The sequence below is a fragment of the Pseudorca crassidens genome, chromosome 1 (assembly GCF_039906515.1).
Source record: "Pseudorca crassidens isolate mPseCra1 chromosome 1, mPseCra1.hap1, whole genome shotgun sequence".
In the NCBI taxonomy this organism is placed as follows: domain Eukaryota; kingdom Metazoa; phylum Chordata; class Mammalia; order Artiodactyla; family Delphinidae; genus Pseudorca; species Pseudorca crassidens.
The window spans coordinates 15,573,235-15,697,094 of record NC_090296.1 but is presented as its reverse complement, the minus strand read 5'-3'; the positions used below and the strand labels follow the sequence as shown (position 1 = coordinate 15,697,094).

General features: G+C 39.5%; 1 protein-coding gene and 1 pseudogene across 4 annotated transcripts; one reads left to right on the top strand and one right to left on the bottom strand.

Moving 5' to 3' along the window:
• Nucleotides 1-4,930: 4,930 nt before the first annotated feature.
• Nucleotides 4,931-6,673, bottom strand: LOC137219565 (elongation factor 1-alpha 1 pseudogene; annotated as a pseudogene).
• Nucleotides 6,674-10,040: 3,367 nt separating this feature from the next.
• On the top strand, nt 10,041-61,066 carry TTC8 (tetratricopeptide repeat domain 8). Of its 4 annotated transcripts, XM_067728295.1 has the most exons (15): nt 10,041-10,237; nt 20,013-20,042; nt 25,558-25,678; nt 26,784-26,847; nt 26,962-27,121; nt 27,317-27,406; nt 30,046-30,090; nt 34,786-34,871; nt 42,632-42,719; nt 45,062-45,172; nt 53,291-53,430; nt 54,777-54,951; nt 55,265-55,387; nt 58,171-58,254; nt 60,438-61,066. In XM_067728295.1, exons 1-15 carry the CDS (start codon nt 10,124-10,126, stop codon nt 60,552-60,554), a joined length of 1,548 nt encoding a protein of 515 aa, XP_067584396.1. In that variant the 5' UTR covers nt 10,041-10,123; the 3' UTR covers nt 60,555-61,066. The 4 variants fall into 4 exon arrangements, with proteins under 4 accessions (XP_067584396.1, XP_067584407.1, XP_067584425.1 ...); XM_067728306.1 differs by lacking the exon at nt 20,013-20,042; XM_067728324.1 differs by lacking the exons at nt 58,171-58,254; nt 60,438-61,066 and adding an exon at nt 56,438-58,157.
• The last annotated feature ends 62,794 nt before the right edge of the window (nt 61,067-123,860 follow it).

Here is a 123,860-nt window from a genome sequence, read left to right as displayed (position 1 = left end):
CACAGGTGAGCACTCAATAAATGCTTGGCAAATGAATAAGAAATTAAGAGGATTGTATCAAGAAAGCATATGAAGTGTCAATAAAATTTTCTGAAAATATTTGAGATCTTAATAATTTATCTAACAATATTGGAATTATACACATAGAAAAGTTGTATTGCTGGGATTGACATAGACACACTACTATATATAAAATAGATAACTAATAAGAACCTACTGTATAGCACAGGGAACTCTTCTCAATACTCTGTAATGACGTATATGGAAAAATAATCTAAAAAAAAAGTGGATATATGTATATGTATAACTGATTCACTTTGCTGTACAGAAGGAACTAACACAACATTGCAAATCAACTATACTCCAATAAAGATTTTAAAAAACTAAAAAAAAGAGAAAAGTTGTATTAGAAAAATATATCCATTATCTTAAAATAAGTGAAATTTTTCATAGTTTGTACAATAATTAAAGTACCTTAAAATGCACAAAGATCTTTAAACTGGTCATTAAAAAAAATAAAGAACAAAAACCAGTTTGACTGACTTTTACCTCCTTCAAGTGAAAAATAATTTTCAAATTGCTTTAGGTAAACGCTACTTACATAGACTGATCTTCAGAGGCTTTGGCATTTTAAAGAAAAAGTTATATAGCACTAAGTTTTGAAATGGTTAAAATTAGTTCCCTAAACATTTAAATAGATGGCAAAATGTATATTCAAACATTAAATTATTTATTTAAAAATATAACTGTTAGGGCTTCCCTGGTGGCGCAGTGGTTGAGAGTCTGCCTGCCGATGCAGGGGCCATGGGTTCGTGCCCCGGTCTGGGAAGATCCCACATACCGTGGAGCGGCTGGGCCCGTGAGCCATGGCCGCTAAGCCTGCGTGTCCGGAGCCTGTGCTCTGCAACGGGAGAGGCCACAACAGTGAGAGGCCCGCGTACCGAAAAAAAAAAATATATATATATATAACTGTTAGTTTTGCATTTAGTAGAAAAGTATAGTATTTATTGAACTTTATTCATCTAGTCATTCAACAAACATCTACGAAATGCCTACTACTATGTACCATGTGCTGGGATTTTGGAAAAGGGCTAAATAACATTAAAGTTTGCTAGGGAGACAGACATTACAATGTAGCACAATAAGTTTTATAAGAGGGGTACTGAGAGTATCGGGTTTTTTTTTTTAAATTTTTATTGGAGTATAGTTGCTTTACAATGTTGTGTTAGTTGTTAGTACAGCAAAGCAAATCAGCTATACATATACATATAACCCGTCTTTTTTGGATTTCCTTCCCATTTAGGTCACCACAGAGCACTGAGTAGAGTTTCCTGAGCTATACAATGGGTTCTCATTTAGTTATCTATTTTATACATAGTGTCAATAGTGTATATATGTCAATCCAAATCTCCCAATTCATCCCAGCCCCCCTTTCCCCATTGGTATACATATGTTTGTTCTCTATGTCTGTGGCTCTATTTCTGCTTTATAAATAAGATTGTCTATACCAATCTTTTCAGATTCCACATACATACATTAATATACAATATTTGTTTTTCTCTTTCTGACTTACTTCAGTCTGTATGACAGTCTCTAGGTCCATCCATGTCTCTACAAATGACCCAGTTTCATTCCTTTCTATGGCTGAGTAATATTCCATTGTGTGTATGTGCCACATCTTTATCCATTCCTCTGTTGATGGACATTTAGGTGGTTTCTATGTCCTGGCTATTGTAAATAGTGCTGCAGTGAATATTGGGGTGCACGTGCCCCTTTGAATTATGGTTTTCTCTGGGTATATGTCCAGTAGTGGGATAGCTGGGTCACATGGTAGTTCTATTTTTAGTTTTTTAAGGAACCTCCATACTGTTCTCCATAGTGACTGTATCAATTTACATTCCCACCAGTAGTGTAAGAGGTTTCCCTTTTCTCCACACCCTCTTTAGCATTTATTGTTTGTAGTATTGAGAGTATCTTGCAGACAGGTCTTTGAAGAATTGGAACTCAAAGTAGAGTTGAAATTTGGCTTGGATCTATACCAACAAGACACAAGGCATGGGGGAAGGAGATAAGGACACTGCAGGTATGGGACAGCATATGCAAAGGCAAAAAATCCTGAAAGTACATGAAGTGTACAGAGAATAGGAAGAAATGCAGTGTGACTAGAGTATTTGTACTTTCAAAAGTTCAAGTTGCACATTTGGTTGAGGGTGTAGGATCTTGAGTCAATATGAGTTAAAATCCTGATTCTGCCACTCACTAGCTGTATGACTTTGAGCAGATAACTAAGTCTCAGTTCTTTCCTCTGTAAGATGGAGATAATAATAGTACCAAGGGCTAGTAGGAAGACTACTAACTAGAGTAAGACTCAATAAATGTTAGTCATCTTTACATTGGTATATAGATAAATCTGTTAGTGACTCCTTTAAGTAGTATCAAGTAGTGATTTGCTTATGTAGTGCTGAGAATTATTTACCTCATGTTTTTTTTTAACTTAAAAAGCAGAATAATTCTTATGTTAGTGCTAATAATGAGCTCACTTTTCCGTAAAGAACCCAAGAGGAAGTATCACTTCTTCCTGAGCAAAAAGACTGTAAACACGTTACCTCGGATCCTATCCACTTTAGAGAAAAAGTTCCACCCCAGAATCAGCGGTTTATGCAACTGCCAGTAATAGAACTCTAAAGCTTTAAAATTCTGAAAGAACATCTACTACGTGGTAAATAGCCAAAAAGCATAACACTTTTATTAATTCACACATAGGCATGTGGCTTTGCAAGTATTTTAAAATCATTTGCACTAGTGTCTGTCCCTTGGAAGAGTAAGCTGTATTTATATGTCTATTTCTTTAGGTCTATTTCTTGCCTCAGCCTATTGCACTCAGATTTCCGTGCCTATTCTCTTTTGACTTCTCTGACAAATATTGTAAATAGATGACTAATGACCAAATCCAGTGATTTTTTTTTTAGCTTTTAGTTTCCATCATCTCTTTACAGAAGTTAACATGGTTGAAATGCCTCTGCTTTTTTGAAATTCTCTCTGTGCTTTGGCTTCATGAAGCCACACTCACCTGGTTTTCTTACATCTGCTTTATTACATCTCTGACTGTTTCTTCTTGGTATGGTTCATCTTTCCTCTTTTCAGTAGCTGTCCCTTAATGCTGGGCGTCTGCAGGGTTCTTTCTTTGGCTGTCTTCTCATTCCACAAACTCTCCATGGTGTATCTCATCCTCTCCATTGCCTTCAGTGAGCAGACATATGATTAGATGAGTCTCAAATTTTCTCTCTCTCCCTGACCTCTTTCTATGGCTTCTGACATGTATCTGTCTCCAGTTATCAACAGAACATCTCCATCTGGCTGTCCTAGAGACACTTAAAATCATTATGTCCCATTTGAATTTAATCCCTTTTTTTCTCAACTTATTCTTTTTCCTTCATTCTGATCTTGGTGACTGGTGCCCCCTCACAACCTGGAAACCTGGGAGCTAGCTTAGATTCCTCTTTTTCCTTAGCCAAATGCCCTCCACATATCCAATCAAGGGTCCAAGTCCTATGGATTCTACTTTAATATTTTTCGGCCTCTTCTGTCCATTCTCCTTACTCCCAGCTTCTCACACCTTGACTCCTGCCATAGTATCCTAAGCAATCTCCTGTCCTTCACTCTTAGTCAAGTTGCTTTTGTTCCCTTATAAAACTTCTCTGGGGGCTTTTCATGCAAACTCCACTGTATCATGTGTCACATTCAGCCCACCTTTGCCTCTTCTTTCCTTCCACACTTTCTTTCCTGGTCACATGGCTCCATGCTGTTGTGAACCTTTTCCTGAGCTGCTGACTGCAAAGCCCTTCACCAACCATGTGTGCAGAAGTAGAATTGCCCAGTCCTGTGTCTTCACTTGTATCCATTACCCGGATAGGTTTTATTGAACTTGTTTACATGCATTATTCATTCTGTATCTCTGGCATCTCATAGTTTGTATTTAAAACCATTTTTTTGCATCAACATGAATATCAACAGATATTTATCAAGCATTTCCTCAAATGGGAAAATGAGAACTACCTTCAATGTCTTTGACATTGTCTCAAAGTGCTCTATCTCTAGCATGTAATAAATCTTTTCTGACTGAAAATGGATGTGATCCCTGGTTGCACATATTGCTGGTTTCCACTCCAATGAGTCTGTATGTTCTTTGAAAAGACAATGTAATTATGCCTTACTTGAATTAAATTGACTTGATCTCTACAACATTCCCATAAAATATTTACTATTATCATCATCATTGTCATCATAACCCTCCTCCTCAGCAGCGTCATCACCCCCATATTATACGTAGTAGGGAAATGCTATGGTGGCCTCTAAGTATACAACCTAGCAGGCTATCCCAGAGGTCCTGGAACTGAAATGCTCATAAACCAAATTAAGATGCTCAAATCATTTAGTTTGTTAAATCTACTTAAAACATACTGTGAGAAGCAAGAGGAAAGAGATTAGGTAGGTTAAGACATTTAGTGAAAGCAGGTAGAATGACCACACTACTTGTGGGTCACTTAAGGCTCCTATATCCTGACTCTTTGCCTCAACTGCCTACACCACAGATTGTGTGGTTATAAGAACCAGAGTTGAGGGCAAACAAGCAAGTTCAGAGGTGGAAGGTTCATGGTCCCAAAATGCTTGTTCTGCTGGAGAGATGAAAAGGCAAGTATGCATGGCCACAGCTATAGCTCGGTGATGACTTGGTGGGCGGCAGTGCATGCTTTAACCACAGGATAAGTGGGCTAGAATGGGTAGCTACCAGTGGGTGGCCAATTTGAGGTAGGTAAAGCTGAACCATGCTTTGTGAACATTTAAGGTTTTGTTTTCCATCACTCTCTATCTACAAATGAACACTCTCATTTGTTTCATCAGTTTAATCTACATTTAACACATAAGTGTCTATTTTTTTTTCTTTTTCTTTCTCATTAAACTTTTTTAATGGGTCTCAAATTCTGTGACAGATTTTTGGTCAAGTTGTTTCCATTAAAAAGTACTGAGTTTAAAAACTAATAACTTAAAACTGCCACACACAAAACAAATGGTCCACAACACATTCTCCTTTCCTTCTGAAGGTTTTACGATGCATTGTTATCATTAACCAGTCTTTTGCTATTAAACTTAAGTGGCCAATTGAGACAAACAGTTCTGAGACCATTCTTCCACCACTGATTAAGACCGGGGTGGCAGGTATTGGGGATAATATTCATTTAGCCTTCTGAGCTTTCTGGGCAGACTTGGTGACCTTGCCAGCTCCAGCTGCCTTCTTGTCCACTGCTTTGATGACACCCACAGCAACTGTCTGTCTCATGTCACAAACAGCAAAGCGGCCCAGAGGAGGATAGTCAGAGAAGCTCTCAACACACATGGGTTTGCCAGGAACCGTATCAACGATGGAAGCATCACCAGATTTCAAGAGTTTGGGGCCATCTTCCAGATTTTTCCCAGAACGACGATCAATCTTCTCCTTCAGCTCAGCAAACTTGCAGGCAATGGGAGCTGTGTGACAATCCAGCACAGGTGCACAGCCAGCACTGATTTGGCCTGGATGGTTCAAGATAATCACCTGAGCTGTGAAGCCAGCTGCTTCCATTGGTGGGTCATTTTTGCTCTCACCAGCCACATTGCCACGACGAACATCTTTGACAGACACGTTCTTGACATTGAAGCCCACATTGTCCCCAGGAAGGACTTCACTCAAAGCTTCATGGTGCATTTCAACAAACTTCACTTCAGTTGTCACATTGACTGGAGCAAAGGTGACCACCAGGCCAGGTTTGAGAACACCTGTCTCCACTCGACCCACAGGGACAGTGCCAATACCACCAATTTTGTAGATGTCCTGGAGGGGTAAACGCAAGCGTCTGTCAGCTGGGCGAGTTGGTGGCAGGATGCAATCCAGAGCTTCAAGCAGTGTGGTTCCACTGGCACTGCCATCCTTATGGGTGACTCTCCATCTCTTGAACCACAGCATGTTAGCACTTGGCTCCAGGATGTTTTCACCATTCCAGCCAGAAACTGGCACAAATGCTGCTGTGTCGGGATTGTAGCCAATTTTCTTAGTGTAGGTGCTGACTTCCTTTACAATTTCCTCATATCTCTTCCGACTGTAGGGTGGCTCGGTGGAATCCATTTTGTTAACTCCAACAATTAGTTGTTTCACACCCAGAGTGTAGGCCAGAAGGGCATGCTCACGGGTCTGCCCATTCTTGGAAATACCTGCTTCAAATTCACCAACACCAGCAGCAACAATCAGGACAGCACAGTCTGCCTGGGATGTGCCTATAATCATGTTTTTGATGAAGTCTCTGTGTCCTGGGGCATCAGTGATGGTCACATAGTACTCGCTGGTCTCGAATTTCCATAGGGATATATCAATGGTGATGCCACGCTCGCGTTCAGCTTTCAGTTTGTCCAAGACCCAGGCATACTTGAAGGAGCCCTTCCCCATCTCGGCAGCCTCCTTCTCGAACTTTTCAATAGTTCTCTTGTCGATCCCACAACATTTGTAGATCAGATGGCCAGTAGTGGTGGACTTCCCGGAATCTACGTGTCCGATGACAACGATGTTGATGTGCGTCTTCTCCTTTCCCATTTTTGCTTAGGTCTAGTGGTGGTTTTCACGACACCTCTATCCTGGCGGCAAACCCGTTGCGAAAAAGCCATAAGTGTCTATTTATTCTATGTATGTTTAACGTGTCCTATAGGTTAAAGATGTACTTACTATGTATTCTTAACATTTCTTATGAATTTCATCCATCCCATTGTTTTTCTTGTTCTTTAAAGCAGAGTCTAAAATTCTTGAAGCAGAATCTAAACTTCTTAAAGCATACAGAAAACACTTATTCTGTTATGGATGAAGCACATTTCTGAGGTACAGGACCATTAAACCACTTGCCTAAGATCCTCACATTTAGTGCATGGCAGAGACAGGGTTTCAAATATAGGAAATCTCGCTCTAGAGCCCACTTTTTAATCACCATCCTATCTTGATTCCTAATTTGCCTGAGAAAACACAGCTAGCAAGTCTAACCACAAGCCCAATGCTCTTTCCTGTAACTACTCTTCATGTATAAGTACCCTTGGGGCAGATCTGTCTTTTTCTTCTCTGCATTCTTATCACCAAGCATAGGAGCTGTTGATCAAGAGAATACCTCATGTTACATTTCTATTTTTGTTTTGGGTTAAGTTTAAATGGCCTGAGTGATTCCAATTTAACATTTAAGAAAATTTAATCTTTTGCATTTAAAGTTACACTGTCTTCCGTATCTGATTTTAAACTGAATTAACCTAAAGAGATCCAGTTGCTAGAAAGCAAAAGATAAGGATCCATGAACTGAGATCTAACTCTGATTGTGAAATTGACCCGTTCAAAGAGATTAAGTCGTTTCTCTATGCTTCATTTTCTCCAGTAGGAAAATAGCCCTAGTAATTCTTATCCATCCCCTTCACCAGGAACTGTTACATCTACTATTTTTCCTATCACTAGCATGTCATTAAAAAAAATAATGGTTGGGAATTCCCTGGAGGTCCAGTGGTTAGGACTCCACGCTCTCACTGCTGAGGTCTCAGGTTCAATCCCTGATCAGGGAACTAAGATACCACAAGCTGCGTGGCATGGCCATAAAAAACAAAAAGGTTTCTGCATTATGGATTAGTAATTATAAAATATGTAACAAAATCTATCTATGTATTCATAAAATTAACTATACACATATTAACAAGATTAAAAAAAACAAATGTTTATAAGCTTTTAAAGTAACATTTTATGCCACATTTGGACATGCTTAACAATCTGCAATGTGCTAAGATTCTACAGTTTTTCTCGTCCACTTGACTTTTCTGAAAGAAAAAAAATTAACAGCCTTCTGGAAGAAGCTAAGATGAATTACATGTTCTTAAAATTATATATATATATATATATATATATATATATATATATATACACACACACACACATTTTTTTCTCTAGGAAGGTGACAATAATCACAATGTATACAAAACCATTTAGAACTCAGCATAGAGGTTGTTTAACCCTGGCTGCCCATTAGAATTACATGGGAAACAAAAACAAAACAAAACAAAACAAAAAAACCGATGCTCCAGTCCTATATCAAACCATTTAAGTCAGACTCTCTAGGAATGGAATGTGAGCAGCTGTTATTTTTCAAAGCTCCACAGACATTCTACTAAATACTTGACCAGCCCTCTTCAAAACTGTCAAGTCATCATAAACAAGAAAAGTCTGAGAAGCTGTCACAGACCAGAGGAGGCAAAGGAGACATTGATGACTAAATGTAATATGGTATCCAAAGTGGGATCCTGGAATAGAAAAAGGGTATTAGGGGAAAACTACAGAAATCTGAATAAATTGTGGAGTTAATAGTAATATACCAATGTAGGTTCCTTTGTTGTGACATATGTACTGTAGTAATGTTGTTAACAATGGGAAACTGGGTGAGGAGTAGATGGGAACTCTCCGTACTATCTTTGTAACTTTTCCATAAATCTAAATATATTCTAAAATAGTTTACTTAAAAAAAATCTATCTAATATGGAGCCAGGGTTGAGAATCACTTACATAGATTCCACTTACATTTTACCAGAAAACAAAAGGACCCTGTGAAATATCGAGCCCAAGTGCCAGTTCCAGCATGTACGGTCCTAAAGTCCTGACCCCTAGAAAGAGTGGGCTGCTGCATTAGACCGGTTACATTTCTAGAGGCACCTCCAGGGAAACACAAATGGACTAATTGTAGTAAACGTAACTGGAATAATCACAATCCTGATAATTAATTGCTTCCAAGATACAAAAATTCAAGAATGACTGCTTAGTAAAGGAGAAAAAACTACTCACAACCCATTTTTTATTTTAGAAAGCTTTCATTATGATATATATGAGACGTATATATATCTGGATTCAATATAATGTCTTCATTATGGTACCTTAGTGGTTTCAGAAAATTACGAGTGATTTATCTTTACTAAGAGCTGTTAGTTCGCTTCTTATCTGTAAAGGAGATTTAGAACTGATCAGAAAGTTCTTCAATATCGAGTTAACTTTTCCTCTCCCGCCTCTCTCACTGTGGTAGGAAGAAGGCAAGGAAAAAATATCCCCTAGTCCTCCATAATGAAGTCAACCTGGACTTAGCTTGGTCACACTTCTCTTTTCCTAACCATAAAAGATATTTGTCATCTGTGTAAATCTCTAGAGGAAAGTCAGAATTGTACCTGAAAAAATCACTCTGCACAAGTAAACATTTGACAAACAACAAGTACGTGGAGATGGTGTTTCAAAACCTCCTTAAAGATTTTTTTTTCCGTACATTATTTTGTTTGGCAAAAATGTCACCGATTTATAATCCAGAACCCCTAGGCATCGTGGAATTAACAAATGGTATTAACAGTTTGTAGTCATCTGGATTACAATCCAGCTCCCTAACTCCACGCCACACTAGGTTAATAATTTCTCTGAGCTCATCTCAGTTTCTTATCTGTAAAACGAACGGTTTGGACTAAGCAATCCTCAATGTACCTTTTCATTCGGACACCGAGATTGGGTGAGAGGGATTTAGAAAAACAGACTGGGAGTTTTAGGATTTAGGTCTTTGGGTTCTGGTGGGCGAGATGGTATTGGAGAAACTGTTCTCATGTTTGTGTTTCTAAAGTCGGAGGGATAAGTGATAGGGGTAAGAATGCCTGAAGAGTAAGAGTATGACAACGACCGGCCGTACGGTCAACTCTCGGGATTTTTCTGGGACTGGCAGAGTACGCGGAGAGTTCGGTTGCCAGGCAACCGGTCCTCCTCTGGGTGGGTGGAGGACCCCAGTTGCAGGTGTCTAAGTCACTGCCTCTTACTTTAGCCACGGTTCCTTCTTCCAGAAAATTAATGAAATATGTAGTCTTTAAAAGTATATGATTTTTAAAGCCAAGGTTTGGCAGTCCTATAGCTGAGTTCTACTCGAGGTGGGTTTTCTTTTTCCTATTCTCAGGCGCGACGCGGGGCGCCCCGCGCGTTGCCGGGCAGGGCTGGACGCCGCCTGCTCCTCGCCCCCCGCCCTCCCTGAGCCTGGCCCTGGTCTTTCTCGGAGCCGCCATGGGCTCGGAGATGGATCCGCTGCTCCTGGCCTGGAGCTATTTTAGGCGCAGGAAGTTCCAGCTCTGCGCCGATCTGTGCACGCAGATGCTGGAGAAGTCGCCTTATGACCAGGTACAGGCCGGACCCCGTCAGCCCTGTGGATCCCGGCAATAAGGCTGAGGGCTCTGGGGGATTCCCAGGTCCCCGGGAGGGGTCTCCAGGGAAGAAGGCGCAGGGCGAGGTTGACCTTGTGGTCAGCACAGGCACCTGGAGCGAGACCCCCTGGAGCCTTGGCCGGTGGGTCCTTGCCCGCGGGACCCACGAGTGCTGTGCCACGACCGCCACCTCCTCAAACTTCAGCAGACCCTTTCCTTCAAACGTCGCTTAAAGGAACAATTTGGTGACGAACTTTGTTAGTTCCTTTATACTTGCATGTGGATGGGCTCTTAAGCTCGCTGCACGTACGGTATTGATTTCTAAAACCATTATGTATAAACATAAAGATCTGTAACTTCCCACTCCCTGTTGAAATAGCTGCCTTTTTTTCTTTTGATCAAACGTGTAATCCTTCTGGTTCATCTTAAGACTGTTGTCCAAGAGTGGGGAACCTTCGATGCTGGGGCTTGAGTGCAACTTGAGGCAAATAATGCAAATTAGAGGAATGAGAATCTAGGAGAGGATAAGATACATTCATTATTAGGAGGGAGGGATGGGGAAAAAGTTCCTGTAAAAGAAGGAAAGATGGCATTGATTATAGTAGTTTATTTAGGGTTTCTTAAATAAAGTATAATATTAAATATAGTGAGTGAAAAGGCTTTTATGCTAGGTATAAGAGAGGTACAACTCTGGGGGTCAGGTAGTTCCTGGAAGAGACGAAAAAGGGAGAGCAGAACTCTGGTAGTTTGTGAGTACGTCTATTAAATGCAGAACGTACCCATGTAGTTATAGTTTCCCAGCTTTTCTTCTAGTGGTGTTGCCTTGGAGATGTTAGAAAAAAAAGGAAAATTGAGGGGGAGTTCCGTAAACTGAGGCGTGAAAACTGTCACTAGGCTCTGCCTTAGTGCCCAGCAAATGGATTGAGGATAACCTATTAAAGTGAATCTTTTGGCCTTCAGATAGATAGCACATCTCCCACAGAGCAATCTGTGTTAGTAGGAATGCTAAACTAGGTTGTGCTTGTGTTAGGTCACATTGGTTAATAGGACTGCATTTCCATAGACAAGCACGCTTCCAGATATGTTTCCTGGCATTGTAGTCCCACAAATGCTGCTTAAAAAAAAAAAAAAAAAAGGATTTCACCCTTAGATATGTTTGGGAACCACGACAAAATATGGACCCCTTTACATTTGTACAACCAAAGTTTGTTACAAACTAGTGATGTACCAGACATTGTTCTATTTTTCCATTGAGTTAGGATAGTTTCCATTCTGTGTTCCAAAGAACAACAGTCCCAAGAGTGCTCAGTGAAAGAAAGTTTCCTCATTAAATGCATTTGGGAAATGTATATTCCCTACTTAGAGATTCGTACTAAAGGTTCTGAGGAGTTCTGCAGAAAGAAACTTTGCCTAATTTTGATGAATACAATAGTTCTGAAACTTATTTGATCACTGATTCCTTTTTTGGCAGTGGGCGAGGCTCAGATATTTTTGTTGTTATCATCCTAGGGAGATGTTGTCACATTAGGAAATGTGTTATAGGCAAAGCAGCAGGGTTTTTATTAATGGTTAAGACCTTATAATCTTTTTTAAACCATTTTTAACCATTGAAGTACAGTTAATTTACAATGTTGTATTAGTTTCAGGTGTACAGCGAAGCAATTCAGTTATACATACATATATTCTTTTTTAGGTTTTCTATTATAGGTTATTACAAGATATTGAATATAGTTCCCTGTGCTATACAGTAGGTCCTTGTTGGTTATCTATTTTATATATAGTAGTGTGTATATGTTAATCCCCAACTGCTAATCTATCCACCACCACCCCCCCACCCCGCACCCTGCTATCCCCTTTGGTAACCATAGTTTGTTTTCCATGTCTCTAATCTTAATGATGTAATCATAGTGACATTCAGTACTGCAATTCAGGTTTAGTTTGTGCTAGACACTGTGATCAGGAGTTTACAGTGTTCAATGACCTTTTATTGAGTGCTTACTACTTGCCAGGGATATATTCTATAAATTATGTGTATTTCTTTGCTTAGAATAACCTTGCAAAGTATGTAACAAAGATAATAGGTAACATTTATTGAGTATTTACTCTGTGTCAGGCTTGATTCAGAGGGTTTTATATGTTATCTCATTTAATCCTCAGCTATTTTAGGAAGTTGGTACTATTTCCCCCATTTTACAGATAGAGCACACTGAGGCACATGGTGAAGTAATTTGTCCAAAGGTACAAAGCTGGTAAGCCCATACCCTTTGTCTATCCTGTGCTGCTTCTTTGGTGCTTATGTAGCCTAATTTTTCAAAACTCTGTGTTTCTGAACTTCTTCCAGTACATTTTCCCATGTGCTGTTCCTTTTTCAAGATTTTTAGCTAAATGGGAATTTGACATATCTGTGTACTTGGATTAAAGGCTCTGAGAAGTCCTGAAGGAAGGTAACCTGCCTAATTTTGATTAAGACAGTATTCTGAAACTTACTCGACCGCTGACTGATTCCTTTTTTGGGGGAGAGGTACAAATTTATCCTGGGGAGATGTTGTCACTTTGGGAACTGCATAGGCAAAGCATCAGCGTTTCTATTAATGGTTAAGAAGGAGCTGTAGCGGAGATCTTGACCCCTTTCCTTGTACCTAGGGAGAACAGGGTGAACAAATTAAGAACTTCATTTAAAGTCTCCAAAATTAACAGCTAAACAAGGTAGTAACTTGGATCTTTTTATTTGGCCTCTTATATAGTTCCCTTTAGGCCTTGCTGGCCCTCTTGGAAAATTAAGACTTGTTACAGGGAATGGTTAGTGGATCTGACTTTGAGAATGGTGGTGAAGAATAAAAGATACAGGATCATACTGGGAAATATTGCTGTTGTCATTGGTTAACCATCTGACATGGTTAAGATCATTATGGCAACAGATCTTGTTAAGTCCTGGCCTCTTCCACTGTCCTATTTATTGTGGATTTGAAATAATACTTCGTAATGTGATACAAAATTAATTTTAATATCCTAGAAATGTTTTTTTTAATGTAATTCTTTGTTACTGTTTTACTGTTATAAGCAGGGGTTGATATGTTTAGCTCCTACAAATATCAAAGGCTGCCGAGGAGAATCTACCAGATCTAGAAGAAATTTATGACATTTTTTCCCTTTCTAATCCTTTTTATTTGTTATGCTGAGATAGTTTATTTAAGGAGGAACTATATATATTGTCAGAATGACGAGTAGCACTTCACCAGGAACATAAGTTTTGTTTTGTTTTGTTTTTTTGCGGTACGCGGGCCTCTCACTTTTGTGGCCTCTCCCGTTGCAGAGCACAGGCTCCCGATGCGCAGGCTCAGCGGCCATGGCTCACGGGCCCAGCCTCTCTGCGGCATGTGGGATCTTCCGGGACTGAGGCACGAACCCGTGTCCCCTGTATTGGCAGGCGGACTCTCAACCACTGTGTCACCAGGGAATCCCGGGACAGAAGTTTTAACTTGATGTTACCTTACCAAACCGGCCTTTGGATTCCTGGTTAGGGCCTCTGAAAAGTTTACATGGCTCACTCCTGTTAGTTATTCTTTGATCCAGCCTTTAAACACTGCGCTTTTTCTCTGTATGCTTCTCTTAGCACCGATTTGTGCATTTTGTATCCAAGTGTTATTTCATTTTGGAAATATTTTCCATTATGATTTCCCCAAGCTTAAAGCAATCCTGCTTTTTTCTTAATTAATTAAAAAGAATTTAAATATTTATGTTAGAGTGCTGATGCATTTAATGAGGAGCTTCAGGAAGCTTTAGGAGGTTCCTTTGATTAAAAGCTTGAAAATTCTCATTCTTTTTCTTAGAATATGAGTCCAGGATGGCAGATCTGTATGGAATGGCACAGAATCTGGCACACAGGTGCCGTCATTATGTATTTTGCTGAATGAGTGCCTTGATCATATTCATATATGCACCTGGATGGTGTTATTTATGTGTGCCAACTTCCACTCTGTTTATGGAGATCACCCTAATTGCCTGGTGGTCTTTGCTTCTCCCTGCCCCCCATCCTAATTCTCAGCACCATAGGTTCTTATATGTATTCACCTTTTCATACATATGTAATTGCATTATGGACATTCTTTTTTTTTTTTTTTTTTTTTTTGCGGTACGTGGGCCTCTCACTGCTGTGGCCTCTCCCGTTGTGGAGCACAGGCTCCGGACGTGCAGGCCCAGCGGCCATGGCTCACGGGCCCAGCCTCTCCGCGGCATGTGGGATCCTCCCGGACCGGGGCACGAACCCGCGTCCCCCGCATCGGCAGGCGGACTCCCAACCACTGCGCCACCAGGGAAGCCCTCATTATGGACATTCTTAATTCATTTCTTATCTCGAGGGTCAGTTTTTTTTTTTTTTAAATCAGTTGAGCAAATTCTTCCTGGATCCCTCCAGGAGAGTGTTTCTGATAGTCATTATCATCATTGGTATTTCTTCACAACGCTCTTGTTTCAGTGGAGGAAGTTAATTGGAGAGACTAGCAATCTATGAAAAGCTAACGGTAATGTGATCAGAGCAGAGGCAGATGACTCTCAGCCCCTGCGGTTTCCCTGGTTTATCTTCATGTACCCCTTTAGCCTCATGGGCTTTTTTTTTTGAGGCTTCTACATTTTAAAGTAGAATATTTTTCCTCTGCAGCTTCTTGAATTACCATTCCTGTGCCACGCAACTGATTTGATTACAAAATGAGTGACTTTGAAGCAGTGCCTGGACACATGGAAGAGAAAGGAAATTAAAATATTTCTCCTGAGTGCCAAATGGATTCATTTTTGCTCTTGCTTTTTTTTTTCTAGAACAAAAATAGCTTTTGTTTTTTATGTTAATATTCACTTTGGGTTTTGCTTATTTTTCTCCCAGATGAGGAGAACCTCTCTAAAGTGATTTGCTATTTGCTAATCTTTTTATAAGCTGGTCCAGGGAGCTTCAAAAAGACGTTTTGGTGGTGATACATTAACCTTTTGGAATGAAGCCCACCTCTAAGACTATTTCTTCTACGTTTAGTTCTCCTTTAAGAGATACCATTTTGGTATAGTATCATCAAAAATATTTAATTAGTGCCTTGTATTTTCTGTTAGGACATGTGGATTTTATTTAGTTTTGATTCTTGCCAAAGTCAGAGTAGTCAGGTTGGCTGGAGAGGTATGATATACTATGGACCAGCTTGTTTCCTTAGCGTTACACAATTTTATTTGGATACGGGAGGACTGAAGGTTAGGTTGAAGGTAATAACATGATGTTTGGGAAGGGTTCCTGAAAAAGATGGATTCTGAACTGCTTTTCCCAGATGCAGAATGGTGTGAAACAGAGGGCAGGGTCTGTAAGCCTGAAGGACATTAAAGTTCTGATCAGTTAAGAATAAAGAAGGATAACTGGTTAATTCATCATCGTAGTTTCCCCATTTGACAAAAGACAGTAGGAACAATCAATTCATAGAGAAGTGCTATCTTTTTTCAAAGTTTTCTCTAAATCGTGACTAGAAAAGTGGTTAAAAGTTAAAAGACATAAAAGAGAGAAATGCAAAATGGCCTTCCATGCAGCAACATGACCTAGAGGGAATGCTTGCTTTTACGGCTCATGTCGGTCATCCTGATTAGTTGCTTAATCTGATTACTGTTCTTTGTGTTCCATATGTCAGATTCATGGCTTTAAAAGCAGCCCCGATTTTAGCTCCAGTATAATTCAACAGTTCATAAAACATAGAGGTAGTCGTTGATTTTTTTTTTAAAGTTAATATACTTTTCTTAATGAGGTAGATTGCTGATAGATTTTTAAATTGTTAAAATCTGTGATTCTGGGAGTGGGAGGGTTAGCTGTTTATCGGAATGGGGGTAATTCACATTTTTCTTGCCACCCGCAATCTCTGCTTATAATGAGAGAGGAGGGGGTTATTACTGTCAATGGTTTGAAGGTGGAGAAAAGGCTGAAAGCCACTGGCTTAGATGAAAGGTCGAAAAGCAGGGGTCCCCAATGAGCTGTATGTTAGTAGTTGGTTGAGACAATGATCTGGTGATCCAAGCCAAATAAACATCTTTCTGTATGATTATCTAATTTATTTCCTCATTGGGGCCATGGAGACTTATAACCAGGCATTCTTTTGATTCTGTACTCTGCAGAGCAGTTCATGTTGCTGAATTTTAAAGATTACATTCCCACTTGGCTCCTTGGTCACTAGATTTCCCTAAACCTTCTGAAATCCATTCATTTCTCTGTTCTCTTACATTCTTTTCCTTCCTGTTTTTGCTAAATTCTGAATAATGACTCTGTAGTTTAAGAGCAGAGTTGGGCAGACTCATTAGCCAGAGTAAGTATTGGTGGCAATTTGGAAGTTGCATTCAGAATCATCTGGAGATTTAATTCCCTAAAGTAATAGCAACAACCTAAGAGAAAGCTATGCCCTAGGGAGGAAGGAAGGAAGCAAACTACTGTGAATTGAAGTTTATGCTGGTGAGTTTTTGCTGGTTCTAGGCAGTGCCACTCTACTTTCCCTGTCTTCTTACTTTCACGGAGATTCAAAGGGAAGTTTTAATTTGATGTGCCATAACTGGGAGTCAGTTCTGAGTTCTGAAAAAGGAAGTAATAGAGAGTTGGGTGCTTTTCTGTTCATTATGTACATGTATTTATGTAGAAATTCTGTGTGGTTAATACTTCTTGTTGAAAGTACTACCACCTTATACTTCATGAACTACTGTGGTATAAGAACTCTGAAAATTATGAAATAATCTTCAAGGTTTTATTTTTAAAGCTATCCTATAAAGTAGGCACTATTGCTCTAATTTGAGAGGAGGACTGGGTAATGGAGGTTGTTCAAGGTCATGCAGTTAAGTGGCTCCCTGAGGATCAAGCCCAGGTTTTCTGACTCTAGGCCTGGGCCTGATGCTTTCTACTCAAACTATGCTGATAATACCCATGGAAATAATTTGCTAGACCAAGTGAACCTAACTTGTGGTTTCCTGTGTATGTGGATTAATTTAAATCATAAAAACTATAATTGAGAGAGACCCAGATGAAGGTCTTAGTGATTTAAAAATTAAATCACTAAATTTGGGCTTCCCTGGTGGCGCAGTGGTTGAGAGTCCGCCTGCCGATGCAGGGGACGCGGGTTCGTGCCCCGGTCTGGGAAGATCCCACATGCCATGGAGCGGCTGGGCCCGTGAGCCAGGGCCGCTGAGCCGGCACGTCCGGAGCCTGTGCTCCGCAACGGGAGAGGCCACAACAGTGAGAGGCTCGCGTACCGCAAAAAACAAAAACAAAAACAAAATCACTAAATTTGCCCTGTCTCTAAATTAAAATATCCTGACTCTTTCCTCCATCGTTCTGCTGCTCCTGGTGGATCTCCAGACCAGCCATACCTGGCCTTGGTCTTCCCGCACTCTACAGTAGTCTGCGTTCCGACCTTGCTGTGGTCTCGTATGTAAAGCAAAGTGCATGCTCTTGACTGAGAGTGTCTAGGTTCAAATACTGCCTGCACACTTTGACCTCAGAGTTATCCGTAAAATGGCCATGATAACATACCTACCTCAAAGGGTTGTTGTGAGGGTTAAGTTCATTAACACATGCTAAGTGATCAAAAAAGTGAGCTGCTATTATCTCTAGTTAGCTAGAGATATTTGCAGGTGGGATTCTGTCGTATTTTTCTGAAAGGATTGTTGGTAATCTGGAGAGCATCTGTGAGGAAAGTGTCCAGTGAAATTGATGATAAAATGATGTGGAATATACTTCATAGATCATTGGTACACACTCATTTCCAGAATAATCTCTCTTTTTACCCTGACTTCCTTATCTCTCATGTTCTGCTTTTCTGTCCTCCATCTAAGTCATCTGTGATTGGTCCATGCTTGAGTATGGCATTTAACACATTGTACTGTAATTTATTTAATTATGTGCCTTCCCACATAGAATGTTTTCAGTGCCTCTCGGGGTTCCAGGGATGCCAGGAGAATGTTGTGGAATTAATGTATTCTCTGCCTACTCGTGGTTAAGCCTTGCCTCCATCTTCCATCCATACCACCTCACCGGTCCCTACACCTTTCCATCCTCTCCCTTCTCATTTTCTTCTCATTTCACATCAGGTCCCTAATGTTCTTTACCTGCCTGGTAAGTCGTAAGTGCAATCCTGCGGGGCGGGATGAGACACAGAGAGCATGAAGGCGTTCGTTGGTGAACAGAGCGCTCTGAGGCTGAGCTGCCGGGGTCAGTTTGGGCCACTGGAGGAATCTCCCTGCAGACTAACAAGCGTCCAGCATTTACTTACTCTCCGTGGCTCTGTCTCCTTTCACTGTTTTCCTTTTCAAACGCTGTCTACAATCACCTCTGGTAAACTTTTTTACCTGTTTCTATATGGAACTTATCTTGTATCTCTCCTACACTTTACCCTTCAATCCTGCCTTATGTATCCAACTCATTTTTTTTAATCTCCAAGGTGTACTGGCAAGAAAGGGCTCTGGCTTCTTTGTGTGACCTTGAGCAAATTACATGACATCCCTGAATTTGTTTACTGATCTGTAAAATGGATAATAACACTTACCTGCCTACCTGAAATGGTTGTTGTGGGACTCAAATGAGATAATGGGGGGTCATTTAGACACGTATACAAATAAATAGAAGAAAGAATAGAAGGGGTTATTCCTTCTGTCATCTCATTGCCTGTATCAGTGTATTTCTCTAAATATGGATTGTGGGATCTAGGAAATCTATTCTTTTTCCAGCTCTTTCTTCTGCACGCTGGCATTGAAAACCTCCAATTGCTGTGTCTTCTTAGTTGCTGTTTTGTGTTCTGTTCAGCTGATTGCCAAGTATTCTCTAACTCCCACCCCCTAGGACTCTCACTTTCTAGCTTAGTTTAGCCTTTTCCTCTCTTGTTGCTGCTGTGTGTCATGTGAAATTGCTTATCCTTGCTTGGTGACCAGATGGTTTACACATTGCTTGCACACATAATATATTCTTTAAAAAATATTTCGGGTATTCTTTTTGGATTTTAGAGCTGTAGAAAGCAAGGAAAGCAAGGATTTTTTTTCTTTCCTTTTTCTGTTTCTTAGTAGCTTTCCCAGTAAAACATGCTGCAGATTGAGCGTTCAGAGGCTGCTGACTGTAGATGTGAAAGTGTAGATCTTTTATAAATAAATTTGTTATAAATCTGTGTTTTTAACCAATGCATTTCTATTTAATTTTGGACAGAAAAAACCCCTGAGTTTATCAGCACCTGACCCTGATATATATTATATAGTCTATTTACAAAAATTTCTTGGAAGACATTGCAGTCAGAATTAATTTCTTATCTTTAGCCACTGATCCCATTATGTTTATGGGGAATCGAAGGGTTTATAGTATGTGGATTTTCCTCCTCCTCCTCAAGGGATTGAAGTCTGAATGCTTTAACCACCATGAACTTGTTTTTGAATATAAAAATAGCTTCCTTGGTATAGTTGTAAAATTATTTTTAATTCCTGAGATACTGTGAATTCATTAAATATGTAAAGATCTCTTCTCTGTGCTCTAAATGAGGTAACAGTAATTAGAATTTTCTGATCATAGAAAATTTAGCACTCTTCAGTGGATAGGGTGTTACTCGTACAGAACTTGTGAGGGCGCTTTTGGGGAAAGATTAAAGTTCATGTTTGGGTTTTTATTGAATGAGTTTGAGTCCACCTACAAATACTTGGTTGGTCATTAAGACTTTTAATTTTAGAAACTGTATTATCCTAAAAATGTTTACAACCTTCTTAATGCTTTCCAGGAACCAGATCCAGAATTGCCAGTGTCTCAGGTAAAGGTTTAGCTGCAACCTTTAGTTTAGAGAATAGTTTAATTACTATTGCTTAGTTGTTGCTATAGATTAGAAAATTTGCTGCCTATCTACTTGTGCTGTTATAAAATTAGCTATATCTACCAGTCATTCTGTAGATATAAACTATTATATTTCTAATACTTTGTGTCTATGGATGTAAAACTAGGGCACTCTACTCATTAAGACTTGTAGCTTAAATAGAAATGACCAATATTGACCTAGAGGATGAGAAAAATAAAGGCGGAGGCAAGGGGAGTCAGAGGCTTAGAAAGGGAGCCAAGATGTCAGGAGTGTCTGTGATGGATTGGATCATAGGTCTTGAGTAAAGAGTAGGCCGACTCTGCTTGGGAAGGTCTTGTTTTTAGAGAGAGGTGCCTGCCACTGTGAGGAAGAAAAGACTTGGCCAGACAGCCACATCTACCAAATGAACTTTGTTAGACATGAGAGGTGGCCAGAGAGACCTGCTAACTGCATGAGACAGTAGATGAGTGGAAAGGGAACCCAGGAAGAGGAGGTCTGGTTAGGGGGCCTCCTGGCCAGTGAAGCTTTTAGCCCAAGAGTGTTTCCAGTAAGTCTGGGAATAAGGAGAAGGGACGAGAGAGATGTAAATCAGAGAACTTAAATATTGTCAGGGATTTGCCCTGCCAAGCAAGAGTGAATTTTAAGTGTTTTTTAGATAAATAAACAATTTGAACCTCATGGGGTTTACATGTGTAATTATCAGACCTTTTAGAAGAAAGTAGTATGCAAAATACTCTGATGGAGGCCTGTGCAGTTTCAAACAAACATGGTAAATAGGTTAAAATGTAGTACTCTGTTCTTTAAAAGGATGACATTTGTCATTGGAATGTTCATAATCATGATTTCCAAATTGATAGAGGGTGGAAAACTATTTTTTGTATAATACATGTACAAGTCATAAGAATCACCTAAGGTATAAAGAGAGTAAGTAATGTGCCTTTTGTTTTCAGTAATTTTGGAAGATTTTGATTAAAGTTAAAATTAAATTGAAACATCAATAATTTGCATTGTTGGTATGGTTTGAAAACTTTCAATGGTATTTGAAAGTTTCCGACCAGCACAGGGACTTCATGAAGGACCTGTATTTGACATGTCCTGCTCTGTTACTATAGACTTAATTGGATAGTGATCTAAAAGAATCAGAAGGGAACAAGGCTGACTGGATTCTTTTGAGCTCACTATTCACACTTTTTGCCTTTCCTCTTTTGCAGGTTTTTATCACTTCAAAATAAATGAGGCTTTACAATAGCAATTCAACATTTTGTGCCTAAATTTTCATTTTCATAGAGTAGGCAGAGTGTCACGTGTTACTGATTCTCATGATGTCTAAATCAGGTTAGACAGACTGTTCTTTTGGTAGCTTTATTCTAAGAATAACTTAGTAAAATTGTTTCTTACCTGTCTTAAAAGGCTTTACATAGCCTTGCATTCTGTATTAAGAGGAACAAAACAGTGTAAACCTGCTTTGCTCAGTCAGTAGAGCTTTAACCTTTTAATTTGTCTATTTTTATCACTAAAATTGGATTACCCTCACAGAAGGTAGTACAGGGAAGTCAGTATTTTCCTGATGTTAGCTGGTAGATAGTTGCCTCAAGAGTAATGTCCTATATATAGACTAACTAAGCAGGTAAATGAGATGGGATTATGTTTCGCAGATAAAAAAGGAAATAATTGATGTGATGATTACTCATTTACATTGGGAGGATCTATGCTTTTCCCTTAAAAAAAATTCCTAAGCATCTATTATTTTTATCGATTTTACAGAACTTCCAATACGTAGGTATTCAAATTTATCTACATAAACTGCATGACCCTGTCATTTATTAACAACTTAAGTACTTCTGATAAAAACCAATTTATAGTTTTATTCAGATTCAAGTGGCAGTGTAGGGTTACCAATTTGCTTTGTTATGCATTTTATTTTATTTTTAAAAATTTTTATTGGAGTGTAGTTGATTTACAATATTGTATGCATTTTATTTTAATCACTGATTAGTTTTGAACTTAAAAAAAATTTAAACAGGCAGAGGAATTTAGGGCTGTAAAACATGCTTGGCTTGCCTCCAAAATAAAATGTTTTCATTAAAATTCCGAGAATTGTTCCTGTTGCCCAGAGCAGTTCTTTGAATACAATCTGATGTTTAATCAAGCGGTGATACATGATTTTCAAGGTCATTTTTTGTTAGGATAGAAGGAGGAAAGTCAGGAAAATTAATATTCTCAAATACTGATGAAATTTAAAATTAAGTAATGGTGCAAGTAGGTCTTATTGCAGATCTTTAAATATCAGAAATTCACCTCATTATTTCTGCTTCTTAATAATGAGGTTTTAGAAACTGAAACAAATATAGATTTACCTTTTTGAAAAAGTGAATTCTTATGGAATAAAATTTAAAAAAAAAGATCTTCCTATTTGGCTTCTGAAGCATATATCCATTTGGTTGGGAGAGAATAGTGGATTTACATTCCTATGTTTTGCTTAGCCTGATGTAAAATAATTTGCACCTTCTTAATATTTGAGGGGTTAGTAGAAGGATAGAAGTCAAGAAGCATGATGGATTGGACTATGAGATAACAGAATGGGTATGAAAATAGTTTAAAAAATATGTGCATGGATAATTAATATCCAACTGTATAAATGATACTATAATAATAAAAACTTGACTTTTAGAGAGTCAATTTAACTAGGACTCCAAATCATACTCCTGAAGCTTTATTAACTCCTCATCATGGCATACAGGTGGCATACAGGATCCCTCACTGGCCCCTGCCTTTTTCTCCAGCTTCTTCTCAAGCAGCTTCTCCTCAGCTGAACCTGATTCTTCTACCACACTCTTGTTTCTCCATATGAGCCCTCAAGCTGGCCTTCCTTTGCCCTATGCACTCTACCTGGCACGCACTCTCCTGTCTTGGCCGTGGGGCAAACTCTCCTTTACCTTTTCTTCCACCCCAAGGCAGCTGCGTGCCTTTCTTTGTCCTTCTATAGCATGTTCCAGGTTTTCGTTTTTACACTTTCCCCATAACACTGAAATTCTTATGAGCTAGAACTTGGGCTGTGACTTACGCATCTCTGTTCCCAGGACCCGGCATGCAGTAGGTGCTTCCTGGGAATATGGGAATGAACTAGTGAAGCCCACATCCTGTTTTACTGTGTGAACAGAAAATGCTGCCGTCCTTCCTCCTGTCCACCAGAGGTGCTCAGCAAAGAATATGCCCTTTTGAAAAATTAAAGCCATCAGATACTTGCAGGGCAATAGGAACTGTGAGGACTTAAATCAGGATTACTTATTTCCATCTTTAAAGTTAAATTAAACCGTTAGTCCAAGCCAGTGATGAGTGACGACTTCCTTGACCCCTGAGAATAGCTGTATCAGTCTGGCAACTTGCCTAGTCTTTGGTGGCTCCCACAGTTAGATGCAGTTCCAATTGGAACTGACTTTTTAAACAAACAAATTAGTTCTTTGGGTCCATATTCTTCTCATTCAATTGGGTTAAATTTACACATAACGTTTGAAATATTTTATTCTAAGTTATCTGTTAAGAATCCAGTAAACCTCAACCAGAAAAGTATAAGACAAAACCCCAATAATCTAATCAAATGTAATTTCACTTGAGGAACCTAAATATATTGTGAAGACAGCCTTCTTTTTTTTTTTTCCCTGTGGTAGGCTGTCTCTTGTGATGACAAGCTCTGTGGACAGCTGATACTATATATATCTTTTTTTTTCATTTCAACATTATTTTTTTAATTTATTTTTTTATACAGCAGGTTCTTATTAGTTATCCATTTTATACACATTAGTTGTATATATGTCAATCCCAATCTCCCAATTCATCCCACCACCACCCTTCCCCTCCCCCCTCCCCCCTCCCCCTACCACTTTCCCCCCCTTGGTGTCCATACTTTGTTCTCTACATCTGTGTCTCCATTTCTGCCCTGCACATTCAATCCCCTCTTGGCATCTGCTTCTGGGAGGACCTGGACTCACACAGGGGAGATAATACCTCATGGTGAGGACCAAAGGCAACAATGTAATTTCCTTTTGTTCCCATTAAAAGGAAAGCATGAAGACTTTTAAAAATTCTTTTTCTTTAAAAATTTTTAAAAATATACATTCCAATTACTTTAGCCCACAAAAGGATCTCTGCCTTCTAATTCTTGTAAAACCATTTTCCATGTAGCTCATTTGTCACGTATCATGCATTGCTTTGCCTTGTTATTTAATCCAGTAGGTGATACGTTCAGGAAAATTAGGATCCATGTCTTTATCTTCTCGCATTTCCTTCTCAGAACCTAGCCCAGTGCTACATAAGTAGGAGGTGCTCAATAAATACACGCTGATGCTTCAGTGCATCTCGATATCCTTATGTGAGGACTCTCTGGTCCTCTTGTAGCCTCCATCTGTTCCTCCCTCAGTCCCTTGCCTTCATGCAGCATGCTTCACAGACAGATTCCTAGTATGATGAGGCCTAACCCCTTTCCAGATTTCCCTTGCTGCTGCTCCCCCTGTAGTATAGAGTCGGTCCTATACTGCTGCCTCAAGGGTTGCCTTCTCCCCAAATCTGCCACAGGACACCAAGCTTTATTGCTCTCTGCTTCTATTGAAGCAGAACGGTAAACTTTTCTGATAAAGCAGTTTTAAATATTTCACAAGGTATTTAATCGTGCACACCTTTACGTCTAATTTCTCAGGGTAAAGCAAAGCTGATTAGATATTTTCTAGGTTCCTTAATTACCTTTCCATTTTTTCCCCCACTTTCTAGCAGGTTTACTAGCTGATCTACTGGCTAGATCACAAAGCAACCAAGATTGTGTTGATTAGTTATTGGGAAGTGGGAAAAATTAATCCTAGTTCAAGTTAACATTTTTGGAATACCTATTGTGTACACAAACCATAGGTGTGATGGAAAATTCAAAAGTGAACAAGGTAAAAAAGCTTGTGTTCTGGGGGAAGGGAGGGCAAACATATGCCCAAATAATTATAGTGTTGGTTGAATATAGTAAGTACATAATAATAGAAGTATAAAAGAAAGTGCTTTCTAAGAAAGACAAGAGGGAAGTAGGTTCAGAGTTAAACTATCAGGGAAGTCTTCACAAAGGACTTGGCCCTGAAGGAGAAAGGCAGAAAGAACACGTGGTTGTAGCTTTACTCATCTGTTTTCAAATTATTATTCTAGTAAAATTTTCTATAAAGATCTTTCACTTATAAAAAGGCATGTTAGAAGACTACTAGGTAATTACCACACTTTTGTTTACTAGGTAATTGATCTATTGATTGTTTCTTGATTAATAATGACCTTGTCTTCTTGTATTAGTTCCTGGACATAGCCCTTTAAATTAGTATCATGCATTAAGTATGGTAAACATGTTTGATAAAAAATTAGATAATAATAAAGGATGGCTGATTTCTATAGGCTATGCACTACTTCTAATGCAATTTAAGATATGCTTTATCTTATCTATGCTTTTTAGGCAGCCTGGATTTTAAAAGCACGAGCACTAACTGAAATGGTGTACATAGATGAAATTGATGTAGATCAGGAAGGAATTGCAGAAATGATACTGGATGAAAATGCTATTGCTCAGGTTCCACGTAAGTACTGGTTTTTCAGTTAAGTAAATGAAAAGCCATTAGGAGGAGGAATACTCTCTATGTGTACTTTTTTATAATAAAAATAAGACACATACATGAAGCACGTGTATGCATGAAAAAATATTACCTCTATTCTGCCTTATAGTACAAAGGCACAATTATATTATCTTGAACTTAAGGTGTGAGATTGATGTATAACTATTTTTCAGTAGAAGCTATATTATGCATTTTAAAATATTTTATGAAAAGGCATTCTATCTGAGCTGCTTATCTAATATACCAAAGATTGTTTATCTGAGAGTCTAAACACAGGAAGCATCCAAACAACAGAAGTGTTCTAAAAAAATGATAATTTGAAAACATCACTTCATTGTAATAATCGATGATTTGCTCTAATGCATGATGTGAGGTGATGGAGTGATTTGCTAGGCAGTGACTGTCCATCAGGATTGTCACAGTGGCCTAGTCCCAGCTTGCAGGTGTGCTGCTGTGAATGGTATTGGATGATTACCATGACGTATGGTATCTTGCTGGTAATTTGTTAGTTGTGACAGTTATCAGTCATTTATATATGTTTGGAAGGTAATAGCTGTTTCAATGCTTCCGTGGAAATTGAGAAAAAAAGTACATATGTTTCATGTTAAGATGTCTTTTTTCCCTATCATTTTGCTCTTTTGGAGTTAAAATATCTAAATTCCAAATATTGGGGGTAACTGATCTTTTATTGGGAGAAGAAGTTTGTATGAAAAATAAACTATGAGTATAGAACTGTCATTTTGATGTGTTGGAGCTTTGGAACCCGCCTGTCTTGAGTTTGAATGCTGGCTCTACTAACAGGTTGACCTGTTTATTTAAATCTCTAAGCCTTTGCTAAATGGGTTAGTACTACCTACCTTGCAGAATTAGTGTGGAGATTAAATGTAATAACAAAAGTAACATGACAGGTACTCAATAAATATTAATCTCAAACACATTTTTCTAGATACATTTCCTGTTACTAATGTCTTTTTCACCAGGCTAGCACATTTGTGAAAATTGCGTTAGTGGACAGTTTTTACAGATCAATAAATAATATACAAATTGAATTTGCCATCTCATCTTATAGGTCCTGGAACATCTCTGAAACTCCCTGGAACTAATCAGACAGGAGGGCCTAGTCCAGCTGTCAGGTATGTTCAGTATACTCCTGTTTCATTCCCTTTGCCACTAAATATTGACCGGGCTGCATGAGAATCTTCCTTTATTGATCTTCTTTGTATTTTAACAATTTACAATCTTCACAGGCCGATCACTCAAGCTGGAAGACCCATTACAGGTTTCCTTAGACCCAGCACACAAAGTGGAAGGCCAGGCACTATGGAACAGGCCATCAGAACACCCAGAACTGCCTACACAGCTCGCCCTATTACCAGCTCATCTGGAAGATTTGTCAGGCTGGGAACGGTAAATTCTGTCAGCTTTACCATAGCCTTGTATGACCAAAGTAATTTATGTTATGTTAATCATTTTTCACTATTTTTATAGTAGACAATTATATGGAAAATTTACTTGTGTTGGCTTTATAATTTTATGCACATTAAATTCAATTTGTGTTTCGAGAAAGTTTCAGATTTCTTGTTCTATCATTTTTCCCTATAGGCTTCCATGCTTACAAGTCCTGATGGACCTTTTATAAATTTATCTAGACTGAATTTAACAAAATATGCCCAGAAACCTAAATTGGCAAAGGTATGTACTTCAAATTATTTTATGTTATGAAGTAATGTTCAAAATGTTATCATAACATTACAGGAAATGGATAAAAATCTGTGAAGAAAAGACCTTGTCTTGATTGAAATGGAAATGTTTAATTATTCTAATATCTAAAATTTCTCTTAGTATTGAGTTAAGGAAAGTCAATCAGAAATAAAGCATATATACCATTATAATAGGAAATTCTTTTTCTCCTAATAAAGAACAGCAATTTATAACAAAGAAAGCAGATGTTACCCATTACCCACCATCTTTGGGTAATGAAGTTTAGGAGATCATCTGTATGTGTGTATATTTTTCTTTTTCAGCTTGGACTGTTCTCAGAAAAATAATTTTCTATCCTTGTAGGATTTTAGAACTGTCAAAAAGAAGATAAAAAAATGTTCTCTTTCTAATTAGTAATTAATCTGGCATCTCAATAAAGATTGCTTGAGCCAGACAGCAGCAAGCCAACTGCATTAGTACTTCTAACTATTAAATGCTCCTCTAAATTAAAGAGAAAGTGAGAGCAAGAGAAAAAGTGATAAGAGAGTGAGAAGGGAGAGGGAGAGGGAGAGAAAGGAGGATGTTCGTGACCTTTCCAGTACAGAAAAGTTTAGAGGTGAGCATGGAATAATGCAGAGCCAGGAGCAGTTAGCTTCTGGAAATTGGTGTAAGCCTAGCTCAGGTTTTTAGCTGTAATCTCTATGAATTCTGTGCATGAGTGCTGAGCTCATTCCTATTATTAGTTCTACTGGCGTTTAACATATTTAGTAAATATTAAACACTCTAGGGAAAATGAAAAAGGACACTAGCCATACAGACTTGAAATTTAAATCAGGGAAAGGAATGCCAGTTGGCAAACAAGGAATCAGACTATAAGAATGCCAATGATGTTTTTCTTTTTCTTTTCTTTTTTTAAAGTTTATTTATTTATTTACTTTTGGCTGTGTTGGGTCTTCATTTCTGTGCGAGGGCTTTCTCTAGTTGTGGTGAGCGGGGGTCACTCTTCATCGCAGTGCGCGGGCCTCTCACTGTCGTGGCCTCTCTTGTTGCGGAGCACAGGCTCCAGACGCACAGGCTCAGTAGTTGTGGCTCACAGGCCCAGTTGCTCCGCGGCATGTGGGATCTTCCCAGACCAGGGCTTGAACCCGTGTCCCCTGCATTGGCAGGCAGATTCTCAACCACTGTGCCACCAGGGAAGCCCCCCAATGATGTTTTTCTTAATTTCTTATTTGATAGCAACCCAGTCAACTTCATTTAGCAAAATCATAAAGTTTTACTTATTTCCCTTTCCTTTATGAGGAATATCTGATTCCTTATCTTTTTAGGCCATTTATTTGAGGTGGCTGAATGACTACTTAATACCATTGTTGTTTTCTAACCAGGGAGTGTAGTCAGTAGAGGCATTTCCCTCAAATTAGGATGCTTCCAGGACAGATCTGGTCTATGTTACTAGATTTAGATGAACTAGATTTTGCACTTATTTAGTGTGTTGTAGAAATAATGCCAGGTTTCTCTGTCTTTGGTCCCCAACTTGCCTTGACTTATCTGGACTCATTTCTAATATTGGCATATTGCTTGGGGTGGCTGGTGACTCCTTGACACTGCCTTGGGTGTTATAACATCCTTTTCATGGCAGTGGTAACACCAACTGCTCTCATAATTTTTTTTTTTTTTAATAAGAGAACAAATGGAGGATTAGGAATAGTTTTCTAAAGAGGGCCTCATCCTGATTTCTTTTTTTGGTTGCCTTCAGGTCATCTCTGTTAATAATCTTGATATCTTTCAGGGGTGCTAGCCTCTTTGCAAGTATAAAATAATGGTGTTATGGACAAATGTAGTACCACCAAGAGGTAGTCTGGTAAATGCTTATTTATCCAGATAGGTTGGGGGCAGTATTAGAATAATGATTCTCAGCCCTGGCTGCACATAGAGGCATCTGCATATTAAGGAAAAACTCCCTACTTTACAGTTAAACTCTACTTTGTTTCAGAAAGAACTTCCAGATTTTCCCATGTCTAAAGTGTCATTATTAATATCATAATCACTGTATAATACATGCAGTTTTATGACAGTCCTAAAGTTGGTCTTTTCATTTGTCTCTTTCTGATAAAATAGTATGTGTAATATGAAAAAAATTGTTGAATTATTTGAGCTTTCCAGTTCGTATTCTGTGAAAACAGGAATCAGTTATAAGTAGCCTTATTTTAAAATGAATGGTTGTAACAAATGATGGATAGACCCTTTACTTATAAATCCCAGGCACTTTACAGTACTTTGTTATTTTGGTTCAATCTAGCTGCTGTCAAAATGGCCTTTGAGGGCTTCCCTGGTGGCGCCGTGGTTGAGAGTCCGCCTGCTGATGCAGGGGACACGGGTTCATGCCCCAGTCCGGGAAGATCCCACACGCTGCGGAGCGGCTGGGCCTGTGAGCCATGGCCGCTGAGCCTGCGCATCCGGAGCCTGTGCTCTGCAATGGGAGAGGCCACAACAGTGAGAGGCCCGCGTACCGCAAAAAAACCAAAAAAACCCCCCAAAAAACAAAAAAAAATGGCCTTTGAGTTTTGATACGACAATAAAGTACTTTGTTAAAATAAAATCTAATGTATTTTTTTGCATTTTTTTCTTCACAGGCTTTGTTCGAGTATATCTTTCATCATGAAAATGATGTTAAGACTGTAAGTTTTGAATTTGCACTATTTTTAATGTGATTTTTATGACTTTGGGGATTTAGATTCTGAAATGTTCTATTTCTTACCTTATAAACAGATGGAATTATGAAGATTGGAGAATTACTGATACTTTCAAATCCACTGTCAGTTTCAGTAGGAAACTTTGTATAACTATAGAAGTCATAAGACTTGTGCCTGATCTATAGAGTAGTAGATCTCCACTAAAGGGCAAGATATAGATAATGGAGAATGCTGCGTAGTATGTTTGTGTTAAAGTTTATTTTTTATACTAATAGTTAGCATTGTTGATCCATTTTCTTCTTTGGTCCATATAGTGATTATAGGTTTACTAATACATGTATTTCTGGTCTCTTTGTAGTGTTCCCCATCTCCTCCTCTTTAACATTTTATGATAGAAAATTTCAAACATGTGCAAGTGGAGAGTATAATGAGCCTGTATCAACCATCACCCAGCTTCAACAATAATCAATAATCAGTCGTCTTGGTAGCCTTTCAACAGAGAATTTTAAGGTTACATGCTCAGGACTTCTCCATTTGTGTCATTTTTCAACATGCTAATATGCAAATGAGCAGTAACTTCACAAATCTTGTCCAATCAAATGTAGTTAATTCTACAGTGTCTAATGATAGTATTTTCTGTCATTTTCTTATTCAAGGAAAAAACCTTATAATTAAGTATTCAGGAAGACAAAAGCATTTTTCTCAATTGTGTTTTCTATGTGTCAACCATTATGTTATGTACTAGGAAAACTAATAAAAATATGATATTTGTTCCTGCCTCTACAAGCCATGTAATCTAGCTGAGGAAATAGAATTGACATAATGAAACAGTTAAAAAGGTAATTGCCGGAATGTGAAATTGGTACTGAAGATCAAGGGGAAAAATCAGGGGATAATATTAGTAAAAATCCATAAAATCAGTAGGATTTTTTGGAATGGATGGGAAAAAATGTAAAAGAAGGGTAAAAACATGAGCAAAGTACGGAAAGAGAAATAAATAAACCACATTCTCAAAAATGGGGGTGTCAGAGACATTTTAGAGAAAGAAGTGACAGAACGTGATCTAGATTTGGTATGGGAGACAAAGGAAAGACACAGCTCAAACTTGCCTCTTAAAGATGCTGGAAGAATGACCGTTTTACTAACAGAAATGGGATTATTAGGGAAGGACGTCAGTTTGTAAAGAAGCTGAATAATTCACTAGAAGGCATTTTTAGTTTGAAATTGTGAAAGGCTATCCAAGTGGAGATGTCACTGCATGTATTGGAAGCTGTGACACTAAAATATAGGGGTCCTGGGCCAGATACACAGAGTATGGGAGTTATCGATAATGAAGTGATAGTGGATGTGGTCACATCGAGAAAAGAGAAAACTAAGGTTGGGGCAACTGAGAAACCATGCACATTTCTGTAAATAAAAGTCAGTAATGCCATTTTCACTCAATATATAACTGGTCAGAGGGTTTCAGGGTGATATATAAAATCATGTAGTTACACTGTCATTAAAAAGAAACATTCAAATACCATCCCATTTTATAAATGAGTAAATATTTGTAATTACTAGAGTATCATAAAGCTATATCCTGACTTTTTGAAGATTAATTCATTTATTGCAGAGACATTTATTCTTTCATCCAACATATTTTGAGCCACTACAGTGTGCCAGGCACTGTTCTAGGCCCTGAGATTACAGAGTGGAGCAAGCAGACAAAATCTCTGCTCTTTTGGAGATTACGTTCTGGTTGGGCAAGGAATAGAGACAGTTAGCAAACTTAAAAATATATAAAATGTCATGGGATAAGCAGTATAAAAATAAAGCAGGGAAACCAGGTAAGAGAATAGATGACATGGGGGAAGTTTGTCCTTTTATATGGGCTGGGAAGTGGTCAGTGAAGTCCACTCTGAAAAGACATTTAAACAGAGACCTGTATGAAGGGAGACAAACCATATGGTTAGGTGGAGGAAGAGCACGTAAATCAGAGAGAACTTTAACTGCGAAGGCCCTGAATATTAGCATTCTTGGATTGTTTAAGGAACAGTGAGGAGGCCACTGTGGCTGGAGTGAGGTCTTTGAAGGGGAAGAGTTGTAGTCAATGGGTTCAGAAAGTTGACAGATCATATGCTGTTTATAGGTCATAGTGATGATGTCTTTATTCATCTTGAAGATGTTGTTCTGCATCTTGGCATTTACATAATTTTGTTGAGGAATGTTGTTTCTTCAGCTACATTGAAAAAATAGAATTTGTTCTATGGAAAACTGTATTTCTGCCTTTGAGTTCTTAATAACTTCCTTCCTCTCCCTTCTTGGGGCAGTATTGGCAATGTTGACAAACTGAAGGGGCGTGTGGGTTGGTGATTCTGGAATCTTTATTTCCATATGCTCTTTAATTTCGTCATGCTGAAGTTGTCGCAACTCTAACAATAGTGAAAGGATGACTGTTTTTTAAACTTTAGAGATTGGAGCACTATTACTTAGGAAGGTCACTGGGATGCCCAGGTGGATGTATTCACAAACATGTTGTCGAGATCTGCCAAGGTTCCCTTATGGACTTTTATAAACTTACGCCTTTTATTTATGACCTTCTAGGTCTTTATTAATATCTAGATATCGGATTGATTGACTTATTCAAAGATCCTTAAATATAAGTATATAGTAATTTATTTTAAAAAACCGGGGAAGACTTTAAAGAAATATAGCTCTCTGTAACCTCTTTAAAATTTTAAAACGTTAATAGCTTTTAATTATGAATCTTATTACTATGACAGTTTTGTTTGGTTCTTAAGTTATTTTCAACGTAAGTCAGAAGTAAAGAATAGAATTAATTCAGTCAACAAATAATTCTTGAGGGCCTCTTAACCGCACAATGACATTGCAGAGCAACAGAGATGTGTTAAGAAGTGGATGCCTGTCCTCGGGGAATTTAGAGTCCATTTGAAATAGTCACAAGTGGTTCTGTCTAGTGCAGCCCCAGTCTTCAAATGAAGAGTGATCATTAATATGTAATTTTTTTGGCCATTTTTATTCTACATCAGTAATCATATTGATTTCCTTAATTGGTTTAGACAAACTTGTGGGTCCTACATAGGAACCATATCTGAAAGCAAAATCAGCAGCCTGTAATCAGCACTAGGTCTAATCTTGGAAAAATTAGAAGGTGTAAAAAAAATTTAGAATGACATTTTTCTGAAAAATAGAAGGTCTGTTATATTAAACATGAAAGTGAATCTGATCTATTCGCTGGAACAGGTCTTTTAAAGGATTAAGTTAAAATGAATATATTCAGATATTTACAATTTACTCCTGAACTGAGCTGATTGAAATATGGTTCTCTGGTATTTCCAGAGATAATGATAATTGAAATTATACTTTTTTTCTGCATTTTTCACTTCCATTTTTACCTCTTGCTTGGGGAAAAAAAGAAAAATAAGCATATGAACATAGTGTGTAGTGTGCTTTTAATTTCCATAGCTTTCAAGTAGAGGTGTTGATTTTTCAAGTCCATTAGAACCTCAGCATGGTGACACCATTCCTTTATAAATAGTTTGCATATTTAGAAGTCTCCCCTGGAGCGAGGGAAGATGGGGAACACAAGGAAAGTTATTTATTTTGCAGTAGGAGATTCAAGGAGCTCTTCTGGCATTCATTTCAGAAAAGCGTTAGTATTAAGAAATGGGCAATAATATGGGATGCATTCTGAGATTATAGAACTGAAAATCTAAGAGTTACTTTAACTGAGCTGTTGGATATCATCATGATGTTAACACTGACTAAAGAATAAAAGGTTTTCAACCTTAAGAGCAAGAATAACAAGTATTATTAAAAAATCGGAATTCTTTTTAAACTAATAACCTGAGTTTTTATTCACCAAATCTTTATATGAGCTTCAGATTTCTGTGAGCTTTGAATTTGTATAAAGATTGATTTACTTTCCTCTTTGTCCAAATGGTTTCCACTTTTTTGGTATAGAATCCTAATTCCTAATGAGATGTCTCTTGTCTGATCTTAAATAATCACTAGAAGGAACAAACTAGAAGACGTTAGAGAGAAAGGGATAAACACATGTAAAATGCAAAAGCAGTTAAGAAGATCCTTTTCAGTCTGCAGCGAAGGAAAGTCTGACCTTTAGAATTACTGGCATGCGAGGTAATGTCAGAATAATGGAATGATGGTTGTTAAAAGACGGCGGTTACCCAAGTACCCCAGCTCCTTTCACTCTTCTTCATGACCCTGTTTTCAAACCTTTTTCTATCTGCATACTTGATCTTTCTTTATTTCTCTACACCTGTCGTTAAAGTGGGGCCTGCAGTTGGGCCTGCCTTACGTGGTAAAGGCTTGACTCCTACTGGGTTTGGAGGCATTTTGGTTGGGAGAGGGTAAAAACTGACGGATTTTTAAATACCATTTTCGTACCTTGTATATTAAAATTGTATTCAAATAGACTGTACATCTGCTTCCCTTTGATCACTGTTTACTTCTCATCTGCTGTCAGTCCTCTGGTCTGGAACTGATTATTTAGGGAAGATTGGTGGGGCCATCTGGAGACATGAGCAGCTTGAGTTTCTGTCTGATTTCTAATGCATGTTTTGATTGATGCTAATTATATAGTTTATTTCATTATTTTTTGTTTCTGTTTATTGTTAGAAAAGAAAATCCTAATCTAAAATGAATTGTTTTTCAAAGGCTTTGGATTTGGCTGCCCTTTCCACAGAGCATTCTCAGTACAAGGACTGGTGGTGGAAAGTGCAGATTGGAAAATGTTACTACAGGTAAAATTTTGATTATTTGGAAAAGGCTTAGAAGCAGCAACATATTTTAGAGTCTCAAATCTGGTAACCTTTTCTGGGGGATAGATTTCCTCACGAAGAAAGGAGAACTGTGTCTTTGGCTTACGTGAGGAAGCATTTACTTAGCAATCACATGATGGCACTAAGAACTGACACCTTTAGAATAGTAAAATTTTAGAGCTGGGAAGGGGAAACTTTGAGACCATCACATCCAACACTCCTTTTCAGATGAGGAAGCTGAGGCCAGAGAGAGGTTGTGATTTGCATCAGGAACTAGTCAGTAACAGACCTAGGACTAGAATCGAGTCTGTTCGTTCTCACTCCACTCCTCTTGGCTCTCAAGTCTTTCCTCCCTCCCTCCCTCCCTCCCTCCCTCCCTCCTTCCTTCCTTCTTAATTTTTATTGGAGTATAGTTGATTTACAATGTCGTGTTAGTTTCAAGTGTGCAGCAAAGTGAATCAGTTATGCATACACATATATCCACTTTTTTTTTTTTTAGATTCTTTCCCCATCAAGTTTTTATTTCTACTGATGCCTCACGTCTGTAAAGTGCTTTATAGTTGAGATAGCTTGTCCACACATTACATTATCTCACTTAAATCTTATGGCACTTTGGATATAGTTGCTATTATTAGCCCTTTGTCCAGATGTGAGAAACTGAGCCTCAGAAAGATAAAGTGACTTTCCGAAATTCATGTAGCTAGTATGTGACAGAACGAGAATTTGAGCTCAGCTTTCTGATGCCACTTCTTTTACTATTTGCACAATCCCATGGTGTTTCTCTAGGATCTAAATAGTCTTACACTAATTTACTTAATGTTTAAACACATTTTTAAGCAAATTAATTGAGAGATAAAAAAAGTTGTAATAATTTATGCATATTATATAGCAACTGGTAAATAGGATCTGAAATGATTGCTTGATATTGAAATGCACTTGGAGCATTTGAAAAATAGTGACAAATGAAAAATTATATTTTATAAAGATAAATATGTCTTTTATTATTCAAAAACAAGGTAGACTAGGTACTGTGAGTATCCTTCGATGGTTATTAACTTTAGTTATTAGTTAAACACTGTGAGGAAAAGGAAATATATAAATAGAATAAAAAGGATGCTTATTCTTCTATTGAAATTAAGACTATTTTCCATTTAGATATTTCACATAGAATTCTGAAGTATTTTTTCCTACTGTTAGATTGAGGAAGTATTTTCTGCTAAAAGGTAATTTTGGACAATTATAACATTAAACTCTTATGAATATAATTTCTGAAGACAAGCTTGAAATCTTGAGCTTCTAAGCAAAACTCTCAGAAATCTATAATAATGAGAGAAAAGCACAACTTGGATTCCTTCTGCCATCCATATAAGATGGCATTTAAATGAGTATATTTTGTCATATTAATTATTGTTCTCCTCTGTTCCTTAATAGCTTCTTGTCTTATTATGTATTCAGCATTCATTCATTTATTCATTTGCTCAAATGGCTTACATTTGAATGGAGGAGAGAGAACAGGAAACAATTATAAATGTGGTTCCCATTATGATAGAAGCAAGTGCAGGGTGCAGTGGGAGCCCAGAGAAAGATGGCAAGGATGGATTGCCAGAGGATGTAGCCCCATATTGACTTCTGTCTCTTTGCTCCTGATCATTAAGTTCTACTGGTTCTTCCTCTGCAGTATCTCTTACAGTTGCTCCACTGCTACCCATTCCCACTCCAGTGCTTTAATCCTGGCTTTTAGTGTGATTTGTTTGAATTGCTACATTAGGTACTTATCTGGGTTTTCTGCCTCCATTTTCTTGTCCCATCAATCCTTCCTGTATACCCCACTGTCAGAGTAACTGTTGCAAAAAAAACAGCTCTTGTTGGATTCTTTGGTTAATCTCCATTATCTCTGAAATGAAGCCTGGATTTTAAGTGTGGCACCCATGACTTTGTCCCAGTCTACAGCTTTTCACTTTTCTGTTACTTCTCTCATTCCTTGTTGTGTTTTCCTTTTCAATTAAACCCAACAACTCAGCACTCCCCTGACATGCTGTGTACTTTCCTGCTTGTGTGCTTTTGCTGATAGTTTGCTTCCATCAGAGGTATTCTCTCACCCCCACCCCATCCTATCTAGCTGTCAAAATCTTGCCTGTTACTTCCCCACTGAAACTTAGTTTGCTCCTCCGCTGTGCTCTCAAAACACTTTTTTTCTCATTGGCCATAATGCAATTAAATTTATTTTAAAATATGTTTTGTTTCAATCTTTACTGGTGCCTTCAGAACATGGTTGTTATCTTCATTTTTGCAACTCCTTACCATCATTAAATGTGCATGCAGTTGATCCTTGACAATGTTTATTGAATTAAATTGGAGAGAAAAAGTTGGCAGTTGGTGGAGGTCATCTCTGGACTCTGATTCTTTGATAATGTCCTGTGTTTGTGAACTTGACTGATGTTTTCATTATTCCTAGACAAGGGTACAGTAATAAAACACGTATGACTCATTCTTCTTTCCTTTCTTTGGTTTCCAGGTGATTCAATAGCTCTGATTGCTTGTTTGCTTTTTAATTTGTTTATTCTCCATTTTTTTTAATAAATCTATTTCTGTTTTCATATTCTTATTTTACATGTATCTTGTTATTGTAATCCCTTTTAAATCATTTTTCGAAAGAGACAACTTAGTTACAAATATAGACTCTCATGGATAATTAGGTGTTCATGGAATTCAGTGACTGAACTTCAGCCACGTGTTTAAGACTTGAATGTTCAGTTGAAGCTTTGTATATAAATATAAAGCCGTTCTTCAGAACTTCAGAGTTCTCTGATAACATTTTATGAATACTCCTTGTAAAAGTTGTGGGACCTTTGAAGCGGTAGGGGCTTCTACTACATCACACATCCTCTAACTTTAGGCCAGATTTTGGGGTCACTTTTAACCTCATTGTCCCACATTGTCCATTGTCCCACATTGTCCATTGTCCCAAATAGCTGGGTATAGCCATGCCAGTACTTGAGGCTTAGGTTAGGAAAAAAGAACAAAGCTATTCTTTCAAGAATGAAAGTAACATAATGGACCATATTGTATGTTGTTTTGACTTTATTTTACAAAATAAAAGCATTGTCATAAAGTGCTAAGTAGCTCTTAGATGTCTGGGGATGAGTAGTTATGAGAAAGCCCAACAGATCTATTAAAGACAGGCTGAAGTGCGCTTTAATGATTGATTTCATTTCCCTGGGCAGAAGAAGTGCGTGTTGACATCAGAGCAGTTATATTTAGGCAAGGAACAAGTCTGAAGTTCATAGACTAGATACAAAAAAAGGAAAAGAAAATGTTTGTAGAATAATAAAATGGTACAGCTGTTTTACTCGAGTGGCAATTACTATTTACCTCAAAATTGTTTAAAGTTTAAAAATGGGTTTATGCAAAGTCAAAAAATACCTTGAAATAAGTGAAAATGGAAATACAACACACCAAAACTTATGGGATGCAGCAAAAGCGGTCCTAAGAGGGAAGTTCCTAGCAATAAATGCCTACTCAAGAAACAAGAAAATTCTCAGATAAACAACCTAACTTTACTCCTCAAGGAACTAGAAAAAGAAGGATAAATGAAACCCAGAGTTAGTAGAAAGAAGGAAATAACAAAGATCAGAGCAGAAATAAATGAAATAGAGATTAAAAAGACAGTAGAAAAGATCGATGAAACCAAGAACTAGTTCTTTGAAAAGATAAACAAAATTAACAGAACTTTAGCTAGACTCACCAAGAAAATAGAGTACTCAAATAAATACAATCAGAAATGAAAGAGGAGATGTTACCACTGATACCACAGAAATACAGAGGATCATAAGAGACTACTATGAACAATTATAGGCCACCAAATTGGACAGCCTAGAAGAAATGGATGCATTACTAGAAACATAAAATCTTCCAGGGCTGAGTCATAGAAATAGAAAATCTGAACAGACCAAGTACTAGTAAGGAGATTGAATCAGTAATATAAAAACTCCCTACAAACAAAAATTCAGGACAAGAGAGCTTCACAGGTAAATTCTGCCATTCAAAGAAGAATTAATACCAATCTTTCTCAAACTGTTTCACAAAATAGAAGAGGAGGGAACACTTTTGAACTTATTTTATGGGGCCAGCATTACCCTGATAATGGTAATGTCCTAAACCAAATAAGGACACCGCAAGAAAAGAAAATTACAGGCCAATATCACTGATGAACATAGATGCAAAAATCCTCAACAAAATATTAGCACATCAAATTCAACATTACACTAAAAGGATCATAATAATGATTAAGTGGGATTTATTCCAGGGATGCAGGGATGGTTCAATATATGCAAATCAACCAATGTGATACACCACATTAACAAAATGAAGGATAAAAATCACATGATCATCTCAGTAGATGCAGAAAAAGCATTTGACAAAATTCAACATCCAGTTATGATAAAAATTCCTAACAAAGCAGGTGTAGAGCAAATGTACCTCAATATAGTAAAGGCCATACATGACAAGCCTGCAGCTAAAGTCATACTCATTGGTGGAAATCTGAAAGATTTTGCTCTAAGATGAGGAATAAGATAAGGATGCCCACTCTCACCATTTTTATTCAACATAGTATTAGAAGTCCTATCCAGAGAAGTTTAGGCAAGAAAAAGAAATAAAAGGCATCCAAATCAGAAAGGAAGAAGTAAAACTGTCTGTTTACAGATGACATGATACTATATATAGAATATCCTAAAGACTCCACCAAAAAACTATTGGAACTAATAAGTGAATTCAGTAAATTTGTAGGATACAAAATGAATATACAGAAATTTGTTGCTTTCTGTACACTAATAACAAACTATCAGAGAAATTAAGAAAACAGTCCCAATTACAATAGCATCAAAAAATAAAATAACTTGGAATAAATTTAGCCGAGGAGTTGAGACACCTGTACACCAAAAACTATAAGATATTGATAAAAAAAATTGATGAAGGCATAAGTAAATTGAAAGATATTTCACATTCATGGATTAGAAGAATTATTATTGTTGAAATGTCCATACTACCTGAAGCAATCTACAGATTCAGTGCAATCCCTATCAAAATTACAATGGCATTTTTGAAAGAAATAGAACAAACAATCCTAAAATTTGTATGGAACCACAACAGACCCTGAAGAACTAAAACAACCTTGAGAAAGAAAAACAAAGCTGGAGGCATCACATTCCCTGACTTCAAACCAAATTACAAAGCTATAGGGATTGTATAAAGTAGATAACTAATAAGAACCTGCTGCATAAAAAATAAATTAAATTAAATTAAATTAAAAAGTTATAGGGATCAAAACAGTATGCTGTTGGCATAAAAACAGACACATAGATCAATGGAACAGAATACAGGGCCCAGAAATAAACCCATGCACATGTGGTCAATAAATTTACAAAAGAGGGACTTCCCTGATGGCACAGTGGTTAAGAATCCACCTTCCAATGCAGGGGACACGGGTTCGAGCTCTGGTCTGGGAAGATCCCACATGCCGAAGAGCAACAGTCCTTGCGCCACGACGACTGAGACTGCACTCTAGAGCCCATGAGCCTCAACTACTGAGCCTGAGTGCCACAACTACTGAAGCCTGCATGCCTAGAGCCTGTGCTCTGCAACAAGAGAAGCCACTGCAATGAGAAGCCCAGGCACCACAACGAAGAGTAGCCCCCTTCACTGCAACTAGAGAAAGCCCGCACGCAGCAACGAAGACCCAATGCAGCCAAAAACAAATTAATTAATTAATTAATTTAAAAAATTTATAAAAAGTCAAGAATGTACAATGGGGAAAGGACAGTCTCTTCAATAAATTGTGTTGGGAAATAGGACAGCCACATGCAAAAGAATGATGGATCACCATCTTACACCATATACAAAACTAACTCAAAATGGATTAAAGATTGAATATAAGACCTGAAATCATAAAACTCCTAGAAGAAAACATATGCAGTAAGCTCCTTAACAGTGGTCTTGGTGATGAGTTTTTGGATTTGACACCAAAAGCAAAGGCAACAAAAGCAAAAATAAATAAGTGAGACTTTTTCAAACTAAAAAGCTACTGCACAGCAAAGGAAACCATGAACAAAATGAAAAGGCAACATACCAAATGGGAAAAAATATTTGCAAATCATATATCCAAAAGGGGTTAACATCTAACATATATAAAAAAACTCATGAAAGTCAATAGTAAAAAAAAAAAAAATCCGATTAAAAAATGGGCAGAGGCTCTGTATAGATATTTTTCTGAAGAAGACATTACAGATGGCCAACAGGTACACGAAAGGGCGCTCAGCGTCACTAATCATCAGGGAAACTCAAACCAAAACCGCAATGAGATATCACCTTACATTTGTTAGAATGGCTATTATTGAAAAGATGAGAAATAGCAAGTGTTGGTAGTATGTGAAGAAAAGGGAACCCTCATGCACTGTTGGTGGGAATGTAAGTTGGTGCAGCCATATGGGAAACAGTATGGAGCTTCCTCAAAAAATTAAAAATGGAACTACCATATGCTTCAGCAATTCTAGTTGTGGGTATTTATCTGAAGAAAGTGAAAACACTGACTCAAAGAAAAGATATCTACATCACCATGTTCATTGCAGCATTATTTACAATAACCAAGATATGGAAACAATCTAAGTGTCCATCAACAGATGAATGGATAAAGAAATATATATATATATATATGTATGTGTGTATATATATGTATATATGCAATGGAATATTATTCAGCCATGAAAAATAATGAAATCTTGCCATTTGCGATGGTATGGATGGACCTTTAGGGCATTATGCTAAGTGAAATAAGTCTCATAGAGAAAGACAAATACTGTATGATCTCACTTATGTGAGGAATCTAAAAAAATAAAGAACAAAGCTCATAGATACAGAGAACAGATTGGTGGTTGACAGAGCTGGAGGGTAGGGGGTGGGCAAGTGGGTGTAGGGAGTCAAAAGGTGCAAACATGCTGTTACAAAATAAACAAGTCATGGGAATATCACATACAGCATTGCAGCAATAGTTAATCCTGTATTGCATGTTTGAAAGTTGCTAAGAAAGTAAACCTTAAAAGTTCCCATCACAAGAAAAAATTCTGTAACTATATCTATATTCTGTAACTATATTAACAAAATGAAGTATATATTCTGTAACTATATTAACATATATATGGTGACGGATGTTAATTAGACTTACTGTGATGATCATTTTGCAATATATGCAAATATCAAATTATTACGTTGTACACCTGAAATTAATATAATGTTGTATGTCATTATACCTCACTTTAAAAAAATGGGCTTTTATCTCAAAGCAGATGTTTTCAAAGAAATGTCATCTTCAGTTCTTCCAATAAAATGGAGGCTCCAAGCATTTATTGAGGTCATGTGACATATGTCAGCTGATCATAAGCTCTTTGGGTGGTGAACTGGTGTGACCTTGCTCCCTGGCGGCTATTAGTCCTGCTGTGACTAGGCTTCAGACAGACGCTTTACATACCATTTAAGCATTAGGCAGTGAATATGGGAAAACAGGAATCTTTTTCCTAAACTATATAAACATACATGTTAATATGTATGTGTGTATAACATCACCTTCTTTGCTACATGCTTGCTCTTACAGATGTAATTTGTCTCTAATTCATATCCTCAAGGTATGAATAAATGCTGTAGTATTTATTTTAAATTGAATGTCTAATTTTTTAAATGGCTGTTCTTAGGTTAGGAATGTATCGTGAAGCAGAAAAACAATTTAAATCAGCCCTGAAGCAGCAGGAAATGGTAGATACATTTCTCTACTTGGCAAAAGTAAGTATTCTTAATTTGAGTAGAATTTGTCTTCTCAGGGTAAATGTTTAAATTCTGACAAGTGCATGGGGAGAGTTACCAGTTTCTTTAGGAATATTTGACAAGTTAATGTGTTCAGACTTAAGTTTGTTGTTGTTGTTTTTCTTTTTTAATAATAAGGGAAAAGGTGAGAACATATGGAGAATACCCATCTCAGGAAAAATTGATTGCCGTGAAAAATAAGACAACACCTTTGAAATATTGCCCATTAGAACAGAAGAAAATGCCCCAGGCTTACTACCCCCATGGGTAACAAGCCCCAGAGAGGCACTTTTCTGCAGCACACTTGTCTCCCACCTAAGCAGACTATAGAGAGCAGGGATTGTTTTTATATAGGTCCTTCACTTTTTGGCTCTGCCATTATTACAAAAACAATATTTCCCATTTACTGAGCACCTACTCAGTGGTAAGGTATCCTATCGGGTCTGTTCCATATGCGATTTAACCCTCATAGCAACACCACGAGGCAGATTTTAACATTTCCTTTGTATTCTTAAGGAAAGGGAGACCTAAAGAGGGTAACTAAGATTTTCAAGCTCACTTGGCTATTTGCCAGCATTCAAACTCAGGAATTTCTGATTCCAGAGCTGACTCACTGCCCTGTAGTACCATCCACAAACCACAACAGAAGTGAAGGGCCACCTAGAATTTTCAGTATTGGAATAAAGTTACTTCTTTACCCTCACCGGGGCTACTTTAAAGGAACATTTGTTGAAATGGTGCTTAGGATATCATCTTGCTATATCTTTAAGAATTTTTTAAATTTAAGAAGTGTGGTTAAAAAAAAAAAGTGTGGTAAAGGAGGTTGAAAAGAAGATGAGATGTAAAAGGAAGTGCTACTACTTTCTAAATATGGTATTGCACTAATACGTATAAAATGGATAGCTAATAAGAACCTGCTGTATAAAAAAATAAATAAAAGAAAATTCAAAAAATATGGTATTAACGTTTGCATACTAAAAAGAAACAAAATGGAAGTTCTGCCATATAAACTTACTGTGATAATCTTAGTATGTTTATAGTGGTTTTTCAGAAATATTTGAAGCTATCTGGTTCTAAGTATCTTCTATACATTATATGTTAAAATTCTTAAAGAGTTTTCTAAACATCATAGTAAAATTTTCTGACAGCTTGAAATTATAACTCAGGTCACAGTATTTGACTATTATCTTAATTGATAATCACTTGCCACATGGTTAAAAAATGTACTTTTTAACTATTGTTAAATATGACTAGAGTCATATTTAATAGTTCTAATTTGACTATTTTTTCATAAATTTATTTGTTTAAATCCACTGTTGCCTACATGACTATATAGAGGTACAATTTACTTATTTTCTTTAATATGTGAAGGAATTATTGCTCAGTAATAGAGACCAAGCAGATTTTAGGAACCACATTATTTCTTAAAATTTTAGATTGTTAATTTAAAAATTATTAAATATTTTATATTACATAGTATATGGAATTATATACTTACTATATTTTAAAAAGCAGTTCAGAAGCATGTAAGGTAATAATTGAAAAGTTTTCATCCGTACCCTTCCCTCTAATCTCATACTTTAGCAGTAAACACTGCAAGCAGTTTTTTGTGTATCCATTTGGGCCTCTTCAAAGCACAATCTGAATGTTTAGGAAGAAACAGAGGATCCAAGGTCATGAAGAAAAAAATGTCATAATCTTATGTTTCTATACATAAAACTATAATTCTCTTATTTTAGAAATTCCTAATAAGTATATGGTTTATCCACGCTAATGTTCCAGTTGCTAATTAAGCAGAAACTATCAAGTGCCAACCCTCTCAACTCCCTGACCCTGTACCCTACAAATCTGTTTCTCCTCTATTTCCGAGGGTCCTTCTCCCAAACCACCATCTCCAGAGGCTCTCCCCGGCTGCTCCTTCTCAGACCTTCTTCCATGGGTCGTCCCTCTTTCTCCAGCATCTTCAAAATCAGCCTCATAATTGGTCTTTATAGTGCCAGCCTATAGATATACTTATGTCTGTTCCATCCTAGAAAGATTTTCCCTTGATCCTTTCTTTTCTAGTCCTGGCCAGTCTCTGTGACAATAGTAAGTCCACAGTAAGTGTTTGCTGAATGAATAAATGAATGAATGCTTCATATACAACATGTGGATATAAAAGTATAGTATCATTATTGGAAATTAATCCAACAGATTTCTGAAATTTTTATACTGTAATATCTAGGAGATAATTTGTTACTAAGCAATAATTATAAACTTGTCATAACAAATGCTATTATTTTAAGAACCAGTACTTTTATTGAAATGTATCTTGGTTTTAGGTTTACATCTCATTGGATCAACCTGTGACTGCTTTAAATCTTTTCAAACAAGGCTTAGATAAGTTTCCAGGAGAAGTAGCCCTACTTTGTGGAATTGCCAGGATCTATGAGGTAAGGTTCATATCATTCAAAAAGTTATTGTAAAATTGAGGTTGTATGCTACTTAAGTAAGGTCATAGTCCCTTGGGGTCTTATAAAGGATAACAGTTTATAAAATTATGATTGTTGGCCTGTGATTTACCAACAGAATAAGAGATTTTAGTGTATGCATTAGTCAAACTAAGTTTTTATTATGAAGTATTTCAGACATATAGAAGGGTATAGAGAATGGTATGAGATAGGGATTTAAATGTTTCTAATTTCAAATATCTTTTAACATAGAACAGTTCAAATAAAGGTCTGTCTTTCAAATGAATAAACAAAAGGCCCCAAGAAAAATTAAAACCACAACCAAATAAAATTAGCAAGGATAAATCATTTTAAACAAGTTTCTGTACAGAACAAGCAATGAACAATAGGCAGCACAACATGTTCATTTAGAAGAAAGAAGACCAAAATGAAAGTGATAAATTTAAAAAAAAGAACATAAAGGGAAAGAATCCCTCCAGAGAAAAGTACGATAGACATGCAGAAATCCCTTAAGGCATATGTTGTGTAGGCTGCAACGCTAAGGAACAAACTTTAGTAATTAACCCTCAATCCATTGTCACATAAGGAGAAAAGGAATATACTGGAAATCTTTGTATGGTAAACTTCATTTGAATTGTTCTATGTTAAAAGGTATTTGGAATGAGAAACATTACCCTAGGAAATATTATTCTTGTGGTCCTTGAACTTTACTGTGAATAGAAGTGACTTTGGGAGTGTTTTGAGAGTGAGGCCCATTTTCTGCCTTCTGAATCAGATGTCCTGGAAGGTGGGATGTAGATTTTTGTCTGCTTAGCAAGCTCACTAGGTGATTCTGAAGTATAACAGAGTTTGAGGATCATTGCAAAATTCACTTTCTTATTTGCAGTTTTGTTTTAAATAACTAAAAATCTAATTAGAGTTAATATTCTGTGAATTGGTTCAAAAATAACCACTGATAGCTACTATAAAATCACTTAAATGATACCACGGTTGTTTATACACTTGAAGTGACATTTATATGCTTGAAGATATTATTTAAAGGACAAAAATAGAATCTGTGTTTATTCATACATATGAAAATTTATGTGCTAAAGATTGTCTATTAAACCAATTGGATTATTGGATTATTGAATACTTTAGAAATAGAGCTGGATGAGTAATGATTTCTTATACTAAAAGAACCCATTGCTACCAGGTGCCTCAAAGATTTAAAACCATGAATGTTCCAGAAGAAAATACAGATGAATTATCTGTATAAACTTGGAATGGAGAAGACCCTCCTGAGCATGATACTAAGTCAGAAAGCCATAACAGAAAAAAATTGATAAATTTGAGAACGTAAAAGTTAACTTTTCTATACTGTAAAAACAAAAATACCAATAAAAGCAAACCCAAACAAAAAAAGGTAAAAATATCAAACAGGGCACATATTTGCCGTACCTGGGACAGAAAAAAGGGCTTCTTTTCATTTCCTCAGTTTATACATTGCTTAACAATTGCTGGGTTTCAGGTGGTTTCCAATTGATGGAGAATTACACATAGACACATACCTGTGCATACACAAACTTATAGATTCCCATTTTGGTCAAGCATGTAAACACGGAAACTCGGTATTTCCTCAGAGCAGTTGTGGAGGTGAGATCACAGTGTGACCGTTGTTGTCCTTCCAGCCCACACAGTGGCTGCTGACCGTCTCCACGCCAGTAAAGTCCCCCCAGAGACGAGACAACCGCCAAACCCCAGCTGCATTTCAGCTACCCCGCTGCCCTTTCATACCGGCGCCGGTTAACACACATCTGGAACAACTCAACCAAACCATCTGTGCTTCTCCTCTGAAGGGAATGTTTACAAACACAGGGCCTCGCTGGGTTTTGAACTGAATTCAGCGTCAGCACAGTCTCATTGCATCCGGAAGGAGAAAACAGTCGGTGTCCAGGGATCCCCGAGCTACAGCTGTGTCTCCAGCTCTCCTGAGCCCAGGAGGGTGGTTTCCCACCCAAGCCCCTCATACACATAAACAAATAATAAAAGGACAAGAGACAGGATAAGAAAACTGGCAAAAGACACAAATCCACAATTCACAGAAAAAGAAATGTAAATACCTGGTGTGTTGAATGTCTAACCTCAGTAATGATTAAAGAAATAAAAATTCAAACAATAGTGTCAGTTTTTACTTAATCAGTTAACAAAGATGAATAAGTTCCGTGGCATTTAAGGTTGTCAAGGGTGTGGAGGAACAGAGGTCACGTATGAACATTGTTGCTGGGAGTGTACATTGGTACAAGCCATTTGGAGGCTATTTGTAATTACTTACGAGATTTTTAAACATGCATTTAAATTTATTTAACATCAGCACGTATTTTATAATAACAAGTTTGAAAAACTGCATGTAAGGTTGTCAAAAACATGTTAGTTTCAATCTAAAATTCCTAGAGATTACATAAATTAAGTCCATGCCCATCAATCAAGTATACAAACATTCTAAGATGTTCTTTTTTTTCTTTTTTATTGAAGTATAGTTGATTTACAATATTGTCTTAATTTCAGGTGTACAAAACAGAAACAGACTCACAGACATAGAAGACAGACTTAGGGTTACCAAAGGGGAGAGGGAGTTGGAGAGGGACAAATTAGGAGTATGGGATTAACAGATACAGACTACTAAAGTAATTTTATAGAACTGAAAGCCTTGAAACAATTGACCATTGAGGCTGGAGTCTTCTTTGAATTGGACATTACCACCTGTTTCAGACTGAGTTATGTCCCCTCCCCCCACCTCCCAATTCATATGTTGAAGCCCTAACCCCCAATGTGAGGGTATTTAGAGATAGGGCCTTTGGGAGATAATTAGGATTAGATGAGCTCACGAGGATAGGGCCCTTGTGATGGGATTAGTGCCCTTATAAGATGAGACAACAGAAAGTACTTGAGCCCTCTCTCTCTGTCTCTGTTTCTCTCTCTCTCATGAGAGGACACTGTGAGAAGGTGCAAGCCAGGAAGAGAGTCCTCACTAGAACTCGACCATGCTGACACCATGATCTTGGACTTCTAGCCTCTAGAACTGTGAGAAAATAAACTTCTATTGTTTAAGCCGCTCATTCTATGGTATTTTGTTATGGCAGCCCAAGCAGACTAATACACCAAGTTTGGCAGCTGTAACGCTGAATGAAGCCTTGTACTGTGGGGCGCTGTTGCCCTGGAAACCAGATAAGTCATGTTCAGGGGGCCCCATGGTTCATGGGGCCATTAAGGCTCACTGGTCAGGTCACATCCTGAGTGTGAAGATTATTCTTCGGAAGGAGAAAGTCTTAGTCTGCTCGGGCTACTATAACAAAATACCATAACCTGGGTGACTTAAACAACAGAAATTTATTTCTCACAGCTCTGGAGGCTAGGAAGTCCAAGATCAAGGTGCTGGCCATTTCAGTTCCTAGTGAGGGATCCTCCTGGTCTGGATACCTTCTTCCTCTATCCTTACATGGTGGAGAGAGAGATCATCTCTCAGGTGTCTCTTCTTTAAGGGCACTAATCCCAATTATGAGGGCTCCACACTCATGTCTTAATTACTTCCCAAAGGCTCCACCTCTAAATACTATCACATTGGGGATTAGGGCTTCAATATGAATTTTGGGAGGACACAAACAGCCCATGTCAGGGAAGGACTTATTGTATGTATAGGGGTGGGGATTACAGGGTGGTGAGTTAAGATGCTCATTTGTTGTTTCCTTTTAGTTTTACGAGGCTTTTGTTTTACCAAAAAATAGAAAATATAATTCTATTGAAATTATTTTTTATACTTTTCAATGGGTTCTTATGTTCTTAAAATATTAAGAACGTGGAATAGTTGTGTATAAAAGCAGTGCAGAATTCAGGAGAAAATTAACTCAGAGTTAACTAACAAATGTATCAACATCCCTGTGTTTTGAAAACAGTTTAGTTATTTTTCAGTATAAGCAATGAATGAAAAAGCCTCTTCTCTTTAGGAGCCAAATCCTGGAAGCACTTTGAATAAGAATTTCAAATATAAAGCATGTGAAAAAATGTATATAAAGCATGAGTTTGGCTCAATCTGTGGATGTTATATCAGGGTTTTATGGGACTAATAAATAACACTCCTGTTTCTCCAATTTGAGAACCAACTGAAAAGTAGATACAAGATTCACACAAATGGAGGATAAACCATTAATTTTATTATTGATAAAAGCAGAATTGGAGCATGTGGCTCTAGATTATGACCAAAAGGACTTAATATTGTTCTATCTCTGAGTTCACAGACTAATCCATCCTGTCACAGACATGAGTGTACCCTACCTAGGAGAGCCTGCTCTACACAGCAGGGAAGAGAATGTGGGCAACTTATAGGAAAGTTGACTTCTAAAGAGACCCAGAAGGGGCTGAGACAGCCATACTTATTTGCCTCATGGGAATGAGGGAATGAGTGGGAAGAAAGGCCCCCAAATCATTCTAATTATCAACATTTCTCAAAGTGTGGTTCAGAGATTCCTGGGGAAGTCCTTTCTAGGAGTCTATAGGGTCAAAACCATTTTCATAATACTAATAGTATTGAGGAAATGGGTGATAAATTTAATAGATGTAATTTTTTAATTGAGATATAGTTGATATACAATACTGTATAAGTTATAGGTGTACAACATAATAATTCACAATTTTTAAATGTTATATACTCCATTTATGGTTATAAAATATTGGCTATATTTCCTGTGTTGTTCAATATATTCTTGTAGCTTATTTTATACATAATAGTTTGTGTCTCTTAATCCCCTGTCCCTGTCTTGCCCATCCTTCATTCCCTCTCCCCACTGGTAACCACTAGTTTGTTATCTATATCTGTGTCTGTTTCTTTTTTGTTATATTCACTAGTTTGTTGTATTTTTTAGATTACATATATAAGTGACATCATATAGTATTTGTCTTTCTCTGACTTATTTCATTATGCATAATACACTCCAAGTCCATTCATGTTGTTGCAAATGGTAAAATTTCACTCTTTTTTATGGCTGAGTAGTATTCTATTATGTGTGTGTGTGTGTGTGTGTGTGTGTGTGTGTGTGTGTGTGTGTATATATATAAAATCACATCTTCTTTATCCATGCATCTATTGATGGACATTTAGGTTATTTCCATATTTTAGCAATTGTATGAACTTTGGGGTGCATGAATCTTTTCGAATTAGTGTTTTTGTTTTTTTCAGATATATACTCAGGAGTGGAATTGCTGGGTCATATGGTAGTTGTATTTTTAGTTTTTTGAGAAACCACCGTACTGTCTTCCACTGTGGCTGCACCAATTTGCATTCTGACCAACAATGTACGAGGATTCCCTTTTCTCCACATCCTTGCCAGCATTTGTTAGTTATGGTCTTTTTGATGACAGCCATTCTGACAGGTGTAAGGTGATATCTCATTGTGGCTTTAATTTGCATTTCTTTGATGATTAATGATATTGAGCATCTTTTCATGTGTATGTTGGCCATCTGAATGTCCTCTTTGGAAAAATATCAATTCAGGTCTTCTGCCCATTTTTTAATTGGGTTGTTTATTTTTTGATGTTGAATTGTATGAGCTGTTTATATATTTTGGATACTAACCATTTATCAGTCATATGAGTTGCATATATTTTCTCCCATTCATTAGGTTGTCTTTTCATTCTGTCAGTGGTTTCCTTTGCTGTGCAAAAGCTTTTAAGTCTATTTAGGTCCCATTTGCTTATTTTTCCTTTTATTTCCTTTGCTTTAGGACAGCGGCTCCCCACCTTTTTGGCACCAGGGACCAGTTTTGTGGAAGATAATTTTTCCAAAGATGGGGGCGGGGGGTGTTTCAGGTGGTAATGCGAGTGATGGGGAGCAATGGGGAGCTGCAGATGAACCTTTGCTCGCTCGCCCACTGCTCACCTCCTGCTATGTGGAGCAGTTCCTAACAGGCCACGGACCGATACTGGTCCATGGCCTGGGGATTGGGGACCCCTGCTTTAGGAGACAGATCCAAAAAAATATTGCTATGATATATGTCAAAGAGTGTTCTGCCTATGTTTTCTCCTAGGAGTTTTATGGTTTCTGGTGTTACATTTAGGTCTTTAATCCATTTTGAGTTTATTTTTGAATATGGTGTGAAAAAATGTTCTAATTTCATTCTTTTACATGTAACTGTCCAGTTTTCTCAGCACCACTTATTGAAGAGACTGTCTTTTCTTCATTGTATATTCTTGCCTCCTTTGTGGTAGATTAATTGACCATAAGTACCTGGTTTTATTTCTGGGCTCTCTATTCTGTTCCATTGATCTATATGTCTGTCTGGTTTTATGCCAGCACCATACTGGTTTTGTTTGTTTGTTGTTGTTGTTTTTGGCTGCACCGTGCAGCTTGTGGGATTTCCCTGACCAGGGATCCAGGGATTGAACCCGGGCCACCACAGTGAAAGCCCAGAATCCCAATCACTAGGCCACCAGGGAAGTCCACCATACTGTTTTCATTACTGTAGCTTTGTAGTATAGTCTGAAGTATGATTCCTCCAGCTCTGTTCTTCTTTCTTAAGATTGTTTTGGCTGTTCAGGGTCTTCTGTGTCTCCATACAAATTTTAAAATTACTTTTTCTAGTTCTGTGAAAAATGCCATTGCTATTTTGATAGGGATTGCATCAAACCTGTCGATTGCCTTGGGTAGTATAGTCATTTTAACAGTATTGATTCTTCCAATCCAAGAACATAGTATATCTTTCCATCTGTTTGTGTCGTCTTCAATTTCTTTCTTATGGTTTTCCAATTTCTTATAGTTTTCCAAGTATAGATCTTTTACCTCCTTTGATGGGTTTATTCCTAGTATTTTATTCTTTTTGTCACAATGGTAAATGGGATGTTTCTTTAATTTCTCTTTCTGATAGTTTGTTGTTAGTGTATAGAAATACAACAGATTTCTATGTATTAATTTTGTATTCTGTAATGTAACTGAATTCATTGATGAGCTCTAGTAGTTTTCTGGTGGTGTCTTGAGGAATTTCTATATATAGTCTCATGTCATCTGCAAACAGTGACAGTTTTACTTCTTCCTTTCCAATTTGGATTCCTTTTATTTCTTTTTCTTGTCTGGTTGCTGTGGCTAGGACTTCCAACTCTATGTTGAATAAAAGTGGTGAGAGTGGGCATCCTTGTCTTGTTCTTGATCTTAGAGGAAATGCAGAAATCTTCAACAAAATATTAACAAACCAAATCCAACAATACATTAAAAGGATCACACCATCATCAAATGAGATTTATCCCAGGGATGCAAGGATTTTTCAATATTCGCAAATCAATCAATGTGATACACCACATTAACAGCTTGAATACTAAAAACCATATGATCATCTCAATAGATGGCAGAAAAAACTTTTGAGAAAATTCAGCATCCATTTATGATAAAAACTCTCAAGAAAATGGGCATAGAGGAACATACCTCAACATAATAAAGTCCATATATGACAGACCCACAGCTAACATCATACTCAGTGGTGAAAAACTGAAAGAACTTCCTCTTAGATAGTTGTTCATTTGTTTGTCTTCCTACCAGATGTAACCTCCTTGAGGACAGTACAGCCGTCTTTCCGTATCCAGGGGGGATTGGTTCCAGGACCCCTTGGTTGCCAAAATCCATGGACGCTCAAGGCCCTTATATAAAATGGCATAGGATTTGCATATAACCTACCCACATCCGTCTGTATACTTTAAATCATCTCTAGATTGCTTATAATACCTAATACAATGTAAATGCTATATAACTAGCTATAAATACAATGTAAATGCTATATAAATACTTGCTAGTGCAGCAAATTCAAGTTTTGCTTTTTGGAATTTTCTGGAATTTTTTTCTGAAAATTTTTGATCTGTGGCTTGTTGAAATCGTGGTTACAGAACCTGCAGATACACAGGGCTGACTGTAATTTTATCTTATTGTTCACATTGTGTCCCCAGGGCCTAGAACAGAGTCTGACATATGGTAGGCTCTTAATAAATATTTAATTGAATAAAATAATCTAAACCAGTCAGAATAAAAATAATTTCTTGTCCAGTATTAATACAGTATTGCTCTTCTGTCTTGATGGAGAATAGGAAATGAACAATATTTCATCAGCCACTGAATACTACAAAGAGGTTTTGAAACAGGACAATACTCATGTGGAAGCCATTGCATGCATTGGAAGCAACCATTTTTACTCTGATCAACCAGAAGTAGCTCTCCGGTTTTACAGGTGCACTTTACATTCAATTTGTAGAACTGCTTTCCTATGAAATAGTGATGCAACAGTAATAAAGATGGGATGAAAATGTAGACAAATAATGTTTAGGCCACGTCTATATGAGACTAAAAATTCAAGCACCCAGATGTTTTATGAATATTAAAGCTATATCTAATAATTTGGAAATGCACAAGTATTTGGCATCTTGCAGAAACACACCTGGATAATTGCCTGAGTTTTAAACACCTTGTCATTGTATAAATTGGCCGTTTTGTTATCCGCCAATAACAGGTTAACAGTTCCTAGAAGCACTTCCACATCACTGCCTCCATTAATACCACTGTACGTAATATCAAGACCCTGAAGGTTAAATAGTAATGTGATTTGCAAAGAGCAGTGGGCCCCAGGCCCTAATCCTGATGAGGACCTTAAACAGGATTCCGGTTTTGTGAAGTATTGTCAACTCTTGTCCAAATATTTTTTCAAAATCTAAAATTATTCTCACTGGTTCTTTGAACACGTACTTATTTTATCTTATAGATGGTTCCTGAAATTAATTTTTTAATTATGATTTCCTCTTTAGCCCCTGGGTAGTATACAAGGAGATAACTGGCAGCTGACAAGAGTTCTTTCCAAATATATGTTGAAGCATAAAACAATAATATGAATGTAGCCTGTGCACATACAGCTGACTCCACTCGCCTACCCCCACAGTGGCTCATGGGTTCCTTGGGGCAGCTGGGGTGATTTTCATATGCTTATTTGAACTCTCATCCTTTGGGATTAATGACACATAGAAGCAAAATGAGGTTCTTGAGCTGCAGTGTGAAAGCTAAGTGGATAATATGGGGATCCTCTGACAATCTTGTCTTCCTGAGTAGAAGCTCATCGGAGGTCGTTAGATGCAGCTAAACCACACAATACAAATAACCAAAAACAGCATCCAACTCAGCTGAAAACTTGGCGGTAAATGCTAAACACAGGCCTCAAATTTGACTAGAAGCTCTTAGAAATTTACCTACAAGCACCAAAGCTGTATGAGGCAAAAATGTGTGGGTTTTACTTTATGTGACTATTTATTGATTATTTTGACTCTCTAACAAAGCTTTTGGGGAAAAAAAAAGTGATGTAAGTTATTTCTGACCTTGCCTCTGGATGCATTTCCTATGACTAGTACCATTACAAAAGACATGCTTTTGTATTTGCTCTAAAATATTTTTCATTTACTATAATACTTTATGTTCTTTGGAGGGTATTAAAAATTATAAAGTGAATTCATTTCTAACTTTGTAAAAAATATGTCTTAATATTTATAAAGTTGGTCTGACACCAAACTATGTGTGCTCTTTTTCCAAAAGGCGACTCCTGCAGATGGGTGTCTATAACTGCCAGCTTTTTAACAACGTGGGGCTCTGTTGCTTCTATGCCCAGCAGTATGATATGACTCTGACCTCATTTGAACGTGCCCTTTCTCTGGCTGAAAATGAAGAAGAGATAGCTGACGTCTGGTACAACTTGGGACATGTAGCTGTGGTATGTTGTTTCTGTAATATAATTTCTGTAATAGAGAAGATAGCCACATGTTAGTTTGAAGAAGTTTTCAGATATTGGAAATCTAGGTTTGGTTACAGCCTTTGTAGCAATTTGGAGATTGCTAGGGGTCACTGCAGCTCACTTTATCTTCTTAGGTTAAATCCTCTTATGTACAATTCACACTTGACTCCTGTGTTGGTACTATGTTGTTTATTCTGTGGTGGCCACAAGATTTGTATGAGGAAAGGAGGACGGAGGTGGCAGGGGGAAGTGAATGGATTTGTGTGTACGAGTTTGTGCTTTTCTTTTGTAGGGAATAGGAGATACAAATCTGGCCCATCAGTGCTTCAGGCTGGCTCTGGTCAACAACAATAACCACGCAGAGGCCTACAACAACCTGGCCGTGCTGGAGATGCGGAAGGGCCATGTCGAACAGGTCAGTGAACTACTGGGTTACTGTGGACAGTCTTCTTTCTTCAAAGAAAAGCTGTCACGTGCAGCTCTCTTTACGTTACAATTTTAAAATGAGCTCTGGAGTCTGACTGGCCTGGGTTTGATCCCAGCTCTGTCACATGTTAGCAGTGTGACCTTGGACAAGTTACTTAACCTTTCAGTATCCAAAATAGAGCACTTGATTTTATTAGGACAAATCTGCTCCTCCCTAGGCTTCCCTATCTTCGTGAACTGTTCCACCACTCACACCGCCCCCCATCCGCCATCCAGCTGCTCAAGCCAAAATCCTAGGACCCACCCTCGAAACCTGTCTTTTCTGAGTGCCTTCCCTGCCACCCTTTGCCTCCGTGCTGTCCAGTGAGCCCTGTCAGTTCTACCCCCACCTCTTCAGTCCTCCCCTCCCGGCCCCCTTCTCCAAGCTGCTCTCATCTCCTGCCTGGGTGACTACAAGGGTCTCCTAGCTCTTGCTTTTGTTTCCACTTCCATCAGCAAGGAGTAGCACTCTATAATACATCTCCCTCAGAGCAGCCCAGAGCAGGGGTCCCCAACCCCTGGGCTGAAGCCTGTTAGGACCTGGGCGGCACAGCAGGAGGCGAGCGGCGGGCGAGCGAGCGGAAGCTTCCTCTGCCGCCCCGCATCGCTCCCCATCACCATCTGAACTGTGCCCCCCTCCCTCACCCCCGCCCGTGGAAAACCTGTCTTCCACAAAACCGGTCCCTGGTGCCAAAAAGGTTGGGGACCGCTGGCCTAGAGGATATTTTCAAAAAACAAGATTATTTATTACTACGTTGCTTAGCATTCTCCAAAGGCTTCTCCCTGCACTTGGAATAAAATTTGAACTTCAAACCTTAGCCTACGGGGCCCCACCTAATCTAGCCTCTGGGTCCTGCCAGACTGTATCTTTTGCCACTACTCCTTCACTACTGACTTCCAGAAACATTAGCTGCTTGCTACTGGGCAGTGCCTGTTCTTACTGTAGTGCCTTTGGAAAATACTTTCAGATCCTGAAATGACTCTTCTTTTTATCATTCAGGTCTTAGCTTAATTACCGCCCTTTTAGAAAGACCTGCTTGAACATCAGTCTAAAGGAGCCCTCAGGTGCTATCACATCTCCTACTATTCTTTTCTTCACAATACTTATCATTTTACTAGATATTTTCATCTTTATATGTAAAATGTAGAATGCTAGCTGCATGAAAGCAGGGGCCTTCTGTGTCTTCTAACTGCTATATTTTCAGTATCGAAAACATTGCCTGACACTCGGTAGGTGCTTAGTATTGGTGGAATTAGCGGATGATAAATAAAATAGGGTAATAACAGTACTGACCCGAAGGTGTGCTTGTGAAGATGAGCAGATTGTGCATGCAAAGCCCTTGGCGTAGTAAAAGCACATGATAGATGCTTAATAAATTTTATTATTATTACTGTTATTATTTACATAACAAGAAGTTTAAAATGCTGAATACACTCATACAATATTAATGGCAATCAACATCGATAGATATTACATTCTCTGTTTTACAGATGAAGAAACAGACTAGAGGAGGGTAAGTAACTACCCAAGGTCACAGACGTAGTGAGCAGCACGCCAGGATGTTAACCTCCAGCCTGGTCTCCTAAGCACGTTGATAAACTTAATAAAACAAGCAAAGAAACGTCACTGGATGCTGCCTTTGTTTCACAAAATTTTCCCAAAGTAAATAAGATGGATTTGTATTTTTTAAACAAAAACTAACTACTCTAAACTGGGAACTTGTTCTGTCATAGAACTTTGCCTGTGTCCATTTGAAGCAAGTGTTCTGTATGATTTTCTCTGTTTCCATGTTGGTGATTTTCTTTCCCTCCTACTTACTGTAGTTTCTCCAGCATACAATTGATTTGAAATGTTTTGGTGAAAGGTTTCATTATTATTAAAAATTATAGCTCAATTTAAAAAAAATAGCAAATCATAAAACAAAATTTAATATCCACTATCCTATTTAAACTATTATTTATTTTCCATTAAAAAAAGATAAAAGAATTTGTCCTCAGGGTCATACATAGAAGATTGGCTACAAGTTGAAAGGGTGTTCAGCAGCTTGGAATGCTGAGTTTGTGATCTTAACAATGAGTGTACGGGCATCTCGTGTCTCTCAGTGGTCTCTGCAATGTGTGATCCTTTGAGTCTAGAGGGGACAAAAAAATGATGTGAATTTTGTCTTTTGAGTACTTTAGAGAACAGAAAGCTTGTCATTTTCAGAGGCCTTCAGTTGTCATTTTCAGGTCAGCAGTATAATAAATGCTTGCTCAGTGTCATCCAGCACAGAAATTGGGGATTTGAATTTACAGTGGTTTTTTGGTGGTTTTTGTTGTTGCATTAGAGAACAGGTAATTAGAAGCCTACTGAATCAATCAACATCAACAAAAACTAGATTAATAAGACTTTTTAGCATTGAGAGCATTATTTTTCAGTTGTACATCATACTGAAATATAAACTTTGTAAGATCAGTGTTTCTCACATAACTTTTGGATTCCATCATTTTTTCCATATTTTGAAGCATTTTATTATTAATATAATTTTGGCAAGATATAGGTAGTTCCTGGTTATCAGTAAGTTGTATTTCATGAGGAATTCATCTTATTTATTACAGGGTTATGTTTATTAAAGTCCTATCCTGGGTAAAGTATTCTTTTACCAAAATAAACAAAAAAAATCACAAATACAGTGCTAATATATGCTCATATAGCTTTGGTTTCTCTTTTCTTTCCTTTTTTTTTTAACACAGGCAAGAGCACTGTTACAAACTGCTTCATCTTTAGCACCCCACATGTATGAACCGCATTTTAATTTTGCAACAGTTTCTGATAAGGTATTCTCTTTCTTTGTCAATTTATCATCTGACCTGTTTGTTTTTATTTCTTGCTTTTAAAACAATGTGCAGTTAAATAAGGACATTCTACCCATAACTTCCTGAGAGATTATTTTTTTCAACACTTAATTATTATGTACACATATGTCTTCACTTCGAGGGACAGTTTAATACACTTTAAGTATATTTATCACTGAATATTAGCTAAACTTAACACCATTATAGATTGCAGAAGAATTATTTTATGTTTTCAGATATGACATTTAATCATTGAAAAACTATTCATTAACTCCTGGTTTGGGAAGGATTTAGTAATTAGCGTTTGCAGCAAGGAAATCCTGTATATCATTTGTAGGTCATATTGCCATCAAGTCTGGCATGATGCTGTAAAATTAGGGATATTAGTGAAAGCTGTTTTAGCTATGAACAATATGGGGAAAATGCAACCATCGATACTGTGTTACAAGTCAGTTAACATCCAAGAGCTAAAAGGAATCGTGTGCCATTTTAACAATAAGAGGAAACAAACAAAAGTCATCTAATAACTTTGACTTGGAAACCTTACTTTAACATGGAAGGTGAGTTTTGAGGATAAGGAAATGGCTAAAAATGTTTGCTGATGTAAAGACTCTTTATAGACCAAAAGACATTATAAAAATCATTTTTCATAGCATGAATGTGAAGTCATTTGCACTTTCATTTCTGTTTTGAAAATAAAATAAGCTGTTATTCATAAGTTGTCATTTTTGAGTGCGTGTTAAGTGCTGGCCACTGTTCCAGGTGCTCTCTGAACCGCTAATTCTCTCAACAACCCTGCGATGTAGGTAACACTTACCTCCCCTACTCATTTTTTCATACAACTGATGTTTCATTTGTTGAGCCTCTGCTACGTACCAGGCACTGTTGTCGGCACAGAGGATGTTAGCAATGAGTAAAACAGAAACCTCTACCTCGTGCAGCTTATATTCTAATGGAACCCAGGGCTTCTGGAACTTAGAAGACTTCCCTGGAGTCCCATGGCAGAATTCATGCCCAGCTCCCAAGGATTCCCACATATTTTCCACTGCACTGTGCTGCCACTTAGTTAAACCACAAAGAAGCCTTGATTACTTTCTTTCAGGACGATTATTACATTTTAATAATATATAATGCAAATGAAATATTTCTTTAAGCCAAAGGCTACATTTCCATAAGAGAAAACTGCATGTTGAAAAGAAATGCTATGATTTAAAAAAGGAAACTTACGTTTTTAATTCATATGCATGTTACCAAAAAACTACCAGAAGTGAATGATCTAGATTTGTTTTGTTTTTTTTGGTGTGTACACACTAAAAAGCTTTCTCTTTGTAGAAATGTATACATGAATCACGATACATTCAGATGGATTTGGTTACTGTGTGTGTTTTCCTTGGGGACTGGACTTTAACACAAAGTTTATTGAAAATCAGATATGTTGGGCTTCCCTGGTGGCGCAGTGGTTGAGAGTCCGCCTGCCGATGCAGGGGACACGGGTTCATGCCCCGGTCCGGGAGGATCCCACATGCCGCAGAGTGGCTAAGCCCGTGAGCCATGGCCGCTGAGCCTGCGTGTCCGGAGCCTGTGCTCCGCTATGGGAGAGGCCACAACAGTGAGAGGCCCGCGTACCGCAAAAAAAAAAAAGAAAAGAAAATCAGATATGTCCTTTATAAACTTTTAAAACCAGGTTATCTGCCCAACATTACTGTGTTAGCAACCATTTAAAAGCTCCCAGAGCATGTTATTGTATCTTAAATACAATAGTTTTTACTTGAATTTTCTGTCTAAAAGATAATACCCTAATCAAAATATGTCATTGTCTGTGGTACATTACAAATAGTTTTCTTACCGAGCTGGCTGTTTTAGCATGCAGACATCAGTTTATTTTTATGATAACTATCAGTGACAGGAAAAGAAAACACAGGTTTATGAATTCATAACTAGACAACTGTAATAGAGCAGAAATTATTTATTAATTGGTTATTTTACTTTTCTCATGTTTTTTCAAGATTGAGTTGTAATCTAGGTGAAAAAAATTTTAAATAGAAGTAGCACAATCAAGCAATTCACCTTGGGTTTCTACATTGTGCAGATACTATATGTCTTTTTTTTTTTTTTTTTTCTGGTTCTCATTCTGTGGTCTTATTCTGGTCTGGTCTTTCTTACAGATGGGAGATCTACAGAGGAGCTACATTGCTGCTCAAAAGTCTGAAGCAGCATTTCCAGATCACGTGGACACTCAACATTTAATTAAGCAGTTAAAGCAGCATTTTGCTATGCTCTGAGTTTTCCTCAGACTAAAGATATTCTTAGGGAGGAACATTATGCAAGGGAAAAAGTAGTGTATATATATGTGTAGTACAGACCTGTGCTTGATATTAGTGAAGGTGACATAAGGAAATCTAAACCAGAATGTTTAAAACTTCATAATAATAACTTTATAAGATAATGTTATAAGAGACAGGATTTAAGCATTTGTAAGCAGATTATGAAACCTCCCACATTATATGGTAGATGTTTGTTTATAATGTTTACAAAACATTTCCATGAATTTCCTCAAATTTTTATAAATGCACATTTTTAATGTCCTGGCCATTAGCTATCATGTAGCTTAAGAGGTCTGAAATCTGCCTTTAAAATTGCACTTTTATGACTAAAAGTGTATACACTTATCCTTGGTAGAGACTTTAGAGATTAAAATTTGTACTTAAAGCTATTTTTTATCAAATGCTTTGTGAGACACTCTACTCTTTCTTATATATTATGCTTTAAAATAAATGTGTATAAAACACCATCATTCCGTTATTTTTCAGGAGTTTTTATTTCAGTCATCTCAGTTAAAAAAAGTTTTCCAGAAGTCCAGGAGTCTTAGAAATCAAGTCTTTATTCTAATTTTATTTGAAATGATGTGCGATCAATTTTGCTTTTTCCTGAGAAGCTATTTATGGGCTATCATGTTGTCAATATAAGAATATCAGGATTAGAAATGGAGTCATAGGCCAGAAGTCCCCTGTGGTCAGCCCTGAGAAGGCTAGGCTGGACCCAATACTGTGCGTTGTAAAATCCTAGACAGGCTCTCCTCTCCAGTATTTAGTGGAATTCTCATTGAGGTGTTCATACAACAAAATGCGTTAAAGGGCCAAGGCCACTCACATTCGTATTTTGGGCTTTGGGCTCTATCTATGTTACTTTACCTTTTTTTAACTTTATGAAAACTATTTTGCAGGTATTCATTTGTTTCTGTTCAGATTATACAAATAGTACTACTTAGCTGACAGAACACAAAAAATGTGAATTCAAGGAATAGACTGTTTGAGGCTGGAAGTAATTTCAGAGACTATGTAGATGAATCTCTCCATGGGACAGGAGGAGGCCACGCCCAGAGTCACACTGCTGGTTGGTAAGGCTGGAAACAAGACCTGCTCCTGCACTTCAGACTTGAACCTCCCCTGGTTCTCCATGATACGCCAGTGCTTGTTCAGCTTGCGAGAATTTCCTCAAGCACTATCAGATTTCCTAACACTGTATGCAATATTTAGGTTCAAATTTTATATTGTGAATTATTTTCTTAGTTAATTTAAAATAAGAACTAATAACAGTGGCTAGCGTTTACTGAGGATGTTGTATGTACCCAGCACTGTTCTGGAGCACTTGATATGGAGTAATTCATTTAATTCCCATTGCAGTCCTATGAAATGCTGTTACTCCCATTTTACTCATGAAAAAAATGAGGCACAGAGGCACAGTCAAATTACGTGCCCAAATTCTAAAGCTATTAAATGGCGGAGCTGGGATTCAAATGCACATTTAATACAGTGGGTAAGAGCACATACTCGGGAGCCAAATGCACATTATAAAGGAATGGGTATAAGGGTAACAGCAGATTTCTGTGTGGCCCTGGAGTATGTGTTCTTAACTACTATGTCAAATCTCCTCTTAGTGTTTCTCCTGTAAATAAAGCTACTATTGTTTAAAATGAATGTTACATGCATTAGTAAAGTTGAATTATAAGGGACTATTAACACAGCAAAAAAATTAATGAGCCAGCATTCCTAAGGTGATACGGAGAGATTTTTGTCTTGAATTTATGTTAATTCAATGTGAACACCAATGCAAAGAATGAGTCAGGATGGCTAAGGGCAGAATGATGACATAACACTGCATCAGAAGCTACATATATTTTGTAGCAAAATTATTTCTGGACCGTATAACTTCTGGCTTCTGTGCCAACGTTTCTATATCAGGAAGGTTAACAATTGTCTTCTACCATGATTAAAAAAGTGTTCTATCCATATATAAATTGTTCAGCTGAAACTAACATTATTGAGCTTCCAGCTGATGAAAACGAGATATGGCAAGAAGGCTGCCTACAATGAATAATTGCCGAGGTTAGACGTTCTTCCTTTTCAAAAGGGTCATATCTGAACCAGTTCCCTATGGTACTACTGTTGTGTTACATTTCTGAATGGTATTTCCCTGCATCAGAGCACCCATCAGGATATAATTTATGGCCTAGAAATAGGAAAATTAATAAAGATAACACGTTACTATAGTTTCCACCACCAACTCTTTATTAATATGAGGGATTTTTAAAAAAATTTTATTTATTTATTTTTGGCTGCATTGGGTCTTCGTTGCTGCGTGCAGACTTTCTCTTGTTGCGGCAAGTGGGGGCTACTCTTTGTTACGGTGCGCAGGCTTCTCATTGTGGTGGCTTCTATTGTTGTGGAGCACGGGCTCTAGGTGCGCGGGCTTCAGTAGTTGTGGCTCGCGGGCTTAGTTGCTCCACAGCATGTGGGATCTTCCCGGACCGAGGCTCGAACCCGTGTCCCCTGCATTGGCAGGCGGATTCTTAACCACTGCACCACCAGGGAAGACCAATATCAGGGATTTTTATCAAGAGCTTTCAGCTGGAATTGAATTTAAGCATTCAGAAAAATAACAAAGATTTTAGAACTACCACAGGAGGACTCAGTCTTGGAAAATAATGAACCCAGAAATTAAGTTTTGGTAAAAGGCCATTACTGGATAGTTTTAAATTCTAGGGAATAGGTAAATTGGAATGATCCACGGATATGTTCCAGAGTTCTAAAATGGTTATCTAGGCTCAGATATTAGGGGAAAAAGTTTATCTATTGATTTGAAAATAACCACAGTTTTACATCCTTCCATATTGATGGCCTTAGTCCTATTTTTGGCTGACTAAAAATTTAACATTTTTGAGAGATGCTGTCATTTTACGTCCTCAGTATTAAAGTCCAATTCTGGAGATAAAAGAATAAGGATTACATAAAGATTAAATTATAATCCTTGGAGGCTATATTTCTTGCAATGTGATACTTTCCATTACCTGAATCCTGACTAATAAGGAGTAATTGGTAAAATGTAAATGATGGGAACTCTTGGAGAAAGCCACCACATTATCTTAGGGAAGAAAAGGTCATATTTAGACAGATATTAGGAAGAAATATTTTTTCTGTTTTAAATCAGAGAAGATAGATCTTCTTCCAGTGTTTGAAACTGAAGTTTCCATGGGCTCCAACATTTTCTCTCTACTGGATTTTCTCTCTTTTTCCTTTTTAAAACATCACAGTCCCTGTAAACCTTCCCCTTTCTAGAACTCCTTTATCTCCTTTGTCAGAACATCTAGAAAGGGCAGGTGATGTTTGTTGCCTACGTCCTCATCTTCCATTTGTTTCTTGACCCTCTTCAGTCTGGCTTCAACCCCTACCACTACTCAGCTGCTCTCGCTGAGGTCATTAATGACTGTCATTAGCAAATCCAGAGTTGTTATTGTTGTTTTTAACATAACAGTTTTTAAAGATAATATTCATGTACCACACAATTCTTGCTTTTAAAGTGTACCATTTATGGCTTTTAACATATGCACAGTTAGGCAACCATCACTATAATCAATTTAAAAACACTTTTGCTATGCCCAATAGAAACTTCATACCCATTAACAGAATTTGTTCATTATTATTATTTTTTAACATCTTTATTGGAGTATAATTACTTTACAATGGTGTGTTAGTTTCTGCTTTATAACAAAGTGAATCAGTTATACACATACATATGTCCCCATATCTCCTCCTTCTTGCATCTCCCTCCCTCCAACCCTCCCTATCCCACCCCTCTAGGTGGTCACAAAGAACCGAGCTGATCTCCCTGTGCTGTGAGGCTGCTTCCCACTAGCTATCTATTTTACATTTGGTAGTGTATATATGTCCATGCCACTCTCTCACTACGTCCCAGCTTACCCTTCCCCCTCCCCGTGTCCTCAAGTCCGTTCTCTAGTAGGTCTGCGTCTTTATTCTCATCTTGCCCCTAGGTTCTTCATGACCATTTTTTGTTTTTGTTTCTAGATTACATATATATGTGTTAGCCTACGGTATTTGTTTTTCACTTTCTGACTTACTTCACTCTGTATGACAGACTCTAGGTCCATCCACCTCACTACAAATAACTCAATTTCATTTCTTTTTATGGCTGAGTAATATTCCATTGTATATATGTGCCACACCTTCTTTATCCATTCATCTGTTGATGGGCACTTAGATTGCTTCCATGTCCGGGCTATTGTAAATAGAGCTGCAATGAACATTTTGGTACATGACTCTTTTTGAATTACGGTTTTCTCAGGGTATATGCCCAGTAGTGGGATTGCTGGGTCGTATGGTAGTTCTATTTTTAGCTTTTTTTTTTTTTTTTTTTTTTTGCGGTACGCGGGCCTCTCACTGTTGTGGCCTCTCCTGCTGTGGAGCAACAGGCTCCGGATGCGCAGGCTCAGCATCCATGGCTCACGGACCTAGCTGCTCCGTGGCATGTGGGATCTTTTCGGACCAGGGCACGAACCCGTATCCCCTGCATCGGCAGGCAGACTCTCAACCACTGTGCCACCAGGGAAGCCCTATTTTTAGCTTTTTAAGGAACCTCCATACTGTTCTCCACAGTGGCTGTATCAATTTACATTCCCACAAACAGTGAAAGAGGGTTCCGTTTTCCGCACACCCTCTCCAGCAGTTATTGTTTGTACATTTTTTTTTTTTTTTTTTTTTTTTGCTGTGCGCGGGCCTCTCACTGCTGTGGCCTCCCCCGTTGCGGAGCACAGGCTCTGGATGTGCAGGCCCAGTGGCCATGGCCCACGGGCCCAGCCGCTCCGCGGCACATGGGATCTTCCCGGACCGGGACATGAACCCGTGTCCCCTGCATTGGCAGGTGGACTCCCAACCACTGCGCCACCAGGGAAGCCCTGTACATTTTTTGATGATAGGCATTCTGACTGGTGTGAGATGATATCTCATTGTAGTTTTGATTTGCATTTCTCTAATGATTAATGATGTTGAGCATTCTTTCATGTGTTTGTGGGCAATCTGTAAATCTTCTTTGGAGAAATGTCTATTTAGATCTTCTGCCCATTTTTGGATTGGGTTGTTTGTTTTTTTGATATTGAGCTGCATGAGCTGCTTGTAAATTTTGGAGATTAATCCTTTGTCAGTTGCTTCATTTGCAAATATTTTCTCCCGTTCTGAGGGTTGTCTTTTCGTCTTGTTTATGGTTTCCTTTGCTGTGCAAAAGCTTTTAAGTTTCATTAGGTCCCATTTGTTTATTATTGCTTTTATTTCCATTTCTCTAGGAGGTGGGTCAAAAAGGATCATGCTGTGATTTATGTCATAGAGTGTTCTGCCTATGTTTTCCTAAGAGTTTGATAGTGTCTGGCCTTACATTTAGGTCTTTAATCCATTTTGAGTTTATTTTTGTGTATGGTGTTAGGGAGTGTTCTAATTTCATTCTTCTACATGTAGCTGTCCAGTTTTCCCAGCACCACTTATTGAAGAGGCTGTCTTCTCTCCACTGTATATTCTTGCCTCCTTTATCAAAGATAAGGTGACCATATGTGTGTGGGTTTATCTCTGGGCTTTCTATCCTGTTCCATTGATCTATATTTCTGTTTTTGTGCCAGTACCATACTGTCTTGATTACTGTAGCTTTTTAGTATAGTCTGAAGTCAGGGAGCCCGGTTCCTCCAGCTCCGTTTTTCTTTCTCAAGATTGCTTTGGCTGTGCGGAGTCTTTTGTGTTACCATACAAATTGTGAAATTTTTTGTTCTACTTCTGTGAAAAATGCCAGTGGTAGTTTGATAGGGATTGCATTGAATCTGTAGATTGCTTTGGGTAGTATAGTCATTTTCACAATGTTGATTCTTCCAATCCAAGAACATGGTATATCTTTCCATCTGTTTGTATCATCTTTAATTTCTTTCATCAGTGTCTTATACTTTTCTGCATACAGGTCTTTTGTCTCCTTAGGTAAGTTTATTCCTAGATATTTTATTCTCTTTGTTGCAGTGGTAAATGGGAGTGTTTTCTTAATTTCACTTTCAGATTTTTCATCATTAGTGTACAGGAATGCAAGAGATTTCTGTGCATAGTTTTGTATCCTGCTACTTTACCAAATTCATCAATTAACTCTAGTAGTTTTCTGGTAGCATATTTAGGATTCTCTATGCATAGTATCATGTCATCTGCTAATGGGTGGGGCTGTGTTCCTGTCTTGCTAGTTGTTTGGCATAGGGTGTCCAGCACTGTAGCTTGCTGGTCGTCTAGTGGAGCTGGGTCTTGGCATTGAGATGGAGATCTCTGGGAGATTTTTGCAGTTTGATATTACATGGAGTTGGGAGGTCTCTTGTGGACCAGTGTCCTGAACTTGACTCTCACACCTCAGTGGCACACCCCTGACACCTGGCTGGAGCACCATGAGCCTGTCATCCACACGGCCAGGTACATGGGGAGTTTCTTGCCTTTTGGGAGGTCTGAGGTCTTCTGCCAGTGTTCAGTAGGTGTTCTTTAGGAGTTGTTCCACATGTAGATGTATTTCTGATGTATTTGTGGAGAGGAGGGTGATCTCCATGTCTTACTCTTCCACTATGTTGAAGCTCCTCCCTCAGCAGAATTTGTTGAGCTTGTAGATTCATTTGGGGACTATTGCCATCTTAACAATATTAAGCCATCATCACTCTGATGCAAAAATCGTCAACAAAATATTAGCAAACCAAAGTCAACAGTATGTTAAAAGGATAATGCACCATGATCAAGTGGACTTATTCCAGGGAGGCAAGAATGGTTTCACATTGGCAAATGAATCAATGTGATACACCACATTAACAAAATGAAGAATAAAAATCATATTATCATCTCAATAGATGCAGAAAAAGCATTTGGCAAAATTCAACATCCGTTTGTGATAAAAAAAAAACCTCTCAATAAACTAAGTATAGAGGGAGTGTACTGCAAAATAATGAAGAGCATATATGACAAGCTCACAGTTCACATCATACTCAACAGTGAAAAGGTGAAAAATTATACTCTAAGATGATGAACAAGACAAAGATGCCCACTCTTGCCACTTTTATTCAATATAGTATTGGAAGTCCTAGCCAGAGCAGTTAGGTATGAAAAAGTAATAAAAGGCATCCAAATCGGAAAGGAACAAATAACATTGTTTCTATTTGCAGATAACATAATATTATATAAAGAAAACCCTAAAGACTCCACCAAAAAAAACTGTTTGAACTAAAAAGTGAATTCAGTAAAGTTACAAGATACGAAGTCAATATACAAAAACCGGTTGTGTTTCTACACACTAACAACAAGCTGTCAGAGAGATTAAGAAAACAATCCCATTGACAATTTCATAAAAAGAATAAAATACCTAAGAATAAATTTAACCAAGGAGGTGGAAGACCTGTGTGCTGAAAACTATAAGACATTGGTATAAGAAACTGAAGACACAAATAAATGGAAAGATATTCCACACTTATGGATTGGAAGAATTAATATTGTTAAAATGTCCATACTATCTAAAGCAGTCTACAGAGTCAATGCAATTCCTATCAAAATTCCAATGAAATTTTTCACAGAAATAGGACAATCCTAAAATTTGTGTGGAACTGCAAAAGACCCTGAAAAGCCAAAGCAATCTTGAGGAAGAAGAACAAAGCTGCAGGCATCACACATCCTGATTTCAAACTATATTACAAAGTTATAGTGGTCAAAATTGTATTGGCATAAAAACAGACACATAGATCAATGAAGCAGAATAGAGAGCACAGAAATAAGCCCACATAAAGATGGTCAATTAATTTATGACAAAGGAGGCAAGTATATACAGTGGGAATGGACAGTTTCTTCAATAAATAGTGCTGGGAAAACTGAACAGCCACATGCAAAAGAATGAACCTGGACGACTATCTTAAACCATACACAAAAATTAACTCAAAACAGGTTAAAGATTTGAATATAAGACCTGAAAACCATAAAACACCTGGAAGAAAACAGGCGGCAAGCTCCTTCACATAGGTCTTGGCAATGATTTTTTGAATCTGACAACAAAAGCAAAAGCAATAAAAGTAAAAATAAACAAGTGGGACTACATCAAACTAAAGCACTTCTGCTCAGCAAAGGAAACCATTGATAAAATGAAAAGACAACTGACTGAATGAGAAAAAGTAATTGCAAACCGTATATCCAAAATATATAAATAATTCACATAAAAAACCCCAACCAAACAATAACAATCTGATTTAAAAATGAGCAGAGGATCTGAACAGACATTTTTCTTAAAAAGACATACAGATAGCCAATGGTACATGAAAAGGTGCTCAACATCACTAGTCATCAGGGAAATGCAAACCAAAAACCACAATGATATATCATCTAACACCTGTTATAATGGCTATTATCAAAAAGACAGGAAATAACAAGTGTCGGTGAGGTTATGGAGAAAAGCAAACCCTTGTGCACTATTGGTGGGAATGCAAACTGAGGCATCCCCTATGGAAAATAGTATGGAGGTTCCTCAAAACTTAAATATAGAACTATTATACGTCCAGTAATTCCACCTCTGAATGTTTATCCAAAGGGAATGAAAACATCAACTCAAAAATATACCTGCACCACCATGTTCACCAAAGCATTATGCACAATATCCAAGATTTGGAAACATTGTCCATCAATGAACAACTGGATAAAGAAAATGTGATATATACAGATATAGATATTAGTCAGCCATAAAGAAGGAAATCCCACCATTTGCAACAACATGGATGGACCTTGAGGGCATTATGCTAAGTGAAGTAAATAGACAGGGAAAGACAAATACCATATTATTCCATTTATGTGTAGAATCTTAAAAACAAACAAACAACAATAGATACAGAGATATAGAGAACAGATTGATGGTTACCAAAGGAAGGTGAGGGGTGGGGTGAAATAAGTGGAGGGTGTCAAAACGCACAAACTTCCAGTTATAAAATAAATAAATCATCAGAATATAATGTACGGCATGGTGACTATCGTTAATAATACTATATTGTATATTTGAAAGTTGCTAAGAGAATAGATCTTAAAAGTTCTCAACACAAGAAAAAATATAACTATGTGTGATGATGGATGTTAACTAGCTTTATTATGTTGCTTATTTTGAAATATATACATATATTGAATTGTTACATTGTACACCTAAAACTAACATAATGTTATATGTCAGTTATATGTCAATTTAAAAAATTTTTTAAATTTAACAGATGTTTTAGTGTTTCATATTATATAATGAAGACTTTTTGCTTTTTTTTTTAAAAAAACTTTTCTTTTTTTTAATTTTATTATTTTATTTTATTTTATTTTATTTTTATTTTTGCGGTACACAGGCCTCTCACTGTTGTGGCCTCTCCCGTTGCAGAGCACAGGCTCCGGACGCGCAGGCTCAGCGGCCATGGCTCACGGGCCCAGCTGCTCTGCTGCATGTGGGATCTTCCCGGACTGGGGCACAAACCCGTGTCCCCTGCATCGGCAGGCGGACTCTCAACCACTGCGCCACCAGGGAAGCCCGACTTTTTGCTTTTTAAAAGGCTATCCTACCAGATCAGAGACTTGCAGACTCCTACTTTTCTTGTAGGAATTGCTTGGTCATTCTCACTAATTTTATATTTCAGAGCTATCTACTATATTATATTTTGACTGACATTATTTTTTTTTTCTTATCTAGGGGAAAACATATATAGGTAAAACTCAGGTGCAAGTAATAATTTAGGGTGCTAGTGGCAGAGTAAACAAAGGAAAAGTTAGAGAAGTGCATTTTCTTCCCATGAAAAGACTTTCAAAATTATGTGTTGGCTGAGGAGACTCTAGGCAAGTTATTAATTTTGCAAAATTTCAAAAAACATATATAGTACTTAAATCAAATGGAGTTTGTTATAAATTGAACTGATGTCTCAGATATTTTCATTCTGCCAGCATTTGGTTCAAACGTACTTTCAGTTCCACCCTTTACGTTATTTCTTTTATGTCACCTTTGTGCCAGTCAAACATAAGTGTTAGTTCTCAGAATATTCAGTGCACCTTTGAGGTTTGGGGTGTGATTTTCTGTCAGCCTTGGATGCTCCTAACCTCAACCTCTGTATGTCCAAATCTTAGGACCCCTTCGGATCCAGCTCCCTCATGAAGTGCTTCCTAATTAGGTGTCACCTATCTCTGAAGTCCCACAACAATGTATCTGCACCTCCCTGTATCTTCAAAATGACAACCAACGACAAACAAAAAATCAAAATAAGAAAAGGAAGGCAGAAAAGAGGGAAAAGTAGACAAAGAAGAGATGGCACAAGTTGAAAACAAGTAGTACAGTACATTTAAACCTAGCCACATCAATAATTGTATTATATGGACTTAAACAACAGAATTTTATTTTCTCACAGTTCTGGAGTCTGGAAAGACCAAGATCAAGGTTCCTAATGAGATCTCTCTTCCTGGCTTGTAGGTGGCTGCCTTCTTGCCATGTCCTCACATGGCTGAAATTTCTGGCCTCTCTTCCTCATCTAAGGACACCAGCTGTATTGAATTAAGGCCCCACTCTTATGACCTCATTTAACCTTAATCACTTCCTTATAGGTCTGTCTCCAAAGATAGCCACATTGGGAGTTAGGGTTTCACATATGAATCTGGCGGGGGTTGGGGGTTGGGGGCACACAATTCAGTCCATAACGTGGTCTAAATTAAATGTAACTATCCCCAGTACAAGGCAGAGATTTTAAGACTGGATAAAAAAGACCCAGATACATACTACCTACAAAACACACACATTAAATATAAAAACATGAATAGGTTAAAAGTAAAAGTACACGAAAAGATATACCATGCTAATGCAAATGAAAGGAAAGCTGAAATTCTGCATTAATATCAGATAAAGTAGATTTTAGAGCCAAGAATATTACCACGGATAGGGAAAGCTGTTTGATAGTGATAAGGGGGTCAGTTCATCAAAAGGACATAAGCAAAAACAAATGCAAGGAGAAATAGACAAGTCCACAAATATAATTGGAAATTTGAATAGACCTCTCTCAGTAATTGGTATATCAAGAAGATAGAATATCAGTAAGAGTATAGCAAGCTTGAACAACCAGTATCAACCTGACATTTATAGAACACTCCACCCAACAACAAGTTTCAAATGCACATTAAACATATTTCTATTGAAATTATAAATCAATACCAGTATAACAGCATCAAGAATTTGAAAGGCCAAGTAGACCGTATTCTGGGTCATCAAGTCAATCTCAACAAACTTAGAAAGATTTAAGTCACACAAAGTGTGCTCTATGACTATAATAGAATTAAATTAGAAATCAATAACAGGAAGGTATCTCAACACCCCTCCCCGTAAATATTTGGAAACTAAATAACACACTTTTAAACAATATAGTGTCAAAGAAGAAATTGAAATGGAAATTAGAAATTATTTTGCACTGCATGAAAATGAAAACAAAGCATAAAAATAATTGTGGTAATCTGTTAAAGTAGTACTTGGAAGAAAATTTATGGCATTAAGCTCCTGTATCAGGAATGCAAGGTTGTTAAAATATTCAAAAGTCAATCAATATGTCACCATATTAACAAACAAACAAAAAATCATCTTAATAAACTGAGAAAAAGCATTTGACATCCATTTTTTATTTAAAAAAGCACTCATCAAACTACAAATAGAAAGGAACTTCCTCAATTTGATAAAAGCACCTACAAAAAGCCTGTAGCTAATATAGTCAATGGTGAGAAACTGATACAGTTGTGCCTTCCCCTATGATCATGAATAAGGCAAGGTTGCTGGCTCTCACTACCTCTAGTCACATTGTATTAGATGTTCTAACTAGTGCAATAAGGCAAGAAAAAGAAATAAAACAATGTTTAGTTACAGATGACATAATTGTCTATATTGAAAACTCTATGGAATCTACAAAAAGCTACCAGGACTAAAAAGTGAATTTAGCAAGGTTGCAGGGCAGAATCTCAATATACAGAAATCATTTGTATTTCCATATCTTTGCAATTAACAGTTGGAAATTGAAATTACAAGTCAATACCATTTATAACAGCATCAAAAATATATGTTTAGGGATAAATTTAACAAAATATATACAAGACTTCTAAAAATATTGCCAAGAGAAATTAAAGAAGACCTAAATAAATGGAGAGATATATACTATGTTCATTAGTTGGAAGACTCAATATTCTTAATATGTTATTTCCTTCCCAATTCATCTATAGATTCAATACAATCCCATGCCAAATCCCAGCTTTTTTGGGTGGGAATTGACAGGCTGGTTCTAATATTAATATAGAAATGCAAAGAACTAAGAATAGTCAAAACATGTTGACAAAGACTAACATACCTGATTTCAAGGCTTACTTTAAAGGTACCATAATTGGTATAAGGTGATATTAGTATCATTACAGACAAATAGATCAATGGAACAGAAAAGCAAGTTAGAAATAGAACCACAGGTATATGGAAAATGATTTTCAACAAAGGTGCAAAGGCAATTCCATGAAGAAAGGATAATCTTTTCAGCATGCTGAAACACTTAAATATCAAATGCAACAAAATAAAACAACAGAAAAAACCCAACTTTGATTCATACCTCTCACTGTATACAAAATTTAACTTAAAATGGATGATAGACCTAAATGCATAGCCTATAAGTATAAAACTTTTAGAAGAAAACACAAGAGAAAATTTTTGTGAGTATGGGTTACACAAAGGTTTCTTAGCTATAGCACCAAAAGCACACTCCAAAAAAGGAAAAATTGAGAAATTAGACATAATGAAAATTATAAACTTTCGCGTTTTGAAAGACATTGTTAAGAGAATGGAAAGACAAACCACAGGCTAGAAGAAAATATTGGCAAACCTTATATCTGATAAAGAATTTGCACCCAGAAAAAGAGCTCTCAAAACTCAACAATAAGAAAACAACACAATTTAAAAATGGGCAAATAATTTGAATGGACACTTCACCAAAGAAGCTATATGGATGGCAATTAAGCACATGAAAAGATGTTCAGTATGTTTATTCATTAAAGAAATGCAAATTAAAATTAAATTAGAATGGCTAAAATTAAAAAGAGAGACCATACCAAGTGTTGGTTAGCATGTAGAGCAACTGGAACTATCATATTCTGGCAGTGGGAGTGTAAATTGGTACAGCCACATTGGAAGACAGTTTTGCAGTTTCTTACAAAGTTAAACTTACACCTCCCATATGATCTAGGCATCCCTATTCCTTGGTATTTACCAAAGAGAAATGAAAGCATACCTTCAAAAAAAGAGTTGGACATGACTGTTTATAACAACTTTATTTGTAATAGTCCCAAACTGGAAATAATCCAAATGTCCATCAACAGCTGAATGGATAAACTGTGGCATATTCCACACATGGAATACTATACAGCAGTGAAAAGGAATGAACTATTTATATATGTGCAACATGGATGAATATCAAAATAACTGCTGAGTAAAAGAGCCAAACAAAAAGAAGCACATGCTATATCATTCCATTTATATAAAATTGTAGAAAATGCAAACTAATCTATATTGACAGAAAGCAGATGAGTGGTTGCCTGGGGAGGGGAGTGGGGTGATACAGGGAGGAGTAGGAGGGATTATGAGGATTATGAAGGAGCATGAGGAAACTTGGGGGGTGATAGATATGTTCATTATCTTTTTTTTTAAATGATGTGTTTTAAAATATATATATTTATTTATTCGGTTGCACCAGCTCTTAGTTACGGCTCATGGACGCCTTAGTTGCGGCACATGTGCTCCTTAGTTGTGGCTTACCGGCTCCTTAGTTGTGGCATGCGTGTGGGATCTAGTTCCCTGACCGGGGATCGAACCCAGGCCCCTGCATTGGGAGTGCAGAGTCTTAACTCTTCTCTGCTCCATCAGGGAAGTCCCTCATTATCTTAATTGTAGTAAGAGTTTCATCAATGTATGTGTATGTCAGCCTTATCACATTTTACACTTTCAATATTTACAGTCTGTTGTATGTCAGTTATACCTCAATAAAAAGTTTTTTTAAAAAAACAACAAAAAACCTCATAGAATTCTACACCGTTACAAAAAAGTCAATTTTACCATATGTAGATTATACTTTAATAGACCTGATTTAAAAAATAAATATATCACAGTTAACTGAAGCGCCATGCTTTTTTTTTTCCCCAAATGCTTTAAGGCTGTAAAAGTTTAGGAGCTCTATAAATGTTTTTTAAATAACAAGGGTTGAGAGCATATGGGAGAAATCACTGGATGAAGGATCAGTAGGATTTTGACAACCAGAGAGCAGAGATAGACTATGGAGGGGCATTCCAGGCAGGGCTTTGGGGGCCATTAGAACATGAATTTGGCCGGATGGGAGCTGGGCAGTAGCAGCAGGAGTAGGCTGCTCATGAGAGCTAGATTTGGAGGCTCAGGAAGGACTGGCACAGAGGAGGTTTTGAATGCCAAGTTAAGGAGTTTTTACCTGAGGGTTGAAAAGGAAGCAGGTATTCTGTAAGAATTGACCTGGGGACAATGTTTAGGATTAGTTGGAGAATATAGAGTTGCATATAGATTTTAAATCAAGTTTTCTCGGAAGAGTGTGAAAATGAATATATTTACACTAGATAATAGACAAAAATCTCTCAACTGCATTGCATATGCAGCCAATCAGATAGTTCATGCCACACTTCTGCTTGGTTACACACTTTTCTCTTTCCCATGAGTGCTAAAAAGCATAAAAAATAGCCTAGTCACAGCTTATGCAAAGAACACTGAGTATCACAGATGGTGCTTCATTAATTACGGTTTGCAACAAATAGTTTTCTTAAGATTTCTGTCTTTTCACAAAAGTGAGTCTATGAGTTATGTGATATTTTAACATTTCATGAAACAGGAATTTGGGGGAAAGAAAAACATTAATACTTACTACAGTTTCCTCCATTATAATATTTGTTACAACTAGTGTCTGGGGGTAGGCTGTGGGGATTCTGATGTGCCCTAAATTTTGAGAACCACTTTGCTACATGGTTTCTAAGAGCACTTTCACCTCTAAATTCCTCAGAAGACACAAACTACAGAAGATTCCTCACGATGAAATAGATAACCTAAATAGCCCTATATCTATTAAAGAGTCTACCTATTAATACAATTCAAATGGGAGATATCCAGTACAGTGTCAATGAGAGGTGTCCCAGACTCCTTGAGAGAGGGTTTTAAACTGAAGGATCTAGGCCATCTTTTGAGACCCTCATGAAATACTTGTGAACAGAGGTGCAGAGAAAGGACAACAAAATAATAAGTAATTATTATGTATCAAGGGCCTGCTGCTTGTAATCTTTACAGTTCTACACATTAACTATTATGACTCCCATTTTCCTGGTGAAAACCTCAGAGAAGTTACATAACTTGCCCAAGGATACCTAGATAGTAAAAGGCAGAGCTGGAAATCTCAGCATCCTGGCATGCTATCTTCTTTCAACCAGTTAAGAACAGATAAACTAGCGAAAGTAGAAGACGAATTGGTAGCTCCTCACAAATTTGAGAAATGAGGTGTGACGGGGAACAGGTGGTCCACAAACAATGAGATGTCTGCCATCAGAATGGGCTCCACAAATTCTACGGGTCACACAGTGCTTTCAGGATCTTCTCTGATCCTCTCAGCAACCCTGCGGGGCTAGCAACCCAGCGGTTCATATCCCCATCCTCCAGATGAGAAAACAAAATTCAGAGAGATACAATGATCCACCTAAAGTCACACAGCTGGTAAGAGACAGATTAGGGACTTAACAACAGGTCTTCTAGTCCCTTCTACACCATTCATTTCCACTTTCCCAACCACGCAGACTGTTAATAACACAGAGATGAACTGAAAGGCAAAGCTGCATGCATTAAACTTTCCAGGCAAAGGAGACCTGTGTTTAGAAACACGGTTACCTCAAATGGGTCTGAGTACATCTTTAGGTACATCACACTGAGTAAGCATGGAGGATGTTCATTGATTCCAAAGGAAGAAACAGAAGACCCCAAATGGCTCTGACAGAAACGGGCTGTGTTTCAAACCCTGCATTCTGACCTGTGCAAGCTTACGGCGGGCTTACTTTGGTTTTATAGTCCCTGATAGGATTTCAGTTAGAAAAAAATGTCTCAAGAACTTTGATTGAAAAGAACCTGTGTTCTTAGTACTGAGCTATGCTCTGATACGGCTTTCCAGCACAAGGCTTCTTAGTTTCACATTCATGAAGCTCATCAGCAAGTAGCTTTTCCAGGTGTTACAGTGACACTCAGTAGCAAGAGGAGGGGAGGTGACTGAGCTGAGAAAATCTGAGTCCAGGTCACCACCCAAGAGGTCCACCGTAAGCAGGACATTTGAAGTTGGAGCCTCCTGGGTTTTTCTCTTTAAAATAGTGGACATAGAGATTATCATACTAAGTGGAGTAAATCAGACAGAGAAAGAGAAATATCATATGATGTTACGTACATGTGGAATCTAAAAAAGATGCAAATGAACTTATTTACAGAAATAGACTCACAGACATAGAAAACAAACTCATGGTTACCAAAAGGGAAAGCGGAAGGGAAGGGATAAATTAGGAGTTTGGGATTAACAAATACACACTACCACATACAAAACATATAAACGGGCTGAGTGGCCAGCAGCAAGGTTGTCTGTGGAATTCAGAAGGGGATTCCAAGGAACGTGGCTCGGCATGTATTACATAGTGCAAATTATCAAGTCTGTGCAATAGAAACCAGTTTTCAAGTGTGGGGACTGGAGTTTGAATGATGTGCGTTGAAAGACGTTCCTCAGCCTACCATCAAAGAGCGTCACATCCTCAACTCTTTCCACCTTTGGGTAATAGTTTGGATTGTTGTGCTATATATAAAAGGAAAGGGATGCTGAAAATGAGGGAGGCTGTGTACATCTGGGGGCAGGAGGGATATGCGAAATCTCTGTACTACCTTTCTCTCAATTTTGCTGTAAGAGAAATAAACAACAGGGACCTCCTGTATAGCACAGGGAAAAATATTCAATATCTTGTCATAACCTATAATGGAAAAGAACTGAAAAAAAACATATACACACACACACACACACACTTGTGTATATAGATAGATAACTGAATCACTTTGCTGTATACCTGAAACATTGTAAATCAACTATACTTCAATTAAAAAATAGTCACCTGGATTTTGCAATTATCCCCAAAGCAAATCTATATTTGTTTTAATATAAAAATAATATATTTCTCACATCTTCACATAAAGCAGCTGTTCCAGGGCAAAGGTCTATAATTTGACCTGTGGTTTCCCCAGCAGTACCCACGCTCTATCCTTCTTATTTCTAGTTCTATGTAGAAGAATTAAGTGGGTGAGGTTTGCCTTTTTTAGCACCTTCCTGTCCCCACCTCCCCCTCTGGCTCACACAGCCTCCTTTCCCCCATGCTCAGGGCTCAGGATTCTATCCTGTCCTGTTCGGCAGCGTCTCCTGTTCGGGACCTTTATGTCCTTTTACCCAAATCTGCCAGTTCTGCATCTTCTTCCAAGATTATGCCATATTCTGTCTAATGTGTACAACTTCGTGTGTTTCTCCCTCCTAAGTAAAATACCTGTAGTTTCACGTGGGATTTCAGACATCATGGCAGACTTACATGAGACTTACTTGGGGCCCAGGAGAGCTCCACGGCAGCGGTCCCCAACCCTTTTGGCATCAGGGACCAGTTTCATGGAAGACAATTTTTCTACGGACGGGGGCGGCGGGGCGGGATGGTTCAGGTGATGCAAGCGATGGGGAGTGGTAGATGAAGCTTTGCTTGCTGTGCAAAGCAAAGTTGGGGGTTTGGGGACCCCTGCTCCACGGCATCCCTGAGCTCACACCCTGAAAGCTGCTGTAACAGTTGAAGAACAAACCTGACTCCATAATGGATCTGTTTCTTTTACTTTTACCTTTGTATTCTGTTGCTTTTGTTACACTAAAGGAACGTTGCCTATAGCTTAAAGTACACAAAATGGCCCAACTCTGGGAACTCTGCCTCCCATGCTTGAGCCTTAAGCTAAAATACCTTTGTTTAGCTCACAGAAAACCTCCCGACTAGGGTGTTTAAATGGCTGTGAATGGCTGTAGGAAAGAAGAAATGAACACATCCCCTCTGGACTCTGGCCGGAACGAGGAAATATTTGCACAGCTTATTGCCTTTTCACTTTACAGCCTTACTTCCCCCTCTTTGCCCTAAAAAGAAACTAGCGTCCAAATCTGGGCAAGACGGTTCTTTGGGACAGTCGTCTACCATCTTCTGTGTCTGCTCGCTGTTCCCTGTCCCAGCAACTTGTCTACTTATTGGCCTGTCATGCGGTGAGCAGCACGAACCTGGACAACCAAGCACAACCATCCCGGGAGGGACACCGCTCTTGCAAATCCCAAAGCCATGAGAGTGGCTGGCGAAGTTAGAGCAGAAAGCCAGAAGGTTTTAGGTCCTGGTCATTTAAATAGACTTTTGGGGTTTTCACCATGGTATTGCTTAGAGCTGTACTCGGCGGGGTTTAATTTTCCAATCTGATGGAGGGATATGACAACAATGACAGCGGGATTTAAAGAAAGGTTGGCCCACGCCCATGCTGGTCTCCAGATTCCCAGGAGACCAGGAAATGGTGGCTGCACTTGGTTTATCCTTCTGGTAAACCTTTGCTCATTGAGATTTGAATCGGTTTCTAGTATGTCCTGTTAAAATTCTCAGGACCTACTCTCCCATGAGTAAAAGTGTTAATTACAGTTTCAAAGCTGTAAATGCAACACAATGTTTTTGGAAGGCAGTGGGAGGATGAATAAGTGTTTGGAGACACTTTCTGTGCTGGCTCCGCTCACACATCCATTTCTGCCCACATGGTGCCACACAGATTACACCTTCGGGGTTCTGTGGGGTGGTTTCTTTGTGCATTCGTGTGTGTGTGTGTATGTGTGTGTGTGTGGGTGTATGTATAGTGGAGGACATCATATTCTTTTTTTTTTTTTTTTGCAAGTTAATCTCATCCTGAGAGTTGTGGTGTAGGTGCCTCTTGGGAAATCAAAATCTTCTATTTGCTTTTAATACAGAGACAATCTTTATAGTCATGGGGGCTCACATTAGCAGCATCACTCAACCATATGCAATAGGCATATTGTTAAGGTCCATGATCTCTCTGGGAAGAATCTGCTCCGTAACCACAGACACTGTTTAAAGGGCATGACACTACCCCCACCCCTCCTGCCTCAGCTGCAGGGATGGGGAGTAGCAAATCCATTGGCTGGCTTGCTCTCACTGTGGTGTGAACTGAAAGGCAGAGATGAGTTAAAGTTGCCCTTGAGGAGAGTCAGAGAATATTCCGCTTAGCTTCTCTCTACTGATCTGGAAGTTTCAGAATCACTTTCTGTGTCTTTAGCAGTTATTCTTAATATTAAGAGACATACTCAATTTAAGCCTATTTTAAATTTAATATTTCCACCCCTTCCCTGCATACTTCAAAATCCTCCAGTTTTACGTGGTAACATGTTACAAGTACTTTAATCTCACCTTGAATCTCTATCTCTCAAAAAAGTCATTTGTTACTACTGTTGCTAATGCTTGCTTAGATATACCTATGTGATGACCAGTTTCTTTGTTCACAGTTCTTCTTATGACTTGTGGCATCTGGTTATAAATTCTCAGGGAGACTTACCTTACATCTGATATGTGTTCATGGACATAAAAATGTCTATTCTCTACATAAGAGACATCAGATTTTTTTCTCTTTCTCTAATGTACAAATATTTTTTCTATTTAATTTATTTTATTATTCAGTATACATATGTCCTTACTGCCTTTTTTATCTATTAAATTTGTCTGATTCTTGAAAGCATAGTAAATTGATAAACTATCTCACAGGGTTTGGATTTGGGTAGTAAATAAGATTATGTGTGTTTACGTCCTAAATATCTAGCTCAGTGCTTTTCTGTTGAGCCAGTGTGTGCTCGATCTCTTTCCTTCTCTTTCTCCTCCTTTCACAATGGTCCCAGCTTTTGATGGCCAGTGGTGTCATGGTACAGAATGCAGAACAATATTGTCTTACCTTAATATAATTTTATTTGGGGAATCCTACAGTGTTGGAGCTAGAAGTCCAAAATCAAGTTCTCAGCAGGGCTATGCTCCCTCTGAAGGCCTCTTCCCAGGTGGTCATCAATCCTCAGCATCCCTTGGCTTGTACCTGCCTCATTCTAGTCACTGCCTTTATTGTCACATGGCCTCCTTCCCTATGTGTCTGTATGTGTCCTCTCCTCTTCTTATAAGGACACCAGTTACTGGATTGAGGAGCCACTCTACTAGTTATGACCTCATCTTAACTAATTACCTCTGCAAAGACCCTATTTCCAAATTTCTGAGGTTCCAGGTAGACATGAATTTTTGGAGGACACCATTTAACCCACCATAGGGGATGATGTGTAAGGGTATAGTGAATGGTCTAAGCCTCTGAATGAAGTCTGTTACTTCCCATCACCTTACTGGGGCCAGTCCTCTCTGAAAGAGAATTTTAAGGTACTTTTAGGAGCAAAAGTCTTGGTAGATTGTATAAGACAGAATGGTGCTTTGGGCACATTGGGCCATGACAGGAAAGGTATTCTAATAAAAGAGAGATTGATGTTCCCTTCTGCAAATTGGAAAAGCACTGGCTGCACACCCTACAGGGTCTGGAAAAATGAACCTCTTCCTTACTCTCTTTTTTATATTCTTGATGAAAAGCTCTGACTCAAAGGAAGAATAAACTGCCAGCCAAGGGCCATGTTCATGGTGAAGTCCACATGGCAGAAATACAAGCCTGCTGGGAGGAGTAAGGGCTATTAGAGGTATGGCAGAATCAGTGTAAAATTGGGGCCCACCTCTTTGTGTGTGGTGAACACATGGGCTCAAAGTTCTGGGGCAGGAATGGCCAGCAAGTGAAGGGATGTTTGCAGGCAGTGGGGAAAGAGAGATCTTGGTAAGAATATTTAGAATCCAGTTATTTATTCGTTCAACAAACCTTTCTTGAAGGCTCACTCTATGCCAGGCACCGTATTATATTGTGTATCTCTTCTTCAGCATAACTCAAATACCAATTATAGGCATATTTTCTTACAGTTATTTACCCAAAAAATGTGGGAAAGCTCATCTGAAGATGATATAGTGTTGTTTCAAGCACTGAGTTAACTAAAGCATGGAGTGTTGATGGTAAATATCTAGGTAAATGTCAGGGTTTGTAAGAGGCTCAGAGATTCAGACAAGACCAGCATGAAATACAGGGAAGATGATGCTCAGATCTGCCAGCCGAAGATGATTCCTAAACGAGGTCACATTAGATGTGTGGGAAGGTCAAGAGAAAAGAAACAGTGAGCTTTATCAAATATTCAGGAAAATGTGTTGTTTTTTGGATTTATGTAAAAAAGCAATTGCTAAAAGGAAAGAAGTGGAAACATCTTCCACCAAAACAATTTTGTACGTCTACCTCAACAGTTGTGCTTCTCAACTGGATGATTTCTTTTATCTCAAAATTGTGACTTTTGATAAAAGATCTGGGAAGCTCCTAGAGGCCAGAGGATTTCTTTTTCTCCATAGGCACGCAAGCCATGTATTCATTCATTTGGTCACATTTTGGAGGGCTTACCAGGAGCTAGACACTAGCTGATCATGGAGTCATAGCATTTGGAAGCCAGAGAACTTATACAGAGTGTTCAATCCTTCCCTTTTGTGTCTCAGATAAGGTCATTGTCCAAAATGTTGAAAGGCCTGGCTTGAGATCATCAATGGCCAGGGAAGGTGATACCCAGATCTGCCAGCTGAAGATGATTCCAAAGCCAGGTCGCATTAGATGTTGTGGGAAGGTCAAGAGAAAAGAAACAGTATGCTCAGGTCTTCTGAGCCACATCAAATGCTCTTTCTACAAGGCCGTTGTTATGGACAGAATGTTTATGCTCCCCCTAAATTCATACATTGATGCCCGAACTTCCAACATGATGGTATTTGTACATAGGGCCTTTGGGAGGTAATTAAATTTAGATGAGATCGTGAGGATGGAGCCCCCACTATGGGACTGGTAAGAAGAGAAAGAGAGACCAGAGATCTCTCTCTCTCTGCCATGTGAGGACACAGTGAGAAGGCAGCCTATGCAAGCCAGGAAGACGGCGCTCACCAGTAATGGAATCTTCTGGCACGTTGATCTCGGTCTTCTCAACTTCAAGCACTATGAGAAATAAATGTCTGTTCTTTAAGCCACCCAGTCTATGGTGTTTTATTATAGCAACCCAAGGTGACTAAGACAGCCTTATTATCCCTTAAAAATTGTTTTTCTTTCTTTTTTCCACAGTCCTGGTATCAGCTTGTTTTTCTATTATTCCAAACAACTTGCTTCATCTGACTCCATTCTCTAAAGCAAAACAAAACAAAAAACCCCAAATGGAGTTTGAAAAATAGAAGTCAAATCCAAATACTAAAAAGCAAAGAAATTACAAACAAATAAATAAAACCTGAATGGCAAAGATATTTGAATACTAGGGAAACCTATTTCATTATAATCAGCAAGATAAAACTCTAGTACAATATAATTTGGGTAGTTCTGAGTATCCGTGAATGTAAATAATGGAATAGAGGATCTCTTAGGTCTTTTTCAACCTAAAATTCCATGATTCTTCTTTTTTTTCTGTTTGAAACCCATGATTTTGTCTATAAGTTATAACTGACCTATAAGGTTGTTCTTTTTCAAGGGATAATTAGCGACAGATTTAGCTCAGTTCCGACAATTAATTCAATTCCATCCATTTCTCTGCAGCCCAATATAACCATATATGTAATGATTTTACATCTTCCACACCAAAATGTATATGTATATCCCCTTAAGGCAAAGTAATAAAAGTTTTCATAAAATCTATATTACTTCTTATTACACCTGCCCTGGAGACTCAGAGATATAAAAACACATTTCTTATGCAATCTCAACATCAAGTTAGGAGACTGAACTTTCCTTTCACTTGAGAAAAATCATTATTGCAACGTTTCTGAAAAAATAATGTCTATTTTCATACAAACCAGACTAGAATTAACTTTTTTTTTTGCCTGCCCGTGTATACGTTTGATATTCAGGGGTTAGTGATTTTGTATTAGCTATTCATTCATAAGTAGTCCAAGTATCCCTGCATAAAGGAAATATAGATGAGAAAACTGAGGTCATAACTAGCCCAAGGGCACATACTTAAGTAGCAGACCCTACTGGAGCCATGCTCTTCTGCCTCCAAATCAGCTGGTACCCGCTGGCATGTCACCACACCTGTACTGGTGGAGACTAACCTTACTCACAGGGGCAGCTTTTGGAAGTATTGTTTCTCATAGTGTGTTCTGAAGACCATACGAAAGAAAATCCGCTTGGGGAGAAGGTGTTTTTTAAAAACACAAATTCCTGGGCCCTATTATCTATCTCTTCTGAATCAGATCCTGGGGAATAAAGGGTCCTAGGAATAAACATTTTAGACGTGCTCTGTAGTCGATTCTTAGGCTTATGAAGGTGGTAGAACTGTTTTTAGAAGGGACATTGACTCATAGCTGAGTTATCACCATAGCAACGGAAGAACCCATCACCTGAACCATATTTCACATGATTTTGTGTTTACTGCCTTCTACTTTAAATGATAGATCAGAGGAAAAAAAACCCCACAAAACTCTGGTCGACAAGTCATCATTTATTCGTTAACACCACCTCAAGTCCAGAAACTGCCTGACATGACAACTTTTCTATCTTGGTTATGGTCCCCTCCAGACAGTAGAGTGACAGGGTCATGGATCCCCTTCAACGGACCGAGATGTGCTCGCCCCAGTGTGACCTCTTCAGAGACACACCGTCATTCTGCCAGCCTTGCCAACATGTGACACGGGGGGTCACACCCAAGGAACTGCTGTGTGCTAAATCTATCCAAATCCCTCACCTCATCAAGCACGAACATTCATGAATCAGACGGCACATCAAAGACAGAAATAAAAGGCACTGAGAATAATTTAGGAGGAGAAGGGATGGGCCACTTTTAGAACTCCAGTATCAAAACACAAGAAAGGAGGAAAAAAAGAGAGAGTGAGAATATGAATATCCATCTTTCATTTTCTGAGATTGTCTGCAGTTCACTCCTGATAAAGCAGTTTGGAATAAAGCTCAGGTGATGGGCCTCTGGTTGCCATGGCAATTACTCAGCTGCGTGCAGTGTTTAACGCTTCTCTGATTTCCCTACAGAAGTGCACACAAGGTCAGCAGAGGATGAAGCCGAGTGCTTTCCCAGACTCCTGGGGACAAAATTGGTCTCTGCCTGGCACATGATCAAAATGTCTTTAAAATTCATCCCATGCCTTAAAATATTAGTGCTTGTTTTGACATAAAATAAAATGAGGCAGGTTAGAGATTTGGCATGCAGAAATAGAGTTTTATTTTTACACAACTTAACTTAGTTATGGTTTCTACTTTTATCCCAATGGGATGGTGGGAAAATTTAATGTCTTTTGGGATCGCTTCACTTTCTTAGGGTTATATGAAGGCTTTGCGGAGGGATTGGTTACATACTGTCAGGTTTGGGGAGGGGACATCTGGGGACACAGGTTGTCACTGAGACCTCCCTCCTTTCTGTCCACGTGGCAATCTTTGGTCCTGTACCTCTCTCTGCTGCTCTGCTCACTCGTGGGTGTGTGCTTCTCTGAGATGCTGTTTTGGTCCTTTCTACATGGACGCAGCACCCAGGCATCCTCCTCAGGGGTCTTGAGGCCTGAGTCCATAAGGCAAGACATAGATTTCACTCTCCAGAACTCACCAAACTCTCTGCTTTCATCACTCTTTTTCAATCCCCTCAAATACTTTTCTAATAAGTGAGCAGGGAGGAATCCTTCTCCCTTTCAAGTTTCTTCCAAACGTTTTGTCTACACTCTACGCTTCCTATTGCTCAGTGGCTTAGAGTTTTAAAAACTGAGGAAGACTTTCTCTATTCTCTGCCTGGTTGTGTATCTCCCCTGAGACATTCATTCATTTTTTGAGCATCCTCTAAATGCTAAATACTGCTCTAAGCTATGGGGATACAGTAGAGGAAAAAATACACAAAATTCTTGTCAACGTGGCACTTATTGGGTTCAAGAAGAGAAGACAGACAATAATAAATCAATGTAACAATAAGTAAAGTATATAGTGTATTAGGAGAGGACACATATGAGGGAAAAATAGAACATGAGAAAGGGGTCAGGAGTGTGCAGGGGAGCAGAAAGTTGCGATTTTATTTATTTTTATTTTTTGGCCATGCCATGCAGCATGTGGGATCTTAGTTCCCCAACCAGGGATCGAACCTATGCCCCCTGTATTGGAAGCGTAGAGTCCTAACCACTGAACCACGAGGGAAGTCCACAAGTTGCAATTTTAAATAGAGAGGATGGGGTAGGGCTGGTGAGGAAGATAACATTTGAGCACAGACTTAAGGAAGGTTGACGGAAGAAGTTAAGTGGGTATCTTGGGGAAGAGGGTTCCAGGCAGAGGGAACAGCTCAGGCTTGGTGTTATTCAAGAAGCAATAAGAAGATCAGTACAGCTGGAGGTGAGAAAGGGGGAGAGCAGCACAAGGTGAGGTCAGAGGTGTGTGGGGGTGGGTGGGTGGGTGGGTGGGTGTGTGGGGGTGTGTGTGTAGGGAGATATTGACAGATCATTAGGGTCTTCTAAGCCATTGTAAGGACTTTGCTTTTTTTTCTGAGTGAGGTGGGAAATCATTGGAGGGTTTGATTAGAATCATAAAGGTTTTAAAAGGATCACTCTGGCTGCTGTGATGAGAATAGACATAAAGGATAAGAGCACAAACAAGGAGACATTAGAAAACCATTACAGAAACCCAGGTGTGAGATGGACCAGGAGATGATGACAAGTGGTCACCTTCACCTGCTTTTTTGTTATGTTCACTAAGTTTCTTCTTTTCCCCACTGCTAGAGGGGACCGTCAAACCCATATTTTATATATAACATGTGATAGGTTTTCCAGGAGCTTTGCTTCCTGACCAGCAGAACCCCCTTCAGGGATAATTCAGGGAATCATTTGTGCTACAGCCCTTCCTGGTAACATGAGTCATTTTGAAAAACGCTGTCTAGTAACTTGATGTTGCAAATGGCCTCACAATTTGATTCACATAACCTAAACTTTATTAAATCCTGGAAGACGCGTCCCATCATATACTGCACCAATTAAGTACCTTCCCTCCCCCACCTTTTTTTTTTTTTTTTTTTTTTTTTTAAGAATTTAACTTCTATGTTCTGTAGCAATTTCTCTCTCCTGGCTGCCATATAACAGCCCGGCTTTTATCTCTGGGGGCCTGCTATGACTTTTGGATTACATCTCAGCTCTTTCCTAGGCATGTATCACCATCCATTCCATACAGTGACTTGGATATTATTGCTCTGGTTTAAACCACAGGAATATAAGGAGTATTGGAGCAGGATGGGCCGGCATCTTACTATTATTCCAGCTGCTGCTTTTTGTGAACATTCCTTCTGAATACAGGGATTTCTGCCAGGGAAGCTTTTAAAGTATAGGCGCAACTACTATATGCTTGGAAGAAAGTTTCTCTCTTTCTTTTCACAACTTCAAGTTCTTCAGGTAACAATCAAATATCTTGGGTTTTGTTTCTTTTTGTTTTTTGACTTATTTTATAAGTCTCTTTATTAGGTGCTGGGATAGTCAGGGTTCCTGGCTGCAAATAATAGAAATAAGTCTGATTAACTTGAGTGGAAAGTGAATGTATCTGAAGGATGTGAGATAGACCACAGAAATGGAGGGATGGCTGGAGAACCAGACTCCAAGGACAGGCAGGAGGAGCCAGGGGAGAAAAGGGAGGGTCACGGCCAATGCCATGGACTGAAATTTTGTGTGCCCCCAAATTCATATGTTGAACCCCTAGTCCCAATGTGATGGTATTTGGGGGTGGGATCTTTGGGGGGTAATTAATTCATGAGGATGGAGCCCTCGTGAATTGGATGAGCTCCCTTGTAAAAGAGACCCCAGAGAGCTCTCCAGCCCCCTTTCTGCCAGGGAATGTTACAAACAGAAGTCAGCAGTCTGCAGTCCGGAAAAGGGGTCTCACCAGAACCCAGTCATTTTCTTTGACTCCAATAGCCAATCTGTTACCAGATCCTCTTGGTTCTTTAAAGTGTCTCGTGGCTCCTTATTTCTCATTGTAAATTACACCATCTTTGTTTAGACCCTAGTGACATGTTGTTTGGGATATGTGCATCTCCTAATTAGTCTCCTTGATTCTAGCTTCTCTCTACCCCAATGCGTCTTACACAGTGTCTGCCAAGCCCATATAACGACCTGGCTTTTTAAGAGTGCCTGTAACAGATCCAATCCAAGGTCTTCAACCTGACGTTAAGTACCTTCTCCTTCCATTGTCTTTATCTCTGCAGGTTGGTCTCATTTCAGTGTATTTCCTTTCACATTTGGTTAGAACCTACCAATGGCTCCTCACTCCCCGCAGGAATGAGTTCCCATCCTTCAGCACGGCACACAGGACTCTCCTGACCTCTGCCTGCCTACATTTCGCCTTTTCCTCGAAGTGTCAAGCTGTTTTATTCATTAGTGCTAATTACACACACTCTTCTGTTCTCTCAGATTAGAATGCCTGTCCCTATTTTCCTTCTTTACAAACTTTTACTTATCCTTTAAGGTTTAAATCATTCATTCAGTCCATACCTATTAAGCACCTAATGTATGCCATCAATTGTCCTGGGTGCAGGGAGCTGGTCAGACAAGACTCCTGCTCATGGCTTTTATGTTCCAAAAGGAGAAGACCAACAATTAACTGGAAACAAATAAATGAAGTAACTGCCCATCATAACAGTATGTACTCTTAAAGAAATAAAACAAGCTGTGAGTCTAGCCCTCCAGGAATTTCCTTAAGTGACCTTGTATCATTTAATACATTCCTTTCTCTGTGTAAACTGCTAGAATGTCTTCTATTTTTCTCAGCTGAGAACTCTGACTGATGCAGGTAGGTTAGAGGAGGCAGAGACACTTTCAGTGAAGTGTTAGGGTTGAAAACGAATGAGGAATTAGAAACAAAACCTCTGCAAGTTATAATTTAAGCCAGTGGGGGGATGATAGCTGATTTATAAAAATCCAATTTTCTCACAACCTCTTGGAGAGCAAAACTATTGAAATAACATTACCGTTAAGCAGAAGGCAGGTACTCGGCAACTAGAAACCTGTAAAGACACTTGGACTGTAAAATACCCCAGTGGGACGCTGCGTAAGCAGGTCAAATAAGGCTACTTCTCACTTACACGTATACTGGCACACCGCTTGATGGTATGATATCCATTCCCAACATGAGCTGTTTTCCTTTCAACTTCACACCCCCAAGCATGTATAATGCCTCGGGAGTGTTTCTACGTTGAATTCCTGGCAACCGAAGGGGAGGTTTTGAACTACTTGGCAGAGCTGGTGTTCTTATATTGTAAACAATTAAGGTTTCTTTTTTTCCCCTTGGGCTGTTTTCATACCCTCTTCTTCATTTTAATGTAATCATACTACTAGGTATGATCTAATCCTGTCAGTTGGGTTTCAGGGATAAATCTAACATCAACCCTGGGCTAAACCCTGAGCCAGAATTAGTTGTTACTTAATTCTATCAATAACCCTATAAAGGAGGTATTATTTCTCCCATTTTACAGATGATGAAACTGAGACTCAGGAAATGGATGTTACTTTTCCCAAGTACTTGGGTTTTGAAATCTATGTAGTAGGTTGCTGTCGTAGTCCATTCAGGCTGCTAAAACAAATTAAGATAGACTGGGTGGCTTAAACAACAGAAACTTATTTCTCACAGTTCTGGAGGCTGGAAATCCGAGCTCAGGTTGCCAGCATGTTTGGATTCTGGTGAGAACCTTCTTCGGGGTTGCAGGCCACCGACTTCTCTCTGTGTCCTCATATGGTAGAGAGACAGTGAGTGAGAGAGCTCTCTGGGGTCTCTTTTATAAGGGCACTAACCCCATTCATGAGGGCTCCATCTACATGACCTAGTTACCTCCAAAGGTCCCACCTCCAAATACCATCACATTGGGGGTTAAGATTTCAACATATGAATTTGGAGGGGAACACACACGTTCAGTACATAATAATTACCAGGAGCATTTTAAAAATAAATAGAATAGAAAAAAATCAGAGTACATTGTGATTCTTAAGCATCTTATTTCATGAAACTATAATTATAGTTTTTTATATACATGCAGATGTAAGTATTGGGTAGTGATATAAAATATTTTTCTTTTTGTGAGTTGCAATAAAAACTGTTTGAAAGCTAATGATGTTAGCCCAATTGCTTCATGTGGAAAGGAAACTGAGGCATAGAAAGATTAAGTAAGTGGGCCGTAATCACTCAGCTGTTCAGAAGAAAAGACAGGACCTGCAATGAGGTTCCTGCTAGTCTCTCTCTTTTTCTATCCGCCACATAAAAATGGTCACCATGATCCCTGTCCTTGCAACCTTACAGAATTGTTATAGAATTTAAATAAGATAATTAAAAGATTTAAAAACACTATAAACCATTAAACAAATGGATGATACATATTTTTATCAGTCAGGGTTATCAGTCAGAAGACAGAAACCCCTCTAGGATATTAGGTGGAGAGAAATTTAACGTAGGAATTAGGTCACAAAATGCTTGGGAGGTGCTGTGGGAGCAGAAAGCAGCGAGGCGTGATGTTCCCTAGAGTCCAGACAGTGCAGAACTCTGCTGCTGCCCCAGAAGGGGCCCGTGGTCCTTGCCTTCCCCCTGGTTAACCACTAACAGGACCAGCAAAGAAACGGCATCCACTCTCCTCCCCGCTCCTAGCCTTGGTGCGCGCTTCTTGTCAGCAGAACCTAATGGAATTTTTCTGCTTTGCTGAGAGCACATGAAGGTGGTTATGGACCACAGACAATGTTTCATCCAAGCACGACGTTTAATCCCAGTGTTCTCCTCTGTACCAGGGCTCTGTTGACAAAACCAGCGTTCCTCTGGCTCTTGCCCCCTGCACAGTTACGGGGTCTTCAGCTCTCTCTAAGATACCCTCCTGATATTCCCGTGGGCCTTCTGGAGTATTTCCGAGTGCTGCTATCCATAAACGCACTACTCTTGGGTATCATCTGTCAACTGATGGGATCTTCTTTGGGGCTCTGTTTGGTGGTATATGCCCCGGGGATTTTTTTTTTTTTTTTCGGTACGCGGGCCTCTCACCGTTGTGGCCTCTCACCGTTGTGGCCTCTCTCGCTGCGGAGCACAGCGGCCATGGCTCACGTGCCCAGCCGCTCCGCGGCATGTGGGATCCTCCCGGACCGGGGCAAGAACCCGTGTCCCCTGCATCGGCAGGCGGACTCTCAACCTCTGCGCCACCAGGGAAGCCCTGCCCTGGGGAGTTTTGAGGCTGGTGCTCCTGTGGCTTTCCCATTGGCTCTGCCACTAAAGGGTCTGGCACCCACTAAAGCTCAGGTGCTGCCGTGCATGGTTGCACCTGCCGTCCAGGGTGCTGCTGCCATCATCCACAGGAGCTATTGGCTCCCATGATGTGCCAGCTGAAGGCGACGGCCTTAGCTGTTAAAGCTGTCTGAGCCCCAGCTCTGCCCTTGCAGAAAGGCCTGCCACTGCCATCTAATGAGTCGGAATGCTCTCCTGTTGCTAGGTCACCACCCAGCCCTGCCGCTGCTGTTGCTTCCATCCCCAGGCTCTGCGGATGTCACAAAAGCAGCCTTGTACCCATACCACACCCCGCTACTTTATTCTGGAGATGGCTGTGTTCGTTGCCCCAAACTTATTGCCACATATGACCCTGCTCCCCTATGACACAGAACTTTTGATTGAAAAAAGTGCCCCTTTTGGCATTCTTTGTTTAAGTTCACTACTCATCTTTCCCTAAGGACTGGACCATGGCACAGAACACTATGCCTATTCGTTCGCTCATTCCTTTGGGCAGCAACTATTTATTGAGACCTGGTATTGCCAGCCCCATTTAGAGGCTCTGGAGATAAAGCAGCAAACAAGCAAGATGTTGGCCCTTGTGGAGCTCATAGTCAGGTTGGAGGTTGACAATAATGGAAGACCCCAAACAAACAACTTTATAATGTCTCAGGGGGTGATGAATATCATAGCAGAATAGGGAAGACAGTGATCTGTGTTTGTGTGTGCGTGTGATATTTTAGCAGTGGTTAGGGAAGGCCTGCACGATAAGGTGACTTCTGACTCTGCCTTTGCTATGGACTGAATGTCTGTGCCCCAGGCTCCCACCTAGTCCATACGTTGAAGCCCTAATCTCCAATGTGGTGGTATTTGGAGGTGGGATCCTTGGGAAGTGATTAGGTCATGAACATGGAGCCCTCACGAGTGGGATTAGTGCCCTTGTAAAAGAGATACCAGAGAGATAATCTCTTTCTCTCAGCCATATGAGGACACAGCAAAAAAGGCAGCTGTCTGCAAACCAGGAAGGGATTACAGCAGACACTGAATCTGCATCTTGATCTTGGACTTCCCAGCCTCTGGAACTGTGAGAAACAAATGTTTGTCGCTTAAGCCACGCAGTCAATGGTAGTTTTATCATAGCCTCCTGAGCTGCCTAAAATAGCTATCTATCTATTGACTGTAGCCATCGATGCTGTTTCTGTCCACATCCAATCATCTCAGCGACCTTCCAGTCCTCAAGGATGCTGCTGGCACCATACCCTACTGGTCAAATAGAATATAAGACAAGCACAAAAACCGCAATCACAGCTCCAACAGTTAACATATTTTGAGCATCTCCTATGTGCCAGACACTGTTCTAAGTGCTCTGCATATATTATCTCATTTAAACCTTATCTTAGTTCTATGTGGAAAGTACTGTTATTTCTATTTCATGATAGGAAAATGGAGACATAGAGAGACGGAGTTCCTTGTTGACATGCTATGTCTGGATCTACCTTTAAGAGGGCCACCTTATAAAGACATTCCCCCCCCCATAGCACTAATACATTCTTACAAGCATGCTGATTCACCTGAGTTGTCTGTTAATTAGGCTATTAAAAACCAAACTACACTGTGGAAAAGTGCAGCCTCAATTTAGGTGCCAACTCATTGAAAACTTGGCATTTATAGACTCTAATCAGGAGAGAAAGAGCCCACAACTGATCCAAATGGAATAAAGGAGCAGAAGAGTGAATTGAGGGCCAAGGCGACAGGGAAGTGTCGTCCATGGATCCTACCCTTCTCAGTGGTGCTTCTTTTCCTTCTCTCCCTATCATCTCAGCCAGAGGCAGACCCCGCTCCTCAGGAGCTGCCACCATCCTTGTGGCCCCTCCACTGAAGCCTCAGGGTGCAGGGGGTTAGGGAAGAACCTAACATCCAGTGCTGTTGTGAGGGCGTGAACCTGGGGCCCTGCTGAAACTATAGGGTAAATCATAGTGGAAACCTCCCTACTCTCTCCCTCTTCACTTCCAGGACTTTGAACCAAAGCAAAAGAGGCTTCACTGAACGTCAAAGTCAGCCTTCAGAAGAAACTGAACAGGGAAGTGCAGAAGAACAGGCATAGATGTAGGAATCTCTCATGAGGCACTTTCCACTGCAATCCTGTAGAGCTGGCTCTAGCCTCAGTCCCTGGCGTACTTTCTCTAAAGGAAAGAAAACAGAGCTGAAGAGAAGATGCCCAGGGGCTGCCACACCCAGAGCTTCTGTCTGTCTCCCAAATGACTTTCACATCATTGTGTTCAATTCCTCACCACCAGCCCCAGTTCTGCTCAGAGGTGACTATCACCTAGTTCTTGGTGTTCCCTACTTCCAGAGTGTTCTTATGATGGTTATGGCCCGCTGAGGACAGTTGTGAGATATGAAAAGTAAGCCCAGTTTTCCCTTATCACCTCTGCACATTTTCGGTTTTCAGTTTAAAATTCACAGGAGAAATGAGTTCAACTGGCTTGACCACCAAACCCAAGGAAGCACACCTGCAGACAGGTAAGAGGTGCAGCCTATCAGGAGTGGGGTGTGTGGGGGGTGTTGGTTCATGTCTCATTATCTCCCTGGTATCTTTTCTGACACTGGAGATCACACTGTCTTAAGCCATGGAATGGTGACTTTGAACCATTTGGTGCCATTTGAACCAAGCAATGTTTGGCTGCTTCTCCTGTATCTTGTCAGGAAGGGTTCCCGTCAGAGAAGTGAGGCAGGTTTCCCAGGTCAGACCCCATAGCAGAAAACAAAGAGAAAGAAGCATCTGGGACTGCAAAATAAGAGTCCTCCAAGTAATTCTAAATTACATTGGGTACCATGTCATCTCCCCACAATTTCTGCACCCAGTGGTGTGCTAGTAAATGTTTAACAACTGGCTCTCTGGGGGTGGGGGAAATCAGGGAACCCTGACTTATTGCATGTGCCAATTGCTGTGGTGTAAATACCTCCACCATGGCCAACTGCAAGCTTTCCAACGTGAGGTCACTGAATGCAGAGTTGGGAGGAGATATTCACTACTGGCTCCTGTGAGCTTCTCTGAGCTGGCCCCAGCACACCATCAGTGTTCTATTGTCAACAATGTGAGGGCAGGCGGACTTCGGCTCTTGCTCTAATTAAAGCTGTGGTGGGACCCAGAGAAGTAAGAGGTATAGGGATGCACACCTTGAGGAGGTGGGCAGAGATCATAAAAAAAGAGATATATTGTGGGAGATCTCTGTAGTGGGTGGCCAGGAAGAGAAAGACTTAGGAAGAAATATATGGGATATTTTTGGGGGGTTAGGAGTGGGAAGCAGGTAAAATCCTATTTGTCATTTACCACCTGTGTAATTGAAAAATGAAAAAGAAAATTAATAGTAAAAGTGCTCTTTGTTATGTAATATAAACTTCCCCTTACCATCTTTTAAGAAATCTTCAGGGCTTCCCTGGTGGCGCAGTGGTTGAGAGTCCGCCTGCTGATGCAGGGGACATGGGTTCGTGTCCCGGTCCAGGAAGGTTCCACATGCTGCGGAGCGGCTGGGCCCATGAGCCATGGCCGCTGAGCCTGTGCTTCCGGAGCCTGTGCTCCACAATGGGAGAGGCCACAACAGTGAGAGGCCCGTGTACTGCAAAAAAAAAAAAAAAAAAGAAATCTTCAGTAAAATCTTCAGATTAATTCTTCACTTATGGTTATCTGAGTGGCTGTGCTCTGGGGAGATATAACGGAATGTTGAGTTCCACTGTGAGGCTGTCATAAAATAAAGTTAGAGTCTATTTATGGGACAGCAGCCATGTCTACGTCCATCTAATAATGATCTCTTATGTTTTCAAATCAATAATCACTAAAAGGTAAGCTCCGTGAGAGCAAGAATTTTAGCTATTTTGCTCATTGCTATATCACAGGGGCCTAGAAAATCTTCTGGCTCATGGAACGTGCTCAGTACATACAGTCTGAGTGCTGTCAAACGGCTCTCTAACATCTCTGTGATGCTCTAACACAGTAAAGGTCAGTAGGACTTCCTGTAATGATGGAAATGTTCTAGATCTGTGCTGTTCAATATGGGAGCCACTAGCCACCGACGGTTATTGAACATTTGAAATGTCGTTACTGCAATTAACAAACTGGATTTTAAATGAATTTAAATTTAAATTAATTTATGTCTAAGTGGCCACAAATGGCCAGTGGCTACCATAATGGACAGCACAGAAAACAGCCTATGACTCAAGTTATGGTCTACGGACCAGCAGCTTTGGTGTGACTGGAGAGATTGTGAGACATTCAGAACCTCAGGCTCCAGCCCCGACCTAGAGAATGAGCCTGTTTTCCATTCCCATGTATTGGTACACAAATCCATGTCTGAGAAGCTCTGCTCTAACAAACACGAGCACTTTCACATACTTTATTTCACTCGATCCTCATAAAAACATCTGCATTGTGGATATCGCTCTCCCTATTTTACAGATGAGGTAATCAAGCCTCTGAAAGGTTATGTGATTTGCTCAAAACCACAAAATGGAAAGGAGAGACTGGGTCTCCAAGCCCGGCATTTCTTCTATTATGTTCTCCGTACTGTTGGGATGGAAGCAGCAGGTGAGTTCCAGGCAGTTTTAGGACCACAGTTTCTTCCAGTACCGTTTTTAAGTGGAGTAAGATTGTAGCACTTTACTGTGGAAATCTATCATTTCTGCAGATAATGAGCTAGAGATGCAGGCGATCGTGGAGAAGGGCTATGGAGAAAGATGGAAACAGAAGGGTGGGTAGAGAATTAGCTATTAGCTTCTAGTCTCTTCCTCAAGCACAGCTGATTGAGGAAGAACTAAGTCATGGCCAGATGCAATGTCAGGCTGGCTTACAATCAGAAAAAGTAGTCCTTTTGTTGTTTAGGATTTATTTCTATACATAATGCCAAATGCAGCTACTTATTTTTCTTTTGTTTGTTATTTCATCATGTGAAAAGGTTGGAGAGATTTTTTTTTAACAATTTGGAGATTAAATATTGATTGGCTTGTTTAAAAATTTCCTTTGGGAAGTCCTAGGAGTAAGGGCAGAGGGACTCCCTCAAGACTGGCTGAAAGTGAGATAAAACGACAGAGAGAGATGAACAGTGGTTTCAAATATGAAACCCAAATCAAAAGGTCACAAGGACTGAGACTCTAAATTATAAGACTTGTTTTGCTGTCTAGCAGGCTCTCATGGAAGCACCTCTCTGTAAGAAGCTCCAGGTTCATATCAAATAAACAAATGCATGTATTTAGTTATGGTAAAGCAATGTCCTAAGCAAAGTTAAGAAGTCTGCAGTATGTATGTGCTGGTCAGTCATTGAATTGTCACTGTGGTCATTTTCTTCTTGAGAGCAACTCACTCCTGATCAGACTACAGTATTTCATTGGCCTTATCTTTGCAGAAATCACAGCCTCAAGTGAAGGGCCTTGTTATAAAAAATAACAGTTAAAGTTAGATGTATGTACCCCTGGTTTGTAAACTAGTAGTAGGAAAGAATAAGCAAAGGAACAAATACGTAAACAAATGAACAGGGAAAAAAGTAAAATCATAATGATTCAGAGTTATCAACCAAGGCTTGCGATGACAGGCATCACCTCCTCCTGGCCCACCCACCCGATGACCTGATTCTCCTCTGTTTCTTGGGGTGGAGAATGGTTACTCCTTCACCCAGACACCTGAGCCGGGAGCCCTGCCATCACCATGGATTCATCTCTGGAGGTATTCTTGACTCACCTCTCTCTCACTCTTCACATGTAATTGATCATCAAGTCTCGTGACCTCTAGCTTTTAAGTAACTCCATGATATCATTTCTTTTTAAAAAAATTAATTAATTTTTGGCTGCATTGGGTCTTCCTTGCTGTGCACGGGCTTTCTATAGTTGTGATGAGCAGGGACTACTCTTCGTTACGGTGCACAGGCTTCTCATTGCAGTGGCTTCTCTGGTTGCGGAGCATGGGCTCTAGGTACTCAGGCTTCAGTAGTTGCGGCACGCAGTCTCAGTAGTTGAGGCTCGCGGGCTCTAGAGCGCAGGCTTAGGAGTTGTGGCGCACGGGCTTAGTTGCTCTGCGGCATGTGGGATCTTCCCAGACCAGGGCTTGAACCCGTGTTCCCTGCATTGGCAGGGGGATTCTTAACCACTGCGCCACCAGGGAAGTCCCCATGATATCATTTCTATGCTTAGTCATGGTTCAGGTCTTTATCATTTTGCCTGGAATTCTACCTCCTAATCGCCCCCTCCCAACTCCATCTTTAATGTCTTCCCAGATCAATCTATCATTTCTGCAAAAGTAGAAAGTGAAGTCCCAAGGATAATTAAACAATCATCCCTGTTTCCGTCATCCAGAACTGTCATATTTGCATCCAACCTTTTCTAAAATTATGCCACAGTTCTAGATAACAGCCCCTCTATTCACTAACTCCTTTTTTCATTCTTCCTGCTCTTCCAGGGGCAATTGCCCTCAGAAGTTTGATGTGTAGAGTAGTCCGTGTTATTTTCCCACAGTAATTTGTTACCTCCTCATCCTCTTGGTCTTCCTAGAGGCAGGACATAGCTCATCACAGTACAACAGAGCCTGGCAGAGTTGAGCAGAGCCATGGCCGACCTGCAGCCTCCAAGTAATGTGAGTAGAAATAAACATTTGTTATCGTAAGCCCCTAAGATGCAGGGGTAATTTGTTATACAGCAGAAAAACAAAACAAACAAAAAAACCTAATTCAAAATATTTACGCATGTGAAAATTTACAAAATGAACACAAATGTGTCTATTGTGTTCATTTTGTATATCTTGATACACACACACACACACACACACACACACACACACACACACATATATATCCACATATGTGGATATCCAAGCAATATATGGCTGTGTTTGGTATGTGTTCCAAGGTTTACACAAATGGTTACATTCTAGATATATTTTTCTACATTCTGAGTTTTACCCTCAAGATTTGTTTTGGATAGTTCTCTGTGTGGATGTGTACAGATCTAGATTATTCTTTTTTTTTTTTTTTGCGGTACGCGGGCCTCTCACTGCTGTGGCCTCTCCCGTTGCGGGGCACAGGCTCCGGACGCGCAGGCTCAGCGGCCATGGCTCACGGGCCCAGCCGCTCCGCGGCATGTGGGATCTTCCCGGACCGGGGCACGAACCCGCATCCCCTGCATCGGCAGGCGGACTCCCAACCACTGCGCCACCAGGGAAGCCCCAGATTATTCTTTTTAACAGCTGTCAGAGAAATGTCTCTAAATCACAGATTTGGTGTTGCACTTCTTCGTCCTGAAGGGCTGACAGCTAAAGGCAGTCACCAACAGCACGCCCAGAAGATGGACCGCAAGCCGTTCCCGAAAGGGGACATAGGTGATGCATCACAGCAACTACCCTGTGTAGTGAGATCCACGCTTCACGTACTTTCTGGAAGCAGCTCCTTCCACAGCTCAGGGAGCCTCTTTCCAGGGGGAAGCTTAGAAGAGGAAGGTTAGGAAGACAAGCTAGAGTCCCTGCTGTTGCATCTCGTCTTAGAATCATGACTGCTATTCATCATCATCTCTCTACCATCCATTCCAGCTTCCTCTCACCCTCAGCCAGCACCTCTGCTTCTTGGATGGCTTGCCTGGTGGTCTGACTAAGATTTGCATCCCAGAGGGGTCTGTGCCCCTGTTGCCCTTCTCAGGTTGGGCTTGCTGCACTCATATACTTACTGTCAAAATGGTGCAGGTACCAAGAGGTGTTCCAATGAGTCACCTGGGTGCCAAACCCACTACTCCTCACCCCCGTTGCATGGCAGCAACCCAAGTTGGTTCTGCACAGAAAAAGCAAGTGAAACCCAGGAGGCTAATACTAAACCATATCCTGACTCCACCCTCAGATAACCAGCCCATTAATTCGATTTCCTTTTCATTGGTCAAACTAGGCTTATTTTATGTGTATATGTGTATAAAAGTATATGTGTTTACATATATATGGGTAACTATATATATCAGCGTCTATAGAAAAATATAAGGGATATCATAAAAATCACCCAGAATACCACCATCCAGAGAGAAATATTGCTAGCTTTTTATATCTTTCTTTGCAGTGTCTTTCTCTATATATTTCTTTGATTTTTCTAAAATGAAAACTACGTGTATGTATATGTAAATTATTATCCTGCCTCTTTAAAAAGATGTAACAGTATATCGTGAATACTTCCTAACCCTCTGCCTTTACATTGTATTCAAAAAAGGGCAAAAGAATCAGACTAATTGTGATTACTTCTCAATAGCATTCTCAAGGTAATTTTTATGATAAGAATTGGCTGATTTTGAAGAATTAGAACGATCCCTCTTTAGAAGGCAAAAAGCAGCATACCTAACACAGAGCATAGGTAACAGCGACCACCAGCACAATAAAGGTATTATCTTACTTAACTCAACAGTCATGTTATGAGCTCAGTGTATATTATGACTGTTAACACAGATGAGAAAATTGCGATGCAGAGAGATGAAATCGCTTGCAAGGATCACACAACTAGAACCTTGAACCAAATTTCAAATCTAGATATCCTGACCCCAAATCCTACACTCATAACTACTAAAAGTGCTTAAGACAAGTTTGCTGGGGTGATGAAAGCCCGGGAGCAACAGCTATGAGGGATGGAAGGAAGTCTGGCAGAGCAGGAGAATCATGGCATCTAGTGAAGACAGGGACAGGCCAGAGTGTCGGTCGGGGCTGGGAGTCTGCCCTCAGAGGACTCACCTGAGGTCCCAGGAACTCTGACCTGCAGGGGAGTGAAAGAGGTTGTGGCAGCACCTCTGCACAGGAGCTGGAGCTCCAGGGAGGAGCTGCAGGAAAGCACGTCATCAGGAAGGCGGCCACCGGCTGGGGTAGGACAGAACCCCAAGTATGAGGGATGGGGTGGGGAAGAAGGGAGGTGGAGGCTGGAAGTCAGGCAGTCAGGGTCTCCCTTTCCTTCTTCCTCCTACCCTCCACCCACTCTGGGCTACCCTGCCTCACTGCGACAAATGGAGGGAGGCTTGTTAGAAAAAGGGGGAGCTAAAACAACCGTACCCACAAGATAGATTACACGCATCCACCAAAAGACATATATCAGAAGGTTCCTAGCAGCCCTATTCAAGACAGCCCCAAACTGGAAACTCCACAAATGTCCATGCACTAGGATGCATGAATAAATTGTGGTATAATCACGCTGCGGAACACTACGCAGCAGTGAGAGTGAACAAACCACAACCACATGTAACAATCAAGTGGCCAAATCTTGCAAACCCAATGTGGAGTGAAAAAAGACACAGGACCATACATTGTGTAAGATTCCAATCATGTGAAGTATCAAAACAGTCCAAACTCTTCTGTGCCCTTAGAAATACGGTGGGGGAGTAGCGACTAGAAGGGGTCATGATGAGGCTTCGAGGGGCTTGTAATATATATATTTTTAAATTGGGGTGCAGGTTGCATTTGCGCATTCTCACTATTTTATCTAAAACTCAAACAGGTTTATTAGATTAAAAAAATAAGAAAAGAAGTAGGAGAAAGATATGAACAAGAGCAGCGATGACAACAGGATAACCCAAATCATTATGATGAAAACATTTATTTTCAACTCACCTTCAATCTGTAGTTAGAAAATAGCACACTTTGGGCATTTATTTCTATACAGTTACCCCCCAGATTGTCCTAGCCCGGTGATCATAAGAGAATCGGCAAAGGAGAAGTTTCATGCTCTCAAATAATTTACGATTATCCCAATCCACTTTGGAAGATTCAGAGCTATGGGCTGCAGGGCATGGTTCCAACTAGCTTTGAAGTCCTATTGCATTATTTCTATGTAATGCAAATTGACAAGGTCTCTAAATTAGGCAACTAACTAGGAAATGAGGTCTGAAAGCCAGCTTTATTAGCAGCCAGGAATCTAGTCTGAAAGATTTATCTGTTTGTGGTCAGGACATGAGCGGGGAGTACATTTTCCACTCAGGGAATCCGGATGATAGGAGGAATGGGGAGGGAGAGCAAATGGAGAAGCCAGGGAATAGATCTGGGGGTTACAAATTTTTCTGGACTTTATTTAACATATTCATAGAGCACTTTCTATATGCCAAGAGCTCTCTGAGTAAAGACTCGTTTAATCCTTATGACAAACCTATGAGGTGGGTGCTGTTTTCACCATCCTCATTTTAAAGTTGAAAAGCACAGAGAGGTTAAATGATAAGTGGAAGACCACACAGCTGCTAAGTGGCAGAGCCAGAATCCAAATCCAGTTAGTTGGGTTCCCGTGTCCTTGCTCTTAACCCTAAGCTATGATGCTTATCACCAAAATGGTGGCATGACTTACGGATAAGGACCTTGTTTTTCCTTGCTGACTTCCCCATTGGCAGAATGGTGGTGGACCTAGCATCTGCCTGTGTGCTGTGATTCAAAGATTGCTGAGAAGTCACAGTCCTTTCTTCTGCCCCCTTCCCCAGCACGTCTTCCACATTATGCTATCATTAGTGCCTGAACTTCCATCATCGGCATTTATTCTTTTGGGTAAGCGCTCTGTTTTCCCCAGTGTATATGAAACTGCAGATACCCGTGCAAGATATCAGTGAACAGAGATCTGAGTGTAAAACTTTACCTAATTTTCTGGGAAGGGGTGAATGAGAGCACTGAGGGTCTAGGGGGGTAGGAAGATACCCAAACCAGGTACCCAGGTGGAGCCTGAAGACCAATTTCACTAACCTCACTGTTCTGTCTCAACACAGTGGGTCAATGGCTGTCCAGGGCACATCTCTTCATCCATCCCTTCATTCCCTACGTTTGATCCTTAATAGATGCGAGATCTTGTGCTACGTGGTGTGTGGGGTATAATGGCATCATAATCCTCATTATCTCTTAAGTGCTATTCACGTTTTATTTCACAGAACTCTTCTCACATGATCCTCCAGGGTCACTATTATTATTCCCAAGTACCCATGAAGAAAGTTAGGCTCAGGAAGCTTTTGTGAGCTTCACAGTGTCTTTGGGTTTATGAATAGCAGTTCTGGTATCAGGACCAGAGCTTCAGTGCATCTCAGTGGAGTAGCTGAGGAAACAAAGAGGAATTACTCAACAAGTGCTTTTTTCCTTTTTGTTTGTTTTTATTGTGGTAAAATAAACATAACATAAAATTTACCATCTTAATCATTTTTAAGTGTCCAGTTCAGCAGTGTGAGATATATTGACACAGTTGTGTAACCAATCTCCGGAACTCCTTTTATCTTGAAAAATGGAAACTCTGTACCCGTTAAACAATAGCTCCCCATTCTCTTCCTCCCCCAGCGACTGGAAAGCCCCATTGTGTTTTCTGTCTCTGTGAATTTGACTACCCTAGTACTTCATATAAGTGGAATCATACTGTATTTGTCTTTTTGTGACTGGCTCATTTCACTTAGCACGATGTCCTTAAGGCTCATCCATTTTGTAACATGTGACAGGATTTCCTTCCTTCTTAAGGCTGAATGATCTTCTGCTGTATGTATGTATCCCATTTTGTTTCTCCTTTCATCTGTTGGTGAGTACTTGGGTTGCTTTACCTGTTGGCAATTTTGAATAAGGGTGCTATGAACACAGGTGTACAAATACCTGAGCCCCACTTTGCATTCTTTTGGGTCAACGAGCGTTTTTAAGATCAAGTATTAACATGAAGATTATTAAGCCTACGATGAGACCTTAGAGAGAGTGTTGTGAAAGGCAAGCCGCAGCTGATGCGTGTGTGATCGCACCTTTAGGGATCAGGCTATGAGATGCAGGGGGGAGCGGTCAGAGCGCGGTGCATTCCTCCTTTCTGCGCTGGTGACCCCACCCTCCCACAGGGCAAGGTCCCAGCCCTGGACTTTCTCCTCCTCATGGTTGGATTGCCCAGTGCCACTACCACAGTTCAGTGCCCTCTGCGGTGAGCAACTTGTCCATCTGAAGATACAGTCAGGACCCCAGTTGCTGCCCTGGACATCTTGGCTGCTGTCTAGTCCAATCCTCAATCATCTGTTTTGAGTCCCAAGTGGCTGACCCATCATGTCCAGCCTGGCCCCAAGCCATGGCACACAGTCGGGTGTGACATTTACTGAGGTGACATTCCCTCAGCAAAGACACCACAGAGCTCAGGCTCCAGATTAGCTGTGCCAAAGGACCATCATCCAAGGGAACAACACTACAGTAGGACAGAATGTTGGACAGGACTAGCCCTTGAAATGGCAAGAGGAAGAGAAAGAAAGTAATGTTTTCACCTAACCCTGTATTATCTGTAATGGGCAAGCTTTCAGACTCTCATTAGACCCATTGTGCCCCAAACACAAACTGTTTATGGTGTAAGTGAGTCAGAGTCACACTTCCCATTTCTGCCTTGGCGACTTAGCTTGGCAGGGTGGAACACACCTTTTTCACCGTCACGGACTTGACAGAGAGGCTTGGAGTCAAGGAGCAGGCTGGCCATGGTAGAGATGCAGAGGCAGGAGTGTGGATGGCTCGCCAACTGTGGAGAAAACTCCGAGCACACATCCTCCCGAGAGCCACGGACGCCTCCGTGACTTTCCGAAATCTGCTCGTTTGCTTGGACACATGAATGTGGCCTTGTTTGGGTGTGGACTCACAGAAGGCAGGAATCCCAGCCATGTGTCTTTTCTGTCTTGGGCAGATTTTTTCATCTTATCTCATGACAATACCCAAGCTTTGTAGCATCTCTGTAGCATCTCAGCATGGCAAATGGCCCCCAAAAGGACAGTCTATAGAGTGTTTCCCTTTCGGTGCAGAAGTTCCAAGCAATCACTTTTCAGGGGCGTTTTGATCAAGGCCTGGTCTTTGATGTACAAAGGCTGCAGAATTTAGGCTGATGTTCAACATTTCCTTCCCCTGCAGCTCTTCTAATGGCTCAGAAGTGGACCCTCAAGACCCCTCCGCAGGCAAAGGAAAGCCTGCAACGAGGGCAAGGAACCAAGGAGAGAGAACTCTCTGGTTACGGATCAAAGGAGTGAGTGTCCAAGGCTCCATCCACCATCAGATGTTTGGGCTTTGGGTCCTCAGCCCATCTCTTTGTCTGAATATTCTTTTATGTAGTAGAAATACTATTCTTTGGAAGCAGCAGACATAATAACGGACTGGAGAAACACTGTTCCAAGTGGTATCTGCACTATAAGAAGGTGACCATGACCCCCTCTATGAAATCAGTGGGGTTGTTTTAAAACCACCCTCCAACCCGGCCGGTGTCTGTAGCTCTCATTAGTCTTCTAATGAAACACTTGGAGATAGCTGATAGTCATGCCCAGAATGTGTGTTACCACCATCTCTTCTTGAGCAAAACAAAAATAGCTTTCAGGTCAAAGGGAGACAGAACCTCTGCAAAAAGTGAAATTTAAATAAAAATTGGTAATAGATACTTTGAGAAAGGGCACTTTATTTTTAGAAAAGAAAGGGAATTAGGAGAAGATAGGTTGCCATGGCGATGGCTGAGCACTGCATATATTCTATAAGCCTGGCTTTAAACATGATATGGGGAAAGAAACGGATTCCCTGGTGACTTTCTGAGAAAATAAGGACAGAAATAAAAAGGCTGCCCAGAAACAATACCTTACATTAGTCCAACTGCCATTTCACTGCCATTTTATGTGCTCTTTACTCCACAGCCCTGTATTAACGTAAAAACCCATTTTTAAAGTTTGACACAAAATCCATGTTAAATGAGCGTCTCTGTTTCTTTTTACTTTTCCATATCTAAGTGTGCTTTAAAAATTGAACTGAAAGTAGCAGACCCAGGAGCATGGCTTGGAAACCTGTGATTCTTCATTTAAACAGGGAGATGATGTTGGCAGCTCCTGCAAGCCTTTGAATCAAACTTGAAGGACAAAACGAATTTGTTGCTAACATTTAAACATCTGGAGATTGCACATAAAAATTCAGATTTCTGTCTTCTCTTACAAATTTAGAAAAACTGACCATCCTGGATCTCCCTTTTCACATGGTAAAAATCAGCCACAGTTCACTCCCATCTCCACCACACTCCCTTCTGCCTACTACCCTTTCTATTACCGCCTGTCTCTATGGGCATTGGGTTTGGCATCTCCACCTTGTTACAGCCAAAGTCCTCCTTCTAGATCAATGCTTCTCAAACTTTAGTACACAGCAGAATTACCTGGAGGCCTTGTTGAAATGAAAGGTGCCGGATCCTATCCCCAGAGTTTCTGCTTCCAAGGATTTGGGGCGGGGCCAAGAATTTGCATTTCTAACAAGTTCCCAGGTGATGCCCTTCCTCCTAGTCTAGGGACCACACTTTGAGAACCACTGCCCTAGATTAACAATTCCTATATTTCTGTTTGCAAAGACCCCTTTTCTTTTCTTTCTTTTTTTTTATTGAAGTATAATCGATTTACAATGTTGTGTTAGTTTCAGGTATATAGCAAAGTGGTTCAGTTATATATATAAAATATATTCTTTTTCAGATTCTTTTCCATTTAGATTATTACATGATATTGAATATAGTTCCCTGTGCTATACAGTAGGTACTTGTTGGTTATTTGTTTTACATATAGGAGTGTGAATCTCTTAATCCTGAACTCCTAATTTATCCTTCCCCCCCAATCCCCTTTGGTAATCATAAGATTGTTTTCTATGTCTGTGAGCCTATTTCTGTTTTGTAAATAATTTCATTTGTGTCATTTTTTTTAGATTCCACAAATAAGTGATATCATATGATATTTGTCTTTGACTTACTTCACTTAGTATGATAATCTCTAGGTCCATTCATGTTGCTGCAAATGGCATTATTTCATTCTTTTTTATGGCTGAGTAATATTCCATTGCATATAGGTATCACATCTTCTTTATCCATTCATCTGTCGATGTACATTTAGGTTGCTTCCATGTCTTGGCTATTGTGAATACCGCTTCTATGAACATTGGGGTGCATGTATCTTTTCGAATTAGACTGTTCCTGGATATATGCCTGGGAGTGGGATTGCTGGATCATATGGTAACTCTATTTTTAGTTTTTTAAGGAACCTCCATAGTGGCTGCACCAATTTACATTCCCACCGACAGTGTAGGAGGGTTCCCTTTTCTCCACACCCTCTCCAGTATGTATCATTTGTAGATTTTTGATAATGGCAATTCTGACTGGTGTGCAGTGATTCCTCACTGTAGTTTTGATTTTCTAATAATTAGTGATGTAGAGTAGCTTTTCATGTGCTTCTTGGCCATCTGTATGTCTTCTTTGGAGAAATGTCTATTTAGGACTTCTGCCCAGTTTTTGATTGCAAAGACCCTTTTTCTTGATGATTTTCCTCAAAGAAATTTATATTAAGCTTAATTAAGTGGGAAAACTTTTTATTTCTTGCCATTCATTGGAGGAAGAAAGCCGTATTTGGAGGGAGAAAGAAGCTATGCTCTAGCTACAAAGGATGTGGCTGGACTTCATGGCTGAGACTAGGTGAGAAATGAGAAAGAAATGGAGGCAAGAGGGAGACAGAAAAGAAAGGGGGTTTTAGTGTGAAGTCAGCAGGAGGAGGGGTCCTTGCCCGTGACCCCCATCATTGTGAACCCCGAACCTTAGCGAGGTCAACTAAACTCACGAAATCCACGCATGTTGTGAGTGGACAGTGTATGTGTGTGTAAATGGCGATTTAGCCCCAGATTGAAATGGAGTCAAAGAGGAGGCAGCACGGGAGACAGAGAGTGAGGTCATCTTGGGAACCAAAGCCCCAGAGATCTGCAGACACCTCAGCAATGGCCTTGGACTTTCTCACACTATGGAACTGAGAGACTTGAGCCAGGTTTCCCCAGATCTCAGAGGAGCAGGGAGGCCCCAGCTGACCTCTGGCTCCCATAAGAAAAATTTCATCTGTGCTGTGGCCAGAATGTTTGTATCCCCCAAAATTCATATGCTGAAAGCCTATCCCCTAAGGTGATGGCGTGAGAAGGTGGGGCCTTTGGGAGGTGATGAGGTCATGAAGGCAGAATGGAATGGAATTAACGCCCTTATAAAAGAGCCCTAGAGAGATTGCTTGCCCCTTCTCATGTGAGATAACAGAAGAAAGACAGCTGCCTAGGGAGCAGGCTCTCACCAGCCTCAGAGATCTGTCAGCATCATGATCTTGGACTTCCCAGCCTCCAGAACTGTGAGAAATACATGTCTGTTACTTATAAGCCACCCAGTCTATGGTATTTTGTTATGTCACCTGAATGTACTAAGACAATCTGAGAAAAAATGTATAATTCACTTTGCTTATCTTTAATCATCAAAGACGTGAACATGTCTGGCAAAGAATCTGAGGTCCTGCTCAGCATGAGTTAACACCTGGACTGTCTTAATTCCAGACAGAAGCAATAACACTTGACCTTTTAGATAGTCTGTGCAGATTTATACAAGGCAAAGCCTTTGTTGGCCTTTTCTTGAAATACCAACGATAGCTCCTGAGACCTCATTATTTCCTTTGAAGGCCTTTGGGGACCTAGAGACTCTTGCGAATGCCTCCTGGGCTGGCATGAGGTCTCACATGGAAGAAGGTCCTGTGACAATGGGCCTTTGGAGCATCATGTAGGAGGCCTGGTGGAGGAATATTCAAAATGACCATTTTACTTGATGTTTCCAATACGTTTTATTATTATCGAGTGTGTACAATTACACATATGAAAGCATTATGTAGATGGTAAGGTGTTGTTTAAATATCTTGTTTTATTGAGTACCTACTATGTGTCCAATGCTTTATGGGCACTTTTTAGTTTAGTATTCTCAACAACCCTGAAAGATAAGCATTTTATCCCTATTTTACAGAAAGAAATTTGGCTCAGAGAGGTTTAATAAATTTCCAAAGGTCATTCAGCTGATAAATGGTAGAGCTGGGATGTGAACCCAGATCTGTCCAACTCCGAATTCCCTGTTATTTTCTTACAGCCACCCCACTGCTCCCTGCTTTTCAGATGAAAGGGAGTGCCATTCGTATTATTTCTACAGCATTTGAGTGTAATAAGCAATATTCTGGTTTGCTTATACTTGTTCGATGTTTAAAACCTATTCCCCAGCCCCCCTCAGAAAGCACAAAAAAGAATTTGTACTACACTCCTTTGAATGTTACACTGAATTCCTGAGCTTGAACCCGGAAAGGGGTCTTCTCTGACACGGTGGTATTTGCAAATGGCTGTTTGCCCCCAGGCCCCTGTGATTTTTTCAGCGATGAGTTGCAACGTCTCTTTGAAACTAAGAAAGCTCCATTTGACTCTCAGTGAATTTAATCTCTCAATTTTCCTCTGTTGTTTGGACACGCTAGAATGAAATTCAGATCAGATGTTATGATAATGACCCTTCTTTCGCTTGCCTCGCTCACAGCTGGTCTTCATTCATGTGCCATAAACCAGCTCCTCATGGGCACATGGGAGTGACTAGGAGCTAGGAAACTGGGCTAGACCCAAAAGAGCAGCCAGACCCTCCCGGTTCTGCTGTGCTCTGCTCCAGTTGCTAGTTTGTTTGAAGAAAAGCGGGGAAAAGGTCCATGTCGCGGGCAGCTGTTCATTTTGCCTCCGTGTAAAACGCTGTGAGGAAAGGCTGAGGAGCATGCTGTCATTTTGCTGTGTGGATTCTGTCGAGAAAGCCCTCTGGCATCGGGCATCCTGTTAACCAGAACTCCCAACTCGTCAGCACGCCCATCTGTCTAGAACAAGCTGTTTATAGATGCTTAGAATGTTGATCCTGGGGAAGATTTGGGTCTTCTAATGGCCACTCACCTGGTTCCTTGCCAACAGTCTCCTCCCTACCCACTCTCCACTTCAGGGTCATTCTCCACGCCCACCAGAGGGATCTTTCTAAAATATGAATCTGAGCAAGTAACGTCCTGGCTGTAAGGTCTTTAATGACCATATACCCCTGCTGACTTTTCCTGTCATGTACCAACATGTCTTCCTGCTTCCACGTGCTTCAGAGAGCCTAAATTGGGTCATGTCACTCCCCTGCTCAGACTCTGCACCCCCTTGTCCCCCCACGGAGTCCCAGTGTATGCAGGCTGAAATCCCAGGCCCTTACCTTGGTTGGTCCTGGAGAGTCTCTGTGATTAGCCCCTTGATGTTTCTCTAATGTCATCCCTTACCGTTTCTCTCTCTCATTCTACCAGCCATTCTGGCTTCTGCACTGTTCCATAGCCCACCTCAGGGCCTTTGCACTTCTTAGTCCCTCGACCTGGAGCCCTCTTCCCCGGATGTCCACATGGCTCCCTCCTTCAGCTCCTTCAGGTTATGGACCAAATGTCAGAGAGGCCTTCCTGGACCTCTCTTCCTGAAAATAGCAACTCTTGTCACGCTTATCTTTTTACCTTGATTTCGTGTGTTTTTTTTCATTACACCTGAAATCACATGTTTGTTGCTTATTTTTCTTATTGCTGTCTCCTGCACGAAAATGCAGTGTCCATGAGGGCAGGAGACCTTGAGTCCAGATGGCTAGTGCCCCATAGTAGGCACCACACCTGGCACTCGTTAAATGAATGAATCTCCTCCCATACTGTCCCCAGCACCACACATTCTAATAAGTCCAGAGCACTTATAATCCCCAAACTTGTCAGGTGGTTTCACACCTCTGGACTTAAAAAATGCTTTTTAGATTGAGGTGTCCCTTCAAGTAAAGTGCACAGATATTAATTGTACAGCTTGATACGTGTTTACACACATATATGCATACATGTGTATCCATCCAGATTGAGATATAGGCCTTTTCTATCATTTCTAAAGGCTCCCTTTAGTCCCTCGGCAGTTAGTACCCCTTAAAGATGACTGCTATTCTGACCTCTAACACCATAGATTGGTTTTGCTTGCTTTAGACCTTGATATGAATACAACCATACAGCGTGTGCTGTTTTGTGTCTTAATTCTTTCTTTCAATATGGTATGCTGGTTTATTATTTTTCATTGCCGAGTAGTATTCCATTATATGACTGCACCACAATTTATTTACTTGTTCTTCTGTTGATTGACATTTGGGCTGTTTCCAGTTGTTGGTTACCATGAACAATGCTGCTATGAACATTATTGTACAAATCTTTTGGTGGACATGAGCGCTTGTTTCTGTTGGGTGTGGATCCAGGAGTGGAACTGCTGGGCCATAGAATGTACGTATGTTTAGGTATAGTAGTAACTGTCCAAACTTTTTCAAACTGGTTGCTCCAATTTACACTCCCACCAAGAACAAAAGAAAGTTCCAGTTATTCTACTTTGCAGCCCACATTTAATGTTACTAATCTTAAATGTTAACCACTTAAAAGTATAATGGTATCTCCTTGTGGTAGTGGTATCTCTTTGTGATTTTAACTTGTACCTCTATGGTGAGTAATGATGTTAAACACCTTTTCACATTTTATTGGCCACTTTTATATTCTTCTTTGTAAAGTGCCTGTTCAGTTCTTTTGCCCATTATGTCTATTTCTTATTGATTTTTAGGAGTTCTTACTACAGTCTGGATGCAAACTCTTTGCGGGATACAGTGTGTATCTTCCAGCCTGTGGCTTGCCTTTTCACTCTTTCAATGTTTTGTTTGTTTTTGCCAAAGTGTTACATTTTAATTTAATTCAATTTATCAAATTTTTTAAAGTTAGTGGGGTTTTTGTGTTTTGTTTAAGGAATCTTTGCTTACCCCAAGGTCATGAAAATATTTTCCTACATTTTTCCTACATACTTTATTGTTTTAACTTTCCCATTTAGTTCTATGATCGATCATAAATTAATTTTTGTATACAGTGGGAGGTAGAGATTGAAGTTCTTTTATTCCCATATGAATATCCCATGACTCAGCATCAATGACCAAAAAGACCATCAGTTCTCTACTGAATTTCCATAGGGCTTTTGTTGTAAAGCAAGTGTCCATATATGTCACACCTCTGTGCCTTTGTTAAATGCTCTTCCATCTGCCTGATAGGCCTTCCTTGTCTTTCTCTATTAGTTAAGTCTTTCTCACCTTTCAAGTCTCCTCCAATAACATCTTGCCTGGTAAGCCTTTCCTGTCCTTAGCACCCATCCTGCTTCCCACACAGTCTTTAGTGTCCTTGACTACTGTATCATGGCAGTACTGCTAATGGCAGCACCTGCTGGTGTGTTTGCCTCCATAAGGCTGAGAGCATATTGAGGGCAGGGTCTGGGCCATGTTAATCTTCGTAGCCTGTGCTTAACACTGTGCCTAAAATAGATGATCAGTAAATGTTTGTTGAAGAAGTGAAGTTGAGAACTTTTGAATGGCTAAAAAAAAAAAAGTTAAATTTCTTTCTTTCAGTGAATTAGAAGCAATCAGTTCTGAGAGTTTCACTCCTTGAAAAATCAGTATTCAATGTCCAGTACCTGGTATAAGCCAGCATTTAAGGGTAAAGAAACAAAAAGTCAGATGTTTAAACCAGAATATTCCTAAGGACATAAAATAGAAAGAATTTAACCAGTTATATCTGTATTAGTTCTTTTTATTTTCCTTGTCCTTTGCCAAGTCATACCTCAATTTGTTTTTCCCCTCCCCCATCAGTTTTATCGAGATGTAATTGACATATAACATGGTAATAGTTTAAGGCGTATAACATAATGATTTGATATATGTATATACTGCAAAATGATTACCACAATAAGTTTAGTTAACATCCATCCCACGCATAGTTACAATTTTTTTCCTTGCAATGAGAACTTCAGATCTACTCTCTTAGCAACTTTCAAATATACAATACAGTATTGTTAACTATAGTCATAATGCTGTACATTACATCTTCAGAACTTACTCTTATAACTGAACGTTTTACCTTTTGACCACCTTTACCCAACTCTTCCACCCCACCCCCACTGCCTTGCCCTTGGCAACCACCAACCTGTTCTCTATTTCTATGAGTTCAATTATTTTTAGATTCCACATATAAGTGCTATCATACAGTATTTATATTTCTCTGTCTGACTAATTCACTTATCATAACGCCCTCAAGGCCCATCTATGTTGTTGCAAATAGCAGGATTTCTTTCTTTCTTTTTATGGCCAAGTAATATTTCATTATATATATGCCACATTTTCTTTATTCATTCATCCATTGATGGACACTTAGGTTGTTTCCATGTTTTGGCTATTGTATATAATGCTGCAATGAACATGGGGGTGTAGATATCTTTTCAGTATAGTGGTTTAGTTTCTTTTGGATATAGACTATGCATTAGTTCTTAAATTCCTTCATCAGAGTCATATTTTCTAGGAGCAGTCGTACAGTGTACCTGTTAAAAGCGTGGAATTTAGAATCAGAGCTGAGTTCTAATCCATCATATGCCTGTTATGTGACCTAATGTGATCTTAATTTCTCTCTACCTCAGTTTTCTCATCTATAAAATGGATTGCTATAAGGTTCAAATGAGATAATGTATGCAAAGCACATACAGTGCTTGACGTAGTATGCACTTCATAGATGGTAAAAAGTGTTGAGAGCTCTTTCCTCAATGCTTCATTCATGATCTGCAAAGATGGGGAGCTGCAACAAGGACACTTCTAGGAACCTTATAAAATTAAGAAATGATCTTCATGCTGTAGTCATTTCAACTGAACCAAGGCAACAGCTGATATTCACCTATATTCACCAGTTCAATGAAAATAGCATTGCATGCTGGGAGTGCTTTTGCTTTGTGGAAGAGGCTATTATATCCTGATACCCATTCTTTCCCTCTCCCCTTTAGCGTAGAGCTTGTTCTTACTCCCAGATAAGTTTTGTTAGAGTGCATGGTCATCTTGCTGGTTACCACATTTCCCAGCCTCCCTTGCAGCTGCATCTGGCTCTGGGATTAAGTCCTCTCCAGCGGTGATTGCTAGTGACTTCTTTTGATTTGGGCTGAAATGCTGATATGGTTTTTGTGGTGAACCATCTTTGATTATGTAGATAAGGAGAACACCCTGTGTTTCTAGGGGGATGGCTGAGCAACAAGATGGAAGGAACCTGAGTCTCTGAATGACCTAATGGAGGAGAGCTCCATTCATCCTAGGTAGTTATTACACAGAGAAATAAATAAATTGCTCTCATGTGAGTTGTGTTTTGGGGGTCTTTTGTCATAGCTACTTAGCATCAACTTTAACTACTGCAAGCATCGTATATCTTTTTGTCTTTTGTGTGTGTGTCCTCTTCTACCTCTGCCAGAGCATTCTCCCTCTACCCTTCTACCTAATTAAGTCTTTCTCTTCCTTCAGATCTCAGCTCAATGTCTCTTCCTCAGGGAACCTTCCTGATCTCCTCAGATAAGTTTAATTCTCATACGATTTTTTTTTCCTTGCACTGTCTTCCTCTTCCTAAGAAGAGGCCTTATTATGTTTAGGACTTTACATTTAATTGTGTGTTTGATTAATGCTTATCTTCCTCACTATATCATAACCCTTATGAGAGGAGGGACCATGTCTTAACTGGTCTACCATAGTACCCAGAAGAGCTAGCCCAGTATACAGCATGTAACAGGCGCTTAATAAAGATCATTAATTAAAAAAAAAATCAATGTATCTCTGACTCCCATGGTAATAAGTTATTCTCCTTGTCATTGTTCTTCTTTACTCTCTAGAAAACTGAGTGGTTAAGTGGTTAAGTGATCAAGAACCAACCATTGAGCAAGACCCTTGATCTACTACGTTGTCTGTGGAAGAGATTTGTTACTTTCCTAACTCTTAATTTTAAATGGCTGCTAATTTTATCTATTAGCATGTGAGATGGCAAATAAAAGTCAGAAAATGGAACTGATACTCACTCTGGCTATCCTTAAGGGCTCTGAGTCACTGGATGGAATTTGGTAATTTATGCCTTTGATGTCATTCTGCATCCAAGTTGACTGGTCACTAAATATCTGGCCATTCCACCCTTTAATCACTTATGTTTCCTGGACTTAATATCATTATAACACATCTCTAAGGATTTTAAGGAAATTATACAGTGGCCAACCTCTGAAATAAAAATATTTCCCCAGTGGTAAACTGGTCATTGTTTCTACTAAATCAGATGGTGTTTTATTTTGGAAGAAAATTGTTTTCTTTTCAAGTGTAGACCAACAAGGTAGTGATAGCAATTGCTATGGAAGTCCTTATCTCCACCCAAGGGCGATGTGAAGGAAGAAGCTGCAAATGTTGGGAGCTTTAATGCAATTTCACTCAGCACTTGCCTACATGTAGCATTTTTAGAAGTATGGGGCTCTGTCTTTCCTATCATCTTGTTGAGTAACCTCATCACATCTCTGAAGAGCACGTATAAATCAATTACCTACCAAGTGGCCTGCCTCTGCAGAGATGGGTCATATTTAGGAAAACAATTTTCATAGAAAAAAGGCTTTCTCTGTGATGTGCCAGGAAATAAAGCCACAATATATTGCCAGGAGATGATTCCAGAAACCAACAGCACCTGAGTCACATAAAAAACTTTGAGTCCAAGAATTAGGTTGGTGCTTACACTTGGCCACTGTTTAAAGCCTATTTTCTGTATTACTGCTCAAGGAGAATTCTTTTGGTAATCTGAAACTCTTCAAAGCTTCCTGCTTCAGCAATATTCTCCAGTTGCTTTGGAAGTATGTGAAGTTTGCGAAAACCCAGATTTCATTAGCATTTAGACTTTGCATTGAGGCCTTAACCCTATAAATTCCATAATTCTATGAAAAATTCCATGAGAATTATATTCTGTGTGTAACTCAGGGTCTAGAATTACTTAAAGGCTTTATGTAGAATCGACAGGCCAGAGTAGGAGCTCATGAAGATGCTGGGTAAATGGTGTCAGACACTGTTGCCTGCCTACCCAAGAGACACGGTCCTCTTCCTTCCGTGCTTTGTATTTTAAGCCCCTCTGCAGATTCAGAGGATGGGTCTTGGTTAGATTAGGCCAGGCATGTAATTCCATCTCCTTTACCAGTACTTAGATTAAGGATAAGTATGTGACACAGTTGTAGCCACTAAAATATGAGATAAACTTGATACTAAAAAAGGCTCAAAGAGTCATTCTCTCCCATCTTTAGATATTGTTGTGTGAGGAGCATCTTGGAGCTGCTGCATATAATTTGTGACCATGAGAAGACAAAGATGAAGAAACAAATCATTATGCCAAGGATGCCCTCCTCAGCAGAACAGAAAGACAGAATCTTCCCAGCTCCCTGATGAGCCTTGTTGAAATTGCTAAATAAACCATCCCTAGCCTTTCCTCCAGACCTCATATTATATGAGCTAATAAATCCCTTTATTATTTTAGTCATTGGTTCTCAATCTTGTTTTTATGCCAGGCAAGATGTCTTTTTAAAAGTTCTTCAGTTGATTTGAATGGACAGCCAGTGTTGAGTACCATTGGTTTCAAATATTTTGAGTTAGATGCAGCCCCGCCTCCCATGGGGACCCGACTTGAGGAGCAGGGGTGGGAGCTTTGAGACTAGTGCAGCGCAAAACTTTCAGAAGTTATATGGGGGCAGAGGGCAGACAGCAGAAGCAAGAAGAACTACAATCCTGCAGCCTGTGGAACCAAAACCACATTCACAGAAAGACACACAAGATGAAAAGGCAGAGGGCTATGTACCAGATGAAGGAACAAGATAAAACTCCAGAAAAACGACTAAATGAAATGGAGATAGGCAATCTTCCAGAAAAGAATTCAGAATAATGACAGTGAAGATGATCCAGGACCTTGGAAAAAGAATAGAAGCAAAGATCGAGAAGATGCAAGAAATGTTTAACAAAGATCTAGAAGAATTAAAGAACAAACAAACAGAGATGCACAATACAATAACTGAAATGAAAAATACACTAGAAGGAACCAATAGCAGAATAACTGAGGCAGAAGAATGGATAAGTGACCTGGAAGACAGAATGGTGGAATTCACTGCTGCGGAACAGAATTAACAATGAAAAGAAATGAAGACAGCCTAAGAGACCTCTGGGACAACATTAAACACAACAATGTTTGCATTGTAGGGGTCCCAGAAGGAGAAGAGAGAGAGAAAGGACCCGAGAAAATAATTGAAGACATTATAGTCGAAAATTTCCCTAACATGGGAAAGGAAATAGCCACCCAAGTCCAGGAAGCACAGAGAGTCCCATACAGGATAAACCCAAGGAGAAACACACCGAGGCACATAGTAATCAAATTGGCAAAAATTAAAGACAAAGAAAAATTATTGAAAGCAGCAAGGGAAAAACGACAAATAACATACAAGGGAACTCCCATAAGGTTAACAGCTGATTTCTCAGCAGAAACTCTACAAGCCAGAAGGGAGTGGCATGATATACTTAAAGTGATGAAAAGGAAGAACCTACAACCAAAGTTACTCTACCCGGCAAGGATCTCATTCATGTTCGATGGAGAAATCAAAAGTTTTACAGACAAGCAAAAGCTAAGATAATTCAGTACCACCAAACCAGCTCTATAACAAATCCTAAAGGAACTTCTCTAGGCAGGAAACACAAAAGAAGAAAAGGACCTACAAAAACAACTCCCCCCCCCCCAAAAAAAAACTCCCCCCCAAATTAAGAAAATGGTAATAAGAACATACATATCAATAATTACCTTAAACAAGAATGGATTAAATGCTTCAACCAAAAGACACTGGCTTGCTGAATGGATACAAAACAAGACCCATACAAAGAAATAGAAACAAAGAAAACAATAGTAAAGATCAATACAACTAAAAACTGGTTCTTTGAGAAGATAAACAAAATCGGTAAACCATTAGCCAGACTCATCAAGAAAAAGAGGGAGAGGACTCAAATCAATAAAATTAGAAATGAAAAAGGAGAAGTTACAACAGACACTGCAGAAATACAAAGCATCCTAAGAGACTACGACAAGCAACTCTATGCCAATAAAATGGACAACCTGGAAGAAATGGACAAATTCTTAGAAAGGTATAACCTTCCAAGACTGAACCTGGAAGAAATAGAAAATATGAACAGACCAATCATAGGAATAAAATTGAAACTGTGATTAAAAATCTCCCAACACACAAAAGTCCAGGACCAGATGGCTTCACAGGTGAATTCTATCAAACATTTAGAGAAGAGCTAACACCCATCCTTCTCAAACTCTTCCAAAAAATTACAGAGAAAGGAAAACTCCCAAACTCATTCTATGAGGCCACCATCACCCTGATACCAAAATCAGACAAAGATACTACAAAAAGAGAAAATTACAGACCAATATTACTGATGAATATAGATTCAAAAATCCTCAACAAAATACTAGCAAACAGAATCCAACAACACATTAAAAGGATCATACACCATGATCAAGTGGGATTTATCCCAGAGATGCAAGGATCCTTCAATATACGCAAATCAATCAATGTGATACACCATATAAACAAATTGAAGAATAAAAATCATACGATTATCTCAACAGATGCAGAAAAAGCTTTTGACAAGATTCAACACCCATTTGTGAGAAAAACTCTCCAGAAAGTGGGCATAGAGGGAACCTACTTCAACATAATAAAGGCCATATATGACAAACCCACAGCAAACTTCATTCTCAATAGTGAAAAACTGAAAGCATTCCTCTAAGATCAGGAATAAGACAAGGATGTCCACTCCCACCACTATTATTCAACATAGTTTTGCACGTCCTAGCCATGGCAGTCAGAGAAGAAAAAGAAATAAAAGGAATACAAATTGGAAAAGAAGAAGTAAAGCTGTCACTGTTTGCAGATCACATGATACTATACATAGAGAATCCTAAAGATGCCACCAGAAAACTACTAGAGCTAATCAATGAATTTGGTAAAATTGCAGGATACAAAATTAATGCACAGAAAACTCTTGCATTCTTATACACTAATGATGAAAAATCTGAAAGAGAAATTAAGAAAACACTCCCATTTACCACTGTAGCAAAAAGAATAAAATACCTAGGAATAAACCTACCTAGGGAGACAAAAGACCTGTATGCAGAAAACTATAAGACACTGATGAAAGAAATGAAAGATTATACCAACAGACGGAGAGATATACCATGTTATTGGGTTGGAAGAATCCATATTGTGAAAATAACTATATTATCCAAAGCAATCTACAGATTCAATGCAATCCCTATCATTGCAATCCCAATGCAATCCCAAATTACCAATGGCAATCCCAAATTACCAATGGCATTTTTTATGGAACTAGAACACAAAATCTTAAAATTTATATGGAGACACAAAAGACCCCGAAGAGCCAAAGCAGTCTTGAGGCTAAGAAATTGAGCTGGAGGAATCAGACTCCCTGACTTCAGACTATACTACAAAGCTACAGTAATCAAGACAATATGCTACTGGCACAGAAACAGAAATATAGATCAATGGAATAGGATAGAAAGCCCAGAGATAAACCCATGCACCTATGGTCAACTAATCTATGATGAAGGAGGCAAGGATATACAATGGAGAAAAGACAGTGTCTTCAATAAGTGGTGCTGGGAAAACTGGACAGCTACATGTAAAAGAATGAAATTAGAACACTCTCTAACACCATACACAAAAATAAACTCAATATGGATTAGAGACCTAAATGTAAGTCCAGGCACTATAAAACTCTTAGAGGAAAACATAGGAAGAACACTCTGACGTAAATCACAGCAAGATATTTTCTGATCCACCTCCTAGAGTAATGGAAATAAAAACAAAAATAAACAAATGGAACCTAATGAAACTTAAAAGCTTTTGCACAACAAAGGAAACTATAAACAAGACCAAAAGACAACCCTCAGAATGGGAGAAAGTATTTGGAAATGGATCATCGGACAAAGGATTAATCTCCAAAATATATAAACAGCTCATGCAGCTCAATATTAAAAAACAAACCACCCAATCCAAAAATGGGCAGAAGACCTAAATAGACATTTCTCCAAAGAAGACATACAAATGGCCAAGAAGCACATGAAAAGCTGCTCAACATCACTAATTATTAGAGAAATGCAAATCAAAACTGCAGTGAGGTATCACCTCACGCCAGTTAGAATGGGCATCATCAGAAAATCTACAAACAAATGCTGGAGAGGGTGTGGAGAAAAGGGAACCCTCTTGCACTGTTGGTGGGAATGTAAATTGATAGAGCCACTTTGGAGAACAGTATGGAGGTTCCTTAAAGAGCTAAAAATAGAACTACCATATGACCCAGCAATCTCACTACTGGGCATATACCCAGAGAAAACCATAATTCAAAAAGACACATGCACCCCAATGTTCATTGCAGCACTATTTACAATAGCCAGGACATGGAAGCAACCTAAATGCCCATTGACAGATGAATGGATAAAGAAGATGTGGTGCATATATACAATGGAATATTAGCCATAAAAAGGAATGAACTTGGGTCATTTGTAGAGACGTGGATGAATCTAGAGACTGTCACACAGAGTGAAGTAAGTCAGAAAGAGAAAAACAAATATCGTATATTAATGCATATATGTAGAACCTAGAAAATGGTATAGATGAACCAATTTGCAGAGGAGAAATTGAGACACAGAAGTAGAGAACAAACGTATGGACACCAAGGGGGGAAAGCAGCGGGGGGGTGGGGGTGGTGGTGGTGGTATGAATTGGGAGATTGGAATTGACATGTATACACTGATGTGTATAAAATGGATGACTTATAAGAAAATTAATAAATAAATAAATATTTAAAAAATAATAAAATATTTTGAGTTGGGTCTTCTGTTATATGTAGGCCGTAGCATTCCAACCAATGGCCTGAGGCACTCTGCATGAGTCTTGAGGAGGATTCGGTGATGGGTGTGGCCACTGTGGTGATCAGGAGGAAGGACTTTATCTCCTTCAAGAGCGTAGTTGATTCTGAGGGTTTGGCTCACATACCTGTGCTTTCCATTTCTGGAAGAGGACAAGGCTCCAGCCTTGAGAAGCGATAAGCTATAGCGTTGTGTGGGAAGATGCTTTATAAAAATACAGGTGGAATGGCAGACACATCGAGACTTCAATCCTGGGAGTACACATGAGAGGAAATGGTGTGGCACCACGTAACACATTCAGTTGTGCCTGATGAGAATGGACTGGATTCTTCACGTGGGCCAAGGAAAATAAAAGGGTAAGAACAGCTCACAAACTTATGCCCTCCCATTGTATATGTGGAAGATTTCATGGCATTTCTGAAGAAAGGAGCCTTGTTCCTGTCTCCATTTTCTGTCCTCATGTGTGATTTTCCTTTTTCTCACTAATTCCTTAATGCTTCCTTGCATTATTGACCTAATGGCTCTCAGTCCTAAGCCCACCCTTCTATATTGCGCTCTGGGATATTGGAGCTAGGATTCTGAAAACTCGATTTCCCAGACTCCCTTGCCAATCTTGTTAGGTTCCACCAATGGGAGACACTGAAGGGAGACTGGGAGGCAGGAGGGGAGGAGAAGAGACCTTCCCTGTTTCCAGTTCCTGTTAGTGTCTCTCTAGTAGCAGCAGAAGTTATGGGTCCAGGTTCCAATTTCTTTCAGTACCCCCAGCAGCAGCTTCGTCACGTTGCATTAGGAGTACCAGAACCTGCCATACTGCCTTATCCACTGGGCCATGTTCTCTCGGCCTTCCAGACATCCAGTAGGTTCAGACCCCTCCTCAGAGACCTGAGTGCCAGGATGTCCCTCTCCTCAGGAACCCAAATATCAGCTGTGGAGGGGACAGCTTGGCATCCCACCAGTCTGTGGGGCCTTGCTCTGAGCTCCCAGGTTCTCACAGCACCATTTCCCCCCTTTTACTCCTCCGAGGTTGTGGCTGCTGCCTGTAGTTACTCGCCTCTGGGTTACCTCTGTGTCCTCTTTTTGTTCCTTCAGGCTTTCAACACCTTTGTAAACAGTTCCTTGCCAAACCCTCTTAGAACTGTACTCAGTCTAAGACGCTTCCTTCTTACCTTCCTTCCTTCCTGGATGAGTCAGCACTCTCCTGAGAAATAGAACGAACAGGACGTGTGCGTGCGTGTGTGAGAGAGAGAGAGGGACAGAGAGAGAGAGACAGCGCAAATGTGTGCGCGACAGAGATTGGTTTATTGTTAAGGAATTGGCTCACGCAGTTATGGAAGTTTGGTGAGTCCAGAATTCTCAGGGTAGGCCAACAGGCTGGAGACCCAGAGAGAGTTGTGGTCTGAGTCCAAAGGCCACCTGCTGGCAGAATTCCCTCTTCCTTGGTGCAGGTCAGTCTGTTTGTATCAAGGCCTTCAACCGATTGGATGCAGCCCCCCACATTATAGAGGGTAATCTGCTTTATTCGAAGTCCACTGATTTAAATGTTAATCTTATCTAAAAAAATATCTTCACAGAAACTTCTAATGCTTGGCCAAGTATCTGGGTACTGTGGCCCAGCAAAGTTGACACATAAAATTAACCTTCACACTTCCCTGTCTTTTCTTCACCTGGAATCAGACCTGAATTGAGGTCTGACTTCTCTCCCAGCCTGCCTTTGGATCCCTTCTCGTTTTCCCCCATACGTGTTCTAATGAATCTCTTGCACAGCTAATCCTGTTTTGGCATCTACCCAAAACACCCAAACTAACACATTACTCTATCTCCAGTGCCTGGCCTATAGTACATGCTCAATAAATATTTGCAAAATGAATTAATGAAGCCTATGAACGTGAGAGGAATTTGGCTGTGACATACGACACTCCATGATTACTGGGGTTGATTCATCTGATATGGGCCATAGGAGGCCGTCCCCTTTCTCCCTCTCATTTCCTCCACTTCTCTTTCAAAGTCTTGAGATGAAAGAAGATGATCTACCCAGATAGAAGAGACCTATGCTTCAGTCAAGAGTATATGAATGACTTTCAAAGAATCTTTTTTTCTTTGAAATCCTAGTATAAGAATATGAACCAGGTTATTTATCAATCGATCACCTGGTCATTGCCTGATGATTACCTGGCCATGATGCTGCCCTGGGAGGGATAGACGGTTGCTAGCTGGGTCTACTTGCATCCCTGACTCCTGGGCAGAGAAAGGGGGATTATAAACATGGGATGTTAATCACAGGCAGGGCTGTTTGAGGGATGCAAGGTGTAAGAGGAAAAGAATCACAGTTCATGAACTTCTGGGTACCCTGACCATTTACAGAGAAGTCAAATGAGGTTTAAATGGATAGAAAGAATGGTCCTCAAGGAGAAGAGAAGTCAGAAGAGAGGCAAAAAGAAACTTGCACAGGACTGTGAAACAGCTGAAGAGGAGTCCACTCTGGTCTCCATCATAGGTGAGGTTGATAAGCACTGGTGACAGTGAGACATAAGCCTCATGCACTTTTTAGAGTTTAATGCCAGTTGACTAAGCCATGCCTTAGGACCCTCCTGGTGCTCAGAAGGGTGGCTTCCCCTGGGTCTGCCTTCAGGGAGGGAGACTCTGCAAAGTGCAGGTCCTAGGGCAACTGCCATGATGAGCTGCTGCTCCCTTTCTGTCCTCCTCCACCCCTGCCCTTTTCTACCAACAAGATTCTGACCTTCAAGCATCTTCCTTTGCTGTGAAGGCAGCCGCCTCTCTCCACTGGATAATCCCTCACCTTTAGAAGCTTCGCTGGGTTCCCCTCCAGCTCCAAAACTCAAATCAAGCTCTCTGAGTGGCCCTATGAAGCCGCCGCCACAGGATGGAGGCAAAGGAAAATCACTTTTTTCTCCACCGTCATGTGCGCCGGGGGCGGGTTGCTTCTGGGACCTAGCACTCTGATCGCTCTTGCTAGGAAACTCTACAGAGCGAAGGAAAAGCAGTGAACTGATGGACAACACGATAGATCTCACGGGCTGAGGAGAGGAAGCCAGCCATGAAAGACCACACATCACATGGTCCCCTTGATACAAAGTTTTAAGAAGAGGGGACGGATTCCACGGTGATAGAAGTCAGAACAGCAGTGACCTCATTAAGTGAAGATTTGTGCTCTTTACTGTACTTATGTCACACCTCAGTAAAAGAATGAAAATGTTCTCCCCTGGCTTCTCCAACCTCAGACTCTAAGAAGGCTGGAAGGAGGGCGTCACTGACGTTCACAGAAGCGGGTTCACTGTGTAGATAGTCTACACCTTCTATGATGGGCAGGTGTCAGTGTGCCGTACATCATCCTCAGCGTCCCTCTCAGGGGTAAAGAAAGAGCACAGAGCGCAGCCTCCTTATTTCTGCCGCAGCCCTGCATGGACAGCAGGTGCCCTGGGCCCTGGAGGTACCTGCGTACTTGAGGCTGCAGCCTCGGATGCAGACGTGGTGGCTCTGAGGCCAGCCTCCAGGACACAGCTATGCGTGGGCAGGTCCCCTGCTGTGGCCCCTAGCCAGTGGTGCAGCCTCCCTCCTAATGGGGCTTGCTAACAGTGAGGACAAGGGCAGCCACCACTGGGCTGCAAAGAGGACCAACTCTTCCTTCACAAAGACATCCCAGAAACTCCCGGAAATATTCAGGTGCTGGGACCTGAGTTCTAGGTGAGGCCAAGAATCCAAGAGATGGAGTTCACTTCTGCTAACAAGGTCCCATCTTTAATGCGAGGCAGGTGCAGCCTGAGGAGACCTAAGCTAAAATGTCCTTCCCCTGGGCTTCCCTGGTGGCGCAGTGGTTCAGGGTCCGCCTGCCGATGCAGGGGACACGGGTTCGTACCCCTGTCCGGGAAGATCCCACATGCCGCGGAGCAGCTGGGCCCGTGAGCCATGGCCGCTGAGCCTGTGCGTCCAGAGCCTGTGCTCTGCGACGGGAGAGGCCGCAACAGTGAGAGGCCCGCGTACCACAAAAAAAAAGTCCCTCCCTCCCACTAGTTTGTTCTTTCTTTCCCCTCCCTCCCTCCCTTCCTTCCTCACCCTTTCTCTTTCTCTCTCTCAATCCATTCCTCCCTCCTTTC

Excerpts from the sequence above, each read along its gene's own strand:
- TTC8 (XM_067728295.1), top strand. The coding sequence starts at position 10,124 with ATGGGCTCGGAGATGGATCCGCTGCTCCTGGCCTGGAGCTATTTTAGG. Across the intron at positions 10,238-20,012 it reads AGAAGTCGCCTTATGACCAG|GAACCAGATCCAGAATTGCC; the intron begins GTACAGGCCGGA and ends AATGCTTTCCAG. Across the intron at positions 26,848-26,961 it reads GGGCCTAGTCCAGCTGTCAG|GCCGATCACTCAAGCTGGAA; the intron begins GTATGTTCAGTA and ends CAATCTTCACAG.